This window comes from Symphalangus syndactylus, chromosome 20 (assembly GCF_028878055.3).
Source record: "Symphalangus syndactylus isolate Jambi chromosome 20, NHGRI_mSymSyn1-v2.1_pri, whole genome shotgun sequence".
NCBI lineage: Eukaryota > Metazoa > Chordata > Mammalia > Primates > Hylobatidae > Symphalangus > Symphalangus syndactylus.
The window spans coordinates 44178282-44319852 of NC_072442.2; the positions used below are offsets into that span (position 1 = coordinate 44178282).

At 47.2% G+C, this 141571-nt stretch overlaps 3 protein-coding genes, 2 non-coding genes and 1 pseudogene across 21 annotated transcripts; 4 read left to right on the forward strand and 2 right to left on the reverse strand.

Moving 5' to 3' along the window:
• The first annotated feature begins 1997 nt into the window (after positions 1 to 1997).
• Positions 1998 to 2092, forward strand: LOC129470816 (uncharacterized; annotated as a pseudogene).
• Positions 2093 to 27611: 25519 nt separating this feature from the next.
• On the forward strand, positions 27612 to 27717 carry LOC129470789 (U6 spliceosomal RNA). The gene has a single exon (XR_008653319.1). It is a non-coding gene; the product is annotated as a U6 spliceosomal RNA (small nuclear RNA).
• A 2821-nt stretch (positions 27718 to 30538) lies between these two features.
• LOC129470754 (large ribosomal subunit protein eL29-like) lies at positions 30539 to 31044 on the forward strand. Its single transcript, XM_055258893.2, has one exon. It carries the CDS (start codon positions 30548 to 30550, stop codon positions 31007 to 31009), a length of 462 nt encoding a protein of 153 aa, XP_055114868.1. The 5' UTR covers positions 30539 to 30547; the 3' UTR covers positions 31010 to 31044.
• A 7421-nt stretch (positions 31045 to 38465) lies between these two features.
• On the forward strand, positions 38466 to 83441 carry DHX8 (DEAH-box helicase 8). 9 transcript variants are annotated; one of them, XM_055258879.2, is made up of 23 exons: positions 38466 to 38775; positions 44289 to 44374; positions 45229 to 45301; positions 46331 to 46416; positions 47348 to 47457; positions 47846 to 48205; positions 48609 to 48753; positions 48847 to 49050; positions 51352 to 51439; positions 54631 to 54728; positions 55720 to 55867; positions 60756 to 60937; positions 63135 to 63329; positions 63923 to 64108; positions 64229 to 64439; positions 64739 to 64920; positions 69747 to 69887; positions 73869 to 74024; positions 76814 to 76951; positions 77437 to 77565; positions 78045 to 78241; positions 78719 to 78898; positions 82862 to 83441. In XM_055258879.2, the coding sequence occupies exons 1-23, from the start codon at positions 38628 to 38630 to the stop codon at positions 83004 to 83006; spliced, it is 3588 nt and encodes a 1195-aa protein (XP_055114854.1). In that variant the 5' UTR covers positions 38466 to 38627; the 3' UTR covers positions 83007 to 83441. The 9 variants fall into 9 exon arrangements, with proteins under 9 accessions (XP_055114854.1, XP_055114852.1, XP_063485169.1 ...); XM_055258877.2 differs by lacking the exon at positions 82862 to 83441 and adding an exon at positions 80276 to 80969; XM_063629099.1 differs by having other exon boundaries at positions 38492 to 38775; positions 48588 to 48753.
• LOC129470826 (U7 small nuclear RNA) lies at positions 40962 to 41023 on the reverse strand. Its single transcript, XR_008653348.1, has one exon. It is a non-coding gene; the product is annotated as a U7 small nuclear RNA (small nuclear RNA).
• A 1363-nt stretch (positions 83442 to 84804) lies between the features above and the next one.
• Positions 84805 to 103396, reverse strand: ETV4 (ETS variant transcription factor 4). 9 transcript variants are annotated; one of them, XM_055258884.2, is made up of 13 exons: positions 103122 to 103378; positions 102516 to 102626; positions 102232 to 102325; positions 101955 to 102002; positions 93422 to 93475; positions 90846 to 90972; positions 90169 to 90330; positions 89652 to 89917; positions 87066 to 87140; positions 86843 to 86911; positions 86462 to 86634; positions 86093 to 86194; positions 84805 to 85704 (listed from the first exon to the last, which is right to left on the reverse strand). In XM_055258884.2, the coding sequence occupies exons 2-13, from the start codon at positions 102573 to 102575 to the stop codon at positions 85480 to 85482; spliced, it is 1455 nt and encodes a 484-aa protein (XP_055114859.1). In that variant the 5' UTR covers positions 102576 to 102626; positions 103122 to 103378; the 3' UTR covers positions 84805 to 85479. The 9 variants fall into 9 exon arrangements, with proteins under 9 accessions (XP_055114859.1, XP_055114860.1, XP_055114861.1 ...); XM_055258885.2 differs by lacking the exon at positions 103122 to 103378 and adding an exon at positions 102831 to 102877 and having other exon boundaries at positions 90846 to 90969; XM_055258886.2 differs by lacking the exon at positions 103122 to 103378 and adding an exon at positions 102831 to 102873 and having other exon boundaries at positions 87081 to 87140.
• Positions 103397 to 141571: the final 38175 nt, after the last annotated feature.

Below are 141571 nucleotides of genomic sequence, written 5' to 3' on the forward strand. Positions count from 1 at the left end.
GGGGAGGGGCCCTGGTGTCTACTTCCTGATAAAGACCACGTATGCCTGGATTCCTGCTCTCCCTGAGGCTTAACTTTCCTGGTTCTACCTGTAATCTTATTGAGAACTCCCGTTGTTGCCTAAACTTGCTTGAGATGGTTTTTGTAATCTACAACCAGAAGTCTTAATTACTAAGACAAGGCGAAAAGACCCACCTGTAGGAAACACAGCAGATAATACAAAAGGGCTTTCTAGTTAGTGTGAGATTGCTTGGCCTAGAAAGACCGTAAATGCTACAGAAAAAACCTAATCGTAACTGAAAGAAACAAATTCGAACAACAAATTGTTAAGTGAATGGAATGCAGCTAGCTAGGATCCCATGCTCTGTTCTAAGAAAACAGACAGGTCAAACAATCAGGACCAGTCCAGACATGTGTCTGGGAAGTTAAAGGAAAGAGACCCTGTCCCTCAAAACCTTCCTTACTAGTACCTGAAATTTCATCATTAGTGACTCATGTCTTCGTTTACCAGGAGGTCTTCTTTGAAAATATGAATGTCTCTGGGAAGAGTAATCCAGAAACCTACTGAGGCTCACCCTACTAGGAATCTATTTACTGTTTTTCTTTTCTTTCATGTCTGTTCATTGAGAACACAGAGAATGTATTCATTAAGTGACTTTCTCCCTCCTCCACTTCCCAACCCCAGTTACAAATGGGGACAGCAAGAAAGAGAAAACCTGGGGAGAACGGAAGAAGCCATGCTTTTTAGAATGGATCCTGTTTCGGAATTGCTGATCTCATCAACCACGTGTTTATGGAGAGAGCAGTGGCCCTTAAGGAACTGGAGAGAATGTTCTGATTTACTTCTGTCCGGCATGGTGAACAGCAGGAATGACTGTAGCTGTTCTCTTTGCCAAGGACAGATCTGATCTGATTGCCTTGAGGTGAAAGTGAGGTAAGGTGGGGCGGGGATTGGCTTTTGGCTCCCAAGAATGGTTGTTCATCAACCTTTTGCTAAGCCCGTGGTTCTCAAATTTTGCTGCATGTTAGAATCACCTGGTAAGCTTAAAAAAAAAAATCTCAGTACCCAGGTTGTACCTCAGACCAATTAAATCAGAATGCCTGGGGGTGGTTGCCAGGCATCAGAAGTTTTCAAAGACCTCCCCCAACCAGGTGGTTCCAACGTGTACCCACGTCCAGGAACCACTGTCCTCAGCATTTATTGTATGAGGCAACTTAGGTGACACACAACAGGTGAGAACCTGGCTCCTGCCTTTCAGACACAGGACTTAACTTTTTTTTATTTTTAAAATTATGCAGTAAAATTTTTTCTGTTGGTGTGCAGGTCTATGAATTTTTTTATACTGAGTTTTTTATACTGCCTGAGTACAATTTAATGGTATACCATAAAGTATACCATAATTTAATGGTATACCATAAAGTATACCATAATTTAATGGTATACCATAAAGTATACCATAATTTAATGGTATACCATAAAGTATACCATAATTTAATGGTATACCATAAAGTATACCATAATTTAATGGTATACCATAAAGTATACCATAATTTAATGGTATACCATAACATTTTACATACCATAATTTTATTTTTATAAAGTATATCCAGAATTTTATGGTATACCATAAAATTAGTATAGTATGCCATAAAATTTACCCTTTTAAATTATACAATTCAATGCTCACTTCAGCAGCACATATACTAAAATTGGAATGATACAGAGAAAATTAGCATGGCCGGGCGCGCTGGCTCACGCCTGTAATCCCAGCACTTCGGAATGCTGAAGCAGGCGGATCACGAGGTCAGGAGTTCAAGATCAGACTGACAAACAGGATGAAACCTCGTCTCTACTAAAAATACAAAAATTAGCCGGGTGTGGTGGTGCATGCCTGAAATCCCAGCTACTTGGGAGGCTGAGGCAGGAGAATCACCTGAACCTGGGAGGTGGAGGTTGCAGTGAGCCGAGATCTGGCCTCTGCACTCCAGCCTGGGCGGCAGAGCAAGACTCTGTCTCAAAAAAAAAAAAGAGAAAATTAGCATGACCCCTGCTCAAAGATGACACTGTAATTTGTGAAGTGCTCCATATTTAAAAACCATTTTTTTAAAGTGTACAACTCAGCCATATGCAGTGGTTCCCACCTGTAATCCCAGGGTTTTGAGGCCAGGCGCGGTGGCTCACGCCTGTAATCCCAACACTTTGGGAGGCCGAGGTGGGTGGATCACCTGAGGTCAGGAGTTCAAGACCAGACTGGCCAACATGGTGAAACATCGTCTCTACTAAAAATACAAAAACTAGCCGGGCATGGTGGTGTGCACCCATAATCCCAGCTACTCGGGAGCCTGAGGCAGGAGAATTGCTTGAACCCAGGAGGTGGAGGTTGCAGTGAGCCAAGATTGTGCCACTGCACTCCAGCCTGGGTGACAGAGCAAGACTCTGTCTCAAAAAAAAAAAGGCTGGGTGTGGTGGCTCACGCCTGTAATTCCCCAGCACTTTGGGAGGCCGAGGCAGGCAGATCACCTGAGGTCAGGATTTCAAGAACAGCCTGACCAACATGGTGAAACCCCATCTCTACTAAAAATACAAAATTAGCCGGGCATGGTGGCACATGCCTGTAATCCCAGCTACTCAGGAGGCTGAGGCAGGATAATTGCTTGAACCCAGGAGGTGGAGGTTGTGGTGAGCTGAGATCTCGCCATTGCACTTCAGCCTAGGTAACAAGAGTGAAGCTCTGTCTCAAAAAAAAACAATCCCAGGGTTTTGGGATGCCTAGGCGGGAGGCTCACTTGAGGCCAGGAGTTTGAGACCAGCTTGGGCAATGCAGCGAGACCCCGTCTCTACCAAAAAAAAAAAAAAAAAAAATTAGCTGGGGATGGTGGCAAGTGCCTTTAGTCCTAGCTGCTCGGGAGGCTGAGATGGGAGGATCGCTTGAGCCCAAGAGTTTGGGGTTACAGTGAGCTATGATCATGTCACTACACTCTGGCTAGGGTGACACAGAAAGACCTTGTCTCTAAAAAAGACGGAAAAAAAGTTACCAGATTGTACAATTCTCTGTTCAGACCTAGATTTGCAAGAAAAAAAATGTAAAATTTCTTGGTTTTTAGTATATTTGCAAAGTTGTGCCACCATCACCACTAATTCCAGAACATTTTTATCTCGTCTCCCCAAAATACCCCAAATCCACAGTAGCTTCTCCTCATATCCCCTTCTGCCCACCCCCTGGCAAATACAAGCCATAGAGACTCTCTCTCTCTATGGCTTTGCCTACTCTTGATATGTCACATAAATGAAATCACACAATCTGTGGTCTTTTATGTCAAGCTTATTTCACTTAGCATGCTGCTTTCAGGGTTTATCTGTATTGTAGCATGTATTAGTACTTCATTCTTTTTATTGATGAATAATATTCCATTGTATGGCTATACCACGTTTCGTTGATCTATTCATCAGCTGATGGACATATGGATTGTTTGCACTTTTTGGCTATTGTGAATAATGCGGCTATAAACATTCTTGTACAAGTTTTTGTGTGGATGTATATTTTCATTATCTTGGTCTTGGATACTTTTTTTTTTTTTTTTGAGACAGAGTCTTGCTCTGTCACCTAGGCTGGGGTACAGTGGTGCAATCTCGGCTCACTGCAACCTCTGCCTGCTGGGTTCAAGCAATTCTCCTGCCTTAGCCCCCCAGCTAGCTGGGATTACAGACCTGCACCACCACACCCGGCTACTTTTTGTATTTTTAGTAGAGACGGGTTTTGCCATATTAGCCAGGCTGATTTTGAACTCCTGACCTCAAGTGATCTGCCTGCCTTGGCCTCTCAAAGTGCTGGGATTACAGGCATGAGCCACTGAACCCGGCCCATAAATCTTTTTATGTAGGGGTGATTTCAGCTTAACATTAGTAAAAAAAAAATTCATAAATTTCTTTTCATTTGAGCTATTTTGCAGTAGAATGAATGACTGGCTGCTTCACTGGGACTATTAATTCTACAAATATTTATTGAATGCCTACTATATGCCAAGCACTGTTTTTCTCCCATTTGGTGATTATTTATTTATCCTTTTATTTTTAGTTTACATATAATAATTGTACATATTTATGGGATTCAGTCTGAATCCCATAAATAATTCAGGGTTTATCTGTATTGTTTTTTTTTTTTTTTTTTATTTGTTTTTTTTAATTTTATTATTATACTTTAGGTTTTAGGGTACATGTGCACAATGTGCAGGTTTGTTACATATGTATCCACGTGCCATGTTGGTTTGCTGCACCCATTAACTCGTCATTTAGCATTAGGCATATCTCCTAATGCTGTCCCTCCCCCCTCCCCCCACCCTTCTTTTTTATTTGTTTGTTTGTTTGTTTGTTTGTTTGAGACAGTCTTGCCCTGCCTCCCAAGCTGGAGTGCAGTGGTACAATTATGGCTCCCTGCAGCCTTGACCTCCCAGGCTCAAGCGATCCTCCCACCTCAGCCCCCTGAGTAGTTGAGACCACAGTTGTGTGCCACCATGCCCAGCTAATTAAAAAAAATGTTTTGTAGAGATGAGGTCTCACTATGTTGCTCAGGCTGGTCTCCAACTCTCGGGGTCAAGCAATCCTCCTGCCTTGGCCTCCCAAAGTGTTGGGATTTCAGGTGTGAGTGACTGCACATGATGCTTATTTCTTTTTAAAAAAATTATTTTTATTTTTTTGTAGAGATGAGATCTTGCATATTGCCCAGGCTGGGCAAACTCCTGGCCTCAAGCAATCTTCTTGTCTCAGTAATCGTACTGGAAGTGACCCATTACAGGCATGAGCCACCTCGCCTGGCTGTTGAACATCTTTTCATGTGCCTATCTGCCATCTTAATATTCTCTTTGGTGAAGTATTTGTTTACGTCTTTTGCTCATTTTTAAACTCAGTAATCTGTTCTCTTATTTAGGTATGAGAGTTCATTATAAATTCTGCTTTTTGTTTGTTTTTGTTTTGTTTTGTTTTTGAGACAGAGTTTTGCTCTTGTTGCCCAGGCTGGAGTGCAATGGCGCAATCTCGGCTCACTGCAATCTCCGCCTCCCGGATTCAAGCGATTCTCCTGCCTCAGCCTCTTGAGTAGCTGGGATTACAGGCACCCGCCACCACGTCCAGTTAATTTTTATATTTTTAGTAAAGATGGGGTTTTGCCATGTTGGCCAGGCTGGTCTCAAACTCCTGACCTCGGGTGACCCACTCGCCTTGGCCTCTCAAAGTGCTGGGATTACAGGCATGAGCTACTGCGCCTGACCCATTATAAATTCTGGATACAAATCCTGTGTTGCACATATGATTTGTAAATATTTTCTCTTAGTCTGTGTTTTGGACACAATACTTTTTGTACATGTGTCTGATGAGAGAAAGGTATGGAATTAACATTTACTGAGCACCTACTATGTGCTGGACATTGTAGTGGATTGCTGGAAGAATAGGGATATAAGTGAATAGGGATATAAGTAAGATAGAGTCCCTAACCTCAAGAGAGGTTTCCTGGAGGAGGGGTGAAGTTTGGACACTACTGTCTATACTACAGGCAGAAATTTTTGTAGAGATGGGGTCTCACTATGTTGTCCGGGCTGGTCTTGAGCTCTTGGGCTCAGGCAATCCTCTGAGCCACAATGAGGTAGAAGGAAATGTAGAGCCAAGTGGTTACAAGTAAGGACTTTGGAGTCAGTTTGTCTGGTTCCAGCTGTAGCACTTACCACCTGTATGTCCTTGGGCAAGTTACTAAATCTCTCAGTACCTCGGTTTCTTCATTAGCAAAATTAGGGCAGTAATAATACCCATGGAAGGGCTGGGGGGTACTAAATGAGAGGGTGTAGGTGGCAAATAGAAACTCTCCACCAATGTTAGCTACTGTATTATCATTTATTTGTGTAGCAACATTGTTCTGGGGCAATCAGGGGAAGCTACCCTCCACCTCCTGGAGGAGGTGTCATTGGAGCTGAAACTCAAGGCCTGGGAAGACTTCCAGAAGCTGAGATGGGTGCATTGAAGAGGTGGAAGCTGCTCTTTAGAACCATATATTTTGCCCCAAGCCATATATTCCTCCCCAACGAGAGAAGTTTTCTTCTTTCTTGTTCCATCCCCTCCTCTCTTCATCTTGCGCTGTCCTCTCATCAAGTCTTTTTCTTTCTTTTCCCTGTCTCTCCTTCTCACCTGCCAGAGGCTTCTATGGGCCCCTCTTGTGTCCTTGGCCTTATGAAGTCACCAACACCTGGGTTATGGGCTGCTGCTCTGAGGCTGCAGGGTCACCTTTGGCCCCTCGATGGGGACTTTACACTCCACTCCAAACAGAAGCAGGATGCTGTCTTGGGGATCTTTTCCCCCTGCAGTCTGGTGCCCTGGTGCCAGTGCTCAGGGAATGAATTTAGTGCTGGGTCACCAGTACAAATTATTGAGCAATTTTCTGTGTGGACATCAGGCCTATGTTGAGATAACAGCTCTGCCAGCTCGAGCTTGTTCCATTAATAATTTACTGTCGGAGAAATGGGAGTTAAATGAGCCAGGAGGCATATTTTGCATGAACTTTGGGGGTACCTCTGACAGCAGTTCATGTAATTTGTCCAGGAAGATACTAAAGCTGTCTGAAATCTAATGTCCTTTCTGCCACACTGACCCTTTGGATCCATTTTATTAACACGGTTGGCTTTGATTTATGTTTATTTTATTGCTTTGGTTTCTCTTCTGAACTCATAACCAGAGTGGTGGTGCATGTGGAAAATGGCTCTGTGAAGAATTAGGTTCCCAGGTGTGCTTGTGAAAGGAAACCTAGCAGCAGCTGTGGGTTTTTCTCAGCTTTGCAGGACTGGGATGTCTTACGGCAAAACTGCCCCTTTCTGAATGACTGGCCACTGTGTGTGTGCAAGGCCAGCACCATTGATGTGTGACCTGTGCAGTTAAGCAGGGCCCCATGTTTAGAAGGACCCCCTGCTTGATTTAATGCTCTGCTGTCACCATTTAAACTTCTTAATAATTTAGAAACAGGGAGTCATCCTATTTTTTTTTTTTTTTTTTTTTTTGAGACGGAGTTTTGCTCGTCACCCAGGCTGGAGTGCAATGGCGCGATCTCAGCTCACTGCAACTTCTGCCTCCTGGGTTCAAGTGATTCTCCAGCCTCAGCTTCCCGAGTAGCTGGGATTACAGGCACCTGCCACCACGCCTGGCTAATTTTTGTATTTTTAGTAGAGACGGGGTTTCACCATGTTGCCTGGGCTGGTCTCAAACTCCTGACCTCAAGTGATCCACCCACCTCAGCCTGGCAAAGTGCTGGGATTACAGGCATGAGCCGCCACGCCTGGCCGGAGTCATACAGTTTATACTGGCCCCTGAAAATTCTGTAACCAGCCCTGAGTGTGTGCCGTGGTCCCCGTTCCCAGTTCTTTATGTTGAACCTAGGTGATTCGCCAAGTTCATTCTGTTCTTTCTGGGGCCATCCCAAAATCCTTAAGGAGGCTATGGCAACTCTGTCCAAGTGTCTTACAGGCCCACCAGCCAAGATATCTGAAAACACATACAGATAAAAAGTTTGCTTAAAAAAAATCAGTTACTGCCAGGCTCAGTGGCTCATGCTTATAATCCCAGCACTATGGGAGGCCAAGAAGGGTATGAAGAACATGGCTGTGCACTGGTCAAGGATAGGCCAAGGTAGGATGTTTACATCCTGCATAACTCGCAGGCATACAACTCCATATATTATCACAGCCATATAGCCATAACATGGGAAAGCCATCCCTTGACCCTACGCCACTATTGTCTATAAAGGTATAATTGCCCTGCTGACACTGTACAGATGCTCACACCCAGAGAGAGACAGTGCATCTGCGAGATGGACAGGAGGGAGCCAGGACACAGCTCAGCTTGCTCGTGCCCAGAAAGAGAAAGAGTTAAGCCTCTGAACCGGAAGGCAAGGGAGAGCCAGCTGTGCAGCTGCGTGTGACAGCCGTTGTACTAAGCAGCCGAGACAGGGAGGATAGTGTGAGAAAGTTGTTAATGAAAGTTGCTGCTGAATAAAATAATCTTTCACCTGCCTACAGCCTCCTGAGTATTCTTTCTGCTCATCCACCCACTTCCCTCGGACCTCAGCATGACAATTGGCGTAGTCATAGACCTAACAGCGGGCAGATCACTTGAGCTCAGGAGTTCGAGACCAGCCTGTCCAAGATGGTGAAACCCCATCTCTACCAAAAAGATACAAAAATTAGCCAGGTGTGGTGGTGTGCGCCTGTAGTCCCAGCTACTCAGGAGGCTGAGGTGAGAGGATCACTTTAACCTGGGAGGCGAAAGTTGCAGTGAGCTGAGATCGTACTACTGCACTCCAGCCTGGGCAACAGAGTCCCTGTCTCAAAAAAAAAAGAAAAGAAAAAAAATCAGCTAAGTATAGATATATTTCAAAATTCAAACGGTACAGAAAGCCAGCCTGAGCAACATGGAAAACCCCCTACTCTACAAAAAATACAAAAATTAGCTGGGCATGGGGGTGCGCACGAGTAGTCCCTACTTGGGAAGCTGAGGTGGGAGGATCACCTGAACCCAGAGGTTGAGGCTGCAGTGAGCCGAGATTGCGCCATTGCACTCCAGCCTGGGTGTAGGTTAATGCTTCCTTATTATTCCCTAGTTTTCTTTTTCTTTATTTTTATTTTTATTTATTTATTTATTTATTTATTTATTTATTTTTGAGACGGAGTTTTGCTCTTGTTGCCCAGGCTGGAGTGCAATGATGCAATCTTGGCTCACTGTAGCCTCTGCCTGCTGGGTTTAAGCGATTCTCCTGCCTCAGCCTCCTGAGTAGCTAGGATTACAGGCATACGCCACCATGCCCAGCTAATTTTGTATTTTTAGTAGAGATGGGGTTTCTCCATGTTGGTCAGGCTGATCTCAAACTCCTGACCTCAGGTGATCTGCCTGCCTCGGCCTCCCAAAGTGCTAGGATTGCAGGTGTGAGCCACCACGCCCGGCCTATTCCCTAGTTTTCTTGTTCCCTTTCTGCAGAAGCAAGCACTGCTACCCATCTCTGAGCATCTTGCAGAAAGTCTATGCTTTGATGAAATATATGTACATATCTCCATATTTATTGTTCTTTACCAGATGGTGGGATAAGTTGTACACTATTTTGAACCTTCCTCTTTTCACCTAACTATGCATTTTGGAAAGAATTCCAAGTCATCATATAAATCTATCTCATTATTTCTTTGGTAACAGTTTCCCGTTGTTTGGATTTACCATAATTCACTTCACAGGTCCCCTATTGATGGACACTTAGGTTATTCCCTAACCTTTCCTTCTATAAACAGTGCTCTTAGAATAGGCTTGCCAGATTGAGCAAATTAAAATACAAGCTGCCCAGTTTTGAATTTGAGATTCGATTTTTTAATTTGAAATTTCAATTTTGAATATGAAATGCAGATAACAAGGAACACAGTAGAACCCCCTTATCCATAGTTTCACTTTCTGGGATTTCAGTTACCCACGGTCAACTGCAGTCTGAAAACATTAAATGGAAAATTCCAGAAATAAACAACTCGTAATTTTTAAATTACATGCTGTTCTGACTAGTGTGATGAAATCTCACACCTTCCCACTGTGGCCTGCCTGGGACTTAAGTCACCCCTTTGTCCAACGAATCCATGCTGTATATGCTCTTTGCCTGTTTGTCATTTTGTAGCTGTCTAGGTTATCAGATTGACTATTTCAGTATTGCAGTGCTTGTGTTCAAATAACCCTTATTTTACTTAATAAATGACCCCAAAGTGCAAGAGTAGTGATGCTGGCATATTGTCATAATTATTCTATTTTATTATTGTTGTTGCTAATCTCTCTTACTGTACCTAATTTAGAAATTAAATTTTATCATAGGTATGTATGGGGAAAAAAGCATAGTATATAGAGGATTTGCTACTATCTGCAGTTTCAGGCATTTACTTGGGGTCTTGGAAAGTATCCCCCCACGATAACAGGGGACTACTGTAATTCCTTAGTGTAAACACGTTTCATACTTACGATCTAAAAGGGTAGGATATTTGAGGAATAGTAATACTAAACAAAATGTTGCTGTTTATCTGAAATCCAAATTTAACAGAGACCTGTATTTTATCCGACAACCCTATCCTAGAACAAAGCCTGGTACATAGTAGGGGCTCAGTAAAGATTTATTGAGACAGAGTGCTGTAGCTCAAAACCTCTGGGCACTTTGGGAGGCTGAAGTGGGAGAATTGCTTGAGCCTAGGAGTTTGAGACCAGCCTGGGCAACAAAGTGAGGCTCATCTCTACACAAAATTAAAAAAAAATAGTTAGCTGAGTATGCTGCCATACTCCTGTAGTCCCAGCTACTTTGGAGGCTGAGATGGGAGGATCGCTTGAACTCAGGAGTTTGAGGCTGCAGTGAGCTATGATTGTGCAACTGCACTCCAGCTTGGGCAACAGGGACCCTATCTCTAGAAAAAAAAAAATGGATGAATGAATAAATGATCCCTCTCCTAAATGAAAGCCCATGAGGGCAGCTACTTTGTTATGTCCTCTGTGCTTTCTTCAATGCTTCTTAGGCATTTGTTCAATACCTGGACAAATGCTGTAGTGAATGACTTCATGAACACTTTATTTGGCCCATGAGAGAATATGTTTGTAGAATAAATTCATTTGTTTGAATGCCTGATGGATTCTGCCGAATTGCCCCTTCACAGGCCTCCAACACTTCTTAGCCAAGTTGTCCAATTGTATACCTGCTGTCACCTAAAGTCATTTAACCTTTGGGGAACTTCCTCCCTGAGGCTGCCCTAAATGGGGTTCGGAAAGGAACTGAGCGTGCCAAACCCATTATACCACCCCTTTATGCCCCTTCCATCAATCCACGCCAGGAAATGAGGAATTTTAGATGCAAATGGCAGGACATAACATCTAGCTCATCAGAGCCCCAGACTGTCTTGTCCCCAGAGATGCTGAGGAGCAGTGGGCTCTGCCAGCTCCTGATGGTATATGGTTCATGTGGGTTGAGCCATCCCAGAGGCTCACTCAGTTCATTGTCCACCTGCCTCCAGTCTTACAATCTGTCACCAGCACAGGACGATTTAATCATCCTAATGAGGCTGTCACTGACAGCATGCTCCACCACCTCCCAAGGGAAAGTCAGTTCTCCCTCTTCCCCCAGACAATCTAAGCACATGTGGTCTCCGTTTGCCAACTACAGAGATGTGGGTGGAGGAGCAGCTGAGGTTACACGGAGCAGAGGCGACACAGGGTTCAGCCTTTTGAACTAGGAATTGAGAAGCTTGGATCCGGTTCCCTATTTCACCACTTCCTGTATTAGCTTGATGACTTTGGACAAGTTACTTAACCTCTCTGAGAATCAGTTTCCTCTGTACATTGTCCAGTGTACAGCATGGATACACTGGACAAAGGGGTGACTTAAGTCTCAGGCAGGACACAGCGAGAAGGTGTGAGAGTTCATCATGCTATTCAGAACAGGATGTAATTTAAAAATTATGAGTTGTTTATTTCTGGAACATTCCATTTATTTTACTACATTTATTTCTGTAGTAAAATGGGGCTACTAGCCCTGAACTATTATCTCATGGGTTCATCATGAAATTAAATCAATAACTTAGGGGGAAAAGGATGTATAAATTATGAAGCATTCTATAAATATAAAATACTTTGGGGTTGAGAATGTGGATGGCAGATGGTCTTAATCAGCTTCCAAGCTATTGCTATTATTATTTGTACTAGTGTGGCTTCAAAATTTCTATCCAGTAGGGCACAAAGGGTGAAAACATGTAGGGTAAGAGGGGGGCTTGCCCTTTACAAAAGACTAGGGAACAGTCAGTATCAATCAATAGCACCCATCAAAGTCAGGGAGCAGGGCTGGCTGATTACAGGACGGGGGGAAGCCTCTCTAAACCATCTTTTGGGGAACCCAATGTCTCTTCCCAGGACTAGGCATTGGGATCCTGCTCTACTGGGGTCCTCTATCTCTATGTAGAAGCCTCTCTCGAAGCTGTTCAGGAAACAGAAGATATTAACCCCATTAGCTTCTGAAAACCTGCTATTCTAAGAAGGCAGCTGTCCAACCTAATTTAAGATGGGGCTTCTCCTACATTCTCTTGCACTTTAAGAAGCCAGTTTCTCAGCACCCTTGGGGAAGGGAGAGCCTTCCCAGAAGTGGCTGGGAAGCAGAGGAAGTGCTGAGCCCTAGGGCGAGGGAGGGTGGGTCATTCTTACATAAGTGAATGTTGAAGAGAAGGCCCTGACCCACCCTGTTCTGCCTGCCAGCTCTGGGGTGTGGCTCTGAACTCCCTTTTCCCTCTAAAGCAAATGGAAAGGTGGCAATTAACAGTTGTGTGTGTGTGTGTGTGTGTGTGTGTGTGTGTGAGAGAGAGAGAGATACAAAAGGTATCAGTGACCTGGCCTAGAGGGGCCCCTTTCTGGGAGTACCACTGAGTTTTACCATTGTGTGAAATGCCAGCAAGCTGCAAATTAAGAATAACTTTCAACATGTCCTTTCAGTGTAAATTACCCCCAAAAGCATTATGTTACACCTTTGCAGGGTGGCTGCTGGCCGCCCTGTGGAGATGCCTTTGCCAGTTGTTGGCCCTCACACCCAGAGGTGGAAAATACACAAGACTGAAATGGATTTGTCTAGGCTGCTTAGGGGGTGGGAGGAATTCTCTAAGTGGAGAAAACAAACAGACCTAACGAAAGCAGATCAAAACCCAGCTTATCGCACATTGTTCCGCACCTGGGGGCAGAAAAAAAATCAGAGCTCTAACAAAGCAGGGAAGTGAGAGGCGGTGTTCGGATGCTGGAAAAATTTAGTATACCTATTACAGCACGTGGCTGGGTGCCTCTACTCTCTCCAGAAAGGGAAAGGTAATGCACCCAGCAGAGGAAGCCTCTGTAGTTTGGAGAGGGATGACTGGCTCCCAACATGGCAGGGAGTAGCACACCAGTGTCTCCTTACCAGCACTCTCACTTCCCTGGGAGTTTGGGATTAGAGAACTGTTCTGTTCCTTTCAGGGTCCTGTCCCGGGCACAGGAACTAGGTAAGTAGAAGGAAGTGAAAGCTTTCCTCCTCCCCAGTGCCCCAGATCCTCCTGTCCAACTACAGTTTGAAAGTGTGGGGACCTGGGGCAGGAGCGGTGGCTCATGCCTGTAATCCCAGCACTTTGGGAGGCCGACGTGGGCAGATCACAAGGTCAGGAGTTCAAGACCAGCCTGGCCAATATGATGAAACCCCGTCTCTACTAAAAATACAAAACTTAGCCGGGTGTGGTGGTGGGTGCCTGTAGTCCCAGCTACTGGGGAGGCTGAGGCAGGAGAATCACTTGAACTGGGAGGCAGAGGTTGCAGTGAGTCAAGATCACGTCACTGCACTCCATCCTGGACGACAGAGAGAGACTCCATCTCAAAAAAAAAAAACAAAAATTTGGGGGACCTGAGAATTTTTTCACAAAGTATGAGTTCCACGAAGCTTTGCTTCAGCTTCACTAGCCTCTTTTTTTTTTTTTTTTTTTTTTTTGAGATGGAGTCTCGCTCTGTCACCCAGGCTAGAGTGCAGTGGCGTGATCTTGGCTCACTGCAATCTCCATCTCCTAGGTTCAAGCGATTCTCCTGCCTCAGCCTCCTGAGTAGCCGGGATTATAGGCATGCACCACCACACCCGGCTAATTTTTGTATTTTTAGAAGAGACAGGGTTTCACCTGTTGGCCAGGCTGGTCTCAAACTCCTGACCTCAAGTGATCTGCCCACCTCGGCCTCCCAAAGTGCTGGGATTATAGGTGTGAGCCACTGCACTCCGCCCACTAGCCTCCTTTCTATTCCTGGAAGCTGCCTTCCTGCCTCAGGGCCTTTGTACCTGCTGTTCTCCTTACCAGGCTCTTGGAGAGGCTCCCCCTTCAGCTAAAGTTCCTTTCTCAAAGAAGCACCCCCTGCCCACTCCTTCTAAAATAGGATTCCCACCTCCAACTCCACAACAACTGTCATCTCTAGGAGCTGGAACATAAGGTCCAGTGAGCAGGGATCTCTGTCAGGCTTTGCTCATTGATGTGTCTCCAATATCTAGCACAGTGCCTGGCCCGTTGTTGATGCTCACTACAGCTTATTTGAATGAATGTTGGATGAATGAATGAATGAATGGCCATAACCATTATTGCTATTGTCAGGGCTCAGAAAGTGATACCCCCAAAATATGGCACTTTGGCATGCTGAGTGCTTTGAATTAAAGGAGACTGGAAGGCCTCAGAGGCAAAGTCTGTCCGACTTTCTCCTGCCCTTCTGTCTTCCACCCCTTTTTCTCCCCTGAAGTGGAGAATTTCTCTTCCCGAAGGCAGCACATAGAAGCCAGAACCGGCCAGGCGCGGTGGCTCACGCTTGTAATCCCAGCACTTTGGGAGGCCGAGGCGGGTGGATCACGAGGTCAGGAGATCGAGACCACGGTGAAACCCCGTCTTTACTAAAAATACAAAAAAAGTAGCCGGGCGTGGTGGCGGGCGCCGGTAGTCCCAGCTACTCGGAGAGGCTGAGGCAGGAGAATGGCGTGAACCCGGGAGGCGGAGCTTGCAGTGAGCCGAGATTGCGCCACTGCACTGCAGCCTGGGCGACAGAGCGAGACTCTGTCTCAAAAAAAAAAAAAAAAAGAAAAAAAGAAGCCAGAACCCCTCTCTCCCAAAGTAAGACATAAAACTTAGAAAGGTCACTCTCTTCCTTCTCCCTGGAAAACCCTCATTCCAGAGGGGTCCTGCCTCATACAAACTGGGGAGGGAAGGGGGAAAAAATGCTACACAGAGAGGCCAGGAAGAATCTGAATGGATGGATCTTGCTGGGTTTTCTCCCTCAGTCTATTGCCATTAGATCATACTCTTTTCTTTCTTTCTTTCTGTTTTGAGAAAGTGTCTCACTTTATTGCCCAGGTTAGAGTGCAGTGACACGATCATGGCTCGCTACAGCCTCAACTTCCCGGACTTACACAATCCTCCCACCTAAGCCCCCTGAGTAGTTGGGACTACAGGCACACACCACCATGCCTAGCTAATTAATTTTTTTTTTTTTTTTTGTAGAGACAAGAGTCTCACTATGTTGCCCAGGCTGGTCTTGAATTCCTGGGCTTAAGCAATCCCCCTGCCTCAGCCTCCCAAAATACTGGAATTACAGACATGAGCTACTACTCCTGGCTAGATCTTATCCTTTTGTGCAATCACTTCTACATGGCTATCCATTCTTCATAGAATCTAAGTGTCAACATAGTTTTCCCTGGGTCTATGGGTCATTATTTCTGAAGGCAACCGTATCATGTAAAACTTTGATTAAATTCATTTGTTATCCTTTTCTCTTGTTAATCTGTCTTTTGTTTTGAGTGTCAGCCATGGCCCTTATGATAGAAGGTGAGGAAAGGTATCACACCTTTCTGCCCCATACTATCAAACACCATCCTGTTTACTTATTGATTTGTGGCCAGATTGGAAGCTCTATGAGAGCAGAGATATTTCTGTCTTGTTTTCCAGTGCTTATCATCAGTGCCTGCAAGAAGAGTGCCTGAAACATAAAATATTCTCAGTGTTTGTTGAATGCATGGTCCTGTTCAGGGACCATGTTTGTCACAGACAGATGTGTCCAGATTAAAAAGAATATCCTCTTTAGAAAAAAGGAAGAAAATGCTGATGCACAGATAGATTGGGGTTGTGGTAGAGCTATTCCCATTAATCCAGAATCTTTTTTTTTTTTTTTTTTGAGATGGAGTCTCGCTCTGTCGCCCAGGCTGGAGTGCAGTGGCGCAATCTCGGCTCACTGCAAGCTCTGCCTCCCGGGTTCACGCCATTCTCCTGCCTCAGCCTCTCCGAGTAGCTGGGACTACAGGTGCCTGCCACCATACCCGGCTAATTTTTTTGTATTTTTAGTAGAGACGGGGTTTCACTGTGGTCTTGATCTCCTGACTTCGTGATCCGCCTGCCTCGGCCTCCCGAAGTGCTGGGATTACAAGCGTGAGCCACCGCACCCGGCCCAATCCAGAATCATTTTCTATACTACAGCATGGATTTAGGGTTTCTTTGGCTAAAATTTTTTTAAAAAAAGCTTATATATGTTTGGGAATGGGCGAAGTTCCAGATAATGGATTTTTCTGGTTAAAGGAGGGCTAACAAAAATCTCTTTTTTTAGACCAAGCCCGGTGGCTCACGCCCATAATACCCAACACTTTGGGACACTGAGGCAGGTGGATCACCTGAGGTCAGGAGTTCGAGACCAGCCTGGCCAACATGACAAAACCCCATCTCTACTAAAAATACAAAAATAAGCTGGGTGTGGTGGCAGGCACCTGTAAATCGCAGCTAGTTGGGAGGCTGAGGCAGGAGAATTTCTTGAACTCAGGAGGCAGAGGTTGCAGTGAGCCGAAAGGATGCCATTGCACTCCAGCCTGGGCAACATGAGCAAAACTCCATCAAAAAAAAAAAAAAAAAAATCCTCTTTTTTTAGAATGCTTCTTGTAAATTTTTATTTATTTTTATTTTTTATTTTTTTGAGACAGCATCTTGCTGTCACCCAGGCTGGAGTGCAGTGGTGCAATCAGGGCTTACTGCATGCAGCTTCGACCTCCCAAGCTCAAGTGATCCTCTCAGCTCAGCCTCCTGAGTAGCTGGGACTACATATCTGGCTAATTAGATTTTTTTTTTTTTTGTAAAGATGAGGGTTTTTTTTTTTATTATACTTTAAGATTTAGGGTACATGTGCACAATGTGCAGGTTAGTTATATATGTATACATGTGCCATGTTGGTGTGCTGCACCCATTAACTCATCATTTAACATTAGGTGTATCTCCTAATGCTATCCCTCCCCACTCCCCCAACCCCACAACAGGCCCCGGTATGTGATGTTCCCCTTCCTGTGTCCATGTGTTCTCATTGTTCAATTCCCACCTGTGAGTGAGAACATGTGGTGTTTGGTTTTCTGTCCTTGCGATAGTTTGCTGAGAATGATGGTTTCCAGCTTCATCCATGTCCCTACAAAGGACATGAACTCATCATTTTTATGGCTGTATAGTATTCCATGGTGTATATGTGCCAAATTTTCTTAATCCAGTCTGTCATTGTTGGACATTTGGCTTGGTTCCAAGTCTTTGCTATTGTGAAAAGTGCCACAATAAACGTAAAGATGAGGTTTAACTTTGTCACCCAAATTGTTGTTCTCAAGCTCCTGGCCTCAAGTGACCAAAGTGGTGGGATTATAGATGTGAGCCACCTGGCCTGGCCTACTGTAAATTTTTTCTTTTTTTTTTTTTTTTTGAGATGGAGTTTCACTCTTGTTGCCCAGGCTGGAGTGCAATAGCGCGATCTCGGCTCACCACAACCTCTGCCTCCTGGGTTCAAGCGATTCTCCTGCCTCACCCTCCCAAGTAGCTGAGATTACAGACATGCGCCACCACACCCGGCTAATTTTTTTGTATTTTTAGTAGAGATGGGGTTTCTCCATGTTGGTTAGGCTGGTCTCGAACTCCCAACCTCAGGTGATCTGCCTGCCTTGGCCTCCTAAAGTGCTGGGATTACAGGCGTAAGCCACCATGCCCGGCCTATTGTAAATCTTTCTACATTGTCCTGGCCCATGATGCTAGAAGAGTGTAGTAAAGATGATGGGATGGATACTTTTTGATTCAGTATCAAGGGGTTTGCTTCTGAGTGATTATGTTCAGCATCAGCAATGATATACACGACAGCAAATGTATGTAAGTGATTTGGGCTAAAACCATAGCAACACCTAAGACTAAGCCTGGACTTTACATTTGGGTAGAACAAACTATTGGCTTGTTCTGCTTTTGTACTTCCAGTTAAAAGGGGCGTACTAAAATAAAATATATATATATATTTTTGGTTAAAAATACAAAAAAATTAGCCAGGCGTGGTGGCAGGCGCCTGTAGTTCCAGCTATTCGGGAGGCTAAGGCAGGAGAATGGCATGAACCCAAGAGGCAGAGCTTGCAGTGAGCAGAGATCGTGCCACTGCACTCCAGCCTGGGCATCAGAGCAAGACTCCACCTCAAAAAAAAAAAAAAAAAAAAAAAAAGATACACTTTAGAATGTGTCTGGTCAACAGAGATTTTATTTTTTTTTTTTAAGAGACAGGGTTTCAGCCGGTTGCGGTGGCTCACACCTGTAATCCCAACACTTTGGGAGGACGAGGTAGGTGGATCACCTGAGGTCAGGAGTTTGAGGCCAGCCTAACCAACATGGTGAAACCCTGTCTCTACTAAAAATACAAAAATTAGCTGGGCATGGTGGCGGACGCCCGTAATCCCAACTACTCAGGAGGCTGAGGCAGGAGAATCGCTTGAACCTAGGAGGCGGAATTTGCAATGAGCAGAGACCACACCATTGCACTCCAGCCTGGGCAACAAAAGTGAAATTCTGTCTCCAAAAAAAAAAAAAAAAAGAGAGAGAGAGAGAGAGACAGGGTCTCACTCTGTAACCCAAGCTGGAGTGCAGTAGCATGATCACAACTCACTGCAGGCTTGAACTCTTGGCCTGAAGCAATCCTCCCACCTCAGCCTCCAGAGTAGCTGGGATTATTGGTGTGGGCCACTTCACCCAGCTAATAACAGGGATTTTATTGTACATTCAGATTGTGCTTTGATATTACACAACTTTGAATCAGTAATAGTGGGTGGCATATGTCATGTAGATACTATGTCCCAGACAATATCTTGAGCTGTGTTTACATTTATTAACTCATTTAATTCTCACAACAATCCTGTGTAGGTCCTTGTATTATCTCCATTTTACAGATGAGAAAACTGAGGCTCAGAGAAGTTAAGTAATTTGTCCAAGGTTACACAGTTAGGAAACAGCAGAGTCAGAATTTGAATCCAGGAAGGCAGGACTAAGTGGGGTGGGGGCAGAGCTCAGACATTGGGCTCCTCCACAGCTCTGCCTCCTTCAGACACCACGTTCCAAAAAAAAAAAAAAGAACTTGAATCCAGTTTCCAGAGCCTACATTATGCTCTTCTGCATATGGTGACCAACTTATCCCAGTTGCACAAGACTTCCCTGATTTGGGCACTAAAGATCCTGTGTCCTGGGAACCCAGTCAGTCCTAGGCAACCCAAGATGGTTGGTTACTTTGGTCTTTCAAATACAGCTCTTCAATGTCAGCTGTTTTGTAAATAAAGTCATAATTACCTCTAGCCTGTGTGACATTCAGTTCGCTGATCACTAACACAAGATAAGGGGGTTGTGAAAATGACCTTGTTAGGCTCTTGCTATTAAAGTAATATTTGGAAATAACATATGATTAATATATGGAAAAATATGTGCAGAGGACAAAAACAGGAGCCATGGAAAATATTTCCAAATGACTAATAAATAGTGACTGAGAAAGAAAAGGATTGGCGAAGAACTGGTTGTGAGGGAGACAAGGACAGTTGGAAATACCAGAAATAATGATGGTGATGGCGGTGTCATCTCTAACACTGGCTGAGTGTTATGTGCCAAGTTCTGTCCAATCACTTCACCAGCGTTAACACATCTAATCCTCAGGCAGCATGTGAGGTAAGCACTACCTATTATCTTACTGTGCAGGTAACACAATTGAGGCTCAAAGAAGTTAGGTCAGGCAAATCCTTTCAGCAGTAAAGGAAGCAGCCAGCCTCAGCAGGGGATTACTTGAGAAAGCGCCAGGTGCTGGGGCGGGGTGCCGTCGCTTACACCTGTAATCCCAACACTTTGGGAGGCCGAGGTGGGTGGATCACCTGAGGTCTGGAGTTCGAGACCAGCCTGGTCAACATGATGAAACCCCGTCTCTACTAAAAATACAAAAAATTAGCCAGGCATGGTGGCGGCACCTATAATCCCAGCTACTCTGGAGGCTGAGGCAGAAGAATTGCTTGAACCCGGGAGGCAGAGATTGCAGTCAGCTGAGATCCCACCACTGTACTCCAGCCTGGGCAACAACAGCAAAACTCCATCTCAAAAAAAAAAAAAAAAAAGAGAGAGAGAGAAAAGGCTAGAAAAAGGCATGTTGACTCAAGTTTGTTCTTGGCTCAAAAAGCTTTTTCAAAATGTTGCCTTCTTGCAATTTTTCCAGAATTTCTGAAGACAGATACATTTTTTCTAGCCCTGTAATCTTCTCAGATTTGAACTGGAAATCAGAATAAGGACTGAGTACTGCCCCTTTCACTCACCAAACATATTACTTCCCTGCAATCAATAAACAACTTCTTCTTCTTCTCCTTCTCCTTCTTCTTCTTTTTTTTGATGGAGTCTTGCTGTGACACCCCGGCTGGAGTGCAGTGGCACCATCTCAGCTCACTGCAATCTCTGCTTCCCGGGTTCAAGCGATTCTCTTGCCTCAGCCTCCTGAGTAGCTGGGACTACAGGCATGTGCCACCATGCCCAGCTAATTTTTGTATTTTTAGTGGAGACAGAGGTTTCACCATATTGGCCAGGCTGGTCTCCAACTCCTGACCTCAAGTGATCCGCCCACCTCGGCCTCCTAAAGTGCAGGGATTACAGGCGTGAGCCACCATGCCCGGCCCAATAAATATCTTTTGCCTGCAGAGCTTGCCACATGTTCCAGGTTTTTCTGAGTTAGTAGGAGTCAGGCATCTCCTGAGTGATTTGGCCAGACAAGTGGATGTTAATGAGTGACTGATGAGAAGACATGGGAACAATTGCCCCCGTTGGATGTCCCAGTGTGCAGGAGAAGCTGTGCTGATATCTGTGCTCAGGCCTCTTTGGAATGCCATTATGATTTTATGCACCAAGGTGTATTATTGTATTGTAAGGGTTTCGGTTACCCTTAAGGGCTTGCAATTAATTTTCATTTGTCCTAGTCTTTTACAAGAGGGTTACAAATGGCTCCTTTCCTAATGTTCTACAAAAGTCTTTCCTTTTAAAATAGTGCCCTATGACACGGACACGTGGTCCTAGAGCCTGTGTAATTTTTTTTTTTTTTAGATGGAGTCTCGCTCTGTGCAGTGGTGTGATCTCGGCTCACTATAAGCTCTGCCTCCCGGGTTCACGCCATTCTCCTGCCTCAGCCTCCTGAGTAGCTGGGACTACAGGCATCCACCACCATACCCGGCTAATTTTTTGTATCTTTAGTAGAGATGGGGTTTCACCGTGTTAGCCAGGATGGTCTTGATCTCCTGAACTCGTAATCTGCCCGCCTCAGCCTCCCAAAGTGCTGGGATTACAGGCGTGAGCCACCGCGCCCGGCCGAGCCTGTGTAATTTTAGGCTGGAATCCTGCTAGCACTGGAAAGCTTTGCCCTCATTATAAATGGTCAACTTGGCCTTCTGATTTCTAAGTTCGTCTCTTGATGATTTTGGCAAGTATCAATAAATTATCTGGAGACTGCTTACCAACGTAGGGGGACTGACATGATTTAAAATCCAGTCTCTTCACTTGAGGTTTGAGTGATCAACCAAAGTTTAGCTGTCCTAAGAAGCCCTGCTTGAAAATCCTTTCCTGGCCGGGCATGGTGGCTCAAGCCTGTAATGCCAGCACTTGAGGAGGCCAAGGCTGGAGGATTGCTTAAGCCCAGAAGTTTGAGACTAGCCTAGGCAACATAGTGAGACTTTGTCTCTACAAAAGATAAAAAAAAATCCTTTCCAGCATGTTCTCATCTTTCCTGGTACTTGTTCTTGGTGGATGTTCTAAGAATGTCTATTAAATGAATTAATTGCCATTATGTGATTTACCTCCTCTATAGATTATAAAAAGAAGGCTTTTCCCAGCCAGGCACAGTGGTGCACACCTGTAATCCCAGCACTTTGGGAGGCCAAGGCAGGTGGATCACTTGAGTCCAGGAGTTCGAGACCAGCCTGGGCAAAATAGTGAGACCCTGTCTCTATTAAAAAAAAAAAAAAATTAGGTGTGGTGGCGCACACCTGTAGTCTGTAGTCTCAGGTACTCCAGAGGCTCAGGTGGGAGGACTGCTTGAGCCCAGGAGGCAAAGGTTGCAGTGCACTCCAACCACCACTGCACTCCAACTTGGGTGGCAATGTAAGACTGTCTCAAAAAAGAAAAAATACTTTTCTGGGAGGTTGCAGTGAGCCATGATTGTGCCACTGCACTCCAGCCTAGGCAACGGAGCAAGACCCCTGTCTCAAAAAAAAAAAAAAAAAAGAAGAAGAAGAAGGCTTTTTGCCACTGTTGAATCTTCCACAGCTCCTAGCACATACTGGGTGCTCAGTTGCTTTTCTCATTTGCTTGCTTGCTTGCTTGTATGACCAAATACCTCCAGCCACCCTGTGATCTGGGATACATTTGAGTTCTCAGTTTTCCCAAAGCTGACAGGGATCCCAGGCTGGTCTTGATTGACCTGGAAGAGTCTGTCCAAAGGAGGAAATTATCTCCCCATGAGGATTATTCTATTTATTTCCTCAGGATTGGGTCTGATTGGAATCTAGCCAGGAACTCAGATGGTCCAAGACAGATTTGAGTTAGATATTCACACCCAGCTGATTCTGCCTGCCCAGGGAACAGGAGCATCTGTCAGGTGCCAGGAAAGTCAATGACAGATGTCTCCCCGTGGGTGCAGGAAGAGCTTCTGCAACTTCGGCTGAGGGAGATTCCCCAAGTGACAGCACTGCCTCTGCCCCCGTTTACATTTTGATCTAATTTCTGCATGTGATATCGGAACTGATATTCTTCTGGTGGGAAGGGAATAAAGCAATGACAGGCCTGAATCATCTTCATGTGCTCATCAGGAGAAATCATGTTTTTCTACTGCTGGGATTGCCTACTAATAGAAGGGCAGGGTTTTCCCCTCCATGGGTTTCAGGCAATGGAATGTCCTGCTGCCTCCTCAAATTAGCTTCAAATGCCACTGGGAGCAGCAAAAGGAGACTGGGCCGCGTGTCTGGTTCATAAATTATTTGCTAGCTCCTGTGGTATTCTTTTTTTTTTTCTTGAGCGTTTTTGTGCTCGAGCCATTGGTTTCTGATACAGCTTGCTTGAGAATCAATATCTTTCAATGCTAGAAGATCTAATAATTTCTAGGGCCAGCAAGCATTTATTTGAAGAATTTTCTGCAGGGCTGGCAGGCATGAGAAATGCCTCTTTCATGCAGTGGGGAATTAAGGTCTCTGAACTTGCAGTGCATGAATTCAAGAAGCGGGTAGAAATGCTCACAGTTTGGGATGTAGCTTTGTGTAGTGTGGCCCAGGGCGAGATAATCCAAGTTTAAGTGCCTCCTCTGCCCCCTTATTATCTGTGTCACATTGGATGAGTCGCTTCATGCCACTGAGCCACATTTGTTCATGCATCGTATGGTCACTGAGCATCCAAACCGCATGGAATGGAGAAAAGAGTTGACTGAGCATCTGCTCTGCCCCGGCACTGTGGCAACTGTTTTTTTCATAGTTTTCTTTTCTGTAAAATGTAGTTGATACTATACCTGCTCTTTGTCCCTCCAGGATTGCCATAAGATTCAAAACAAGATAACGTGGGAAAGTATATTGGGAGCAGCAAAGCATATAACCATGTAGAGGCCTGTTACCTCTGCCTTAATTCAGATTTTCCACGTTCTCTCACTCTTCCAAGTATGTACAAACTTGCCTGGGTGTGGCTTTGTGGGGCTGATTATTCACCATACCCCATCTAAGTTCAGTGTAGACACACAGCTGGGAGTGTAGTATTTCCTTCCGAATCCATGCCCCTAGGTGCACGTGTCATCTTGAAATGCACAACACCAGTAAGAACAGCAGCTTCCCACATGCTGTGGAAGATTGAGGCTGAAGTGGGTATGAGTCATGTGAAGATGAAGGGCTGGGTTTGGTACCTTTGTGCTGTTCATTCCCATGTTGTCAGGGACAAGATCTGAGTGGTTAGATGAAACTTGGTCTCCTGCAGCGAAAACAGCATGGGCTCAGGAGTCAGACTTACCCATCCAGGCCTCTTTGCTCTGCCAGTTACTAGTTATATAAAGATGGCTTGACTCAGCTTGGGCAAAAAGGGGAATGTAGTGGTAGGATCCTAGGGCATCTAGAATAAGGGATAACTGGAATAAGGACTAAAATGTCTCCAGGATATTTTCTCCTGGTTTTGTTTGTCCCCCTCCCCACATGTTGGCTTTATTCTTTTAGTACAGCTTTTTCCCCAGAAAGGGGATCATGGCTTTTGGTATCTCTCATGTCTCATGGGTCTAGCTTCACTATCAAAGAAGGCCTGGTTTCTTCCCTCAATTCCAGTTTCAAAAATCCTGGGGCTGAGTGTGGTGCTTTTTGCTTGTGATCCCAGTGCTTTGGGAGACCGAGGTGGGAGGATTGCTTGAGCCCAGGAGTCCAAGGCTGCAGTGAGCTGTGATCGTGCCGCTGCACTCCAGCCTGGGTGACAGAGTGGGTCCCTGTCTCAAAAAACAAAACAAAACTTAGGCCGGGCAAGGTGGCTCACGCCTGCAATCCCAGCTCTTTAAGAGGCCAAGGCGGGCAGATCACGAGGTCAGGAGATCGAGACCATCCTGGCTAACACAGTGAAACCCTGTCTCTACTAAAAATACAAAAAATTAGCAGGGAGTGGTGGCGGGCGCCTGTAGTCCCAGCTACTCGGGAGGCTGAGGCAAAAGAATGGTGTGGACCCAGGAGGCGGAGCTTGCAGTGAGGTGAGATCGTGCCACTGCACTCCAGCCTGGGCGACAGAGCAAGACTCCATCTCAAAAAACAACAACAACTGCAACAACAACAACAGCAACAAAAAACAAAACAACAAAAAAAAGCAAAAAAAAAAAAACCAAAAACAAATCAAACTTACCTGAATAATATTATTACAGAACTGAAACAAAACCCAAAAATGCTAGCGTAAGTATATAAGAACATAATTGAATGTGAAATTGTTCTGTTTTATGTAAATTATGTTTAAAGCTAATAAAGGGGAAATGTAGAAAATTATAAAGAATTTAAGAAATAAATCAGGAATTTCAAGCTATAATAAACCAATACATTAAAATAGATATCATTATATATGCAATTTATAATATACAAGAGTATGTGTAATTAATCAGTTTTTCTTTTATATTTATAGAAATAGCTGAATGACACCCAAAGAGCATATTTCTCTGTGTTCCGGAGGAAGAAAGTTATCATAAGCAGAAATTATAATAACTGAGCGCTGTCTCCTAAGTGGCCAAGGTAACAGTTTCTTGATCACAAACCCAGCTGGCATTTACAGGTACTGTGAAAGACTAGATCAGGCCTTGGCAACTGAGGGCAATATGGCTCTTAGAAAGAACTGAAGGATATAGTTCAAGGCTTAAACCAGCCCTGCTCAAATTTGCCTCTGAAAAGCAACCAAAATTGAGGCCCCATCATTTGAGGTCTGGCCAAATGGCCTTGCTGCCTGTCTCCCCACCTCCCTGTATCTTCTTGTAGTCCCTGTCTACTTTCTAGGTTCATGGTAATAATGGTCAAAGTATCTAGTCACTTGCCTAAGTAGGTACTCAATAAATACTGCTTCGCTTTCTTTCTCCTATGGCTCCACACATCTTTTTAAAAAAATCATGAGCACATAAACAATGTTGGCTAAGACATTTCATTGTAAGAGCCAGCTACCTGGCTCAAATATTGGCTGTGGTACCCTCTGATTTGTTTCAAATTCACCCAGGGATCCCACAATGATTCTCAATTTGATCTGAGCAAGCACAATTGGAAATATATCTTCGTATTCTAAATGCTTTCCTGGCCCATTAGGAATCAGGCAGGCTACAGCATGTTTGGATAAAGATTCACATCCAACCCATGAACATATATAAAATGCTTATATCGGTTATCTTGTGTTACACAGACACAGGGACAAAATTATAGTGTATGGTATGCCAAAGGCTCAAAATAGCAAGACAGTTATTTAAATTGTAGTTTAGAATTCCTCAAATCACTACCTTTTCCTAAGAAGTCCATATCCTTATGACATTGTAAGCCCAATAAAGAAAGGAGGAAATATAGTGTCTATCATCTGAATGTGCAGACTCCATCATATGGCAGAACATTTGTAACTAGCCACGTGGCTTGGGGCAAACCACTTTATTTCTTCAATCTGAAAAACATTTGCATACCTACCTCATACAAGGCTTTGAGATGGACTTCTGAGGGATGACTCAGACATGGCTTTAAAGAGAAGGGCCTACTGGGTATGGACTTTCAGTAGAGTTAAGTACAGAATCTGCAATAGTTCTAGAAGCAGAATGGTATATTCAGGAATGGGGATAAGCAAGTGGTCTGATTTGGTTGAAGTATATGGGGCATGCAGAGAGTGCAGGGGACTAAGGTTGTTGGGGGGCTATTTATTGGATGTAGAGGTCATAAGAGGGGAGGCATCACAGATTTGGAGCCTAGGTGACTTGGAAAATGGGTTGCCCTTTTTTATTTATTTATTTATTTTTTTGAGACAGAGTCTCGCTCTGTCGCACAGGCTGGAGTGCAGTGACGCCATCTCGGTTCACTGCAACCTCCTCCTCCCAGATTCAAGCGATTCTCCTGCCTCAGCTTCCCGAGTAGCTGGGATTACAGGGACCCACCACCACGCCTGGCTAATTTTTGTATTTTTAGTAAAGACGGGGTTTCACCATGTTGGCCAGGTTGGTCTTGATCTCAGGTGATCCACCCACCTCAGCCTTCCAAAGTGCTGAGATTACAGGCATGAGCCACCGCGCCCGGCCAACTTTGGTTTTAAATGTACATCCTAGGTTTTAAGATTCTAGTTGGACATTCAGCTGGAGAGTCCAGAAGGTAGCTGAAATGTGGGATTGGATCTTGGGAGTGTTTCAGTGGACATATAGATCTGAGAGCTGCTGAAAGTGAAAGTTGAACCTGATTGGGTCTACTTACTAGGATGTAGGTTCAGTTAATGCAGTCATGATACCCAATTAATGGTAAGCTTAAACCAGACAGAGGGTATTTTCTCTCTCTCTCTCTCTTTTTTTTGAGATGAAGTCTCACTCTGTCGCCCAGGCTGGAGTGCAGTGGCGCGATCTCGGCTCACTGCAACCTCTGCCTCCCGGGTTCAAGCAATTCTCTGCCTCAGCCTCCCGAGTAGCTAGGATTACAGGTGCCCGCCACCACACCTGGCTAATTTTTGTATTTTTAGTAGAGACGGGGTTTCACCATCTTGGCCAGGCTGGTCTTGAACTCCTGACCTCGTGATCCACCTGCCTCGGGCTCCCAACATGCTGGGATTACAGGCATGAGCCACCGCGCCTGGCCTTTTTTCTCTTTTTCACATAATTCAAGAGTAAGCAGTCTAGGGTTGGTGTGGTGGCTCTGGGACATCAGAGACTCAGGTTCCTCCTATCTTTTTGCCCCACCAAGCCCAGGGTCATGCCTTTGCTCACATTGTCCAAGATGGCTTAACACTACTGTAACTGTACTTCCAGGCAGTGGGAAGGAGAAAACAAGTTAAAAGTATGACCTGGAAGTACTGTAGGACTAGAACCCTGGTCTTTAGCTAAACTCATGCTAAACCCACAATAAAGATTACATTTCCAGTCTCCCTTACAGATAAGTGGCCAATCAGAGGTGAGCCAAATACACATGAGCACTTCTAGATCCATTCTACAAACATCTTTTGAATATCACTATGTCCTTCCATACTGAGTCACAGAGAACAGTGCTGTGAAAGCCAAAGGAAAGGAGAGTGCTTGCTTCAGCAGCACATTTACTAAAATTGGAACCATACAGGAAGATTAGCATGTCCCCTGTGCAAGGATGATGTGCAAATTCGTGAAATGTTCCATATTTTTTCCTTTTTTTTTTTTTTTTTTGAGACAGAATCTTGCTCTTTTGCCCAGGCCGGAGTGCAGTGGTGCTATCTCTGCTCACTGCAAGCTCTGCCTCCCGGGTTCACGCCATTTTCCTGCCTCAGCCTCCCGAGTAGCTGGGACTACAGGCGCCTGCCACCACACCCAGCTAATTTTTTGTATTTTTTTTAGTAGAGACGGGGTTTCACCGTGTTAGCCAGGATGGTCTTGATCTCCTGACCTTGTGATCTGCCCGCCTCGGCCTCCCAAAGTGCTGGGATTACAGGCGTGAGCCACCGTGCCCGGCCTGAAATGTTCCATATTTTTAAAAAAAGTCCAGGCACAGTGGCTCAAGCCTGTACTCCCAGCACTTTGGGAGGCTGAGGTTCAAGACCAGCCTGGGCAATATAGCAAGACCTCATCTCTATAAAAAAATTTTTTTAATAACGAGAGACTTCTGAAAGAGGGGTTTCACAATGTTACAGATCAAGGAGGAGGAGAACTGAAGACACGAGGGCAGTGCTTCTCAACCAGGGCCTATTTTGCCACTTCCAGGGGACATCTGGCCATGTCTGGAGACATTTTTGGCTTGTGATGACTGTGAAGGGAAATGTGTGTGCTTCTATCATCTAGAAATTAGAGGACACAGGTGCTGCTAAACACTCTGCAATGCATAGGAAAACCCCCAACAACGAAGAATAATCCTGGCCCCAAACAGCAATTGCGCTGAGGTTGAAAAACCCTGCATTAGGAGATTAGGACAGGCTGGGCCTGGTGGCTCACGCCTGTAATTCCAGCATTTTGGGAGGCTGAGGCAGGCAGATCACCTGAGGTCAGGAGATCGAGACCAGCCTGGCCAACATGGTGAAAAACCATCTCTACTAAAAATACAAAAATTAACCAGGCGTGGTGGCATGCACCTGTAATCCCAGCTACTAGGGAGGCTGAGGCAGGAGAATCACTTGAACTCATGAGGCAGAGGTTACAGTGAGCCAAGATCACGCCACTGCACTCCAGCCTGGGCAAAAGAGCTGGACTCTGTCAAAAAAAAAAAAAAAAATCCTGAAGCCCAGGTCACACCCAGGCCAATTAATTCAGAATATCTCAGGGTGAGACTCAGGCATCAGTATTTTAAAAAAACACCAAGTGATTCCAATGCACAGCAAAGTTTGAGAACTATGGGATCAGGAGGTAACTGGTAAACTCTCTGAGAATGAAGTTTTGACAATTACTGTGATACAGAGGGTTCTTGACAACTATCTGTTGAGTGAGCGAATACATAAATGAATAACACCATGAGGATAGAAGCAAATGGTCAGTGGTTGAGGAAATAAGTTGGAAGTGGAGGTTGGGGGAGAGCTTTAAGTACAGATTACTCTTCCCTAAACTCTGGGGTTGTATCAGGAAAAAGAGAAGGGGTAGCACATTGAGGGAGAAGCAGATACGGAAAAGATTTCTGTATTTTTATTTTATTTTATTTTTTTATGAGACAGGGTCTCACTCTGTCACCCAGGCTGGAGTGCAGTGGCACAATCACAGCTCACTGCAGCCTCAACCTCCCGGGCTCAGGTGATCCTCCCACCTCAGACTCCTGAGTAGCTAGGACTACAGGTGCCCACCACCACGCCCAGCTAATTTTCGTATTTCTTATAGAGATGGGATTTCACCATGTTGCCTTGGCTCGTCTGGAACTCCTGTACTCAAGCAATTCACCTGCCTCAGCCTCCCAAAGTGCTAGGATTACATGTGTGAGCCACTGTGCCCAGCCGGGAAAAGATTTTCTATTTTTAGGTTGATTTAGAATTGAGCATGTTTGTGGGAAGAGGGTAAGAAGTTAGGAGAAAGAAAAAGGGTAAGGACATGAGGGATAAGAGGAGTCATCAGTGGAGGGGATGAGATGAGGCATGTGCTTTCTGCAGGGGAAGAGATGTTCCTAGAGACAGAAGGTAAAGATATGGACTAATTCTAAGATAAAGGTGATGGCAGGGGTGGTGGTGGGGTCTTGAATGACCTCCATCTTCCCTATAAGTAGAAAATGAGGTCTTATAATAAGCGTGGCAGGGGTGGATTTGGGGCTTGAGGGAGTTGAGAAGTCTTAGGCAACACTGTATAGAAAGCCATCGTCAAAAAGAGCCCAGGCCAGGCGCGGTGGCTCATGCCTGTAATCCCAGCATTTTGGGAGGCCGAGGCGGGTATATCACCTGAGGTCAGAAGTTCGAAACCAGCCTGGCCAGCATGGTGAAACCCCCTTCTCTACCAAAAATACAAAAAATTAGCCAGGCGTGGTGGTGGGCGCCTGTAATACCAGGTACTCGGGAGGCTGAGGCAGGAGAATCACTTGAACCTGGGAGGCGGAGGTTGCAGTGAGCCAGTTGCAGTGAGCTGAGATCACACCATTGCACTTCAGCCTGGGCAACAAGAGGGAAACTCCGCCTAAAAAAAAAAAAAAAAGCCCAGGTGAAGGCCAGGTGAGGTTTGGAATTGTGAATCTATACTGGGTCAAACCAGCGTGACCTTGGGACTTTCTCCAGCAATACCCTGCCGTGTGGGAGGGGAGAAACAGGGCAATAGGAGCCAGCTGGGGCTGGGAAAACACGGACAGTAGAAAGCCAGTGAAGGGAAGAAATCCTTGGCATTTATGAGCACATTTCAAAATGGCTGAACATGAGATCTAGGCCAGGAGGAAATATGAGTGAAGTGAAAAGAGTGCTGATAATTGGAGAGAAGAGCGTAGACGAATGACTTAGAGACACCATGAAATGTTCAGTGGTAGAGAAAAAGAAGAATATTTCCGGTTCTAGGTGCTTTGGGAGCCACAGCTTAAGGTGCAGACATGGCCAAGTCCAAGAACCACAGCACACACAACCAGTCCCGAAAAAGGCACAGAAATGGTATCAAGAAACCCCGATCACAAAGATATGAATCTCTTAAGGGGATGGACCCCAAGTTCCTGAGGAACATGTGCTTTGCCAAGAAGCAAAACAAGAGGGGCCTAAAGAAGAGGCAGGCCAACAGTGACAAGGCCATGAGTGCACGTGCTGAGGCTATCAAGGCCCTCGTAAAGCCCAAGGAGGTTAAGCCCAAGATCCCAAAGGATGTCAGCTTCAAGCTCGATCACATTGCCTACATTGCCCACCCCAAGCTTGGGAAGCGGGCTCGTGCCCTCATTGCCAAGAGGCTCAGGCTATGCTGGCCAAAGGCCAAGGATCAAACCAAGGCCCAGGCTGCAGCTCCAGCTTCAGTTCCAGCTCAGGCTCCCAAAGGTGCCCAGGCCCCTACAAAGGCTTCAGAGTAGATACCTCTGTCGGCCAATGTGAGGACAGAAGGACTGGTGCGATACCCCCCGGGCTGCCATCTGCATGGGGCTGGGGTCCTCAAATAAACCTGAGGCAGGAAAAATAAAAAGAAAAGAAAAAGAAGAATAAGTTGGGTCAGAGGGAATTTCATAGAATGAGATTTAGAAGTCAAGCCACTTTAAATAATAATAGAATCTAATGTGTGGGTTTGATTATATTATCTCTTAAGCCCCTTCCAACTCTAAAACTCTATAAGAAATATGAGTGAGTGAATACTGCACTTACATCCAAATTTCCAAGTGGCTGACAGCGTGACCCCAATCGATTCTTGTTACATGTGAAGTCCCATCAAGTCCAAGTCCATGGGGATAGACTTGGACTATTTTAGGAATTTCTGCATGTGCTCAATGATAAGGATAATCAATCACTATTGGACCTGTATGTCTTTAAAAAAAAATTTTTTTTTTTTGAGACAGGATCTCACTCTACTACCCAGGCTGGAGTGCAGTGGTGACATCATAGCTCACTGCAGCCTCAAACTCTTGGACTCAATCAATTCTCCGGCCTCAGCCTCCTAAATAGCTGGGACTACAGACATGAGCTACATGCCCAGCTAATTTTTAAATTTTTTGTAGAGATGGGGGTTCTCACTATGTTGCCCAAGCTGATCTTGAACTCCTGGCCTCGGGGGATCCTCCTGCCTCAGCCTCCCAAAGTGCTAAGAATGGCTGGGTGTGGTGGTTCATATCCGTAATCCCACCACTTTGGGAGGCCAAGGTGGTTGGATCCCTTAAGCCCAGGAGTTTGAGACCAGCCTGAGCAACATGAACTCCACCTCTACAAAAATTACAAAAATTAGCTGGGCATGGTGGCACACGCCTGTAGTCCCAGCTACTCAGGAGTCTGAGGGAGGAGGATTGCTTGAGCCCAGGAGGTTGAGGTTGCAGTGAGCCATGATGGTGCCACTGCACTCTAGCCTGGGACAGAGCGAGACTCTGTCTCAAAATAAATAAATAAAACAAAGTGCTGGAATTACAGGCATGAGCCACCATGCCGAGCAAAACTTTTAATATAAATTCTACTCTCACCAGTATTTGAGAGTAGACTGTGGAAGTTAGGTAAGATCAGAGTCTGTGTCACATAAAAGCAAATGTATGACTAAGAAGAAAAAAAAAAATCTTTGCTTCACACATATCCATGTGATAGAGGTTTATCCTCACTTCCCCCTTTCCCCTCCCTCAGTCAATTTGCAATAATAATAATTTTTAAAAGGTAAAATGGCGATGTCGTGGAACAAATTACTTTGTTTGAAAGACGGAATCGCAGGTTCATGTTTACGGGAGGACTCAGACTTGGCATGGTATTGTGAGGCAAAGAGGATGCTTGTTAGGAACTTGTGATCATTACTGAACCAGGCAGGGGAACCTGGGCCCCTGAACTCTGTCTCTTTAGATTGCATTTTGAAAGCAGCACTTGGCTCTCTAATTGCCCCATATGCTGGTTTTATTCGGTAGCTCAGCTGGGTGGAGTGAACTCTGGGAAGAGATGCATTCATTTTCAGTTACCTCACCAGATTGCTAATTTTCACTCTGGAGGCATAAATCACCATAATTACTGTAATCCCAAGACGAAGGGGCTGCTATTCTGGCACAAGGGCAGCAGCTATTTGTACCGCCAAAGCTGTTCTACCTGAGAGCTGGGAAAGAGTTGCATATGGCTGGTTCTGCCAGGACACTCTTAGATTTGGGGTGGAGGGTGTGCTGGGAACCCATTCTCCTTTACCTGGGAGAAATGGAGATCCTGGAGGAGCAGTTTCTTCCATGTTAGTGGCAAGCCTGTGGCTTAAGACGGAGCTTTGGCCCTCGGCTCACTGCACAGCCCACACTGCACAGCTGTTGACATGTTTGACTTGCAAACAGAACGTCAGCAGAACTTCAGAACTTCAGTTCCTCTTCTCTCATCTTTTCCCATCAACTCATTCCTTGGTTTGTCTTGGTTTTGTTTTTGCATCCTTATTAATTTCTGAAGAAATTACCTCAAATAGAAACCAGAGACTACAAAAATCCCTAGTCCCCTGGAGCAGAGGCTAAATATCATTAGGGAGGGGAAAACAAAAAAAGCCCAATGTAACTTGTCACTTTGTCATTCATACTTACAATATTGATTAAAATTGTTTTCTTTTTCTTTATTATTTTTAATAGAGATGGAGCCTTGCTATATTATCGAGGCTGGTCTCCAACTCCTGGCCCCAAGCAATCCTCCCACTTTGGCCTCCCAAAGTGCTGGGATTGCAGGTGTAAGCCACCATGCCTGGCCCTTTTTTTTTTTTTTTGAGACAATCTCATTCTGTCGCCCAGGCTGGAGTGCAGTGGCACGATCTCGGCTCACTACAAACTCCACTTCTCAGGTTCCAGCGATTCTCCTGCCTCAGCCCCCCGAGTAGCTGGGATTCCAGGTGTCAGCCATCATGCCCGGCTAATTTTGGTATTTTTAAAGTAAAAACTTGGTTTCACCATGTTGGCCAGGTTGGTCTCGGACTCCTGACCTCAGGCAATCCACCTGCCTTGGCCTCCTAAAGTGCTGGGATTACAGGGGTGAGCCACCATGCCCAGCTCAATGTTTTTCTTTTTAAATAAAATCAACCTCAACTAAGTCTAAAAAATACCAACTAGATCCTGAATCAAGGTCGCTTAAAAGATGAGTAACTGGCGCAGTGGCTCATGCCTGTAATCCCAGCACTTTGGGAGTCTGAGGTGGGCAGATCACGAGGTCAGGAGATCGAGACCATCCTGGCTAACACGGGAAACCCTATCTCTACTAAAAATACAAAAAATTAGCCGGGCTTCGTGGCAGGCACCTGTAGTCCCAGCTACTTGGGAGGCTGAGGCAGGAGAATGGTGTGAACCCGGGATGAGGAGCTTGCAGTGAGCTGAGATCGTGCCACTGCACTCTAGCCTGGGCAACAGAGCAAGACACCATCTCAAAAAAAAAAAGAAAAAAGATGAAAAACTGATAAATAAATATGAAAAAATTCCTTGCCATTTCCACAGAAGGTGGAGAGGCCGAGATGGGGGAATAACATTTTCTTGACAAGTTCACATCATAATGGTGTCTGGGTGCCTGGCTTTGTGTTTGTTTTTGCCTGTCATTTTGAAGAGTCTTAAAATGCAAGAGAAAGGGGAAACTTGACTATACCAAAAAAAGAAAAAATCTGCGTAGGAGGAACTTTTTTTTTGCCTAATGCTGTAAAGCCTTGGAGAATTTAGAATCTAAAGCATCTGTTATTGCTGATGGCAGGTTGATGGCCTAAAAAGAGAGGGAATTGTAGGTCAGGAATGTTTTGTGCAAAAATGAGGCTGCACTTGGGTATTGGAAAATAAGGCAAACAAATAACAGACTGCAACAGAATAAACTGTCCTGTGAAGCAGACTTGCCCCCCAACTCCAATCTGCCTGCCCTCAGATGACGGGAAACAGACCAGCTTTTTTTTTTTTTTTTTTTTTTTCTGTCTTCCGATCACCTGCCCTCATGTTTAGGCAGCAGAGATCTAAGTTATAAACACAGCTCTACCAGGAGACCCCTTGGCTGAGAATGGCATTTAGAGTATTCTAGTTCTTCCCTGATGCTTTTCCCTTTCAGACTTTCTATCCTTTTTAGAACCTGCCACAGTGCCTGGTCACAAGGTTGATGTTTAATACAAATTTAATAAGTTGGTCCAAATTTGGAGATGAATTCTGGGGAAAAGTCAAACAGTGAAAAATCGGGAATTTTACTTTCTTTGGGGGCTCCCAGACTGTCTGGTTGGGTCAGGGCCCAAGTGGAGCAGGGAAGAAGGGGCCACTCTTTCTGAAGTCTCCCTGCATGAATGACAGTAACAGTTGAGTGGCGGTCACACGCTTAGAAGCAAACCATTCTGATTTTGCCTTCTAGAGCAGAGATGTCTCCCCTAAGATCCATTTTACCCCAGCAGAAAAAACCAGGGTTGTCTGGGTTGTAGCAACACTGTTTTGACAGAAAGCCCTATGATTGCCGGGCACGGTGGCTCAAGCCTGTAATCCCAGCACTTTGGGAGGCTGAGGCAGGCGGATCACGAGGTCAGGAGATCGAGACCATCCTGGCTAACACGGTGAAACTCCGTCCCTACTAAAAATACAAAAAATTAGCTGGGCGTGTTGGCAGGCGCCTGTAGTCCCAGCTACTCGGGAGGCTGAGGCAGGAGAATGGCGTGAACCCGGGAGGCGGAGCTTGCAGTGAGCCAAGATCGCGCCACTGCACTCCAGCCTGGGGGACAGAGCAACACTCCGTCTCAAAAAAAAAAAAGAAAGCCCTATGATTTTTCTCACAAACTTCCCTAAGGATGCTGTCTTTCAACTACACATACCTAGATAATTTCTTCTCCCTCACCAACTCAACCTAATGTTGCTAAGAGGTTCAGTACTTTCTCTCTGCTTTCTACCTCATCGCAACCCCCAAGTTCTTTCCCAAATTCCAGCAGCTGGAACCAGTCTCTGGGACAGAGCAGAAATAACATGGAAATTGGGGGTAGGGTTAAACACATCTATCAATCTAGGAACAGGCAGAAAAGCAACATCCCTGTTCCTACAAGTTTGGTAATGGGAAATAATTTCTTATCCATCATGAGTGGTGGTATGGGTAGTAACTGAGCATAAGTTATTTGTAGAGGTAAATTATTTACTGGGCTATTAAAGGGCCATATGGAGGCTGTCCAAGGAAAGTCATACAATAATAATGGAAATTTATTATTATTATTTTATTTTTTGAAACAGAGTATCACTCTGTCACCTAGGCTAGAGTGCAGTGGCGTGATCTTGGCTCACTGCAACCTCCACCTCCTGGGTTCAAGCAATTCTCCTGCCTCAGCCTCCCTAATAGCTGGGACTACAGGTGTGTGCCACCACGCCCGACTAATTTTCGTAGTTTTAGTAGAGTCGGGGTTTCACCATGTTGGCCAGGCTGGTCTCGAACTCCTGACCTCAGGCAATCCGCCTGCTTCAGCCTCCCAAAGTGCTGGGATTACAGGTGTGAGCCACTGTGCCCGGCCTAATAATGAAAATTGATTATATCTGATATTATGTTGAAAAATATTCTACCCAAGGACAGTTAGGAAACATTTACTTTTACGCTGCGTTCGATTCACAGTCTCTTATGGGGAGGAAGAGTAGGAGGATTCCATGTGCATCTGTGTTTGGGCTGTCAAGTTATCTGTATCTACATAACTATTTGTTTTCCTTTGGCTTCAAAGAAATTTTTGGTGTTGCAAGAAATATGTATATTGCAGAAAAACTGTCACTTCTTAAAATGTGCAGTTAATGGCATATGTAAATAAAATGTAATGTTTTGCTGTTAATATTTACTATTGATATATATGTTCAATAATTCCCAAGCAATTCTAACATTTAGTATTAATTAATTCTAGTATTTATTGCTACTACTGCTGCTACATGTTATGGTTCCATAGCCCCTTTTCTGACAGAGCTTTGAAAACAAAACAAACTCCCTATCTGTTCCTCCTTCCGGTTAAATGTTGGAGGAAAGCAGAATAGTAATATGAATTTTTAAAGTGAAAGAGGCACAGAGAATGAACATCAGATAGAATAAGCCCTTTAAATTGTAACTCCAAGCTGGCAAATTGAGCACATTGGATCAAGTGCAGAGTTTTCCATTCTATTCATGGGGAAAAAGAGGAAGCGAAATGGGGAGGAGTAGGAAGAACTCAGAGCGTACAGTAGTGATTCCTTAGGAACCTGGAAACATGGAGCTTCTGGAGGCAGTGAGAACAATCGCTGAGTTTTTCTCTGCCTGTCATTTTTTAGTCCATGATGAGATGTTGAAGAAACAGAGTCCAAACGTACACCAGTGTAAAAATGTTGCCAAAGTGAAAAGTAGGAGACTGATTTCCTCTTTCTGATTGATTGGAGAGCCATTCATTTTAGGGTGCTTCTGTTTCCTTACTCATCACACAGAGCACTGGAGTCTGGGAAAAATCCCCATCCCACTTTAAGGTTGCCATAGAAGTAAAAAGGACCTGAAGCAGAAGTTAGGAGACCTGAGCTTATGACCATGGATTTACAGCACAGCTGATATTTAGGGGAATAAGGTTTGTTGTTGTTTTTTTGTGTGTGTTTTGTTTGTTTGTTTGTTTGTTTGAGACGGAGTCTCACTCTGTCGCCCAGGCTAGAGTGCAGTGGCGAGATCTCAGCTCACTGCAACGTCCACCTCCCAGGTTCAAGCGATTCTCCCGCCTCAGCCTCCCTAGTAGCTGGGACTACAGGCACATACCACCACGCCCAACTAATTTTTGTATTTTTAGTACAGAGGGGGTTTCACCATGTTGGCCAGAGTGGTCTTGAACTCCTGACCTCAAGTGATCGACCCGTCTCAGCCTCCCAAAGTGCTGGGATTACAGGGGTAAGCCACTGTGCCCAGCCCCTGGGGGAATAAGTTCTGAGAGGACTCAGGAAAACTGGGGATTGAAAAGCAGGTTTTCACAAGAGTGGAGGCAGCTGGCTCTGTGGGTTCCCAGACTAAGGGGATCTGTGCTTGACAGACCAGAGCCCAGCTCTACTGTGACTATCATCTCAGCCTTGAATTTTTTTTTTTTTTTTTTTGAGACAGAGTCTCACTCTGTTGCCCGTGCTGGAGTGCAGTGGTGCAAACTCAGGTCGCTCCAACCTTTGCCTCCTGGGTTCAAGCGATTCTTGTGCCTCAGCCTCCCGAGTAGCTGGGACTACAGGCGCCCATCACCACCACGCCCGGCTAAGTTTTCTATTTTTATTAGAGATGGAGTTTCGCCACGTTGGCCAGGCTGGTCTGGAACTCCTGACCTCAAGTGATCCACCAGCCTCGGCCTCCCAAAGTCCCGGCATTACAGGCGTGAGCCACTGCACCCGGCCTAGCCTTGTGATATTAACAGTAACTGCCATTTGCGGTGTGCCTACTCTGTGTCACACTCCTTGCAGCTATTCCATTTAGGGTAGAGCAACATTATTCTAGTTTACAAATGAGAAAACTAAGGCCCCAGAGATTGATTTGCCCAAGCACCCAGCTGGCAGTGGAAGTGCCAGTTTCCTCGTGTGTAAAACGAGAGAAGTCAATCTACTGCCTACTGGCTTGTCAAGGGTCGCTTGAGATCGGACAACAGGAACCACAAAGAAGTGAGGCCGGGAATTTGCGGATCCACAGTAAAGCAAGTTTGTCTTTTTCCAGACGTGCATTAAGATTCCTTTTTCAAGTGTTCTAAAGCGCAGGCGCAGGCTGTTTTGCGGTTGCCTCCCGGCGCCTCTTGTGCAGGCGGGGGTCGCCCTCTGCCGACCCAGGGAGGGAGCGCGCTAAGTGAACGTTTCCGGGCCTGAGGGCGGGCGGAGATTTTTCTCGCCTGTAGAGGGCGCAGATCGGCGTGCAGAGTAACCCACTCTAGTTGTCCCTTCCTTAAGCACTTCCTGTTTGATCTCTATGATCCATCCAGTTGCGACTTGATTCGTTCCTCAAATTGTCAATTTACAAGGGACGCGCGCTGACTCGGAAGTGAAAGCTGGAACCCGGCCGGAGTAGTTCCGAGAGCCGGCTGAGGAAGGAGGTCCTGGGCAAGCTATAGCCATGGCTGTGGCTGTAGCCATGGCGGGAGCCACAGTCGGATCGGAGCCAGGCCCCGCGGAAGAACTTGCCAAACTCGAGTACCTGTCTTTGGTGTCAAAGGTTTGCACTGAGCTGGACAATCACTTGGGGATCAACGACAAGGACCTTGGTGAGCCTGGGGAGGTCCCTGTGGCCTCAGTTTGGGATTGAGGGAAGCGGAAGGAGAAAGGTGGTTGATGGACGGAAAGTGTATTCGTGTCAGTCTGTCTCTGTCGCAGACACCCGGGCCCAGGGTACCCGCTGTCGTGGCCTCGGCTTGAGAGCCCTGGAGAAACTTTAGAAACTTCCCCAGAGCTGTCAGTGAAGCCCGGGGCGGTCATCTCTGCTTGATTGTTTTTGTTTGTTTGTTTTTTCAGCCTCAATTAAACATGTTTAACAACAGCAGCAGGTGCTGCGATGACGATGATGATGGCTGACGTTTATTGGGTGCTCACTATGTGCTAGATGCGATGCTCAGCTCTTTATTAACATTATCTTATTTGGTCTTCACGCCACTCTGTGACATAGTAGTCAGCGTCTGTGCTTTTAACTGTGTTCTTTGACCGTTCATCCTGTACTCTTTTTTGAGGCAGGGCCTCGCTCTGTCTCCCGGGCTGGAGTGCAGTGGCACGATCTCGGCTCACTGCAGCCTCCACCTCTTGGGCTCAAGCAATCCTCCCACCTCAGCCTCCCGAGTACCTGGGAATACATACGCGCGCCACCAAGCTCGACTCATTTTTAAAATTTTTGAAGAGACGGGGGTCTCACTGTATTGCCCAGGCTAGTCTCAAACTTCTGGGCTCAAGCAGTCCTCTTCCCTCGGCCTCCCAAAGTGTTGGGATTACAGGCGTGAGCCATTGCGTCCTGTACTGTGTCTTAAACATCAGTCACTAGGTGTTTTGGGGCAGACTACATCTGGGGAACCCAAACTGAGGAATTAGAAAGGGCTAGGGTCCTAAAGCTAAAGCCATAGACAGATGGAGCCTTTATGAAGGTAAAGAGGATGGATGGGATCAAGGGCAACCCATGGAGGGATTGACCTTTGGTAAGTACAGCAAGGCTCCTTCAGTTGTAACAGGAGCGAGGACAGAGAATACAGTTGCAGATTCAGATGAGTTTAGAGATTGGTGGTGGGAAGATGAGTGAGAGAGTTTCAGCCCACTCTTCAGTTTCCTAAATGAAGACGAAGTCATCAACCGGAGGGATGGAAGGGAAGGGGCAGGTAACAGGAGGGGTTAGGGAAGTTAGACGAGTGACCTTTAGTAAGATTCATAGTTTCTCTGAAGCTGTTTTTCTCATCTGTGAAGTGGGACGATGTCTTCACAGGGTCACCATGTAGCATTTAGGAAGATGCTCTGCAGCCAGTATATTTTACTTTTTTCTCTTGCCTCCCAGTCAAGATGTGTCTGTCCTATATAATTTTTCCCGCAGGATTCTTCTCTTTTAGTTGATAATGAGGTGATAATTTCGTCGGTTTTGCTATCTCGTTAATATGTTTCCTTTATTCAGCAAATATTGAGCTGGGGGCTAGGCGTACCACAGAGAACAAGACAGATTTCTGCTTTCAGGGAGCTTACCTTTCTCTCTGTTTTCGTTTTAACTCCTAATCCCTTGGTCTTTTAGAGGAAACAAAAAAGTTATTGACATCTTCCAGTGTTTGTTTTGATGTTAACTTCATTTATGTACAAAAATAGAGCAAAGTATAAACTCCATAATCTTTTAGTTTATTTATAGCTAAAGATCTCAATTAATTTGCAGAAAACCCACAAATATGCTTTTTCTGTTACATACAGAATTATAAAACCAATAACATTAAAAGTACTAACATTGGCTGGGCGTGGTGGCTCACGCCTGTAATCCCAGCACTTTTGGAAGGCCAAGACAGGCCGATCCCCTGAGGTCAGGAGTTTGAGACCAGCCTGGCCAACATGGTAAAACCCCATTTCTACTAAAAAAAAAAATACAAAAATTAGCTGGCCATGGTGACTGCCGCCTGTAATCCCAGCTACTCAGGAGGCTGAGGCAGGAGAATCACTTGAACTCAGGAGACGGAGGTTACAGTGAGCTGAAATCACATCCCTGCACTCCAGCCTGGATGACAAGAGCAAGACTTTATTTAAAAAAAAAAAAAAATACTAATATTGGTTTAATGCAATAGTGTCTTTTGTTGAAACTAAATTGGCAGAGTTGGGTTTAATAACAGAAAGGCATATATTTGCTTCTTCTATGTTTCGTTTGCTGACTTGATTCTTTTGCTTTTGACCCTGATGGATGACTTATTAATTTATGTATTTAATTTTTGGGGGAGTTGAGATAGTAGAGTTTCCAATGAAAACTGGAAAACCTGCTAGACAAATTCTAAAAGAACTGTAATACTGGATTATCATTTAAATTAGTGTTATTTTTACTGTTTTCACCAATGAATTTTTTTAAACTATGAATTAATTTTTTATAATAGATTCAGTTAATTTAACGATTCCCCTGTATAATTGTGAAAATTAAAAATACTGATTAATGGGACTGGGCACAGTGGCTCACACCTATAATCCCAGCACTTTGGGAGGCCAAGGCAGGTGAATCACGAGGTCAGGAGTTCGACACCAGCCTGAGCAACACGGTGAAACCCTGTCTCTACTAAAAATACAAAAATTAGCTGGGCGTGGTGGCTCACGCCTGTAATCCCAGCTACTCAGGAGGCTGAGGCAGGAGAATCGCTTGAACCTGGGATGGGGAGGTTGCAGTGATAGGATGGTGCCACTGCACTCCAGCCTGAGTGACAGAGCAAGACTCCGTCTCAAAAAAAAAAAAAAAAAAAAACTGATTAATGATGGCTGGCAGTGTGAATGTGCTGACTGCTTTGGGAGGGTCTCTTTTGAGCATGCCATGCCTAGCCCCATGGGACTTAGTTCTCCCTCCACATTTCTTGAAAGAATGTAGGCTCTGAAGTTAGATTGCCTAGGTTTTATTCCTAGCTCCCCTCAGTTCTTATTGGGTAGGTCAGTGTCTCAAACCGTCAGCTTCCTCATTGTAAAACATGACAGTAATAGCACCTACTTATGAGGGTTGTTTTGGGGATCATGAAGTAACCCATAAAAAGCACTTAGCATAGTGCCTGGCACATAGTAATGTTCCAAAAGTATTAACCATTGACATTATCGTTACTAACTTCTTATGCATAAGATGTGTTCCTGTAGCCTGATGGCATTTGGCTTTCACTTCATCAGAAAGATAAAGGCACATTCCAGGATGGAAATTGTATGGTAGTACTACTTTATGCGTTAGTCATCTAGATCTTTCATGTTATTTATTCATTTACTTTTCTAGGATTAGCATTCAAATGAAAGCATTACAGTTTTTTTGTGGGTCTCATAGTATGAAGCTTATTATCTCAGTCTACTCCCTAGTAGCTAGGACTGCAGATGCATACCACCACCCCCATCTGATTTTTGTATTTTTTATAGAGATGGGGTTTTGCCATGTTGCCCAGGCTGGTCTTTAACTCCTGGGCTCAAGCAATCTGCCCACCACAACCTCCCAAAGTGCTGGGATTAGAGGCGTGAGCCACTGTCTGAAAGTCGCTTAATTAATAAATAGCTCTAATATTAGAAGTTTCAAGAACTAAGCCGGGTACAGTGGCTCATGCCTGTAATCCCAGCACTTCGGGAGGCTGAGGCAGGAGGATTACCTGAAGTCAGGAGTTCAAGACCAGCCTGGCCAATGTGGCGAAACCCCGTCTCTACTAAAACTACAAAAATTAGCCAGGCATGGTGGAGGGCGCCTGTAATCCCAGCTACTTGGGAGGCTGAGACAGGAGAATTGCTTGAACCCGAGAGGCGGAGGTTGCAATGAGCCGAGATCGTACCACTGTACTCCAGCCTGAGAGACAGAGTGACTCTTAAAAAAAAAAAAAAAGGCCAGGCGTGGTGGCTCATGCCTGTAATCCCAGAACTTTGGGAGGCTGAGGCAGGCAAATCACAAGGTCAGAAGTTTGAGACCAGCCTGGCCAATATGGTGAAATCCTGCTTGTACTAAAAATATAAAAATTAGCCGGGCGTGGTGGCATGCGCCTGTAGCCCCAGCTACTTGGGAGGCTGAGGCAGAAGAACCGCTTGAACTCAGGAGGCAGAGGTTGCAGTGAGCCAAGATCATGCCACTGCACTCCATCCTAGGTGACAGAGCAAGACTCCACCTCAAAAGAAAAAGAAGTTTCAAGAACTAGGCAGGTATGCTGGGCACAGTGGCTTATGCCTGTAATCCCAGCACTTTGAGAGGCTGAGGCGGGCAGATCACGAGGTCAGGAGATCAAGACCATCCTGGCTAACATGGTGAAACCCTGTCTCTACTAAAAATATAAAAAATTAGCCAGGCGTGGTGGTGGGTGCCTGTAGTCCCAGCTACCCGGGAGGCTGAGGCAGGAGAATGGCGTGAACCCGGGAGGTGGAGGTTGCAGTGAGCCGAGATCGCACCACTGCACTCCAGCCTGGGCGACAGAGCCAGATTCTGTCTCAAAAAAAAAAGGCCGGGTGCGGTGGCTCACGCCTGTAATCCCAGCACTTTGGGAGGCTGAGGCGGGTGGATCACGAGGTCAGGAGATCAAGACCATCCTGGCTAACACGGTGAAACCCCGTCTCTACTAAAAAATACAAAACTTAGCTGGGCGCGGTGGCGGGCGCCTGTAGTCCCAGCTACTCGGGAGGCTGAAGCAGGAGAATGGCATGAACCCGGGAGGCGGAGCTTGCAGTGAGCCGAGATCGCGCCACTGCACTCCAGCCTGGGCGACAGAGCAAGACTCCATCTCAAAAAAACAAAACAAAACAAAACAAAACTAGGCAGGTTTGTGGAGAAAAATTTGGCGAAAAAGTAAGTCTTTCATCAATGTGGAGATTGCACCACCCAGCAGCTGCCTGGCCCTCATGTACAGATTGGGTCTGTCCTTCTGTTGTGTGCCTCTGTGTGTCTGCACGGGCTAATGCTTTTTATTGTCACCTTTACAGTCTAGTCTAGGTGGCAGCCTGCCCAGGTAGTAGTTTTGTGAGAAGAGGGTACCATGATGTGGGTCAAATAGGTCTTCCTAATTTAAATGCACTCAAGGGCTACATTGAGCCACTTTGTAGTAATATCTTCCTTTCATTTGTATAAATTCACTAGAATATGTGCGGATAATTTCAGCAGTCTGGATTTTCTCTCTTGTTTTCTTGTTTGTTTGTTTGTTTGTTTTGAGACGGATTCTCACTCTGTTGCCCAGGCTGGATGCAGTGGCGCAATCCTGGCTTACTGCAACCTCTGCCTCCTGGGTTCAGGTGATTCTCCTGCCTCAGCCTCCCAAGTAGCTGGGATTACAGGTGCCTGCCACCACACCCAGCTAATTTTTGTATTTTTAATAGAGACGGGGTTTCACTGTGTTAGCCAGGCTCATCTTGAATTCCTGACCTCAAGTGATCCGCCTGCCTTGGCCTCCCAGAGTATTGGGATTACAGGCATAAGCCAGCGCACCTGGCCAGATTTTCTCTCTTTACCCTTGTCAGATGGTGGTCTTTGTTTTTTATTACTGTTGGATAACCTAATTAGTTTTGTTTTCACCATACTTGAAACTGATTTCTTGCTCATGTCTCTTCTTTTCTGAATTCTGTTTCTTATTTGCAGCTGAATTCGTGATCAGTCTTGCTGAGAAAAATACCACCTTTGATACTTTTAAGGCTTCTCTCGTCAAAAATGGTGCAGAATTTACGGTATGTATATCTGGAGAAGACAATCTGTAGATATTAATGTTTTAATTTATGGTTTTTTTTTTTTTTTTTTGAGGCAGAGTTTTGCTCTGTCACCCAGGCTGGAGTGCAGTGGTGCCATCTTAGCTCACTGCAAGCTCCGCCTCCTGAGTTCACACCATTCTCTTGCCTCAGCCTCCCAAGTAGCTGGGACTACAGGTACCCGCCACCATGCCCGGCTAATTTTTTGTATTTTTAGTAGAGACGGGGTTTCACCGTGTTAGCCAGGATGGTCGCGATCTCCTGACCTCGTGATCCACCCTCCTCGGCCTTCCAAAGTGCTGGGATTACATAATTTATGTTTTAATGTCACTATTGAATTTAAATTTTGATAGGGTTTAATATAGGATTTTGATATAGGAAGGAGACAATTTTATACATATCAATTAAATAAGCCATTAAGTGTGTAATGTTTTCATTCCATTAACTAGTGATGATGTAACCAGATTTTCTGTGATACCCATCTAGGAAAACAGGGCAGGATTTTCATCATTAAGTTTTTGTAGGTATTTACATTCTTGTTCTGTGAGTCAGGAAGTTGGAAACGAGTTTTGGGGGTAGTTCTAAACCTTGGGAAATAAAATGGTTGCAGGGAGCCTAATAACTTTTCTCCCCAAAGAGTCCTAAATATCGGCTTTCTCTGAAGCTATTATACTAGGTTCATGCTATACCAGGTTGACACAATAGGTTTCATTTATTCCAATTAGCTAAATTCAAGTGTGTAACCACCCTTCACTAAAGGACATTCTTTGCCTTTTAAGTGTATTTAAGCACTGATACGGGAGCTGACAATTTTCGTTCTATGTTTCTTTTCAAAGGATTCTCTTGTTAGTAACTTGCTGCGTCTCATACAAACCATGCGGCCTCCAGCGAAGCCTTCCACTAGCAAAGGTAAGCAGAGCTTCCAGCTGAGCTTAGCTTCTAGAATAGTGTAGGTTTTGAACATCCTGTAAATTGCATTTGCTTTCCTCTCAGCAGTTGCTGAGCAAGTAAATGTTCCAGTAAGACTTTTCAAATGGGCTAGGCGTAGCGGCTCACTGCTGGAATCCCAGCACTTTGGGAGGCCAAGGTGGGAGGATCACTTGAGCCCGGGAGTTTTATTTTATTTTATTTTATTTTTATTTTTTATTTTTTTTTGAGACGGAGTCTAGCTGTCGCCCAGGCTGGGACGCAGTGGCGCGATCTTGGCTCACTGCAGGCTCCACCCGCCGGGGTTCACGCCATTCTCCTGCCTCAGCCTCCTGCGTAGCTGGGACTGCAGGCGCCCGCCACCTCGCCCGGCTAATTTTTTGTATTTTTAGTAGAGACGGGGTTTCACCGTGTTAGCCAGGATGGTCTCGATCTCCTGACCTCGTGATCCGCCCGCCTCGGCTTCCCAAAGTGCTGGGATTGCAGGCGTGAGCCACCGCGCCCAGCCAAGCCCAGGAGTTTTAGACCAGCCTGGGCAACATAGAGAGACCTCGTCTCTACAAAAAAATAAAAAAATTAGCCAGACATGATGGCGTGCCTCTGTAGTTCCAGCTACCTGGGAGGCTAAGGAAGGAGTGTTGCTTGAGTCCAAAAGGGTGAAGCTGCAGTGAGCCGTAGTTGCACCAGTGTACTTCAGCCTGAGTGACAGAGGTTTTTTTCCCGTTTCAAGGGGAAAAAAAATTTCAAACGACTTAAGACAAAATCAAAAAGATAAGACATAACCCAATAAGTATTGCTACACTCCTCTTTCTGCTACATTTCAAGATACTTTGTGATCAATGTATTTAGAAAATTAAATTAAATTTATAGTAACAGATATGATTAATATATAGCAAAATGCCATGTTCTGTTTCAGTTTGATACAAATCTAATGTTGAAGTTATTTTGTTAATCATTAATAATATTAAATATATCTTTTTTTAACCCCTTCATGCTCTTTAATGAAACAAGATCCAGTTGTTAAACCTAAAACAGAAAAAGAAAAGCTGAAGGAACTCTTCCCAGTCCTTTGCCAACCGGACAACCCTTCTGTTCGGGTACTGATACCATTTTAAGAATGTCTACTATAAATATATATTCCCAACCCCTTTTCTTTGTCTCATAGTAATTTTATTAATTTTAAGTTTGCCTTTGTTGTAACTTATTTTTAAGAATGAAAGTGTTTGATCACTCTCTGAGCATGTACTATGTATTGAATATGTTAAGGGGTTCTGAGAATGATATTCAAGGGAAATGAGATTGGTAATTTGGGGAAGTAGTGATTAGGAATATGAAATAAGGTTCTGGAACAGATGCCTGATGTGTGAAATTAGATTTTTGGTTTTTTTGCTGTGTTACTTGTTAAAGGTCTAATTTTTAAAGCATTTTGATTTTTAAATTTCATTTTAATAAATATTTATTGAGTACTTATTGTATGCCAAACACTGTTCTAAGTACCTGGGTAACAGCAGTGAACAGAACAGACAAGAGTTTCAGCCTTTGGAGATTATATCCCAATTTTCGGGTAGAGAGCAGGAAATAAACATGTGAACATTCTGGTGGGGAGGAGATAGGCAATAAACAAATAAGGTATGTAACATAGCAGATAGCAATAAGGGCTATGGAAAAAAATAAAACTGGAGTGGGGGGAGGGAGGAAGAGTGCAGAGGGAGAGTTGCTTTTTAAAATTTTTAACACCTGTTTTCTATTTATATAATCATCACTTGCATTCTTTCATGGCAGGGATGATTAATATCTAACTGCCTTTCATAGAATTCTATTAAGGACAAAGGGGATTTGTCAAATGTAGGAGTAATTCTCAACAGCCTTTTTTCCATTTCTTCTGCATCTATCTTGAATCAAGTTGGAAATCTCTGCCCCTCTTCTGTTTCCCTCACATAGTGGTTAGTGATTTATAGATGTACCTGAGGTACATACAGATTCTTGAGTAGTTTTTTTTCCTAACTTTGCTGGCCTCTACCTCTGCAGACCATGTTGGATGAAGATGATGTGAAAGTTGCTGTGGATGTCCTGAAAGAACTGGAAGCTTTAATGCCCAGCGCAGCAGGCCAGGAGAAGCAAAGAGATGCTGAACACCGGTTTGTCCTTAGTGTCCTGTCCTTTGGAAGTTTAGGGTACTGTGACAGTTGAATATTATGGACCAGCCAAGCAAAATTTTGGGCAAGTTTACAGAATCTGGACTGGTCATATATCATATTGTTGGATCTGTTTTCATTGCTTCCTGCTAAGTGTATGTAGCAAATGCTAGGATGTTCAGAATATAGAAATCAGGGTTGAAAGAGGCTGAATATGTTTGTGGCTCGATTCTTTATTGGCTTATAGGGATGTCATAGTTATTGAAACTCTAATTCAGTTCAAAACCTAGTGGGCACCTACCATGTGCATGGCACTGTACTGGGTGCTTGGGGATGCAAAGATGAAATCGGATTGGTTTTTTTTTTAAACAGATGCTTATTGATTTGTTAGGGACAGGACAAAGAAGAAGAAGCGGAGTCGAAGCCGAGATCGAAACCGAGATCGAGACAGAGATAGGGAACGAAACCGAGATAGAGACCACAAGCGGAGACACCGGTCCCGCTCTCGATCACATTCCAGGACCCGGGAGAGGAATAAAGCAAAGTCTAGATATCGGTCCAGGAGCAGGAGTCAGAGTCCCCCCAAAGACCGGAAGGACCGGGACAAATATGGAGAGCGGAATCTGGATAGATGGCGGGATAAGCATGTGGACCGCCCTCCTCCAGAAGAGCCCACCATTGGTGACATTTATAATGGCAAAGTTACCAGCATCATGCAGTTTGGTTGCTTTGTGCAGCTGGAAGGACTAAGGTAATGACTGGTGCTCTTCTATTCACACCAGTGATGGGCAGAATTTCTTTTATCACTGAGGATTTTCACATTCTAAAAAGTTACTTTGATTAATGACACTTTAGTCAAATCAGCCATACATGGTTCTTAGAGATTGACTCTCTTGAAATGTTACAGAGCCATTTATTCCTTTCTCTGTCTTCAGGAGATCTGTCCTTTGCTTGTTGGGACAGATAGAATTTGCTTGCCCACCCCATGTCTCCCCATGAGGAGAGTGATAATACTATTTTATTGTTTGACTACCTTCATGGTACTTTTCTCTTGAGTTTAAGACCATTTTCTTTTGTTAGTTCCAATAAGGGTAGAAATTGGTTGGGGGAAAATGTTTTTTGGCATGTTCCAGATATGTCTGGCTCTCCCTCAGGAAGCGGTGGGAAGGCCTGGTGCACATCTCTGAGCTCCGGCGGGAGGGTCGTGTGGCCAATGTAGCTGATGTGGTGAGCAAAGGCCAGAGGGTCAAAGTCAAAGTGCTGTCCTTCACTGGGACCAAGACCAGCCTGAGCATGAAGGTAGGTGAGATGGTCAGCCTGTTCTTACATCTGATGGCCAAGGGAATGGAAGAGGACAGCAAGTGAGACAGCTCCCTTGTTTTTGTGCCTTAGGATGTGGATCAAGAGACTGGAGAAGATCTAAACCCAAATAGACGGCGAAATCTTGTCGGGGAGACCAATGAGGAGACCTCAATGCGGAATCCTGATAGACCCACTCACTTGTCCCTTGTCAGTGCTCCTGAAGTAGAGGACGACTCACTGGAACGCAAGCGCCTCACCCGAATCTCTGACCCAGAGAAGTGGGAGATCAAACAGGTTGGGGCCTTTAGTTTTCATGACCAGATAGTCATTCTGCATGTAGCATGGTGCTTAGGGGTGTGCCCTGGAGCACGATGGCCTGGGATAACTTTTAACCACTGTATTAGTCTGTTTTCACGCTGCTGATAAAGACGTACCTGAGACCGGGCAATTTACTAAAGAAAGAGGTTTATTGGACTTAGAATTCCACTCGGTTGGGGAGGCCTCACAATCATGGGGGAAGGTGAAAGGCACATCTCACATGGCAGTAGACAAGAGAAGAGAGCTTGTGCAGGGAAATGCCCCTTTTTAAAACCATCAGATCTCATGACACTCACTACTATGACAACAGCGTGGGAAAGAGCTGCCTTCATGATTCAGTTACCTTCCACTGGGTCCCTCCCACACACGTGGAAATTCAAGATGAGATTTGGGTGGGGACACAGCCAAACCATGTCAGCCACTTGTTAGCCGTGTAATCCTTAGCTAAGCTACTCTACCTCATGCCTCAGTACCCTTATCTATAAAACAGGACCAGTGTTGGTGGTGTGAGGATTAAATGAGTTAATAAAGGTGAAAGTTGCTGGGCGTGATGGCTCACACCTGTAATCCCAGCACTTTGGGAAGCTGAGGCGGGCAGGTCACGAGCTTAGGAGTTCGAGACCAGCCTGACCAGTGTGGTGAAACCCCATCTTCACTAAAAATACAAAAAATTAGCCGGGCGTCATGGTGCGCGCCTATAATCCCAGCTACTCAGGACGCTGAGGCAGGAGAATCGCTTGAACCCGGGAGGCGGAGGTTACAGTGAGCTGAGATCACACCACTGCACTCCAGCCTGGGCGACAGAACAAGACTCTGTCTCAAAAAAAAAAAAAAAATGGTGAAACTCTTAGGTTAGTGCTTAGGATGTGGTAATTGCTATGTAAGTCTTCATTATTGTTTTGTTTTGTTTTCTTTTTTTTTTTTTTTATTGAGACGGAGTCTCGCTCTGTCACCCAGGCTGGAGTACAGTGGTGCGATCTCAGCTTACTGCAACCTCTGCCTCCCAGGTTCAAGCGATTGTCATGCCTCAGCCTCCTGAGTAGCTGGGATTACAGGCGCCCACCACCACGCCCGGCTAATTTTTTTGAATTTTTAGTAGAGACGGGGTTTCACCATGTTGGCCAGGCTGGTCTTGAACTCCTGGCCTCAGATGATTCTCCCACCTCGGCCTCCCAAAGTGCTGGGATTACAGGCGTGAGCCACTGTGCCCAGCCTATTGTTTTCATCTTTCTTCACTAAATATCATAACCGTGGTGTGTCAAGCACCATGCAGAGCTAGGGCCATAAACACGAATATATCATGGTTCCTATGCTTGAGGAACTCAAAGTCCAGCAGAGGAGACAGATCTAAACAATAATTGTGAGGAGTTACTTATTTTTTACTTTATTTTTGAGGCAAGTTCTTACTTGCACTATCACCCAGGCAGGAGTGCAGTGGCATGACCATGGCTCACTGCAGCCTTAACCTTTCAGGCTCAAGCCATCCTCTCACTTCAGCTTCCCAATTAGCTGTGACCCCAGGCACATGCCACCATGCCTGGCTAATTTTTTAATTTTTTGTAGAGACAGTCTTGCCGTGTTACCAGGGCTCGTCTCAAACTCCTGGGCTCCAAGTGATTCTCTTGTCTTAGCCTCCCAAAGTGTTGAGATTACAGGCGTGAGCTGCCATGTCTGGCCTACATATTATATAATAAGTGTACCAGAGTGCTGTGGAAACAAGGGAAAGAGCAGATAACTCTTCCTGGGGATGATACTTTTGAGCTTATACTTTACAGCACCATGTTGGAGAACCACCTCTGCAACCCTGGAATGGGATATATGACATTTGAGGTCCCGACATCGTGGGTCAGAGGAGAAAAAAACTGGGTTTCCTACATGAAACCTCTGTAATTAACTCTCTTAGAAAAGAAGAGTTTTGACTGGGCATGTCGCTGACACATGTAATCTCAGCACTTTGGGAGGCCAAGGCAGGAGGATTGCTTGAGGCCAGGAGTTTGAGACCAGCCTGGACAAATAGTGAGACCCTGTTTCTAGAAAAAATTTAAAAATTAGCCAGGTATTATGGTGTGCTCCAGTAGTGTCAGCTATTCAGGAGGCTGAGGTAGGAGGATTGGTTGAGCCCAGGAGTTTGAGGTTGCAGTGAGCTTTGATCAGGTCACTGCACTTCAGCCTGGGTGACAGAGCAAGGTCTTATCTCAAAAAAACAAAACCAAAAAACAACAAAAAAAAGTTTTGATCTTAGCAGATTACAAATGCTGCCTTCTCTTCTTTGGCTAGATGATTGCTGCCAATGTCCTTTCCAAAGAAGAATTTCCAGACTTTGATGAAGAGACTGGCATTCTCCCTAAGGTGGATGATGAAGAAGGTAACTAGTCAGTTGGATCGAGAAGGATAATTGGCAAGTTGAGCCATTGAATTGGGTGATTTGCTTGTAGTTTAACCCAGTGGCTATTAATCATCTGTTCTTTGGATCTCACTACTCATCTCTCAAAAAAAAAGGATCTCACCATGATGGAAGCAAGAAGTTCATTTTTCTGACAAGTGCTTATGTATTATTATTATACTTGTTGCTTATAATAAGCTCTCAGGGCCAGGCGTGGTGGCTCGCGCCTGTAATCCCAGCACTTTGGGAGGCCGAGGCCAGCAGATCACCTCAGGTTAGGAGTTTGAAACCAGCCTGGCCAACGTGGTGAAACCCTGTCTCTACTAAAAAAATACAAAGGTTAGCTGGGTGTAGTGGCGCACGCCTATCGTCCCAGCTAGTCAGGAGTCTGAGGCAGGAGAATTGCTTGAACCCAGGAGACGGAGGTTGCCGGGAGCCGAGATCGCGCCACTGTACTCCAGCCTGAGTGACAGAGTGAGACTCCATCAAAAAAAAAAAAAAAAAAAGCTTTCAGGATATAAAAAGTTACAATTGTATTTTTGGGAATAAATTTGATCTCATATTCTTAGTAATTATTCTGTTTTGTTTTGTTTTGTTTTGAGACAGAGTCTCGCTCTGTCACCCAGGCTGGAGTGCAGTGGCGCAATCTCGGCTCACTGCAAGCTCCGCCTCCCGGGTTCACGCCATTCTCCTGCCTCAGCCTCTCCGAGTAGCTGGGACTACAGGCGCCCGCCACCACGCCCGGCTAATTTTTTGTATTTTTAGTAGAGACGGGGTTTCACCGTGTTAGCCAGGATGGTCTCGATCTCCTGACCTCGTGATCCCCCCGCCTCGGCCTCCCAAAGGGCTGGGATTATAAGCGTGAGCCACCGCGCCCAGCCCTTAGTAATTATTCTGAAAACCCTGGATCCACCTAGATTACCTCTGAGTTGCCCTGGAAACAACTTTTAACTCAGCCCATAATGACTTTTTTGAAATTATGAAATCTTATAATAGAATTTTGTAACTTATATTGTAGTAGTAAGTGAGCACCTACGTACTCACCACCCAGCTTAAGAAGTAGAATTTTACAAGCACCTCTGAAGACCCTATATGCTCCCCTCTGCTTAGATCTTCTTTCTTCCTCCTAGGAGTAACCACCATCCCACATTTGTGTTAATTACTCCCTTGCTTTTCTTTAGTTTTACCATCTACGTATCTATCCCTTAACATTATATTGTGTTGTCTATTTTTGAACTTAACTCATTTTTCTTTTTTTTGACTTACATATTTTTGATATTTATGTTGGTATTTCACTCATTTTCATTGCTATAGAGTGTTTATATATAAGTTGTCTATAATTTATCCATTTTACTTTTGATGGACATATGAGTTGTTTCTTGGTTTTTGGTTAATCTTTGTGAATAATAGTATTTTGAAAAGGCTATATTGTCTCTTAGTGCTTATGTGCAAAACGTTCTTTTTTCCCTATATGCATAGAATTACTGGGTAGGCCAAGTGTCATGGCTCAGCCCTGTAATCCCAGCACTTTGGGAGGCTGGCTGAGATGGTAGGATTGCATGAGCCTAGGAGTTTGAGACCAGCCCTGGCAACATAGCTAGGCCCTGTCTTTACAAAAAAAAAAAAATTAGCCAGGTGTAGTGATGTGTGCCTGTACTCCCAGCCACTGGGGAGGCTGAAGTGGGAGAATTGCTTGAGCCTCGGAGGTCATGCCGCTGTGCTGTAGCCTGGGCAACAGAGCAAGACCCTGTCTTAAAAAACAAAAATTACTGGGTAGTAAGAAATGTGTGTGTTTGACTTTGCTGGGCAGTTCCAAATTGTTTTCTGCTGGTTTCTGTACCGTTTATACTTCTGCCATAAGTGTAAGCAAGTTCCACTTGGTGTTGCTCGATTGTCAAACTAATTTTTTACAAATTTATTATGGGTTAAGAATTATTCCACAATGAAGTTGGATGGCAAATGCCCTAGTACCATTTAGAATGTCAGGAGAGCATTTTCTCACAGGCTTAACTTCTTTTCAAAGTAGGTCTGATCAGTTCTTGGGCTGGAGCACAAATGCTCTAGAAATGGCTGGTGATAGGGGGAATAGTCACCTGGGTTAGAGTTTTACTTGCATTGCTGTCCTTTGACCTGGGAAGGTTTTTTTTTTTTTTTTTGAGACAGGGTTTTGTTCTTGTTGCCCAGGCTGGAGTGCAGTGGCACGGTCTTGGCTCACTGAAACCTCCGTCTCCTGGGTTCAAGCGATCCTCCTGCCTCAGCCTCCCAAGTAGCTGGGATTACAGGTCTGTACCACCAAGCCCAGCTAATTTTTTTGTATTTTTAGTAGAGATGGGGTTTCACCATGTTGACCAGGCTGGTCTGGAACTCTTGACCTTAGGTGATCTGCCCGCCTTAGCCTCCCAAAGTGCTGGGATTACAGGTGAAAGCCACTGCACCCAGCCTTTTTTTTTTTTTAAAGACAGAGTCTCACTCTGTCGCCCAGGCTGGAGTGCAATGGCTTGATCTCAGCTCACTGCAACCTCTGCCTCCCGGATGCAAGCTATTCTCCTATCTCAGCCTCTTGAGTAACTGGGACTACAGGTGCCCACCACCAAGCCAGGATAATTTTTGGATTTTTATTTTATTTATTTATTTATTTTTTTTGAGACGGAGTCTCACTCTGTAGCCCAGGCTGGAGTGCAGTGGCGTGATCGTGGCTCACTGCAAGCTCCACCTCCTGGGTTTACGCCATTCTCCTGCCTCAGCCTCCCGAGTAGCTGGGACTACAGGCGCCCGTCACCACACCTGGCTAATTTTTTTTGTATTTTTAGTAGAAACGGGGTTTCACCGTGTTAGCCAGGATGGTCTCGATCTCCTGACCTCGTGATCCGCCCATCTCAGCCTCCCAAAGTGCTGGGATTACAGGCGTGAGCCACCACGCCCGGCAATTTTTGGATTTTTAATAGAGATGGGGTTTCACTGTGTTGACCAGTCTGATCTCAAACTCTTGACCTCAAGTGATCCTCCTGCCTCGGCCTGCCAAAGTGCTGAGATTACAGGCATGAGCCACCACGCCCCGCCAGGGGAAGCTGTTTTTGATAAAGATTGTTGGTGCCTATGGAAATTAATTGTTTTTGTGAAAATTGTTATTTTCTCTTGTTTATGGCTAATTCTTCTTTTGGGGGGACTTTTAGATGAGGACCTTGAGATTGAATTGGTTGAGGAAGAGCCTCCATTCCTGAGAGGGCACACTAAGCAAAGCATGGACATGAGCCCCATTAAAATTGTCAAGGTGAGAATTATTGGACCTTTAACCTGGAAATGTCAAGTGGACTTCTTTTTCTAAAGTAATAGGTCAGGTTATTAGATCTGCATAAGTAGAACTTGGGCCACAGAAAGTATTACTGGCTGTTAGCCAGGGTCTATAAGAGTTTTGTTTTAAATGGAGGTCGGGTTGGCTTTATTGCTTTTGCCCGTTGAATTCTTTTTTGCTCCTTTTGTGTATTTTGGGTGGAAGCAGAGATAGAGAGGAATGCTTAATCTACCATCATTGCCTTTGCCTGGATTCCTTGGGGCTTGAATCTTGTAGATGCAAAGGCAGTTTTGAAGGATTTACTTGAGCACTTGGGGTTGGCCACCATAGAAAGCTGTAGCACTGGGTGTTGGAGAGGGCAGAGCTGTGAGGGGAATCCAAACCAGAATTCATAGAACAATAAACATTTTAGGCATGGAAAAGGGTATATTAAAGGTCTCCCAGCCCAGCACATATGAAATGCTTAGAATCCACGCATATCATTCTTCTGCAGTGTTCTTCTCATATGGTCATCTCATAGCTGCATGACATTGTTAGTGACAGGGAATTCACCAGCCCTTAAGGAGGTACATTTCATCATGAGATGGATCTGATCGCTAGTTCTTCTTTAGGCATACCTGAAACCTTGCTCACTGAAGTGTCCACATTGGTCTTGATTTTGGTTCCCGGGGTCATACAGAAAAATTCTTATACCTTATGTCCTTCATACATTTAAAGGTAGCACATCATTCCTATCTCTTTTGGGGTTCTCATCTTCAAACTAAACATCCAGTTCCTTCAATGATTTATCATTGTCCTTGTTCATTTTATCTGAATATGCTACGGTTTATACATTTCTTTCATATAGTCTGTTACATTGATAAGAACTTTATTCCAGATGTGGTCTCATGTTTTAGATTACAGGAGCTTAACTTCTACATATTATTTCCTGGACATTTAATCCATGTTGTTTTTTCTTCTGTTGCACCAGAACCCAGATGGCTCCCTCTCCCAAGCAGCAATGATGCAGAGTGCCTTGGCCAAAGAAAGGCGGGAACTCAAACAGGCCCAGCGGGAAGCTGAGATGGATTCTATTCCCATGGGACTCAACAAACACTGGGTTGACCCTCTGCCTGATGGTAGGACCCTTGGAGGGGTGTATGGACCTTGTTTAAAAATCTGAGCCTTTCAGAACACAGGGAGGGGTCACTCCTGGCACACACTAAAAATTTACCCTTGGGCCAGGGGCGATGCCTCATGCCTGTAATCCCAGCACTTTGGGAGGCCAAGGCAGGTGGATCACCTGAGGTCAGGAGTTCGAGACCAACCTGGCCAACATGGTGAAACCAAGTCTCTACTAAAAAAATACAAAAGTTAGCCAGGCATGGTGGCACACACCTGTAATCCCAGCTACTCGGGAGGCTGAGGCAGGAGAATCACTTGAACCCAGGGGGTGGAAGTTGCAGTGAGCTGAGATCAGGCAAGTGTACTCCAGCCTGGGTGATAGAATGACACTCTGTCTCGAAAAAAAAAATTTACCCTTGGTTTTTCAGTTCAGTTAGAGCACGTTTGGTTTTTTCTTAAACACATGTTTAAAACCAAAAATGTTTTAATAGCCATGGTCAAATCATTAGACAGAGTTTTTCTTCTGAATCACTTTAAAAATGTTATTCTAGCCGGGTACGGTGTCTCATGCTGTAATCCCAGCACTTTGGGAGGCTGAGGCGGGCGGATCACGAGGTCAGGAGATCGAGACCATCCTGGCCAACATGGTGAAACCCCGTCTCTACTAAAAATACAAAAAATTAGCCAGGCGTGGTGGTGCACGCCTGTATCCCAGCTACTCGGGATACTGAGGCAGGGGAATCACTTGAACCCTGGAGGCGGAGGTTGCAGTGAGCCAAGATCTTGCCACTGCACTCCAGCCTGGCTACAGAGTGAGACTCCGTCTCAAAAAAAAAAAAAAATTTTATTCTAAAGATAATACAGCTTTGAAACTTCCAGGCTGGGCGCTGTGGCTCACGCCTGTAATCCCAGCACTTTGGGAGGCCAAGACGGGTGGATCACGAGGTCAGGAGATGAAGACCACCCTGGCTAACACGATGAAACCCCGTCTCTACTAAAAATACAAAAAAAATTAGCCAGGCATGGTTGCGGGCGCCTATAGTCCCAGCTACTCGGGAGGCCGAGGCAGGAGAATGGCGTGAACCCGGGAGGCAGAGCTTGCAGTGAGCTGAGATCCCGCTACTGCACTTCAGCCTGGGCAACAGAGCGAGACTCCGTCTCAAAAAAAAAAAAAAAAAAAGAAACTTCCTTTTTCATATAATTCTTTGTGCGGTAAATATTAGCTACGAGATATAGTCATAACAAATACTTAATTTAATTTGTGTTTGGCAACTGGGGATACAGATGTGAATTAAACAGATATGATCCCTGCTTTTATGCACTGCAGCTTAGTCAGGGAAATGGATATTAATTAAATAATTACCAAATAATTAAATTATGATCAGTGCCATGTGAAGAAGTACAGGCAATGTAATTGACTGTGGTGGGTCACTTCCCTGGGGAAATTGAGACCCAAAGGATAAATGGGACTCAGTCTGTCAAGTGGAGATGGGATGGAGGTTGGGGAGTATGTTCCAGCCTGAGGAGTAGCCCATGTTTTGTTTGTGGGGTGGGAAAGAAGGAACTGAAAGAAGGCCTGTGTGTGTGGATGGAATAGAGAGAGCAATGGGCAGTGGTAGGGGATGAGATAAGAACATCAGGCCAGGGCTTTGTAGGTGGCATTAGGAAGCTGGGCTGAATTCTAATAGCACTGGGAGATGCTGAAAAGTTCTTTTGTTGTTGTTGTTTTTGTTTCTGAGACGGAGTTTTGCTTTTGTTGCCTAGGCTGGAGTGCAACGCCGTGATCTCGACTCACTGCAACCTCCACCTCCTTGGTTCAAGTGATTCTCCTGCCTCAACCTCCCAAGTAGCTGGGATTACAGGCATGCGCCACCATGCCTAGCTAATTTTTTGTATTTTTAGTAGAGATGAGGTTCCTCCATGTTGGTCAGGCTGGTCTTGAACTCGCGACCTCAGGTGATCCCCCCCCCCCATCTCGGCCTCCCAAAGTGCTGGGATTACAAGTGTTAGCCACCGTGCCCAGCCAGATGTTGAAAGTTTGCAGCTGGCACATGGCATGACCAGAGTTGCATTTCCAAAGGATGATTCAGGGTGCCCTGCAAAATGAGTTGGATGGGGCACATGTGATGATTTAGGAAGCTTTTATAATAATTCAGAAGAGAGAGGATGGTGGCTTGAACGTGGAGGTAGCAAAGAGGAGGGATGTACGTGAGAAAAGTAATTTGCTGAATGTGGGGCAACAGGAATGGTTAAAGATGACTTCCAGGTTTCTGGTATGAGTGCTAGGATGAATGATGGGAACACTGGAGGAGAAATGGGTTTGTGGGGAAAGATGGTGAATTCCGTTTTGGACTTGTGTCCGAGGCAACTAGCGGACATCTTAGGTTGAGGTATCCAGTGTAGAATTGAATATAAGAGCTCAGAAGAGAGGTCTGGGCTGGAGACAGAAGTTTGGGAATTGTGTTAATTTAGATATCAGTTTGGCTGCATGTATTAGAGATTCAAATATTAGATTAGGTTCGGCATGATGGCTCACGCCTATAATCCCAACACTTTGGGAGGCTGAGGCAGGAGAATTGCTTAAGGCCAGGAGTTCAAGACCAGTCTGGGCAACATAATAAGACCTTATCTCTATTTTATTTTATTTTATTTTGTTTCTTTTGTTATTTTATTTTATTTCAGTTTAGTTTAGTTTAATTTTTGAGATGGAGTCTCACTATGTTGCCCCAGCTGGAGTGCAGTGATACGATCTTGGCTCACTGCATCCCCTGCCTCCTGGGTTCAAGCAATTCTCCTGCCTCAGCCTCCCAAGTAGCTGGGACTACAGGTCCTCGCCACCATGCCCAAGTAATTTTTTTGTGTTTTTGGTAGAGACAGGGTTTCACCATGTTGGTCAGGCTGGTCTCGAACTTCTGACCTCAAATGATCTTGCCCCCCTTGGCCTCCCAAAGTGCTAGGATTACTGGTGAGCCACCGTGCCTGGCCCTTGTCTCTATTTTAAAATTAAATTTTTAAAAACGACAAAAATAAAAACCTAAATATTAGATTTACAGTAGAAGGTTGGACATATTTGTTCATTGTTTAACAATATCATCTTCCATTTCCTCAGAATAAACCCATTCATTCCCTTTTACCCTTTAGTGAAATGTTCTCCATGACCCTCCTTTGGCCTCTGCCAAAGCTCACTTATTTGGTTAGTAGGCATAAGTATTTTTTCGTAGCCAGCTTTTGGCATCAAATTTGTAAAATGTTTGCATATGCTAGAGAGCCACTAAAATTCTGCTCATTTTTTTTTTCTCCTCAAGCCACAATTCCAAGGTGAATCTTGAAAATATAAGCTAGGTCTGGGCAAGGTGGCTCACACCTGTAATCCCAGCACTTTGGGAGGCCGAGGCAGACAGATCGCTTGAGTTGGGGAATTTGAAACCAAGCTGGGCAATGTGGTGAAACCCTGTCTCTGAAAAAAATACAAAAATTAGTCCGGGCATGGTGGCTCACGCCTGTAATCCCAGCAGTTTGGGAGGCTGAGGCGGGTGGATCACCTGAGGTCAGGAGTTTGAGACCAGCCTAGCCAACATAGTGAAACCCCATCTGTGCTAAAAATAGAAAAATTAACAGATGTGGTGGCACGCACCTGTAATCCCAGCTGCTAGGGAGGCTGAGGCAAGAGAATCACTTGAACCTGGGAGGCGGAGGTTGCAGTGAGCCGAGATCACGCCATTGCACTCCAGCCTGGGCAACAATTGCGAAACTCCGTTTAAAAAAAAAAAAAGTTTAGCCGGGTGTGATCACGTGCACCTGTAGTCCCAGCTACTCAGGAGGCTAACATGGGAGGATTGCTTGAGCCCAGGAGGTGGAGGTTGCTGAGCTAAGATATTGCCACTGCGCTCCAGCCTGCTGGGCGTCAGAGCCAGGCCCTGTCTCAAATAAAAAAAAATTAATCTGAGAGAAGCCAGGCACAACAGAACACGTATTGTATGAAATATCCAGAATAGGACCCATAGACATAGAAAGTAGACTAATGGTTGCCAAGGGAAAGGAAAAGGGAGGAATGGGGAGTAACTGCTAATGGGCACAGGGTTTCTTTCTGGGATGATGAAAATACTCTAAATAGTGGGTATAGTTGCACAACTTAATGAATATACAGTAAAACACTGAGTTAAACACTTAAAAAGAGTGACACGGAGGCCTGGCTTGGTGGCTCATACCTGTAATCCCAGCACTTTGGGAGGCCAAGGAGAGAGGATTGCTTGAGCCCAGGAATTTGAGGCTGCAGTGAGCCGTGATTGCGTCACTGCACTCCATCCTTGGAAACGGAGCAAGACCCTGTCTCAAAAAAATAAAATAAAATAAAAAAAGTGTGACATGGTTTGTGAATTACATCTTGATATAGCAGTTATTTAAAAAGGGGAGAGTGCTGCGCATGGTGGCCACACCTGTAATTCCATTACTTTGGGAGGGTAAGATGGGTGGATTGCTTTAGCCCAGGAGTTCGAGACCAGCCTGGCAACACAGAGTGACCTCTTCTCGCTTGAGCCCAGCAGGTCAGGGCTGCAGTGAGCCAGGATTGCACCACTGCACTCCCACTTGGATGACAGAGCAAGACCCTACCTAAAAAAAAAATAATTCCAGTGTCAAACAATCAGGTCTTCACTTCTCTCAACTAACCTTTTTTCTGACATCACAGGTGTGTAGCACCACTTGTTACAGTCTCTTTCCCATTCCCTGCTGCCCCTTCTGTATTCTTTTCTTCACATTAATTTGTTTCTTTGAGTACTTTTGATCACGGGTCGCTAAATTGAGATGCTGCATGTGCAGTGCCCACGTGCCATTTTATTTTTTTTCCTGGTACATCGTGAAGTAGCTTGAGGACAATACTAAGTTGCTTGTTTTCCTTTCCAGCGGAAGGCAGACAGATTGCTGCCAACATGAGGGGTATTGGGATGATGCCCAATGATATTCCTGAGTGGAAGAAGCATGCCTTTGGGGGCAACAAAGCCTCTTACGGAAAAAAGACCCAGATGTCAATCCTTGAGCAGAGGGAGAGCCTGCCCATCTACAAACTGAAGGAGCAGTTGGTCCAGGTGAGAAGACTTTTATGATGTATTCGTGGGGAGTAGGGTTATTGTCTAAAAGAGGGGTGATATTTTTAAATTGAAACTAACGGGACAAGTGTATGCCTACTTGAAGTGGATCATCCAAAAGGGTTAAGAAAGAAGGAGAAAACTTTCTAAATACTTTTTTTTAAAATGGGGCTGGGCGCGGTAGCACATGCCTATAATCCCAGCACATCGGAGGCCAAGGCAGGAGGATCACTTGAGCCTAGGAGTTTGAAACCAGCCTGGGGCAACATAGGGAATCTTGTCTCTATAAAAAATAAAAAATTTGGTGGGGCATGGTGGCTCACACCTGTAATCCGGCACTTTGGGAGGCAAAGGTGGGCGGATCACAAGTTCAGGAGTTCAGGACCATCCTGGCCAACATGGTGAAACCCTGTCTCTACTAAAAATACAAAAAATCAGCTGGTCATGGTGGCACATGCCTATAATCCCAGCTACTCTGGAGGCTGAGGCAAGAGAATCGCTTGAATCAGGGAGTCGGAGGTCGCAATGACTCAAGATCACGCCGCTGCACTCCAGCCTGGCTACAGAGAGAGACTCCGTCTAAAAAAAAAAAAAAAAATTACCTGGGTGTGGTGGTCCATGCCCGTAGTCCCAGCTACTCAGGAGGCTGAGATAAGAGGATTGCTTGAGCCTGAGAGGTCGAGGCTGCAGTGAACTGCAATCACACCACTGCACTCCAGCCTGGGTGATCGAGTGAGACCCCATATCACAAATGTTTGTGTGTGCATGTACAGACACGCATACTTATGTATGTGTCTGTATATTTTCTTTTTCCTGGGGCCCCTAGAACAGTTCTAAGTGGGCAGAGTATTGTGTTGCATGGACCAACAGCTCTGTTCAGTAATTAAAAATGAGGATACTCAGTCAGTAAACTCATATGGGCAACTCATAGAGTGCTTCGGTACTCTATATTCTGGAGTTCTGATTTTAAGACCACCGAGTCTTCCTTGAGGTAATCAGGTTTACTAGTTTCCAGTGAATCCTTTCAACAATATCTTATATGTATACAAGCAAGTACAAAATATGCACACACACACACACACATTTTATATGAGTACTGTTATGTGTTTACAGGTGGCAGTGATATTATATACACTGTTCTATATCTTTTTCCACTTAATGATATGTCTCAGAGATTTGTGTGTGTGTGTGTGTGTGTGTATGTGTGTGTGTGTGTGTGTGACAGAGTCTCGCTTTGTGCAGGCTGGAGTACAGTGGCATGATCTCAGCTCACGGCAACCTCTACCTCCTGGGCTCAAGTGATCTTCCTACCTCAGACTCCCAAGTAGATGGGACTACAAGGCATGCACCATCATGCTCAGCTAGTTTTTTGTATTTTTTGTAGAGATGCGGTCTCACTGTATTGTCCAGGCTGGTCTTGAACTCCTGGACTCAAGCAGTCCTCCCTCCTTGGCCTCCCAAAGTGCTAGGATTACAAGCATGAGCCACTGCGCCTGGCCTTCTTAAAAAAAAAAAAAAAAAAAATGCCAGGCCAGGCACAGTGGCTCACGCCTGAATCCCAATACTTTGGGAGGCCAAGAGGCGAGTGGATCACCTGAGGTCAGGAGTTCGAGACCAGCCTGGCCAACATGGTGAAACCCTGTCACTACTAAAAGTACAAAAATTAGCCAGGCGTGCTGGCGGCCACTTGCAGTCCCAGCTACTTGGGAGGCTGAGGCAGGAGAATCGCTTGAATCCGGGAGGTGGAGGTTGCAGTGAGCTGAGATCATGCCACTGCACTCCAGCATGGGCGACAGAGTGAGACTTCATCTCAAAAAAAAAAAAAAAGCCTTTTTTTATGGGCTGTATTATTTGGATAGGCTCTGGTTTATTTAACTAGTCCTATATCCATAGAAACATCGTTGATTGTAATCCTTGGCTGTTACAAACAACATAGAAATAAGAAATAACTTTTGAGGAAAGATACTAGAAATTTGGGAGTTACAGTGGGAAGGAACACTTTTTATGTATCTTTTAAATTCATTGTTGACTTCTTTAACTATATGTGTATATTCCTGTTTTCTTTGGTGTTAGAATATAGTAATTATTTTATTCCAGAGTAATGTAGATTTTAATGACCATATTTATATTCTGTTTGATGACCATATTTATATTCTGGCAGATTTTAATTACCATATTTATATTCTGTTGCTTTCAGGCCGTCCATGACAATCAGATCTTGATTGTCATTGGTGAGACAGGATCTGGAAAGACAACACAGATCACCCAGTACCTGGCGGAGGCAGGCTACACTTCCAGGGGCAAGATTGGGTGTACCCAGCCCAGAAGAGTGGCAGCTATGTCGGTGGCCAAAAGAGTGTCAGAGGAGTTTGGTTGTTGCTTAGGTCAAGAGGTAAGTAGATAGTGGAGTCGCTCTAAAAATACTGGAAACAAAGGCCCAGATCTCTTAATCTATCAAATGGAAATATTAATAATACTACCTTTTTTCAGGTTTCTCCTGAGGGAGAGAGAGTTCCCATTGTCATAATCAGTCTGTTCAGGGTATAGTCTAAGACATACCTTACTATGAGGAAATTACTGTACATCCTGATCAGATTCTTTTTTTTTTTTTTTTTTTTTGAGACGGAGTCTTGCTCTGTCACCCAGGCTGGAGCACAGTGGCGCAATCTCGGCTCACTGCAAGCTCCGCCTCCCGGGTTCACACCATTCTCCTGCCTCAGCCTCTCCAAGTAGCTGGGACTACAGGCGCCCGGCTAATTTTTTGTATTTTTAGTAGAGACGGGGTTTCACCGTGGTCTCGATCTCCTGACCTCGTAATCCGCCCGCCTCGGCCACCCAAAGTGCTGGGATTACAAGCGTGAGCCACCGCGCCCAACGATCAGATTCTTAAGATTATGAGTGACAGTGACTGGGCTGAAATCTTGCCTGGTGATTGGGAAAAGGAGACATTTGTATCCTAGGTTTTCCCCTTCTGTTCTGCTTTAGGTGGGCTACACCATTCGATTTGAGGACTGCACTAGCCCTGAAACAGTCATCAAGTACATGACAGATGGGATGTTACTTAGAGAGTGCTTGATTGACCCTGACCTCACTCAGTACGCGATCATCATGTTGGACGAGGCGCATGAGAGGACAATTCACACTGATGTGCTCTTTGGATTGTTGAAAAAGGTAACTAGATGCTCTTTAATGACCCCTCTACCTGTTGGAAACTGAATTCTGGCAGTTGGATTTGAGTACCTGTGTCTTTGGGTAGTCCTTGTCAGTAAGCCACATAATATTTCTCTTTAGACAGTTCAGAAACGGCAGGACATGAAGCTGATTGTCACCTCAGCCACCTTGGATGCAGTGAAGTTTTCTCAATACTTCTATGAAGCTCCCATTTTCACCATCCCAGGTCGAACATATCCAGTGGAAATACTGTACACAAAGGAACCTGAGACAGATTATTTGGATGCCAGCCTGATTACTGTTATGCAGATTCATTTAACAGAACCACCAGGTAAAGGGAAAAAGCAATTTTTTCCCTCTTAGGCCAAAAGTCCTCATATGGGCATCTCTTTTGCTAATCTTTTTAAAAACACCTTCTAAATATTCATCTCTCTGCAAGCCTCAGGTTTGTATGTTTGAAATGATGGTGGTTATAATGTCATATATAAACAAACTTCTATTGTTTACTTACTGGTCAGAATATGAATGTATATGTTCTGTTCTTTGAAGTTTTATTAATATCACCATAGCCTTTGTATAGAACACACACACACACAGAGAAAGTAGATGAATGTTCTATTCTGCTCGTAGGTGATATCCTGGTCTTCCTGACTGGTCAGGAAGAAATTGATACTGCTTGTGAGATCCTGTATGAAAGAATGAAATCCCTGGGACCTGATGTTCCAGAGTTAATTATCCTTCCAGTGTACTCTGCTCTTCCCAGTGAGATGCAGACCCGAATCTTTGACCCAGCTCCACCAGGCAGCAGAAAGGTAACATGCAAAAATGAAGCTTCCATGTGCCCTGAAACCATGTGTTGTGTGCAGCCTGCCAGCCATAGTAGGCATTGCTTAGGGTGTATGCAAGTCTTTTTTTTTTTTTTCTCGAGACAGAGTCTCACTCTCACCCAGGCAGGAGTGCAGTGGCGCCATCTCAGCTCACTGCAAGCTCCGCCTCCCGGGTTCATGCCATTCTCCTGCCTCAGCCTCCTGAGTAGCTGAGACTACAGGCACCCGCCACCACGCACAGCTAATTTTTTGTATTTTTAGTAGAGACGGGGTTTCACTGTGTTAGCCAGTATGGTCTCGATCTCCTGACCTCGTGATCCGCCCGCCTCGTCCTCCCAAAGTGCTGGGATTACAGGCATGAGCCACCGCGCCCGGCCAGGTGTATGCAAGTCTTGTTTGTTAGGTTTCAGAGACTGGTCCAACCAATTTGTTTAGGAATGAGGTCCAACCAATTTGTTTAGTATGTGACCTCTCCTCTTCTTCCTCTTCTTCATTTGACAAATGTTTTTTGAGCATCTACCAGGCTTTGGGCTACACATTGGAGCTGCATTGTGAGAACAAGCCTCTATCTGCTGTGGGGCATCCCCAGGCAACAGACTTTCAGCATTTAGTGTGAAAATGCCACTCATGCTTGGATACCTAGGTGGGAGCACCCAACCCTGTCTTCCTAGAGGAAATAAGGATCTAAGGTAGTCCTGGAGAACTCTTGAAAGGCAAGGGGACAAGCATTCTGAGGACACAGAACTATCTGTGATGGCCTGGAGACGAGCAAGTGGGGCCAGTTCAGGGAATGGCATAGTTCCAGTGGCTGGAACCAAGTATACGACTGTGTGTATGAGACAACAGGAAAGGAGACAGATGGATGTAGGTATTTTTTTAATAACAGTTTTATTGAGATATAATTTACATACCTTTCAATTAATTCCCTCCATCTCCCACTTTTTTTTTTTTTTTTTGAGATGGGTCTCACTCTGTCACCCAAGCTGGAGTGCAGTGGTGTGATCTCAGCTCACTGCAACCTCTGCCTTTCAGGCTCAAGTGATCCTCCTGCCTCAGCCTCCTAAGCAGCTGGGACTACAGGCGCATGCCACCATTCTTGGCTAATTTTTGTTTTTGTTTTTGTTTTTGTTTTGAGACGGAGTTTCACTCTTGTTGCCCAGGCTGGAGTGCAATGGCACAATCTCGGCTCACTGCAACCTTCACCTCTCAGGTTCAAGCGATTCCCCTGCCTCAGCCTCTGGAGTAGCTGGGACTATAGGCATCCACTACCACGCCTGGCTTATTTTTGTATTTTTAGTAGAGATGGGGTTTCCCCACGTTGGCCGGGCTGGTCTCGAACTCCTGACCTCATGTGATCTGCCGGTCTCGGCCTCCCAAAGTGCTGGGATTACCGGCGTGAGCCACCACGCCCAGCCAATTTTTGTATTTTTTTTGTAGAGACACAGTTTCGCCATGTGGCCCAGATTGGAATTTACCATTTTTTTGTTTGTTTGTTTGTTTGTTTGTTTTGAGACGGAGTTTCGCTCTTGTTGCTGAGGCTGGAGTGCAATGGTGCAATCTCGGCTCACTGCAACCTCCACCTCCCAGATTCAAGCGATTCTCCTGCCTCAGCCTCCCAAATAGCTGGGATTACAGGCATGTGCCACCACGCCCAGCTAATTTTGTGTTTTTAGTAGAGACAGGGTTTCTCCATGCTGGTCAGGCTGCTCTCGAACTCCTGACCTCAGATGATCTGCCCCCCTCGGCCTCCCAAAGTGCTGGGATTACAGGCGTGAGCCACCGTGCCCAGCCAGAATTTACCCTTTTAAAGTGTACAATTCAAAGGCTTTTACCCATGGTATGTGGGGATTGGTTCCAGGACCCCCAAGGATATCAAAATCCAAGTATGCTCAAGTCTCTTATATAAAATGCCATAGTATTTGCATGTAACCTATGCACATGTTCCTGTGTGATACTTTATCTCTAGATTACCTGTAATACCTCATACAGTGTAAATGCTATATAAGTAGTTGTTTTACTGTATTTTTTATTTGTATTTTTTTATTGTTGTATTTTTTTCCTCAAATATTTTTAATCTGCTGTTGGTTGAATCCACAGATGGGAAACCAGCAGATACAGAGGGCTAACCATATTCACAGAATTGTGCAGCCATCACCACAATTATATTTAGAACAATTTTATCTCCCTAAAAAGAAATGCTGTACCCTTTAGCAGTCATCTACCCCCATTTACTCCTCTGCTCAGCCCCTGGAAACCACTAACCTATATCTTCCATCTCTGTGGATTTGCCTATTCTAGACATTTCATATAAATGAAATCATATATTTGTGGCTGGCTTATTTCCAGTGATTTTTCCAGACTTAGCATGTTTTCAGAGTTCATCAACATTGTAGTATGTATCAATACTTCATTTCTTTTTCTTGCTGAATACTGTTGTGTTGTATGGGCACAACACATTTTGTTTGTCCATTTATCAGTTAATGGACACTGGAGCTGAGCGCAGTGGCTCACGCCTGTAATTTCATCACTTTGGGAGGCTGAGGCAGATGGATCACCTGAGGTCAAGAGTTCAAGACCAGCCTGGCCAATATGGTGAAACCCTGTCTCTACTAAAAATACAAAAATTAGCCAGGCTTGGTGGCGGGTGCCTGTAATCCCAGCTACCTGGGAGGCTGAGGCAGGAGAATCACCTGAACCCAGGAGGCAGATGTCTCAGTGAGCCGAGGTCGTGCCATTGCACTCCAGCCTGGGCAATGAGCAAAACTATCTGAAAAGAAAGAAAAAGATAGACATAGGAGTCATTTTCACTTTTGGGCTTTCTTGAATAATGCTGCTGTGAACATTTGTTTACACATTTTTGTGTGAGCCAGGCGCAGTGGCTTATGCCTGTGATCCCAGCATTTTTTTGTTTTTTTTTTGTTTTTTTGAGACAGAGTCTTGCTCTGTCATCCAGGCTGGAATGCAGTGGCATGATCTTGGTTCACTGCAGCCTCTGCCTCCCAGGTTCAAGTGATTCTTCTGCCTCAGCCTCCTGAGTAGCTGGGATTACAGGCATGTGCCACCACGCCTGGCTAATTTTTGTATTTTTGGTAGAGACAGGGTTTCGCCATGTTGGCCTGGCTAGTCTCGAACTCCTGACCTCAGATGATCCATCTGCCTCAGCCTCCCAAAGTGCTAGGATTACAGGCGTGAGCCACCGTGCCTGGCAGATCCCAGCATTTTTGGAGGCCAAGGTGGGAGGATCCCTTGAGCCCAGAAATTCAGGATCAGCCTGGGCAACATGGTGAGACCCCTATCTCTACAAAAAAAAAAAAAAAAAAAATCAGCCAGGCGTGCTGGCACATGCCTGTAGTCCCAGCTACTCAAGAGATTGAGGTGGGAGGATCACTTGAGCCTAGGAGGGTGAGGCTGCTATGAGCCATGATCACACCACTTTACTCCAGCCAGGGCTACAGAGCAAACCAGACCCTGTCTCAAAAAAGAAAACCAAGTTTTTGTGTGGATGTATGTTTTCATTTCTCTTGGACATATACCTAAGAGTAGAAGGCAGATGGACTTGGCCGGGAGTGGTGGCTCACACCTGTAATCCCAGCACTTTGGGAGGCCAAGGCAGGTGGATCACGAGGTCAGGAGTTCAAGACCAGCCTGGCCAACATAATGAAACCCAGTCTGTACTAAAAATACAAAAATTAGCCAGGCATGGTGGCGCGTGCCTGTAATCCCAGCTACTCGGGAGGCTGAGGCAGGAGAATCGCTTGAACGCGGGAGGTGGAGGTTGCAGTGAGCCGAGATCGCACCACTGCACTCCAGCTTGGGCAACAGAGTGAGACTCTGTCTCAAAAAAAAAAAGAAGGCAGATGGACTTGAGTAATGTTAAAAAGTTAAAATGGATAAGACTTGGTGGTTACTAGCAGGTAAAGGGAAGAAGGGTGAGGGAAGTCAGGCATGACTCTCAGGTTTCTGGCTTGCGCAGCTGGATGGAAGATGGCACTGAGGAGGGAAACACGGGAGGAGGCTTGAGTGGAAAGATGGTGAATTTCTCCCCTATTCTATTCCTAATAATGAGAGTTCTTTCTAAGCAGGGCTTCTGTAGTTCTGTAGCAGGTAGAAGGCTTTCAGGACCAGTAAGATGCTGGCATGATGCGTGATATTCCGGTGCCCCCAGTGATGGTTTTTCCAAGCAATTGTGTTTTATTAGCTGAACCTCTGGGTAGAAGAACAGTGACAGTGCCAAGCTGAGACTAATAATCCTCCAGATCACATAGACTGCTACACACACGCAAACTGTGAAATTCTTGTGTCATCTCGTTGTTCATTTTATGATCAGTAAAAACAAGCAATCTCCCTCTTGTTCCACATACATATTCCACAAAATACAAGCAGCCCATTTTTTAGTCCAGATGTCTCGGTAGGGGAAAGAAAAATCTCATTTTGCATTGGCACATGTGATGCCAGGATATCTCTGCTTTCCCAGGGTGCTAGAAAATTAAAATTGTGGTAATCAACATTGGATCTAGAAAATGAGATATACAGTAGCTATTTGCACCAAATGAAATTGGCTTTTATTGGCCATAGCTTTTTCCTATTCCACTCACCTCTCAGGTACCATCCTTTTTCCAACTTAACTGTTAAGCAGAAGGCACCTTGCTTGTGCTGTTGGAGGCTGAGCTGGGATTAAGTGTCATTTTAACCATCTAGAGAGAGAGATAGCCACATATTCTTTTGGGAAGATATCTGGGTTCAGAAGACCCTTTCATACCTCAGGGCTGAGCCTGGGCACCTCACTCCAGCTTTGCCCCTCTTGCCTGCAGGTTGTGATTGCTACCAATATCGCAGAGACATCGCTGACTATTGATGGTATCTACTATGTGGTGGACCCAGGATTCGTGAAGCAGAAAGTTTACAATTCCAAGACAGGGATTGACCAGCTCGTGGTGACGCCTATTTCTCAGGTATGATGGCTTGTATCAACAGTTTTCCTGATAATCCTGGTTAGGGCCTTTCTGAGATTTTTTTATGGTTATATATTTCAAACTTGTTTTCAAAGATGAACTTTTATGATACTGGGTACTATAATGACATGAGGGAAGGATTTTTTGTTATTTGTTTTTAATCTTTTTTTATCCCCGAAGTCTGATTGAGCCTTGAAGTTTTTAATCTTTTTTTTTTTTTTTTTTTTTTGAGACTAAGTTTCACTCTTGTTGCCCAGGCTGGAGTGCAGTGGCGCAGTCTCGGCTCACTGCAACCTCTGCCTCCCGGGTTCAAGCGATTCTCCTGCCTCAGCCTCCCAAGTAGCTGGGATTACAGGCATGTGCCACCACACCCAGCTAATTTTCTATTTTTAGTAGAGACGGGGTTTCACCATGTTGGTCAGGCTGGTCTTGAACTCCCAACCTCAGATGATCCACCCGTCTTGGCCTCCCAAAGTGCTGGGATTACAGGTGTGAGCCACCATGCCTGGCCCTTTTTAATCTTTAGAATAGTATTCACCATTAAAATGCCCCCATAAGGCCAAACACCTTGGCTCACACCTGTAATCCCAGCACTTTGGAATGCTGAAGTGGGAGGATTGCTTGAGGCCAGGAGTTCTAAACTAGCCTGGGCAACATAGCAAGACCCTGTCACTATAAAAAATAAAAAAAAAAAATTAGCCTGGCATGGGGGCATGTGCCACCAGTCCCAGCTGCTTAAGAGTCTGAGAGGCCAGGCGCGGTGGCTCACGCTTGTAATCCCAGCACTTTGGGAGGCCGAGGCAGGCGGATCACGAGGTCAGGAGATCGAGACCACGGTGAAACCCCGTCTCTACTAAAAATACAAAAAATTAGCCGGGCGTGGTGGCAGGCGCCTGTAGTCCCAGCTACTTGGAGAGGCCGAGGCAGGAGAATGGCGTGAACCCGGGAGGTGGAGCTTGCAGTGAGCTGAGATTGCGCCACTGCACTCCAGCCTGGGCGACAGAGTGAGACTCCATCTCAAAAAAAAAAAAAAAAAAAAAAAAAAAAAGAAGAGTCTGAGGTGGGAGGATCACTTGAGCCCAGGAGTCTGAGGCTGCAGTGAGCTAGGATAGCGTCACTGCACTCTAGCTGGGGCAACAGAGCAAGACCGTGTCTCTAAAATAATAATAATAATTTGTTTAAATGCCCCATAAAACTAGAACATAAAAAAAGTTTGAATCCTAGTACCCTATATTACTTATTTTAGATGGAAAGATCAGTACTTTATTTTCTAGTACCTTGCTTAGCTACGAGATAGATATCTGAGATAATAATAAATTACATGATTTTCTGGTTTTTTGGTAATTATGGAATAATTTCCTGCCTAAATTACATTTAAAAATGAATTACCCGATCACTTTTTTGAGAGAAGTTTGGCAACAGTATATCCAAAACTTCAATGTTCATCTCTTTAACCTAACTGTTCTGCTTCTAGAAATTTATCTGGAAGTTAGAAATGATTAAATACATGTCCAAAGGTAATAGAAAAGGATGTTCATCGAAGCATTGTTTATATCAGAGGAAACCTGGAAAAAATTCTAAATGTATTCCAAAAGGGAAGTAGTTTAATAAATTATCGTATATTCATGCCATAGAATGTTGGTGGCATTAACATGGTGGCGTGTATCTATATTTAATGACATAAACATGTAACGATAATATTTTATTTGAAAAAGTGAGCCTACAAAACAGCATGAATGGTATAATCCAATTTTTGTTTAAAAATAGATGGTGAGCATTTCTGCAGAGTGTGTGTGAGTGAGCTGTGCCAAAGATTGAAAGCATGTAGTCTAAATGTTAGCCAAGATTATTTATGGGTGGTGCTACTAGATGATGTGCATTTTCTTTTATAGTTTTATATGTTGTCTTAATCTTTTACAGTAGGTATGTATTACTTTCATAATTTGTGAAAGCCATAAGGCTATTTTTATTTTGAAACTTAAGTAATAATAATAGCTAACACTTTTTGTTTCGTTTTGTTTTTTGAGATGGAGCCTCGCTCTGTCGCCCAGGCTGGAGTGCAATGGTGCTATCTCGGCTCACTGCAACCTCGGCCTCCTGGGTTCGAGTGATTCTTCTGCCTCAGCCTCCCAAGTAGCTGGGACTACAGGCGCATGCCACCATGACCACCTAATTTTTGTATTTTTGGTAGAGACGGGGTTTCACTGTCTTAGCCAGGATGGTCTCCATCTCCTGACCTCATGATCCACCCACCTCAGCTTCCCAAAGTGCTGGGATTACAGGCATGAGCCACTGCGCCTGGCCTGATAATAGCTAATACTTACAGTGCACTTAACATCCTAGATACGTGCATTGACTCAGTGCATTCTCGCATTGATCCTACGTGGTAGATATTATTTTCACAGATGAGGTGCCTAAGGCACAGAGGGGTTAGGTGATCTGCCTAACATCACAGAGCTAGTGGAGCCAAGATTTGAACCTGGGTAGCCTGGTTCCAGCTTGTATGCTCTATACTACTTGTTAGGGTGGTGGTGATCAAGAAATTAGTTACACATGCCTGTCGTGATTTGGGGAGAGACATCTGCAGAATGCTGTGGAGTCCAGCCACTGTGTGTGATTGCTGCCTGGATTTGTGTGGTTATTTGTCCTTTCATAACCTATCCTTTGGTTTGGAGCTGGCATAGTAATTTGTAAATCCTGGTACTGTTTGTAACAACAGATGGTTTTGTCCGAAAATGGCCCTCTTCAGATTGCTATTCATTGTTTCCTAGCAACCTATGGCTAAACTACATTTTTTTAATTAAAAAAAAATTAGTGTTTTCGAAATAGTGTTATATTATTTTTGAAACATAGAAGAAAAAAATTTACCCATCATCCTACTACTTCCACTGTTATCATTTTGCTGTTTTTCATTCCAGTTTTTTTTCATGCTTATTTCTTTCATGGTTGCAATTTTAGTAGTCAAGTAAGTATGCAGTTTTGTATATTTTTTTGAGTATTTAATTTTCCTATTAGAATAATACATGTTCAATATTTGGTAAAGTCTAAAGAAAATAGACCTCATCTGCAATCAGATCAGGTCTAAACCTACTATCAGAGTTAGCCACTGTTAACATTTTAGGGTTTTTTTCCCCTAGTCATTTCCTTCTAGTAGTTGATATATAAAGACTTACTAAAATTATTTTACATTGCATTTTGCATTTAATGCGAATGAACATTTTCTTCTGTCATTTAACATTGCAAACATGATTTTTATTTTTATTTTTTATTTACTTTGAGTCAGGGTCAGTCTCTGTTGTTGCCCAGGCTGTGGTGCAGTGGTATGATTACGGCTCACTGCAGCCAGCCTCGACCTCCCCAGGCTCAGGTGATCCTCCTATCTGAGCCTCCTGAATACTGGGACTGCAGGCGTGAGCCACCACACCAAGCTAATTTTTGTATTTTTTGTAGAGATGGAGTTTCAACATATTGCCCTGGCTGGTCTCAAACTCCTGGGCTCAGGCGATCTGCCCACCTTGGCCTTCCAAAGTGCTGGGATTATAGGCATGAGCCATGACGCCTGGCCTGCAAACATAATTTTTAAAATGACTGTGGAGTCATCATTGGGATGATTGACATAATATATTTATTTCACTTACATTTTTGGTCATAACTGTGGGGATGGTGTTCTGTCATCTTGTTTTATGCTTTCTCTTATGTTGCACCACACTATTTTGAAGATATATGTCTGAGATCTGTATAATATTTCTTCCATTAACCCTGCTTGTATTGCCTCCCTTGAACAAACTTCCCCGAAGTGCTGAGTATGGAGAGGGGAAGATAAGAGCATTGGTAGTCTTGGAAATGGTCCCAAAGGAAGTGAAATCAACCCCATTTCTGATTTTGCCAGTTGCTAATTGTCCCCCTTTTAACAGATATCCTAGGTAAAGCTGTTAAGCAGTGTTTAACAGATATGTTGCTTTTATATGCCCACCCCTCTAGGCTCAGGCAAAGCAACGAGCTGGCAGAGCTGGGAGAACAGGCCCAGGGAAGTGTTACAGGCTGTACACAGAACGTGCCTACCGAGATGAAATGCTGACCACCAACGTGCCGGAAATCCAGAGAACCAACTTAGCAAGCACAGTGCTGTCACTCAAGGTAGAAATCACTGTCTTGTTAAAATGGGTTGGTGGAACAGTCCAATCCTGGCCTTCATAAATGAATCTCAGTTTTATGAACTTTGTTAAATACTTTAGTAACCTCATGAAACCAGTCCCTTTGAGTGAAATGCAAATGGCTGTGATAACAGCCTCTCACGGCAGGTCTGGGGCTAAGTTGGCATGTCTGCTATGAACACACATTTTTTCTTACCATAACAACCAGCAGGATATTAGGTTGTAAAAGGTTCTAGTTAGGAGCATTTTCTAAAAGGAAATTAGAAAAATATAATCAATGCCAAACTGTGGACAAACACACCTAACCTCAACCACTTTAGCACTCAGATCCAATTCTGTTCTTTTAGAACGAGAGAAAAACCCCCTGTTCAAAAACTTTGCAAGGGAACTGTCAGTACAGATTTCAGACTGGCTCTCAGGGGCTTGGTTTTCATTCTGAATCATTGTTCTTCCTCTCTCAGTCCCCAGTGAGGACTTCATTCTCTTTTGGCAGGAGGAGCTATATGAGTAATTTCCCAGCTGATGGCGTTTCCCCCAACATTGATGCTACTCTGGAGCCCTGGTACTTTCTGGTTCAGGGTGCTCTGTTGTCATTTATTATTTATTGCCTGTAAAAGAGGCTAAAACAGAGCTTTGGAAAGAAAAAAGAAACCTACTCCAGTCTCTGAAGTGCCAACAGAGAGACATCTGTGGCTCGGACTTCAGCTCCAAACTGTGACTTTGGGCAAGTTTATTTACTTTGCCCTCTGCTCTGTGTTCTCCTCTGAAAAAGGGGCTGTTAATAGTATTTGTTGGAAAGATAAGTGAGATAATGTAGGTAAAGGCACCTGGCACAGTGCTTGATGATTGCTAACATAATTCCTCATAGTTATTATTCACACAATAAACATTTATTGAACACTTGCTGTGTTTATGGTCACGATCACTTTATGAGAAAGAAATAGAAAGCTTAGGTCCTACCACATCACACTTTATATACACTTGAATCGTGCATCATTCAGTTGTTTCTTTTATTCATCGAATTAGCTAATGTATTGAACACCTGCTACGTGCCAGGCGTGTAGATTGCACTGTGGTGGTTTTGTGAACATAGTTCTCACCCAGTGTGAACTCTCTGAAAGCAGGGGCCATATCCTGGCCATCTTTATATCCCTCCCACCTAACATGGTACGAGATCCCTCATAGATATATAGTAGAAATGATGTATGCAAGAGACAGGACAAGTTGGTAGACTATATTATTATTATTACCGTAAAATGCGTAACAACATTTACTACTGTAAGCTTTTTAAAGTATACAATTCAGTGGCATTAAATACATTCAAGATGTTGTACAACCATCACCAACATCCATTTCCAGAACTTTTTCATTGTCCCAAACAGAAACTCTGTACCCGTTAAACAGTAACTCCCCTTTCCCCCTTCCTCTATCCCTTGGTAACTACTCTTCTACTTTCTACCTCTTTGAATTTGTCTATTCTAGATAGCCTCATTTAAGTGGAATCATACAATATTCTTTTGTGTCTGACCTGTTTCTCTTAGAATAATGTTTTCAAGATTTATTCATGTTATTTTCAAGGTTTATCCATTTATTTCATTCCTTTCTAAGGGTGAATAGTATTCTGTTGTATGTATATACCACATTTTGTTTATCCATTCATCAGCAGATGGACATTTGGATTGTTTCTACCTTTTGGCTATTATCAATAATGCTGCTATGAACATTAGTGTGCAGGTATCTGTTTGAGTCTGCTTTCAGTTCTTTTGGATATATACCTAGAAGTGTAATTGCTGGGTCATGTGCTAATTCTGTATTTAGCCTATTAAGGAACCACTAAACAGTGGCTGCAACATCTTACATTCCCACCAGCAATGCATGAGGTTTCTGATGTCTCCCATCCTCACCGACATTTGTTAGTTTCTGTTTTTTAAAAAAATTATTGCCATCCTAGTGGGTATGAAGTGATATCTCATTGTGGTTTTGATTTGCATTTCCCTAATTACTACTGATGTTGTGCATCTGTGCATCTTTTTATGTGCTTGTTGGCCATTTGTATATCTTCTTCGAAGAAATGTCTATTCAAGCTCTTTGCCTATTTTTTAAATTGAGTTGTTTGTCCTTTTGTTGTTGAGTCGTACATATTGCCATTTTGAGAGAGTGTTAGGGTTTTGTTTTTTTTTTTTTTTTAGAAGACGTTTTATCATGTTGCCCAGGCTGGTCTCAACTCCTGGGCTCAAGTGATTCTCCCTCCTTGGCCTCCCAAACTGCTGGGATTACAGGTGTGAGCCACCATGCCCAACTGAGAGAGTAAAGTTTCCTGAGAAATTATGTGCTTTCCTTTGGGAGGCCGAGGCAGGCGGATCACTTGAGGTCAGGAGTTCAAGACCAGCCCAGCCAACATGGTAAAACCCCATCTCTACTGAAAATACAAAAATTAGCTGGGCATGATGGCGGGTGCCTGTAATCCCAGCTATTTGGGATGCTGAGGCAGGAGAATCGCTTGAACGTAGGAGGTGGAGGTTGCCGTGAGCTGAGATTGGGCCACTGCACTCCAGCCTGGGCGACAGAGTGAGACTCCGTCTCAAGTATGTGCTTTCTATTATAATAGTCTGAATTTTATGTGGCCCAGCCCTGGAAGTTACCACCAGTCTCACTGGTGGCTTCCTAATTGCAATTGAAGAAATGGGAAATAAAGTAACAAGTAGCTTCCCCACATGCTGACACTGGCTAGACTGACCCTCTTATCAGATGCCTTCTTCCTTTCTGTTCTAGGCCATGGGTATCAATGATCTGCTGTCCTTTGATTTCATGGATGCCCCACCTATGGAAACTTTGATCACAGCCATGGAGCAGCTGTACACACTGGGGGCCCTGGATGATGAGGGCCTGCTTACTCGCTTGGGCCGCCGGGTAAGGGACAGACTTAATCTTGTGCTTTTGGGAAGATTCCCTGGTCAGCCTTTCACATCCTTCGGTCTGTACAAAATCAGGCTGAGGCCGTGGATAAGCTTTGAGTAGAATTCTAAATGTTTGTTTTTAACCTGAATTTTTCCACTATCACTTTAAACTGTTTCTTCGTTATACAAAAAGGTGTTCTGTTCATAGTTAATTTTGCCTGAGGATGTATTACTGAATATAGCCTTACTTAGAAACGGCATCTGCAAAATTCTCATCTACCCCAACAGTAGTTATATGCTTGGTCACATACATCCTGTTGGAGTTTATTTGGGAAAAGAATAAACAACAGCATTCTTCTGATAGAGAAAGGCATCCCAAGGCATCAGTATGCTTTGGGAAAATCTGTGTTGTTACCCACTCTGACCAAGGTCTTGCTACGGTGAATCGAAATGTGTCTTCCACAGGGAAGCAGTTGTAGTCTTTTTTTCTCCCTTTAGATGGCAGAGTTCCCTCTGGAGCCAATGCTATGCAAAATGCTCATCATGTCTGTGCATCTGGGCTGCAGTGAGGAAATGCTGACCATTGTATCCATGCTGTCTGTGCAGAACGTCTTCTATAGGCCTAAGGTAGGAAGTTCAGATCCAAGTTTAGATGGGGGTGCCGTGAAGTTGGAGTAGTTGGCCTGTTGCCATTCCGATGCTTGATGTGGACTTTTTTTTTTTCTTTTTTTTGAGATGGAGTCTCACTCTGTTGCCCAGGTGCAGTGGAATGATCTTGCAATCTCTACCTCCCGAGTTCAAGCAATTCTCCTGCCTCAGCCTCCAGAGCAGCTGGGATTACAGGCGTGCGCCACCATGCCCTGCTAATTTTTATATTTTTAGTAGAGACAGGGTTGCACCATGTTGGCCAGGCTGGTCTCAAACTCCTGGCCTCAAGTGATCCTCTTGCCTCAGCCTCCCAAAATGCTAGGATTACAGGCCTGAGCAATCATGCCTAGCCTGATGTGGACACTTTTGATAGGGTCTTGTAGGGCTCCCTAGAATTGCTCCATGTTCAGTTAGTAGCTGTTGAGTCAGAAATGTTCCTCTGTCCCACTGCTTGGCAGGATAAACAAGCCCTTGCAGATCAGAAGAAGGCCAAATTCCACCAGACTGAAGGGGACCACCTCACCCTGCTAGCTGTGTACAACTCCTGGAAGAACAACAAGTTCTCCAACCCATGGTGCTATGAGAACTTTATCCAGGCTCGTTCCCTGCGCCGGGCCCAGGACATTCGCAAGCAGATGTTAGGCATAATGGACAGGTAAGTCGGAATCTGATGACTCTACATGTTTGAGTTGAACCACCTTGAGTATCGTGTCTGTTCATCTCTGTGTACCTATAAAGCTGTAGGCACCTTTTCTCTTGCTCCTCACATAACCCTTTTCCTCTAGCTTTTCCATCTTTGTTATATTCCTTCTCCCCAAGCAAGGGTATGCCTGAGAATTACCTCAGAAAGTACCTAAGAGGAAGATTATTTGTTGTTGAAAAAATGCTCTTTGTTTGCAACCCTCTGGAACATTATTACTGTGGAATTGAATACCTGTCTAAACAAAGTATCTGTCTCTGAGTGCCTCCGTCCACCCACTGTGTAGAGCTGCCTCTGTAGTACACTTAGGGCTGGAAGGAAGGCCCTGGTGACTATTCTGGGCACCCCAAGATGGACGTGTTGGGCACTGTCACTGTGAAAATAGACCTGAGAAAGCCGAGTGGGCCCATATCTTTTGTCCTATCTTGATAGACACAAGCTGGATGTTGTTTCCTGTGGCAAGTCCACAGTCCGAGTGCAGAAGGCCATCTGCAGTGGGTTCTTCCGTAATGCTGCCAAGAAAGACCCACAGGAGGGTTACCGGACACTGATCGACCAGCAGGTGGTCTATATCCATCCTTCCAGTGCCCTCTTCAACAGACAGCCAGAATGGTAGGTGGACATGTCCCAGGGTCTAGGGGCTTTTCTGGGCAGAGAAAAACCTGTAAATCTTTATTTTGTGATTGTGTCTTCACTACTCCCAGTATGTCCTAGTATAACACTGCTTGCCTTTCTAGAGCAGCAGAAACCTGAATTAGGCACAATGTATCAAACCCTATGAGAGAATTAAAATCATAGGGATGAGACCTAGTTGAAAAAAAAAAATTGTGGTTTAAAAAAACTACCTGTGGCCAGGCACGGTGGCTCACGCCTGTAATCCCAGCACTTTGGGAGGCTGAGGCAGGCAGATCAGCCGAGGTTGGGAGTTCAAGACCAGCCTGACCAACATGGAGAAACCTTGTTTCTACTAAAAATACAAAATTAGCCAGGTGTGGTGGCACATGCCTGCAATCCCAGCTACTTGGGAGGCTGAGATAGGACAATCGCTTGAACCCAGGAGGTGGAGGTTGCGGTGAGCCAAGATTGCCCATTGCATTCCAGCCTGGGCAACAAGAGCGAAATTCCATCTCAAAAAAAAAAAAAAAAAAAAAACCAACTACCTAGTGGCCGGGCTTGGTGGCTCACGTCTGTGATCCCAGCACTTTGGAAGGCCGAGGCAGGTGGATCACCAGAGGTCAAGAATTCCAGGCCAGCCTGACCAACATAGTGAAGCCATGTCTCTACTAAAAATACAAAATAGCTGGGCGTGGTGGCAGGCACCTGTAATCCCAGCTACTTGGGAGGCTGAGACATGAGAATAGCTTGAACCCGGGAGGCGGAGGTTGCAGTGAGCCGAGATTGCGCCACTGCACTCCAGCCTGGAAGACAGAGCGAGACTGTCTCAAAAAAAAAAAAAAAAAACTACCTAGCTATGTAGTTTTAAAAAATTGTTTTAAAATAGCATTTTTAAAAAATTGGACTCTATCTAGAACCCTAATATAAAACTGATTTAAAAACACCATGTTATCACAGTAGAAGGGTTAGAAATGTGGCTCCTTGCATGTTTGGCCTTCTCCATCCATTGTGGCAGTGTGAGGCCCCTCTTCAGAGCCCTAGAATTCTGTGGAAACATTCTAATAAACCACCCTCACATTTTATAGAGCAAGAAACAGATTAGAGAAGGGATGTAATTGGCTCCATGTCACTTAACTTGTTAGAGCCAGAGCCAGGACTAGAACACATTCTCCTGAGACCTTTCTTGTGGTTAGAGGTGTGCGGGTGCTTCAGTATTGGGGTGTGGCTGTCATAAACAGACTGCAGTCTTATAGGTGTCAGGCAGGAGATGTAATAGTATAAAATGTAAGCTCAGCTGAAGCCTACTAGGGACCAGGTCGACTGTAGAGTGAGGCCTGTATCCAGAGGCTTGAGTCCTATCTCTGTCCCCCTCAGGGTGGTGTACCATGAGCTGGTGCTGACCACCAAGGAATACATGCGTGAAGTTACCACCATCGACCCTCGGTGGCTTGTGGAGTTTGCCCCAGCCTTCTTCAAGGTCTCAGACCCAACTAAGCTAAGCAAACAGAAGAAGCAACAGCGTCTTGAACCCTTATACAACCGCTATGAGGAACCCAACGCCTGGAGAATATCCCGGGCCTTCCGACGGCGCTGAAAGGCAAGATTGTTCATTTGCCTCTCCAGCAGCAGTAGCCGGGGCTTGGACTTATCAATGACAGGCTGGTCCTGAGGATACAGCTGTCCTGTGACTGACTGTCTTAACTGAGCATTTTCTCAACTTGACTCTCATTTCTTCCCTGCTGGTAAAATAGAAACAGGGATTTAAGCCTGGCTTTGGCAAGAGCCTCCAGCCTCCATCGCCTCAAGTCCTTGGGCCCAGTTGGGAGCTCATATCTAACACAGAGACACATTGCATCAACTTCAAGAAAGGGACAATTTGTGCAGCCCCAGGATGGGAAGGTGGAGTGGGCGAGCATCTTGTGCAGGGACATGGTGAGGGCCCTGATGCCCCAGCTAGCAGGAGCTACTGTGCTCATCTAAAGTGTTTGCCCCACTTCCCACCCCCTCTCCAGCCCCTGTACTTTGGCTTGACCTCCTGGAAATATTTATTTTCTTAAGGAAACAAAAATGATTTTCTGTGACTGTTTTCTTTTAGCCAAAAGGTTAGGATATTGGCCTGGGCTCAGGGTGAGGGAGATTTAGTATCTGTGCTCTGGCACACATGATGAGAATCCCCTAAAACCAGAGCGCAGGGCCTCTTTGCGCTCGGAAACGACGTACAGCGCAGACTTGCAGCCTTGTCTTTCAGCATCAGCACTAGCTGGGCCATGCTGGGGGATCGCCCCATGATCAACCATGTCCTCTCCACAGAGCACTGCAGTCTGGAGGCCTGAGTGGCTACAGATGGCACATATTAAATACAGAAGGTTTCCCCTTGCTCCCTCCACCTCCCACCACATTCGCAATGTGCAGCATGTCCCATTTCCTTTTGAAACATACTAAATAACAACACAGCTTTTATTTTATTTTGTTCTTAATTTTTTCTCCTGAGGTCCTGGATGGACTTTAACAAAGGGATTTTATAGTCAGAACCTCCCTTTCCCCACTCCAAACAGAAAACAAACATAACACCTCTCCTCTCAGCTGGTTTGTGCTGCCCAGTATCTGTGCTGCAGGGCTTGTTCTCAGTGGTTTTTTCTTAGCACTTGCTTGGGGAATGGCCACCTCCTTGTGCCCCCCTCACAGCTCCTGAGGAGGGTTGTTTTTTTTTCTTCCCATAGAAATGGGTTCCCACTGTGCTGCCCAGGCTGCTCTCCAATTCCTGGCCTCAAGCAATTGTCCTGCCTCTGCCTCCCAAAGCGCTGGGATTACAGTCAAGAGCCACTGTCCTCCGCACTGAGGAGGCTCCTTACCTGGCGGAACATCAGGCAGGTCTTGCAAGGCCAGGTTGCGGAACTTGTGGAAAGCTGATCTGGATGTAGTGCTTGTAGAGAAGCTTCTGAGAGATTGGGCACATCCTGTTATGGTGCTGCTTCTCCTGTCCTTATGTTATTAGTAAGTTCTGAAGTGATGTAAATGCTAGAACTACTGTAGAACTGTATGCCAGACACTAAGAGAGACTATATAACATTCTAGGATATAAAGGAATGTATGTTGTCACTGGACAGCAAACCACACCCTAAAGACACAATTCAGAAAGAGTCTGAGGGAGAGGAATATAGGCCAGGCAATCTGCTGACTGCAGATCCCTGCCCCTTCATTAAGCTGAGTGAGTGCCTCCTGATTCTGTCTGAGTATGCGCCTTCGTAAGCCCAGGCCAGTAATCAAGGGGCAGGGCATTGTTGTGTGTTAACCTTGAAGGCCTTCTGGGGAGAGACAGTACAGGGACCTCAAATGAAACCAAAGGGGAAACGAGGACTGGGCACCCACCTCCCCAATCTCGTTTTGTTTTGTTTTTGTTGAGACACGGTCTTGCCATCTTGCCTAGGCTGGCGTCAAACTCCTGGGCTCCAGTGATCTTCCCGCCTCAGCCTCCTGAGTAGCTGGGACTATAGGTGCATGCCACCACACCTGGCTCCCAGTCCTAATTCCAGCCTAAAATTTCCCCATTCAGAAACCCTCCTGGATATAGTGGCCCAGCCTGTCCTGACTGAGTGCCCAGCACTGACAATGTTGACACCTGGGAAGGGAGGGTTGGGTTTCAAGCTGAGGTTGAAAAGGGATGTTGAATGGGCCAAGGATAAGGGACAGAAGGGTTGGTTATCTTTCTGGCTCAGGTGGAGGAAAAAGAAGGATCCCCATTCTGTGGGTGTTCCTTGACCATCTCTACCCTAGAGCTGAGGTCACTCCTCTGCTATGACAACATAGCTGGGTTCTGACCTTTTGACCATCAGGAAAGCAATGTCAGCAGCTGAGCTGAGCCTGCTCTGAGGGAGAAGAGGGGGTCCTGTGCAGATGCAGAAGGGGAGTTTGCCTGCTGCTCTCACACAATGGAGCCCTTGTTTCTCTTCCTTGAACCAGTATTTCCCAAGATGGAGTGACAGCCCAGGAGAGGATGTGGGTCTCATGCAGAGAGCTGGGATCTTCTTGGCTATTAAAGTATATTGTTCACCCCCACCCAACAAGAACCAAGCTCAGGAGTTGCCTGCCTCTGCACACATGCTGAGTGCGCTGTTTGTGTATATGGGGGGACCGGCCCTATGGGGCATGTGTGAGCTCCGCAGCTGGGTCAGGCTCCTCGGTCCAGGTTTACTTCATCGCATCTGGACGTGATTTGGCTTTGACTGTCTGTCCTGCAGCCCAAAGCACTTCCTCCTCGTGGTTGCTGTAGCTGTCTCATTGGAGCAGTGCCTCTCCAAGTTTGAGGATTTGAACAAAGAACTGGGACTGGTGACTTGTTAATAAACAGTTCAGAGGGCAGAGGGCAATCATCTCAGCTTGTGGAGACCTTTCTTTCCCTGGATGCTGCTTCTCAGCTAAATCCCTCTCTCTTTTTGTGTGTGTATTCAGCCCTCAGGGTTTCCACCTGATTTTTACACCTTCTTCCCACCATGATAGCTTGGCTTTAATGTGGAATTAAATTATATACTTTTAAAACCTGTTTTTTTTTTGTGACGGAGTCTTGCTCTGTCGCCCAGGCTGGAGTGCAGTGGCGCGATCTCGGCTCACTGCTGCAAGCTCCGCCTCCCGGGTTCACACCATTCTCCTGCCTTAGCCTCTCCGAGTAGCTGGGACTACAGGCGCCCGCCACCACGCCTGGCTAATTTTTTGTATTTTTTAGTAGAGACGGGGTTTCACCGTGGTCTCGATCTCCTGACCTCGTGATCCGCCCGCCTCGGCCTCCCAAAGTGCTGGGATTACAAGCGTGAGCCACCGCGCCCGGCCTAAAACCTGTTTTTAAATTTTTCTGTTTCTTGCACTAAATAGTGTCAGTACATTGATATTTTGTGTTTCTAGGAAGAAGTAATGTTGCTTTTTATTTGTGGGTAGTGGTCGAGGAGCATCCCTTCCTGCAAGGGATGGTCTCAGGTTGGTGCTGGGCCAACATGAGACATGAACAGAGTTGGGCTGGTCCAACCTCAGCACAGCTGCAGTTTCTATTTAACAGGAGAGCACCGGTTTTTACCTGAGCATGTCTCCTGGGCAGCGGTTTACATAGGAGCTGGCTCTAGAACCACCCATTCTGCCCCTCCCACCTGTTGTCACATCTCGGTCATACTTTCTCCATAGGTGTCACCATGTTGTCTGCTTTGCCATTTTTACCTACCCCCAAAAAACTCAGCCTCAGGACTCTGATCTCTCCCAAATTTGGGCAAGGAGAATCTAGGTGTTTCCCACTCCCCCGAAGATCTAATCTCCACTGGCCAGAATCCAGGGCCTGCTCTAGCCTCTCTCTGTACCATCTGGCCTGGGAGCCTTTCTCCTTTGCCCCATTCTCCAGACAAACACTTGTCCCCAGACAAACACTTGTCCCCAACCCCAGCAAAAGTAGCAACCTAGAGCTGAGGTAGGATGGAGGACATGCAATTGGGGTCTACGTGGGGCAGCAGGGTCATGGGAACAACTGGGATCACAGAAACCAAAGACCAAAACCCTGTCTGAGGGAGTCCCAGGAGGGGGAGAACCTTGCCACTCAGTAGCCCCCCTGACCCGCCCGCAGGGGCAGGGAGACTGCTGCCGGAAGCAGGCCCAAAGGGCACTAGGGGCGCCTGTCCAGGTTATCAAGTACCCACTGTCCATTATTTCTGTATCCTCACACAGTAATGCTGGGAAGGGGGAAGGGCAGGTATCATTAAGCCCATTTTTCAGAAGAGAAACAGTCAGGTGAACTGCCTTTTTTCAAATCCACATGGGGATTTAAGCGTCAGGGCCTGGCCCCAAACCAATCAGCTCTGCTTTAAGGCCAGAGCTCTTTCTACCCCCAGGTCTGTTCCCACATGGCAGCAAAGAAGACACAGGAGAACTAATGGGAGAAGTGGGGCCTTTATTAAGGTCTGGCAGATGTAGTGGAGGTGGAAGTGGAAACCCAGGCCTGGGCCTAGGAAAGGGCAGAAGAAAGGCAAAGGGTCCCTTGGAGCAGGAACCCATCCCTCTCTGCTTCTACCCAGCACCCCCCATCCCAGGTTCCTTTCTTCAACCTCCCCCTGCCTCTGGGTACACAGAGCACCAAGAACTGACAAACTGGGACCCTCCAGGGCCACAGCATGGGGCAGAGTCCAGGCTTCTGTCTCCCCACAGTGGGAGATCTGGGGAGCTCAGTGAACCTCCTCACCCTCCTGCCAGTATAAAGTTGGGAAGCGCCTTCTCTGTCCCCCAGAACAGAACAAACTCTTGTTCTCTGTGGTTGGGGAAAAGGTGTGGGGGGCTTGGACCTAGGAAGCAGCTGAGCTGAATTCCTCCAGGGCCCAGGTGAAACCCCCAGGGGAGTTTTTGAGACTCTCGACTTGTCATTTCTCCACTTTTCCTTCCCAATGACTCCGGTGAGCAGCTCAGAGTCTGGGCTAGGGCAACTGGTAGGACAGTGGGGATCTGCCCCAGAGACATCTGTGGGTTTCAGATGAAGGTTTCCCCAACACCAGATTCATTTATATGTACACAGGGCAGCACCCACCTGCGGCAGAGGGAACAGCCGCTGGGGGCTAGTAAGAGTAGCCACCCTTGGGGCCAAACGGCTGGGCGGGGCCAGCCAGCTCTGGGAGGTAGGCGGGGCTCTCGTCCAAGTGGGACAAAGGGACTGTGTCCTCCTCACTGACAGGCCGGTCAAACTCAGCCTTCAGAGCTGGACGCTGATTGTCCGGGAAGGCCAAAGAGAAGAGGGCCTCGGGCTCACACACAAACTTGTACACGTAACGCTCACCAGCCACCTATGGGGAGAGAGAAGGTCTGGTCAGCCTGGCTAGCCGCCCAGCCTTTGTATGGGGTAAGGTGGGGGAGTGGGGAATGCGGCCCTTCTACCAGTACAGGCAGATGCTCAGGGCGTTTCTCTCCTATGCTGGTTCCCCTGAGAAGCTGACTCTCCCTTCAGTTCTTATTCCTTTTTCATCCCAACTTCTCCATGCTTGGGCTTCTCAGTTACAATGTTGCACTTTTTTGGGAGAGGAGAACCTTGGGATTCTCCACAATTTCTTGTCTCTGACTGACTCATTATCTGATCCGACAAAGTTGCTGAGAATTGCTCTGCTGACCCTCTCCCCAATCAGCTTCTCACAGCCACTGCCCCCACCACCTTGTCCCAAGACCCACAGCCCCCACCTTCTGCATGATGCCTTTCTCATAATAGTATCGGAGCGAGCGGCTCAGCTTGTCGTAATTCATGGCTGGCCGGTTCTTCTGGATGCCCCAGAGCCTGGCGACCTGGGGACAAAACAGTTTTGGGGTAGAGATGCTACCTTGGCAGAGGAAAAAATGGGGGTAAGGTCAGAAAGAGCACTTGAGATTCTTGGTGCAAAGTGCTAAGCTAGCCCTGCAACAAAGCATCAGCCCACAAACTTAGGCTTGGCAAGAATTCAGGTTAGGTAAAGCAAGAATCATGGTGGAGGCACGTGCCACCATTTCCCAGGTTCTCCCACCTCCGAGCCGTAAACTTTGGAAAGGAGGGCTGGGGACATCCGAGAGGCCCACCTCTTCAGGCTCAATGAGCTTGAACTCCATTCCCCGGCCCGTCCAGGCAATGAAATGGGCATTTGTTGGGTCATCCAGCAGGGCCACCAGAAATTGCCACAGCTGCAGGGCACCCCGGCGCTGGTAGGGTGGCCCCTCTCGAAATGCACCGACCCCTTCCTGCTTGATGTCTCCTGGGGAACACAAAAATAGGAGGTGTGGGGTTTGTGTCTTTTGGTCCCCCAAGCAACCGCCTCCCACCCCAGGGATTTCTTGAAGGGGTCTCCCCAGGTACTTTTCTATGGGTCCCCACCCTCTTGCAACAATGAAACGTGATGTGACTCCTGCAGGGACACAGCGTGATAAGACCTTGACCCTCCCTTGAACAGTCACTTCTCTAACCTTCAAATTTCTCAGGGACAACGCAGACATCATCTGGGAATGGTCGCAGAGGTTTCTCATAGCCATAGCCTTGTGGAGGAAGTTGGGGGTTGCTCAGATCTGGGGGTTCACCGATGAGACCCCAGAGAATCCAGAGGGACTCCTGGCCAGGGAGACCCTCCCCCATGGCAGCGCTCCCTCCCCCAACATGGAGGGCTTGGCAGGGGAAGGGGGGCTGCCTTACCCATGGCCCCGTCACCTGGAGAGGGCCCAGAGAAGCCCTCTGTGTGGAGGTACATTGATGCGCACCTGGTGACATCTGTGGGGGAAGAAAGGGTGATGTGAGAGGTGGCTTGGGGTGGAGCTGGAGGGCAGGGGAAAAGGAAGTCCTATCCACATTCAAGAAGTTCTTCCTTCCAGCCTGCTTCCTGGTGACTGTTCTTTGCCCAGGTTGCCTGCCAACCACAAAATCCCAGGGAAAGTTCACCCAGAGGGAGTGTGACACTGGAACCAACCCCTCCTCAACTTGAGGGCTGGGGCTGAGGCCATGGAAGGCAGCAGCGGGGGCTGGGCAAACTGTTCTGCAGGGCCCAAGCTGCCAGGGAGCAGCTGTTTCCTGCGAGTTCAGGGGGAGGAGGGAGGGTGAGATGAACGTCCGGGGAAAGGGTTCGGTGTCCACGCCTAAGCCTCCCTCAGAATGGACAAAAATGTCCGGTCAGCAGGTCAGGTTCCCAGCCCTGTGCACGTGTTTGTGTGTGTGTGTGTGTGTGTGTGTGTGTGTGTGTGTGTGTGACAGAAACTGAGAGCATGCGCCTGCATGCACCTGGGGAAGAGGCAGTGAGCACTGGGCCTTGTTTTTTCAGGTCTAACAGAGCACATTCCACTTCATTTCATTCCATTCCATAGGATGGGAACCTCCCCACTCCACATCGGGGAGGCAGCTGTGTGAAGCCACCCGTTCAAGTTCCAACCCCTTCCCGCCCTCCCCTCACTCCACTCCCACCTATGAATGAGAAGATGGTGAAACATGACACCTCCGGGAGGAGGCGGGAGGGTGGGCTCATTCATGCCTCCATTTTGTGAATGAAATTCCTGACTCCATTCAGTAGTAGCTGGGGGGAGGGGCAGGAGTTCAAGGGCATGTAACACAATCCCCTCCGGTCTACAGCCTTTGAAGGTCAGCAGCAAGAGTGCCTCCCTCCTCCTCTCCCCAGCTCACTGCCAAGCCTGGCTCAGGCTTATGCCCTGGATTTGAGGACAGGAGCACCATCCGGTTCTCAGTTGGACAGCCTGGGGGGGTTGTGGTTCATCCCCCTGCCCTTGAATGGTTGTGGGCACCACAAAAAGGGAAATTCTAAAGTTCTAGCTAGCTCTGGGCCTACTCTAATAAACTCAGATCTAGGGCTACTAATGTAACAAAAGCCAGGAGGAAAGAAGAAAAGGCAGGGTTTTCTGGACCCTTCCTGGGACTGGCCCTCCTTCGGCCCTTGGGGCTTTGAACTATAGCTATTTATGAACATAGGTGAGTGCATCTCACTCCAGTCAACAGCCAGGTGGAACTAGAATTTAAAGCCCCTACTTCCAGTGCCCAGCCTCTGGCCAGGGCATACATCAACCGGGAGGCTCAAACAGGATGTGTAAACCACATATTAACCTGTGCTTCTACCAGCCTGATCAACATGGTGAAACCCCATCTCTACTAAAAATACAAAAATTAGCTGGGCGTGGTGATGTGCACCTGTAACCCCAGCTACTCGGGAGGCTGAGGCACAACAACCGCTTGAACCCAGTGGCACTCCAGACTGGGCGACAGAGCAAGACTCCGTCTCAAAACAAACAGAGCAAGACTCCGTCTCAAACCAAACCAAACCAAACAAAACAACAACAAAACCCTGCCCTCCTATTGAGAACTAGCAAGAACCATGAGCCTGGCTAGTTTCAAATTCACGTTTCTCTTCATTCAAATCCCTTTGTATTTTTAAGCCTCTGTGGGGACAGGGACCAGACACATCCTATTCATCTTTGTATTTCCCAACTCTGCACACTCATGTTTCTGTCACAGTAGTTTGGTCTTAATAGGTAATTAAAACCTCAAACACCTGTTAAATAGAAATAAATGCCTTAACTTTCCTATTAAGTCACAAGCTACCCGAGGGCAGGATCTACATCCCCCTTTATTTTAGTTTTGTTTTACTTTTTTATAAATAGACACAGGGTCTCACTTTGTTGCCTAAGCTGGCATTGAACTAATTCCTGGGCTCAAGCCATCCTCCTGCCATGGCCTCCTAAAGTGCTGGGATTACAGATGACTCACCATGCCCTGGGGGCCCTCCTTATCTTTTAATCTGAATATAGGTTTGCTCATTGAAAAGTAACAATTTGTCCAGGTGAGGTGGCTCATGCTTATAATCACAGCACTTTGGGAGGCTGAGGCGATGGATCATATGAAGTCAGGAGTTCGAGACCATCCTGGCCAATAGGGCGAAACCCCATCTCTACTAAAAATACAAAAATTAGCCGGGCATGGTGGCTGGTGCCTGTAATCCCAGGTATTCCGGAGGCTGAGGCACGAGAATCGCTTGAACCCAGTAGGCGGAAGTTGCAGTGAGCAGAGATCGTGCCACTGCACTCTAGCCTGGGCCAGAACAGGACCCCGTCTCAAAAAAAAAAGAAAAATAACAATTCTTTTGAAATTATGAAGAAAAAAGGTGGGTGGGTGGGTTGGATATATGAAATGGTAAACAGCAGTGTAAAAAAACTCGGGAGACATTCTGGGCTTAACTGAACTCTTCACTTGATCACATGCCACCCTGCCCCACCCGTCTCTTACCTGAGTCGTAGGCGAAGTCTGTCTGTTCCTGTTTGATCACCACCCCCGCCCCTGGGTACCTGTGCCCGTTGACCCCACCCTGGTCCACGGCTGGCTGGCCCGCCTGTTCATACAGGGGATCATGGTATTCTTGCTTAAAGCTCTGCTGGGGGTAGGGTGGGCAGGGCTCCGACAGCTGGTGTTGGTAGGGGGCTGGGAGGGGTTCCCGGCCCCCTCCCTGAGATGTGAAGGAGTGGCAAATGTCCAGGGGCTGCTGGAAGACGGAGCTGGATGTGGTTGGATGGAGAAGGAAGAGAAGAGAACTTTAAATTAATCCTTCCTCGAGCCTGTTACTCCTAGGCTTTTAGAGTGGGCTCTGGAATGGGTGGTAGGGGGGTTGGGGTGTCAGTATTTCTCCCTCTCTATTCCGCCGCCCCCCGCCTCTACCACCCCACAGCTCAAGTCTTTATGGAGAACACTCAGGAATTGAAGAGAAAACACCTGGGCCCATGAGCAGTGGGTTTCCCTGTCTCCTTACCTATGTTCCCCGAGGTACCCATGGCCAGGGTGGGGCTGGGAGGTGCCAGAGGATCTCAGGAAATTCCGTTGCTCTGCCCGGGGAAAGGGCTGTAGGGGCGACTGTCCAAGGGCACCAGGGGCAGGGGACTTGATGGCGATTTGTCTGGGGGGGTCATAGGCACTGGAGTTGAGAAGGAGACAGGGGTGAGGGGGTGGAGAAGCTGGCAAGCATCTTTGAACCCTTCATTCCTAGGAAAGCGAGGTCACAGGGATTACAGGAGAAGGAAGGATAGAGGGGGCTGAGAAGGGAACGGCAGGAGCCACAGACTCAGCCCTAGCCAATTCTTTTCTTTTTTCAGAGACAGTCTCCCTCTGTTGCCCAGGCTGGTCTTGAACCCCTGGGATTCATACAGGGGGGATTCGTTGCTCAGAGCAATGGTTTAGGTGGGACAGTGGGCCTCTCAGTGGAAACAGAATCTGCTCTGGCCTCAGTATGTATTCCTGAGGCCCTCTGCTGCGTTTTCCATCTGACTAATTAGAGGAAATCCTTAGCTGTATTGCTTCCTTACAGGAGCTAGAAAATCCTTTCTGTTGTCTAACTTGCATCTCAGCTGCTACCTCTGCTCATGGGTGCCCCCTGCCTCCCTCCTCAGGAACCCTTCTCCTACCCTTCACCAGGTCCAGGCTGGGGCTCACCTGGAGTAAAGGCACTGCTCGCCATGGTGGTAGGGGAGTGGCGGCTTCCTGCTGCAGGACAGGGCCGGGTCTGTGCGGGGACTCTGGGGCTCCTTCTTGATCCTGGTGGTGGGGCTGTGGAAAGCTACTGTGGGGGTAGAGGGGGCAGAGCAAGGCCAGAGCCTGTCACACAAGAGGCAGGCAGGGCTTCTGATACCTTCTGAGCTTTGAGGACCAGCTGGGTGACTGGTACAGCCTCCTTCCCTCTCTGGGTATCAATTTTCTGACATCCGCAGTGAGACACGAACATTTTGGCTATTTACATTATGTCTGGTTTATACATCAGACTAGTGTCTGATTATTAACCAAATAAACCATCTAAAGTTCAACATTTAGGTTGGGCACGGTAGCTCACAGCTGTAATCCCAGCACTTTGGGAGGCAGGAGTCCAAGACCAGCCTGGCCAACATGGTGAAACCCCGTCTCTACTAAAAATACAAAAAAAATTAGCCGGGCGTGGTGGCAGATGCCCGTAGTCCCAGCTACTCAGGAGGCTGGGGCAAGGGAATTGGTTGAACCTGGGAGGCGGAGACTGCAGTGAGCCGAGATCATGCCACTGCACTCCAGCCTGGGTGACAGAGCGAGACTCCGTCTCAAAAAGAAACAAGAAACAAAAACATGTAATGCAACCCCAGGCCCCAGAAAACACTTTCAAGGAGTGAGCACCTCCAACCTAGGGCCTGTAGTTTTCCTGAGTGCCCTGGAAAATTCCAAGGGAGCAACATGTTTTCTTATTTGAGGACATAAAGAATCTTTCTTGGCTGGGCACGGTGGCTCACGCCTATAATCCCAGCACTTTCGGAGGCCGAGGCAGGCGGATCACCTGAAGTCAGAAGTTCGAGACCAGCCTGACCAACATAGAGAAACCCCATCTCTACTAAAATACAAAAAAATTAGCCGGGCGTGGTGGCACATCTCTATAATCCCAGCTACTTGGGAGGCTGAGGCAGGAGAATCGCTTGAACCTGGGAGGCAGAGGTTGCAGTGAGCCGAGATCACGCCATTGCACTCCAGCCTGGGCAACAAGAGTGAAAGAAACTCTGTCTCTAAATAAACAAATAAAATAATCTTTCTTTTTCTGGTTGAGGTTGAATATTGGCCCACTTGAATGTCAGCTGACTAACATTATACACATGCTCCTACTATCTGTGAAGAACATTGGCCTTTCCTGTGGCCCCTGCAGGGTTCCCAAACTCTGGCCACGAGGCTGAGCAGCAAAGAGTTGGTTCCAAGCCAGTGTGAGTGAGATTCAGTTTTAACCGCAGTCCAGTCAAATGCCCTGTTTGTAACCAACTATTCTCTGCTGTTTTTTATTCTTTGTGCCCCATTCTGTTTCACTGGTGAAGAAAGTTGACAGCAAAGTATCTGACATTAAAGCAGGGTTTCTTTGTTTTTTGGTTTTTGTTTTTTTGAGATGGAGCCTCGCTCTGTCGCCCAGGCTGGAGTGCAGTGGCTCAATCTTGCCTCACTGCAACCTCTGCCTCCCAGGTTCAAGCGAGTCTCATGCCTCAGCCTCCTGAGTAGCTGGGATTACAGGTACACGCCACCATGCCCAGCTAATTTTTGTATTTTCGTAAAGACAGAATTTCATCATGCTGGCCAGGTTGGTCTCAAACTCCTGACCTCATGTGATCCACATGCCTCGGCCTCCCAAAGTGCTGGGATTACAGGCGTGAGCCACCACACCCAGCCTAAAGCAGGGTTTCTCAACAGTGGCACTACTGACATGTGGGCCAGATAGTGTTTTATTAATATATTGTAAGGAGCTGTCCTGAGCATCATAGGATGCTTTTAGCAGTATCCCTGACCTCTCTATCCACTAGACACCAGTAGCACCCCACCCTCAATTGTGACAACCAAAAATGTCTACAGATATTACCAAATGTCTCTTGGGAGGTAAAATTGTCCCCAGTTTATGAAGGTGACTTAGAATACTAGAACTGGGGCCGGGCGCAGTGGCTCACGCCTGTAATCCCAACACTTTGGGAGGCCAAGGTGGGTGGATCACAAGGTCAGGAGTTCGAGACCATCCTGGCCAACATGGTGAAACTCCATCTCTACTAAAAATACAAAAATTAGCTGGGTGTGGTGGTGCGTGCCTGTAATCCCAGCTACTCCGGAGGCTGAGGCAGGAGAATCGCTTAAACCCGGAAGCGGCAGTTGCAGTGAGCCGAGATCGTGCCACTGCACTCCCCCAGCCTGGGTGACAGAGCAAGACTCTGTCTTGGGGGGAAAAACAAACAAACAAACAAAAACACTAGAACTGGACTCTGCTGAACTGGCCCAGGCCCCTCACTTCAGATATAAGGCAACGGAGAACCAGAGGGATAGTGTCTGCTCTAAGGTCACGCAGCAAGAACATGGCAAGCCCCAGATTTCAACCAAGGTTTTCATTCTAGTTATTGCCTTGGTCTTTGAGATCGAACCCCACTGTTTTTTAGGAGAGAATAAGCTGTTCTCCTGTGATTCTCTATCCTATGATTCACTTCCTGCCATCCTCCACTCCCTATACCCTCTCCCCAGGGACCTCTACTCACGGTTTTCTGAATGGAAATCAGGAACAAACTGCTCATCACTGTCTGGTACCTGAGCTGCAGAGAGAGGTCAGAGGTGAGTTTGGGGCGGAGCCCTGGTTGTCCCCTGGGAGGCTCCATTATTGCAGCTCTGCAGATTAGCAACAGCCAAGAAAGGATCAACAGCCTTTAGACCAGGGGTGTCCACATTGTAAGAATTGTCTTGGGCCACACATAAAATTCACAAATACACTAACACTAACAATAGCTGATGAACTTAAAAAAAAATCACAAACAAATCTCCTAATGTTTTAAGAAATTTTACAAGGAATTTATGTGGGCCTGGGCCACATTCAAAGCTACCCTGGGCTGAAAGTGGCCCGCAGGCCCACGGGTTGGAGAAGCTTGCTTGAGACTAAAGGCTGCTCCACCCTAGGTCCTAGTGTCCTCCATATCTGGGCTCCACTAAGACCCAGGAGGGTAGACTGTTCTCAGAACCTGTCTGAGCAGATTCCAGTCTTTCTTTTTCTAGATGCTTTGTCTTTATTTCCTCCATTTTTCTGAAGTGAAACAGCCTCGCCCCTCAGAGTTTACAAAACTCCCTTAAAGCTCATAGCAGTCATATCTAGGATGGGCAGGCATTACAAGCAGTGGGATCCTGTGGATTTAAAATCACATAGGAGGCGGCCGGGCTTGGTGGCTCACGCCTGTAATCCCAACACTTTGGGAGGTCAAGGCGGGTGGATCACCTGAGGTCAGGAGTTCGAGACCAGCCTGGCCAACATGACGAAACCCCATCTTTACTAAAAATACAAAACTTAGCTGGTCGTGGTGGCGGGAGCCTATAATCCCAGCTACTCAGGAGGCTGAGACAGAAGACTCGCTTGAACCTGGGAGGCAGAGGTTGCAGTGAGCTGAGATAGCGCCACTGCACTCCAGCCTGGGCAACAAGAGTGAAACTCCATCTCAAAAGAAAAATAAAATTAGATAATAAATAAAATCACACAGGGGTGGCTGGGCACAGTGGTTCATGCCTGTAATCCCAGCACTCTGGGAGGCTGAGGCGGGAGGATCACTTGAGGTCGGGAGTTTGAGACCAGCCCCCAACAAGGTGAAACTCCCATCTCTACTAAAAAAATTAGCCAGGCGTGGTGGTGGGCACCTGTAATCCCAGCTACTCGGAAGGCTGAGGCAGGAGAATTGCTTGAACCCAGGAGGCAGAGGTTGCAGTGAGCTGAGATCATGCCACTGCACTCCAGCCTGGGTGACAAAGTGAGACTCTGTCCAAAAAAATGAAAAATAAAGGCCGGGCATGGTGGCTCATGCCTGTAATCCCAGCACTTTGGGAGGCTGAGGTGGGCGGATCATGAGGTCAGGAGTTTGAGACCAGCCTGACCAGCATGGTGAAATCCTGTCTCTACTAAAAATACAAAAATTAGGCCGGGCGCGGTGGCTCACGCCTGTAATCCCAGCACTTTGGGAGGCCGAGGCAGGCGGATCACCAGGTCAGGAGATCGAGACCATCCTGGCTAACACAGTGAAACCCTGTCTCTACTAAAAATGCAAAAAAAATTAGCCGGGTGTGGTGGCGGGTGCCTGTAGTCCCAGCTACTCCTGAGGCAGGAGTATGCCTGAGGCAGGAGAATGGCATGAACCCGGGAGGCGGAGCTTGCAGCGAGCCAAGATCACGCCACTGCACTCCAGCCTGGGTGACAGAGCAAGACTCCATCTCAAAAAAAAAAAAAAATAGCTGGACGTTGTGGCACGCCTGTAATCCCAGCTACTCCTGAGGCTGACAGGAGAATAACTTGAACCTGGGAAGTGGAGGTTGCAGTGAGCTGAGATTGCACCACTGCAATCCAGCCTGGCGACAGAGCAAGACTCCATCTCAAAAATAAATAAATAAAATTAAATTAAAAAGGAGGATGACAGTGGGAGAGCAGGAGGCTGGTGACTGGGACCGTTGCAGAAGGCAAAGGACACTGGCTGAGTACATAGGTGCCTCATCCCTTTAATGTGCAGCTAAGGAGGGGAGGGATTCCCAAGGTTGGTGATCTGAAGAGCTCTCCCAGGATGCCAGGATGGGTGGAGCTGGGTTTGGGAATAGGCAGGAAAACTGAAATACAGCAGCAGCTCATCCATGGCTTCTAACCTGAACATCAAACTCCGATTTCTAGTTCTTATTCTGGCCTCCCCAGAGCGGGGCTTCTCAGGTGGTTATACAGCTAAGTATCTCCCTTGATCCCAGAGTCTTTGCCCACTTTTGCCCCTCTCTCAAAAATAAATGGATCACAGCAGGAAGTGTAGACACCAAGGAGAACTTCCTGATATTATTCCAGGAAGAGAGTGGTTCTAGGGTGATGCGGTGGAACCTGTAGCCCGAGGAGGCTAGACTCTCCTTCCCTGGAGACTGCTCTCAGATTGGACAATGGGGAAACTGATTGATAAAATGCCCAGAGAGGTCAAAATGGCTGGTGAGGGGTATAAGATGGCTAGAAAAAACCTCCACACCCCCGGCCTATGCAAATACACATCCCATCTCTTTTGCTTCTCTCTAGGCTGGCCTCCATCATTTCTTACTTGGATTTCACCCACAGCCTCTTACCAGGATACCCTCCTTTCATTCTTACCTCCTATAGTCCCTTGCTCTCCACCTAGCTGTCACAGTGATCTTTTTACAACAGAAATCGAGTCATTTCTCTCTGTTATTTAAAGCATGAAATCCAAATGCTTGCCCTTGGCCTCCAAGGCTCTGCATGACTTGGCCTTGCCTACCTCTCTGACCCGCCTCTCCTTGCCTGTGAATCTGCGGCACTCTGGTCTCCTTTCTAGCCCTCAAACCTGCTGAGCTTGTTCCTTCTTCTCCAGATGCTTTCTTGCCTTTTTCTTTTTTTCCTGGCCATCAGAGTCTCAGCTCACTTTGACATCTCTGGAGAGGCCTTCTCCGACCACCCCTAAACCAAAGTGGTTCCTCCTGGCTCTCTGTTGCATCTCTGTTTTGTTTTCTCCCTGGCACATATTGCCACCTGAACATATTAATTTATGTTTACCTGTTTGTTGTCTATCTACACCAGGAAGTTAAGCTCTGTGAGGTCAAGAGCTTTATCTTTCTTGTCATTTGATGCCCCAGCACCCAGCACAGGGTTACAGTAGATGCTCAGTGCTGTTATTTCTTGACTACATGAATAAACATGCAATAATCGTTTGTCCTCAGGCTGGCAGGAGTCAGCACTGTGGGCCTGAGGGCATGCACTGAAGAGATCCTGACCATACTAGCCCTTCCCTGCAGGCTCCCCCTCTCCACACACAAGGGAACATTACAGGCAGGTCCTCTTCAGGAAAGCACATCTCACAGGGGATACTTTAGGTTGTGATATGTTGCTTGGCAAGAATACTCTTCAACAATTTGCTTTACACATCAGAGGTGCCAAGTGTTTATAAACATGGGCTTATATTAATAGATAGTTTATTTCTTGACAGAAGCATTAGGGAGAAGGAGTTTAAGAATCGGGAGCTACCAGCAGCTAAACGAGAATTTAGGACAAGTCAACATAATAATACTTTGGTCTGAAGTGACCAAAGAAATCAATGAGACATGAAATCCGCTGGCAAGAACAAACAGAAACACACAGCCAGCACACATGTTTTCAGGAGCACAAAAACAGCAAAAAGACAACCATTCCCAAACTGGCCTGATTCAAGAGTCACCAGGGCATTGTTAAAAACACGATTACAGCCAGGTGTGGTGGCTCATGCCTGTAATCCCAGCACTTTGGGAGGCTGAGGCAGGCAGACGATCTGAGGTCTGGAGTTCTACACCAGCCTTGCCAACGTGGCGAAACCCCATCTCTACTAAAAATACAAAAATTAGCCCAGTAAGGTGGTGGGCGCCTGTAATCCCAGCTACTCTATAGGCTGAGACAGGAGAATCGCTTGAAGCCAGGAGGTGGAGGTTGCAGCAAGTCGAAATCGCACCAATGCACTCCAGCCTGGGCAACAGAGTGAGACCCTGTCTCAAATAATAATAATAATAATAAATAAAAACACAATTCCCAGTCCCCTCCTCCGGAGAGTCCCATTCCATAGGACTGGGGTGGGGCCCAGGCATCTGCATTTTAAAATCTATTATAAGGAAGTCTCCTCTGTCACTCAGGCTTGAGTACAGTGGCATAACCAGAGCTCACTGCAGCCTTGAACTCCTGGGCTCAGGTAATCCTTTCACTTCAGCCACCACAACCTTAAAAATAGGCACATTTGGATAGAGGGTAAGAGGCCAAATCTGTCCATCTGCCCAGGGATGCAAAGCCAGGCTCATCCCCACTGTGCCCTCTGGTCCATTCAGAGGCAACATCCCCCAAGGTGGCAGGAAGCCGGGTGGTGGGAGCAGAGTGATGAACATTTCCCTCCCTCCTGCTAGGCAAGAAGGGTCCCAAGGGAAAGAGTGGTGCAGAACTCAGGGGTGGCTGACGCACTCCAGCCCCACCCCTGGGGCCTCATTAACTGCTACTTTCCATTGAGGTAATGGGCTGGGGGTATCTCCTGCTGGCGTCACTGGTGCTGGAGAGCAGAGAACCCTCAGCATCATCTTGCCTTTCTTCCTGCCTCGGGCCTGACAGTTTAAGCAGGGACCCCTCCAGCCCAGCAGTCCAGGAGGAGGCTTCCTCCAGCACACAGACCACACCCCAAAAGAGGTGGCACCATCCTCTTCCCAGAGCCAGAAGAAATCTGTCCTAGCTCAGCCCCTCCCCCAAACACTGGCCTTCTCCCAAAGGGGTAGGCCAGGGCCCTCAGTCATCCAGAGACTGTCAACAGGATAGAAATAGGAACACTGAGCCTTGCGTTCCTGGAGAGCAGAAGAATTTTTAATTACCATGTTTGGTCTTAAGTGTACACCACTCTCTTTATTTATTTGTTAACTTGGCTGAGTCTTGGCTGCCAAGCCATTGTGCCAGGGTCTGTCCCCAGCTCTATCCCGGTAGTAAGATGGAATCTATCTTTCTGGGGAAGAGGCAGATGATTAAGGAGGGGGTGGGAAAAATGCCAAGACAGCATAATGCCCAGAGAGAGAGAAAGAATTTTAGGGACTCTCCTTTCAAAATGGGGGTCAGTAAAAAAAGAGGAGGGGCTTGGGGGTCTCCCAAGCTGGATTCTGGAAGAATTGAGAGGTTAAAACAGAGATACACTGAAGCCCACCATAGGTTAGCCACTCACACTATATATGCTCGGTCACCCTCTTCCCAGGATCCAGTCATAGAGTGAAGGGGGTAGAGGTATTCTCCAGAGCTTCTGCTCCATTGTGTCACCGCTGTCCCTTACCCTGCCCCCACCCTGGCAGCCTCTGTACTGGAAGGAACCAGTTCACTAGTTGGGGAGGGGACATATTTGTCCCCAGGAGTCTTCAGGAAGGGGAAGAGACAGAAAGATGGAGAAGGAGGCATTGTAGCTGGGAAAGATTAGGGAGGGGATTAACCTCATCTCTCCCCACAGACATGCCGAGGCACCAGTGTACATGCACTGGGACACAGATTCAGGGACGCACACACCCTAATTCCTTTTACTTCACTCTTGCGGCAGCACGACAGCACAGGGTGAAATGTGCCCTCCATGCACGCCCTCCACACATGGGGTCTTTTTTTTAACCTACAAATATGATTGGGACATCCAAAGGGCAAACGGACTGGAGCCCTTGGAGGAGGGTTGGGGAGCAGTGATTCCTGTGAAAAGGGGAGCGCAGATCGATCCCTTCGAGAATCTGATAAAAGCTATGGGTCATTCTCTTCCTAAAAAAATCCACACACCTTTATGTATGGTGCACTTCCAGCAATTTTACACACAGTATCAGAGGGATCAAGGATCCCAGCAACCCACCCACAGGGCTTCTGGGAATCCACAGACCCCAGCCTCACACAAAGGGGTCATGGCCTAGAGTCAATGGCCCTTACTACCAAATAGACAACAAAGTCATTTTCCGCAAGGGTTCAGGGCTCCTGACAAGCCTGGAAAGGAACCTTCGACAAGAAACCAGCATATCTTTTACCATAGCCAGACATATATTGGGCTCAGCCTGCCTGAGCCTGGGTTTCCCTGTAGCAGCCTGATTCTTTCCCCAACATCTCAACAGACCCCAGGCACCCCCAAATCAGACACGCCCTCCTAGCCTCACATCATTACCCCGTGTACAAAAACCCAACCCCAAGGATATGTGAGCTGCCTCCATAAAGCCGCACTCACACTCACCCTTCAACGCCCGGACACAGGACACTGAACCTGCAAGCACATCGGAATCTCCCTACACCTGCCCGGCTCCAACCTGTGCCTCCTCCAAATGCTAAGTCTTCGCAGACCCACCCACACTACCAGGACCCCCTTGCTGCTGCTCTCTAAACTGGGGCTTTGGAAAAAACCAAACTGAGAGAGGGAGGTTGGGCTGTGGTCCCCATTCTTCCTAATGCGTCCCACCACTGGCAAGTTTCCAAAGAAGCTAGTCCCTCCCTGCCACCCCAAAGCTCCCCATGGGTTGCCGGGGTCACTGACCTGGTGGGAAGAGACAGGAGAGGAGGCTGGGGTGGTGTTGGGATGGTGCAGGGGGACAGGGCCCCGGCAGCTGCATCTGTCTCCGCAGAGAAAGTGAGAAGGAGCGATCGGCCTCAGCATCCCCCCCTCAGGCCTGGCCATCCATCGCCAGCTGGGAACCTGAGCTGCTCCCTCAGAAGGAGAGGGAACCAAGGAGATCCCAGTGCCCACCCCCCTCACCTCCGCCTTGCAGTCCCCACCCCCACCTCCCCACCCACTGGATTTAAATGTACAGGGCAGCAGCATGTAACTAACACACACACACACACACACACACACACACACACACACACACTCTCTCTCTCTCTCTCTCTTACACACACACGCTTGCTGTCACACTGACACTGACACATACAGACGTTCGTACCCTCTCCAGACCCCTGGCCAAGGGGTGGGACTTCCAAGATAGAGAGATGAGAGCATTTTCCTCCCCCTCCCATCTCAAACCCAGGCACAGATGGACCAGCTGCTGCCAAAATGCCAACCTCAGCCCACCCCTAGCTCACAGCCCTAGGAGCTGCCCACTATGGGGACTCTCAGCTGATAGGCAAGGAAAGAAGCCCGGTGAGCCAGAGAGAAATCAGGCGCTGGGAAAGGAAGTCTTTGAGAGCCCATGGAAACTGACACCTCTGCGTTCTTCAGCTCTAGCCCAGCTCCGGAACCTCAGGAGGAGGATGGGGAGACGGGGCAAAGCTCTGCCTGTAAATTGGAGCTGGGCATGCAGGACTTGCAGGGTCGGGGATGATGCACACAATACCCTCAGAACCTCCAGATCCCTCCAGCACTCACACAGCCATTCAGCCATTCATTCCACAAAATGTCTTGAGTGCTTGCTCTATGCTAAATAGTCATTCTGTCAACATATATATTTTTAGACTATCATAGTGGGCAAGACAGACCTAGTCTAATTCCAAGGATCTAGACAGGGGTCATTTTCTTTTTACTCCAAGCTTCTACGGAGAGTTCCAGGGTAGTTGGATTTGAGCTTTAAAAAAATTAGATACCCAGGGTGGAGGGATGAGGAGATCCTAAGGAAAATACCTCAAAAAGATCTCAAAAAAGGAGTTCCTAGTGTTTTGGCTTCTTCATTTTCATAGCGTTAAAATAAACCCTAAGATGGGGGTAGTTAACCCTTCCCTCTCAGAGACTGTCTAAACCACCATTTTCCCTCCCACCTGCAGCCCCACCAGCGACACCCTCAGGCCCCACCAAAATGCACTGAAGAATCCAACCAGGAAACCTCCTGAACACACCACTTCCCCATCAGGCCCAGCCACGGACCCCACCCCAGCCAGCTCACAGCTAACTCCCCAGCACACAGGAAGGGGGGGATTTGCCTGGAGGCAGAGGTATTCAAGCGGGATGGAGGAGGGAGGAACACTTGCTATTAGAATTACAATCAAGGCTATTTGGGGAGGGAGCCTTGGGCTCTCTGTGCCAAAGGACTGCCGAAAAGAATTATTTAAACTTTTGTTGTTCTTTTGGCTTGGACAGTAAATTGTTTGGTGCTGGGGGTTGGGAAGAGGAGAAACCCAGGGGATAAGAATCAATGCTTGGGCAACTCCGGAGGATAGGTGACAAATTAATTGCTCCCCCCCCCCCACCCACCAACAACACCCCAACACGCACCTTGGCCTGGCAGCTTCTGCAAAACAAACTTTGCAAATGAAAATTTCAACGAGGAAAATGGGCCTGGGGCCAAGTTCCATTCAAATAAGCAAATACCCCACACAATGGTCTGATTCATCCTCAAGCCTAGTTACACAAGCCTGGCTCAGGGTAGAGAAAATAAATATCAATATAAGTGTCCACGCTGGGCGCTGGGGTGAGTAGAATGGCAAGGGACCTGGGGAGAGGGCCTTGGAGAACTCCTTGAGGCAGGGAAGGGAGAGGAGAAGTGTAGGGCTTAGGGTGGAATACCAGGGGCTTCGGAGTGTTCCCCTGTCCAGCCTCCCAAAATAGAAAAGGTCACAAAACTACTCACCTTCAGCGAGCCACGTCTCCTGGAAGTGACTTAGATCCTGGAAGAGATCTGAGGGGTAAATAGTGGAATTGGAGGTGAGGTGGAGGGGACGGTAAGAGAGAAGGGGCCCTAGCAAGCCCCGGTGACTCCCCTGCCTTGGGAGTAGGGACCAAGAAGAATGACCAGAATCCCTTGGAGGGCGAGGTTTTTGGGGAAACAGGCGGGGGTTCCAGAATCGGCCCAGTGTGTGTGTGTGTGTGGCGGAGGAGGGTCGCAGTTTGTCTCTCTTGCTGTTTACCTTCAGAGTCGAGGGGCGGCAGGGAGCCCGGGTCCATGAGCTTCCCCTGCGGGACGATCAGCGCTTCGCGCAAGCTCCCATTTCCGGACGATTTCTGCGAGAAGCGGGGAGAATGCCCCCGAGTCACCCTGAGGCGCTTAGTCTGGGGGACGAGGTTGGGGTCCTCGGGTGACTCAGGGGCGGGGCAGCCCAGGACTCTGCTGGGACCGCGGGGAGGGGGGCTGTGGTGAGAGTAGGGGCTGGGTGCGGGGCGGGGCGGGCGTGGAGGCCGGCGCGGCGCTCACGCTGCTGAAGGTGTAGGGCACTTGCTGGTCCAAGTATCCGGCTTTCATCCTCCGCTCCATCCGGCCGCTCCCTCCGGCCGCACGGCCGGGGCCCCAAGTGGGGGCCGAGACCTGGTGGGGGAGGGGGCTGCGTTCGCACACCGTCAAGGGAAGGCTGCCATGGGGGCGGGGAGGGGTGGCGGGAGGGGGCAGTCCCAAGGCTCTGGGTCCGACGGCGAAACTTCTCCGACTCACTGGGGCGATGGGGAGGTTTCCGCCTGCCAGGCCGAGCGCCACCACCACTCCCCTCCCGCCAAAGGCCAAAGGAGGTCCCACCTGCTCCCAGGAGCCGGGCTCGCCGTTTCTGCTTTCTGCAGCCCTGCTCTACCCGGGCTCGGTTACATAAGACGTGTGTGTGTGTGTACGCGCGCGCGCGCGGAGGAGCAGGCGAGGCGCACACCATCGCATGCCCGCAACTCCCGCGCCCCCTCCAATCCTGAATCCCAGAGCCTCCCACCCCCGCCCTGGAATCTGCGAAGGCGGGTGGTGAGAGTGAGTGTGGTGTGCGTTGGAGGCGAGGCGGGGAATCACAGACACTCTCCCTCCCTTTCCCTCCCGCAGCCTCACCTGAGGCCGGGGCGTCTGGGCTGGAGCCGCGGGGGGGTCCCAAGCATGCCCTGGGGCCCGCACCGAGGGCCGCGGGGCTAGGCCGGAGTGAGGCGGCCCCGGCCCCGGGTCCCCAGCGCACCGACTTGCTTTTCGGGCGCCGCAGACAGTTGTGAGCCCGGGGGAGCAGCTGATTGGTGCATTTCCTTTGCTCGGCCTCGACTCTCCCCGCCCAACGCCACACCGCCCCCCGTTTCCCTTTGTTTCATTGACTTTTGTGAATGGAACCCCAGGGCTGGGCACGCCCGCCAATCCGGAGAGTCGTCCGGCCTGGCCGGGGGGCGGAGTTTCCCAGCCACGGAGGCCAATCAGAATGTAGGGGTTGGCTCCCGGCTTCATTCACTGCTCCGGCTCCCATTCATAAAAAAATAAAACTCGCGGCCGGAGTTCATTCATAAAGAACCGAGAGAAAAAGAGAGAAGCCGAGGACCGCGCGGCTTCTCCACCGTCCCCGCCACGGTCTTGGGTCTGATGCGCCGCGAGCTCCTCCGACTGGCGTCTGCACACGTCTCTGCATCTGCGTGTACGTGGGAGTATGAACATGTCTGTGCGCCCAGGAGGGAGGCGACCGGGCTTGTGTGCCCAGAGGAACAATAATAACTAGCATTTATGAAGCGCTCCTCTTCCACGTGCTCATTTCGTTCCCATAACCCGGCGAAATGGATCGTTTGTATCTTACAGATATTAAAAAATGAAAGCTCAGAGAGGGGTGGTAACTCGCCTGAAGTCACTCAGCTAGTCAGCACCTCTGGGGTTTACAGCCTCAAATTCCTCACACTCTCTAAATGACTTAAGCTATGTGACAACTGATACACAGTAGGTGATCAATAAATGTAAACTGGCACAGAATCCAGGCTTTTCCTCAAGGGTCTGTTCTCTGCAGAGCTGTTTTGTGACCCACTTTCTACTGATTGCAGCAGAAACCAGAAGCCCCAGGGTAGATGATTTCTGAAAGTGTAGCTCTCTCTCAGCCATCTTCCCTCTTATCTGAGAGCCAGCAAAAGGAGGAAAAGCCCCAAAGGATCTGATGATCTGGAGGCAGGATGGGTTTCAGTTTTAGCTAAGAAGCTGGTCATAGTCCATTCACCACTTCCTTCAATAAACATTTATCGTGTCAGATACAGTGCTGGGTTCCAGGCAAGCGGCTATGTCCAAGACAGACATCTGAGGGGAGCTGGGGTGCTTGGGCCGTGGCCATGGGGGCACAAAGGACATGAATCCTCAAAGGCCTTTTTGCTAAGACACTTCTCTGTGTCTCCAGCCTATGCACTCCTTTGAGGACAGCCTGATTTTGCATCCTGCCTGTTTGTGATAAACACAAAAGAATGTTCAAATGCCAGGCCAGCAGGAGTGACTTCCCAAATTCATCTAACCTAACACCCGTCACTTTACAGATGAGGCAGTGGAGTTTCAGAGAAGGAAATGACACATGTAAGCTCTTTGCGCCTGACTGGCCAGAAGTGAGGCGAAAACATAAAATTGCTATTTAGTGTTCATAAGGACTCATTCCATGAGATCTGCTTGGGCAAATGAAAATAAACTTCCCTTTCTATAGGTGCTGTAATATTCTATAAGGCTCATGTCTATTGTCCCTCTCCTCCAGGAAGCCTTCCATGATAGCCTGAATCAGTTCCTTTAGCCACATACAACATAATCTCGACTATATCTCTGGTGTGGATGTTTTTCATCCTGCCTCATGGTATAGACATCCTTATCTATGGAGAGCTCTCCAGAGCTCATTTGCCTCTGTAAGTCCTCCACAGCCTGTTAGCATGCTTACGAGGGTGGCATGAAATGCTTGTGTAGTGAATAGGTCCAATAAAGACCAAATTAATTGAGCTTAGCAGGAACCCTGCCCAAGGAAGGAGAAACAAGCCCAAGCAAATCCCAGCTTTGGGCTGGATGGAACCAGTTTAGAGACAAGTGTGTGTTCTGGCTAAGAGAAGTGGAGAGGAGGAGAGGAGGACAGAGGGTTCTTCCTGGAAGGCAGCTTTGATGTGGTCTCCATGACAACGAAGAAGAGTCCAGTAGGTCTTTAAATTGGTACTGGGCACTTCAGTAGGATGGGGCCTCTCTAGGGATGCCAGTGCTCCTCTGGTTCTGAGTTTTTTTGTTTTTGTTTTTGACACAGAGTTTCACTCTTGTTGCCCAGACTGGAGTGCAAAGGCGCAATCTCGGCTCACTGCAACCTCCGCCTCCCGGGTTCAAGCGGTTCTCCTGCCTCAGCCTCCCGAGTAGCTGGGATTACAGGTGCCCGCCACCATGCCTGGCTAATTTTTTGTATTTTTAGTAGAGACAGGGTTTCACCATGTTGGTCAGGCTGGTCTCGAACTCCTGACCTCAGGTGATCCACTTGGCTGGGATTACAGGCATAAGCCACCAAGCCCAGCCTTTTTTTTTTTTTTTTTTTTTTGAGAGACAGGAGAGTCTCCCTCTGTCACCCAAGTTGGAGTACAGTGGTGCCATCATAGCTTACCATTTTACAAGTTTACATAACATTACATTACATTACATTACATTACATTACCATTTTACAAATGAGGAAACAGAGCCCTCACAAACACACATTTACCCCAAGACCCCCCACAACAGACTGAGGACACCCCAAACAGACTCACAGGCATGCAGACACTTTGAAGGACCACACAACAGGCCAGATGGAAGCCACACCTGAGCCAGAGATACACAGGAACACTCTTGGATGCAGGACGCTCACAGTCCCCTCCTGGACACACAGCTTCATGGACACATGCAGTGTACTCCCTGACACCCTCCAACACATCTTTGGTGGGGGTTGCACAGGTAAATGCTTCTTTCCCGGCTACGCTAGTAGATTGGGGGCTGAGCTCCGACCTGTTTCCCAGGAGCCTAAGTTATAAAATGTAAATGTGAGGCTTTGATATGCAAATGTTCATATAAAGGCAGGCTGTGGCTTGCTCAGGAGGCTGGAAGATCAGAGCACTGTGATGAGTAGGGAGAGGAAGCTATGGATTCACCTGGATCAGACATCAAGGTGGCTCAGGAGCCATCAGAGAAGCAGGCTTTCCCCAGGGCAGGTTTCAAAGAATGAGCGGCATAGGGCTGGATTTGGTTCTCTGGGTTGGGTTAGCCGGGGACATCCTGTGGGTGACCTATGCCATGTGACTGTGAGAGAAGGATGGAAGTGTCCTCAAGGCCTAGCTTCCTCATGGTCTGGAAGAGCTGAGTTCCAGAACCTTAAAGGGTGGAATCCAGTGGGGTAACCTTGGGAGACAGCTCTGCAAGGTCAGATGGACGAGATAAATAGGGTCAAGTAATGTCCTATGTCCCTTTAGTGTCTCCCAGACTGGAGACACTAGACGAATGAACCAGACAGAGGGGTCAGGTGGTGGGGATGAAAGAGGGGGAGCCTGGGGTCCTCCCCATGGGCTGGTAGATCAGGATGACTAAAACATGCCACTCTTTGACTTCCTTTTGTCTTGTGTCACTGTCCCCCTTTCACATTGCTTCCTCTAAACTACAGGTCTTCTGAATGATGGGTACATGGATATGTACCCCTGAAATTAACTGCCTGCACCAAAATGCCTGGTGCACATTTGTCTTTTTCTTATTTATTTATTTTAATGTTATATAACTAAGCAGATTTTTTTTGTGGAGGAGGCGCAGGGACAAGTTGTCACTATGTCACCCAGGCTGGAGTGCAGTGGAACGATCATGTCTCATTTGCTGCAGCCTCGACCTCTTTGGCTCAAGCGATTCTCCCTCCTCAGCCTCCTGAGTAGGTAGGCCTACAGGTGCTCGCCAACACGACTGGCTAATTTTTAAATTTTTTGTAGAGATGGGGTCCCACTATGTTGCCCAGGATTGTCTCAAACTCCTAGGCTCAAATGATTTTCCGGCCTTGGCCTCCCAAAGTACTGGGATCATAGGCATGACCTGTCATACCCAGCCTGGTTTTTAGATGTCTTTACAAATATCTTGTCGAAGGCCGGGCACGGTGGCTCACGCCTGTAATCCCAGCACTTTGGGAGGCCGAGGCGGGTGGATCACGAGGTCAGGAGATTGAGACCACGGTGAAACCCTGTCTCTACTAAAAATACAAAAAATTAGCCAGGCGCGGTGGCGGGCGCCTGTAGTCCCAGCTACTCCGGAGGCTGAGGCAGGAGAATGGCGTGAACCTGGGAGGCGGAGCTTGCAGTGAGCCGAGATTGCGCCACTACACTCCAGGCTGGGCAACAGAGCGAGACTCCGTCTCAAAAAAAAAAAAAAAAAAAAAAAAAAAAAAAAAAAAAAAAAAAAAACAAATATCTTGTCAATATATATTACCTTCAACATGGTTGGAAAGGCACCACTTTTGGAGAATGTGCTGGGGAGGGAGGTAAAACAACTACTTCCCTTGTTCCTCTCCATCTTTTACTTAGCCTGAGATCTCTCTTGAGACTCCAAAGAAATGGGGCTCTCCTTTAGCCTGCTAGCTGGGAGTATATTGGGCTAAACAGGAAGCGCACAGATAAAGCTTATGTCTTGCTCAATTCCTAGGGGCACCCTGTGGAGGAGGAGAGCAGTCTCCATATAAAAGTTCTAAAGATGAGGACTCTTTTTCCCTTGGGTGGTGCAGGCATTGGACGTCCTCAAGAATCTTGGGAGAAACAGAAGAAGATCAGATTGTCCCAGCCTGACTCATAAAGGATTTCTTCTGGCAGACAGAGCAGTCCGAGCTGCAGTTAAGAGTTTGAGGTGGGAGGCTGGGCACAGTGGCTCACGCCTGTAATCATAGCACTTTGGGAGGCCGAGGCAGGCGGATCACGATGTCAGGAGATCGAGACCACAGTGAAACCCCGTCTCTACTAAAAATAAAAAAAATTAAAAAAAAAAAAAATGGCTGGGCGCAGTGGCTCACACCTGTAATTCCAGCACTTCGGGAGGCCGAGACGGGTGGATCACGAGGTCAGGAGATCGAGACCATCCTGGCTAATACAGTGAAACCCCGTCTCTACTAAAAATACAAAATATTAGCAGGACGTGGTGGCGGGCACCTGTAGTCCCAGCTACTCGGGAGGTTGAGGCAGGAAAATGGTGGGAACCTGGCAGGCGGAGCTTGCAGTGAGCCGAGATCGCGTCACTGCACTCCAACCTGGGCGACAGAGCGAGACAATGTCTCCAAAAAAAAAAAAAAGTTTCAGGTGGGAGATTCTGGTTCCCTCCTCACGACCCACTTGTGTGTGACAGTGTGACATTCCCAGGAGTAAAAGAATGAGCACAATGACCTCTGTGGAGCCAAGTCCACAAGCGATTGTTTTAGAATTATTTCTTGGGGAAGGAGTGTTAACCTTCTGGGGAGCTGTAAATTGAACTTGTCAGGATCCCAGTAAGAAACATCTTAATTTTTTTTTTTTTTTTTTTTTTTTTTGAGACAGTCTCGCTCTGTCGCCCAGGCTGGAGTGCAGTGGCGTGATCTCGGCTCACTGCAAGCTCCGCCTCCTGGGTTCACGCCATTCTCCTGCCTCAGCCTCCCAAGTAGCTGGGACTAAAGGCGCCCGCCACCACTCCCGGCTAATTTTTTGTATTTTTAATAGAGGTGGGGTTTTACCGTGTTAGCCAGGAGGGTCTCGATCTCCTGACCTCGTGATCCACCCGTCTCAGCCTCCCAAAGTGTTGGGATTACAGGCGTGAGCCACCGCGCCCGGCCACATCTTAATATTTTTAAACAAGCCTAAATAAATGCATCGTACTTTCTTCTGGAATATTGTCCCAGGAGGAAATGTTGGAGCCCAGTGCTGGAAGGCCAGCAATCAAGGATGCCCCAAGGAGAGCAAGTTTTATTTTTAGAAGGTGCTGGTAACTTTAGCTTTTCATACTTGCTATTTGTAGTAGCTCAGGGCTCTCTCCCAAATGCAAAGCATTCCTTGTCCTGTTCTGTCTCCTCCTGTTAGATTTCAACCCTCTCTGCTTCTAGATGAAGCGGCCCAGCTCAAGGACGGGCCCTCTCAGAACGCTGCAGGATATAACGTTTTCTTTTCCTTTTGATTTTTTTCTCTTTCTGTCGAAGAGAGACAAACGGACAAATGTCAGCAGGCTGAACAATGAGAATGGAATTGGTGCCAGTTGGGGAGAGTCCAGGATGCTCCCCCTTTTTAATTAAGTACGGACTTGAATTATGAGGGGCCACAGCGCCTGCTGGGTGGGGCTCTGCTAAGGGAAGGCAATTTCTCTCGTTAAAGATTAAACACCATTTATTCCACTTAGCCTCTCCTCAGCCCTCTGAGAGTGTCTATATTTGTTCTTGTTGTCAGGAATAATGGGCAACTGAGTGGATGCCCCAGCTTGATAAGGCAGGGACAGGGACAGCTCTGTCAGCACTGGCAGAAGCCTGGGGACTTGACTCTTACCTGAATCTTTTTGGGAGAATGGTGGTAATGGGTGGTGGGGAGAATTCCTGGTTTTATTTCTGAGATTTTTAAAAAATTATTTATTATTATTATTATTATTGTTATAGAGTCAGGGTCTTGCTCTGTTGCCCAGGTTGGTCTTGAACTCCTGGCCTCAAAGGATCCTCCTGCCTTGGCTTTCCAAAGTGTTGGGATTACAGGTGTGAGCTACCACACTGGCCTTGATTTTTTTTTTTTTTTTTTTTTCTAAGAGACAGGGTCTCGCTCTGTCACTCAGGCTGCAGTGCAGTGGTGCAATCTCAGTAGGCAGGTGCCACCACTCCCAGCTAATTTTTGTATTTTTTGTTTTTGTTTTTGTTTTTCTGAGACGGAGTCTCGCTCTGTTGCCTAAACTGGAGTACAGTGGCACGATCTCGGCCAACTGCAACCTCCACCTCCCTGGTTCAAGCAATTCCCCTGCCTCAGCCTCCCGAGTAGCTGGGATTACAGGGGCACACCACCACGCCCGGCTAATTTTTTTGTATTTTTAGTAGAGGCAGGGTTTCACCATGTTGGCCAGACTGGTCTTGAACTCCTGACCTCAGGCAATCTGCCCACCTTGGCCTCCCAAAGTGCTGGGATTACAGACATGAGCCACCGTGCCCGGCAGTAATTTTTGTATTTTTTGTAGAGTCAAGGTTTTGCCATGTTGCCCAGGCTGGTCTCGAACTCCCGAGCTCAGGCAATCAAGCGCTGAGCCACCGTGCCTAGCCTTGTTTTTGTTTTTATCCAAAACAGAAACTCTTCTCTCTCACAAGTCCCTGACTGCCCCCAGGCTGTAGGGTTTTCCTGAAACTCAGGGAGCTGCTGCTGTAGATTTATTTTCTTGTTGATTCTCATCTATCCTACTGGCGACCCCAGCCCAGATTTATCTGGTAATTTACAACCATGGTTGTTAATTAATGATCTGGAGCCACAGAGCACAGAGCCCAGGAAATGATGCTCCTTCTGGGTAGGGGCGCTGCTTTCCTCTTGCTTTGTGGGGACCATGTGCCTGGGTGGAGAAGAGGATGGCAGAAAGAAAGGATGTTAGGGGGATGCATGCTGAGAGGACATAATACCTAACCAGAGGGGGACCAGGCATTCTGGACCCCACCTTGAGTTTCCAAAATACAGTGTTTGGGCCGGGCGCAGTGGCTCACGCCTGTAATCTCAGCACTTTGGGAGGCAGAGGCAGGTGGATCATTTGAGGTCAGGAGTTTGAGACCAGCCTGACCAGTATGGCAAAACCCTGCCTCTACTAAAAATACAAAATTAGCCGGTAGTAGTGGTGCATACCTATAATCCCAGCTACTTGGGAGGCTGAGGTAAGAGAATTGCTTGAACGCAGGAGGCGGAGGTTGCAGTGAGCCGAGATCGCATCATTGCACTCCAGCCTGGGCAACAAGAGCAAAACTCCGTCTCAAAAAAAAAAAAAAAAAAAAAAAATACAATGTTTGTATATGTGCTTTATACTTTATTGTTTTCCTAAGCCTTTTAAGATATCTTATCTTATTACATTTTCCCAGCATTCCTCAAAGTAGGTATATTTAGTTCCATTTTATAGTTGAGCACTCTAAAGTCCAGAGAGCAATTTGCTTTATGTCACCCAGGGAGAGGGAACCAACCAAACCACCCGCTTCAGACTCCCCAGCTCCACGGAGTTCCAGAGATAGTGACTTCTGAGGGCTGAGCAAAGACAATAGCACGTTGTTCTTACTAGTCTGATCCCCAGTTCTCTGGGATCCTGATCCCACCTGACCCTCCCCTTCTTGACATTTCCTTTTTATGTTCTTCCCCCACCCCACCAAACCCCACTTTCCTGTTAAGAAATGCCTGTTAGGATCTTGTTAATTGTATATCTTACAATGTGGTTTGGCATTTTCTTAAATTGCATGTCAGACATGAATGTCTTCCACAAAGGGAAAACTGATGGAGGGGGGAGCATTTTGCTCCCTAGAAATTGAGAATGTAAAGTATATTTAATTAAAATGATAAATCTGGTATTCAGTTTTGTTTTTACTACTACTAAAACTAATCTATTTTATGCACATTTGCAGAAGGCTGCTGCCATCAAATCAGAGAATATTAGAGCCGTGAGGCACCTTGGAGATCTGTCTGGGCCAAATCCTTCATTGTAGAGACAAAGAAACTGAGTCTCAGATTGGGGAAGTGCCGGGGATGCGTGAGTGGCTGAGGTGGAGCCAGGCACTGCGGCTTGTTTTCCTGCGTGCCACCTTCTCTCTCCTGCTTCAACTTCTGTGCATCACAGGGTGGGAGTCACCAGGCTCTGACTCCTCTCTCTTTAATGTCTTCCCCCTCCCCATGCAAACTCATGCTGAGAGGTGGATGGGCCCCTGGAGCTCCCCTTCCTCACCTCCCCAGTGGGCACTGTTCATTCTCTGTCAATTCTCTCCCTCTGGCTTCTCTGACCCCCGTCTTTTCCCAGGCAGGATCCTTATTTGGCATGATCATTTGGTGAGATTTTATTTTATTTCATGTATTTATTTTTGAGACGCAGTTTCACTCTTGTGGCCCAGGCTGGAGTGCAGTGGTGCAATCTCGGCTCACTGCAACCTCCGCCTTCTGGGTTCAAGTGATTCTCCTTCCTCAGCCTCCCGAGTAGCTGGGATTATAGGCATGAGCCACCATACCCGGCTAATTTTTGTATTTTTAGTGGAGACAGGGTTTCACCATGTTGGTCAGACTGGTCTTGAACTCCTGACCTCAGGTGATTCACCCGCCTTGGCCTCCCAAAGTGCTGGGATTACAGGTGTGAGCCACCACGCCCGGCCTGGTGAGATTTTAAATGGCATTTGGTTCTCTGTGTTTTCCCCTCTGTCCTTCTACAAGGTAGTAACCGGATCTCTGCTTTTATTGTCCCAGCTGTGCCTGCAGAGTTGAAAACAAGCTATTGAATCCACATTTTATGTTGCATTTGCTTAAAACAACATTGTGCATGTTGTAAAACATTTATTTATTTGAATAGATAAGATATCCACATGGCAGCCAGGCTCGGTGGCTCACGCCTGTAATCCCAGCACTTTGGGAGGTCGAGGTGGGCGGATCACAAGGTCAGGAGGAGATCGAGACCATCCTGGCTAACACGGTGAAACCCTGTCTCTACCAAAAATACAAAAAAATTAGCTGGGAGTGGTGGCGGGCGCCTGTAGTCCCAGCTACTCGGGAGGCTGAGGCAGGAGAATGGCTCCAACCAGGAGGAGGAGCTTGCAGTGAGCTGAGATCGCACCACTGCACTCCAGCCTGGGCGACAGAGCGAGACTCCGTCTCAAAAAAAAACAAAAACAAAAAAGAGATCCACATGGCACAAAATTCAAAACTAATATAGTGCTCGCCAGTGAAATTTTTTTTTTTTTTTTGAGATGGAGTTTTGCTCTTATTGCCCAGGCTAGAGTGCAGTGGCACAATCTTGGCTCACTGCAACCTCTGCCTTCCGGTTTCAAGCGATTCTCCTGCCTCAGACTCCCGAGTTGCTGGGATTACAGGTCCCCGCCACCACGCCTAGCTAATCTTTTTGTATTTTTAGTAGAGACGGGGTTTCACCATGTTGGTCAGGCTGGTCTTGAACTGCTGACCTCATGATCCACCCGCCTCGGCCTCCCAAAGTGCTGGGATTACAGGCGTGAGCCACCGCGCCCGGCCCCCAAATTTTTTTTTTTTTTTTTGAGACAGAGTCTCGCTCCGTCACCCAGACTGGAGTGCAGTGGCGCAGTCTCGGCTCACTGCAAACTCCGCCTCCCGGGTTCACGCCATTCTCCTGCCTCAGCCTCTCCGAGTAGCTGGGACTACAGGCGCCCGCCAACACGCCCGGCTAATTTTTTGTATTTTTAGTAGAGACGGGGTTTCACCATGGTCTCGATCTCCTGACCTCGTGATCCGCCCGCCTCGGCCTCCCAAAGTGCTGGGATTACAAGCGTGAGCCACCGCGCCCGGCCTCCAAATTTTTAAATATCTCCCCTCTCTGTCCTCTAGCAGCTCAGTTTGCCTTCCTGGAGGCAGCCATGATGTTCAGTTTCTGGTGTATCCTTGGTGAGACGATCCATACATATATATCCAAGCCAATTCATACCTCACAAACATACATTAATTAATTCTTTCCCCTTTGGTTACAACTTCTCCTGCATGATGTTGTCTTGGGGAAGCATCAACAACTGCTTAGTCATGGTTTGGGGCGTGCCAGATTAGAGTCAATGACCTCTCTGATTTACGAGGTGGTGCTGACCCAAGGTGGTGCTGGCTGCACCCATTTGGGTTCTGTGGGGAGGTGACTTTGAGTTCCTCGGGGCCCAGTCTGCAGTGGCTATTGGGACAAAAGGCCTCACCTTCCTGGGCAGAGAAGTGGAGCTTCCATTTTAAGAGGCAGAAGGGGGCTGTCAGAAGAGGGAAGGGTAAGGGTGTGTGTGTGTGTGTGTGTGTGTGCACGCGCGTGCGCGTGCAGGTTATAGTAATCACTATTTCACATCTCATTTGTAAGAAGTCAGAAGGTTGTGCTAAGAGGTCAGAATGAGGAGTCCCCTTTAAGGCGGTCTAAGGTTGTGCCCAAGACAGTTGGCTCATTCCTTGGGAAATGTCTTTCTGGGCCTGAGGAGCTGGATAAAATGGAGGGAATGACCTAATCCATTTGGTCCAGTTGCTTTTTTTTTTTTTTTTTTTAAAGACAGAATCTCACTCTGTTGCCCAGGCTGGAGTTCAGTGGCGGGATCTCAGCTCGCTACAACCTCTGCCTCCTGGGTTCAAGTGATTCTCCTGTCTCAACCTCCCGAGTAGCTGGGATTATAGGCACATACCACCATGCCCAGTTAATTTTGGTATTTTTAGTAGAGAAGGGATTTCACCATATTGGCCAGGCTGGTCTCGAACTTCTGACCTCAAGTGATCCGCCCGCCTCGGCCTTCCAAAGTGCTGGGATTACAGGCGTGAGCCACCATGCCCGACCTCATTTGGTCCAATTTCTATCAGGAATCTCATTTGTCATCATCTCCCCTAACTCCAACTTCAATTCAGTCTCAACACACATTTGCAGAAATACACTCTGCAAAAAAACATGTGCTAGGCTCAGAAACATGTCCAGAGGCTCAGAAATGAGGAAGGCCCTTGCCCCCGCCCAAGGAGCCCACCATCTGGTGATGGCATTATAGGTGTGTGGGGCTATAAGTCTTTAATGTTTTTGTGCAAAAGCCAGGGGCTGCCTTTCAGGAGGAAACAGTGAAGGGTGATGGCTTCAGTCCTGGAATCCTATTCTTTTTTTTTTTGAGACGAAGTCTCACTCTGATGCCAGGCAGGAGTGCAGTGGCGCAATCTTGGCTCACTGCAACCTCTGCCTCCTGGGTTCAAGTGATTCTCCTGCCTCAGCCTCCCGAGTAGCTGGGACTGCAGGCACCCGCCACCACACCTGGCTAATTTTTGTATTTTTAGTAGAGACGGGGTTTCACCATGTTGGCCAGGATGGTCTCTATCTCTTGACCTCATGATATACCCGCCTCGGCCTCCCAAAGTGTTGGGATTACAGGCATGAGCCACTGTGCCCAGCCGGAATTCCTATTCTTTTAAGTCCATGTCTAATGCCATTTCCTCCATGAAGTCTCTCCTGGTGCATTTCTTCTCCCAGGGAGCCAGCACTCTCCTCCAGCTTTGTCAATGTAAGTTGTGAAGAAAATATTGGTTGGCTGGGTGCAGTGGCTCACGCCTGTAATCCCAGCACTTTGGGAGGCCGAGGCGGGCAGATCACAAGGTCAGGAGATAGAGACCATCCTGGCTAACACAGTGAAACCCCATCTCTACTAAAAAAAAAATACAAAAAGTATCCGGGCGTGGTGGCAGATGCCTGTAGTCCTAGCTACTTGGGAGGCTGAGGCAGGAGAATGAAGTGAACCCAGGAGGTGGAGCTTGCAGTGAGCCGAGATGGCGCCACTGCACTCCAGCCTGGGCGACAGAGCGAGACTCCCTCTCAAAAAAAAAAAAAAAAAAGAAAGTATTCGTTCATTGGAAAAGATAAGGTCTCTTTCATCTTCCCCAACCTTGTGTTACTATGAAATCCTCTGTGGATCTGGCTTGAGTCTCCCCACTGGATTAGAAGTTCCTAGAGAGCAGGCTGGGTGCCTCACTTCTGTGCTCCCTGTGGCACCCAAGCCTGCTCCTGGAACAGTCAGGGCTTTGCAAACTCCCTGCTGAAGCTGAATCAGAGGGAGTAGCTTTGTGCAGCCTCTGGAACTGAGTTCACAGCCAAGGAGTGCTCTCAGGAGAGACATGGAAGGACGTGTATGGCCTGTAAGCTACAAAGTGCTTTTTTTCAATGATTGAAGAAAATTTTTTAAACACAAGATTTTTTGACATGTGAAAATATGAGAAATTCATTTTTTTTTCTTTTTGTAGTTTCACTCTGTCACCGAGGCTGGAGTGCACTGGCGTGATCTCAGCTCACTACAACTTCCGCCTCCCAGGTTCAAGCGATTCTTGTGCCTCAGCCTCCCGAGAAGCTGGGACTACAGGTGCACACCACCATGCCTGGCTAATTTTTTGTATTTTTAGTAGAGATGGGGTTTTGCCACGTTACCCAGGCTGGTCTCCAACTCATGTGTTCAGGTAATCCGCCTGCCTTGGCTTCCCAAAGTACTAGGATCACAGGAATGAGCCACTGCTCCTGGCCGAGAAATTCAAATTTTAGTGTGCAGAAATAGTTTTATTAGGACACAGCCATGCTTATTTACTATTTTAGGTTGCTTTGTGTTACAACAGAATGGTTTAGTAGTTGCAAGAGCGACAGTATGGCTTGAAAAGCCTAAAATATTTACTCTCTGGCCCTGAACAGAAAAAGTTTGCAGGCAGAGAACCTAATACTCAAACACTAGGAATCCACATTGAAGGTTGGGCAGCACAAGGGAGGTGGTCAAGTGTCTCTGGGCAAAGCAGGGGCAAGGGCAGCCCAGCAGAAAGCAGGAAGGGAACTTGCCTAAGGTTGCCCTGCTGGGAAGGGGTAGAGCTAGCCTGTGAACCCAGGCTTGTTTGCTTTCAGAAGCCAAATAACCTGTCCACAGCCACAGAAGAGGCCTGGACTTTGGTATTTAAAGGAGAGAGAGAGAGAGAGACCCTCCTCACTGAGAGGATCAGAGAAGACTTCTTGGAGGAGGTGGCATTGGAGCTATCATTGAGGTGGGTAGGATTTGGGTGTGGGGCTAGAGGCAGGATATTCTGGGCTTAGGGAATATCAGGACCAAGGGCGGGAGTCTAAAGCACAAGGTTAAATTAGGGGAGGGGGAAGACTCTAGGGTGCTGTGGAAGGGAGTTTTGGGAAGTGGGGAGACAGTCCTTGGAAACCCTTGAGATATTTGCCTTGGAATTTTCTCTTTGGAATCTTGGCTCTGTGGCCCCAGGCCTGATGTCTTTGCCAGCTGGCCACGAAGCTAAGAGTAATTCCAGGCCAGTGTGAGAGGCCCTGGTAGGTCAGAGTCTCTGGTTGCCTAAGCCTTTGTACATCGGTGGCCTTGGACACGTTTCCCTGGATGCAGGCCTGGTCTCGGTGGCAGGGCTTTCCCTGAGTGGAGCCTGGGCTAACTCCCTGGTAGAGATTCCAAGACCTGCCTGTGAATTTTCCATGGGGCCATCACACCCCTGGAACTGAGGAAAGAAAAAGGGGAAAGTGGTTTTCCTTTGCAAGCATGAAGCTGGTGGCTTCTGCTTACAGGCCCTAGCTGGACCCCATTCTCCCTTCTGGGATGGAGTGGAAGAAATTTTACCTTTGGGAACCTGGGAGGCCAAAGTTCTGGAGATTTAGCAGCTGACACCCCTAAAGGATAAGCCTTAGGCCTCCTGGCAACTACATCAGTGTTTAATAAATGTTTGTGAGTGAAGGAATGAGTGAGTGGGTGCTGGGGGAAGGGGTTTGTCCACAGGGGTGCAAAACAGGCCTCTACCTGCCAGACACTTCCTGTTTAGTCGGGGAGGTGGGTGGGAGGTGGTACTGTGCTGTTATAATAAGAACATTTTTCATAACTGAGGTTTAAGCACTAAAGGCAACCCAGGATAGGTACATATCAACAGGAGGGCGGAGGAAGCCACTCGTGGAGGTGTTCCCGTTCTAGCCCACAGAGGCTCTGAGTTCCTGCCCTGCTTAGTGCTGGCTGGTCCTAGAAGTTCCATCATTCTAGGTGCTAGACCCTCACTTGGTCTCTGCTGCTGTCTACTGAGGATGGAGACTTCAGAACCATGACCTCGTGCAGATGGGTCACTGGTATATGTGGGTCTCCTGGGGGTAGAGGAAGGGGGCATTTGTGACTTTGGGTCCTGCTGGCCCCCCTCTGGGAGTTACAAAGCTTACTTTCTCTGCTCAGACAGGGCTGGGGGAGTAAGTTGTTCTTTTTGCCCAACCCAATTTCAGCAACTGCATGTGAGGGGGAACCACGGCAACTTCGAGTCACACTCCTAGTGCCCTGCTTGTCTCATGGTAGGTGGGTGTCTGCTCATGCCTGCAAGTCACTCACTTTTCCAGGGCTCTGCAGCCCACCCCTCTTCGCTGGTCCCCTCAGGATCTCAAACTCTGGAGACCTCAAGTCATTCAGCTTTGACCCTGCTCTATTGCCTCTCCCAGGGCAGGCCGCTGCTATAGGGAAGGGAACCCAACAGAATCGTCTCTGTGCAGCTTTGCACCATGAAGTCTCACCCAGCCCTCTATATTATTGTGCCAAAACCTGGAGGCTCAGAAGTGTTAAGTGACTTGCCTGACTCAACACAGCCAAGAATGGCAGTTGGAGCCTGAATGCCTGTAAACTTCTGTCTAGTGTATCAGTAGATTCAATGGACTGAAAACAGGAGACCTGAGGTCTGACCCAGATACCCATGTCCAGAGGTGCAGGGCAAGGAGGCAGAGGCCCAGTTGAGGAATCCTAGTTCCCGATAACAGAGATGACAGCTAAAGCCAGAGAAAGGAAGGTAAGAACGAAAGGGATTGCTGGTGGTGAAGCTCTGGCTTCTCTATGCCTAGTGGCTGTTGATTCAAGATGCCCTCTGTTGCCGAACCTTTGGGGTCAGGTGAGGAGGAGGATAGGGCCTTAATTTAGACAGAACCCTTGGGCCCCTGCCTTCCAGAGGAAATACCAGGATAATGGAAACTGCATATAGGTGTTATACCTGGGGTTTCAACTAGGGTTCCAAACAGGAATATTCCTGGGGCTAGGGTAGAGGGAGGAGGTAGTTAGTAATTATTTCCATTTTATTCATTTATTGAGCAATTGCTACATGCCAGGCACTGTGTTAGGAGATGAGAATACAGGGTCAACGACAGTCAAGAACAACAGCAAATCTTTCAGCATTCATCATGTGCCAGGCTAAATGTTTTGCATGTGCTACTCATTTATTCCACATCATATATGTGTACAGCGTAGAGGAGTTTCTTTCTAACTTCTCTGTTAGAAAGTTTCTAAGTGGCCGGGCACGGTGGCTCACGCCTGTAATCCCAGCACTTTGGGAGGCCAAGGCGGGTGGATCACCTGAGATCAGGAGTTCGAGACCAGCCTGGCCAACATGGAGAAACCCTGTCTCTACTAAAAATACAAAATTCCCTGGGCGTGATGGCGCATGCCTATAGTCCCAGCTACTCAGGAGGCTGAGGCAGAAGAATCGCTTGAACCCGGGAGGTGGAGGTTGTGGTGAGCTGAGATGGCGCCATTGCACTTCAGCCTGGGCAACAAGAGTGAAACTCCTTCTCAAAAAAAAAAAAAAAAGAAAAGAAAAGAAAGTTTCCCAAAGTCACAGAGCTAGTGAATAGCAAGGGGAGTCAATGAGTAAGCTCAGGCCAGCAACCCTGCAGATCAGATCTCTCTCCAGCAGAGGTGTGCTCTGGGTGTCCCGGAGATTTGAGAGAGGGGCTCTGCTTGGGGAAGTGGGGCGGCAGCATTTGAGCCAGTCCTCATGGGATGAATGAAATTTCATCCTAGGAGAGGGGAGAAGGTTCCAGGTTTAAAGAAGCAGCATTTGCCAAGGTGCAAGAGCCAGAAAGGAAATCCTAGGGGAGAGACAAATTTGGGGGTAGTCCTCAAAATTCCTACCCTCAGGCTAGGGAGTGTGAGCATTTTGAAGACCATGTTTAGGTGCTTGGATTATATTCTATAGATCATGGGAGTCACTGGGGTCGGGGGCAGGGTGGCGGAGCATGGGTAAGTTAAAGCAATTCTGACTGAATCAGACCCTAGGCAAGAGGAAGGAGGTCACTGCCTTGGAATCTTCAAGAGTCGCTCATCCCTGATCCTGTCCCCCTTTTGCCACATAAGATGTGATGCCGTCACTCAACTCATCATTCACCAACAAGCTATGGGGCCTGAAACCTTTCTATGCCTCAGTTTCCTCATCTGTAAAACAGCAATACTAGTAGTACCTGCCTCAGAGACCTGGGTGTGCAGCTAAATTGAGATGCTCTAGGGAAGCTCAGGCTTTCAGTAAGGGATCAATAAAGGCTAGTTCCTGTTATCAGATGTCACCTCCCCACCCTGTCCCGTGTCCAGTCAGCACCTCGAAGTCCTGACTGTCAGGAATGCCCCCACTCCGCCTAACAGTCTGATCTAAATCCCTCCTGCTGCAGTTGGATCCCAGCTTCCCTGACAGCCTTTCAGGACGGGAAGCTCCATGTTCAATGCTCCCCACCCTCGTCCAGCCTCTCTAATCTCAGCTCTTCCCTTTCCCCTCCCCTGTGATTATCATAAACCCTCTCGAGTTAGGCAGGCTTGGCTGGGCCCCATGCCTCTTTGAAGTCCCAAGCCAGGTTCCCAGCCCCACATACTGACTTCTGAGAAAGCTGCTTCCCATCAAATCCTGCCGCCAAAAAGACTCTCCTCTTAGGTATTCCTGCCAACTCCGTTTTATAATCTCCGTGCCGGGGAGGGAGGACAGTTCAGGCACTTTGTCTGCAGGAAGGAAGCAATTAAATTATTAGCACTTTGAAAAATTAAACGACATAACTTACGGCGGAATAAGTTTAGCAAAAAAAAAAAAAAAAAACCTTGTAATGTGAGAAAACAATTAAAAAGAATTATATAAGGTTGGGCTCGCTCCTTTATTGCAATAGAGTTAGCAGTTCATTGATTATCGTCCTGTTATAATGCAGCAGGATGGTGCGGGCTGCTGCGGAGGCAGCGACATTCAGGAAGCAAAGCGCTTAGTTGGGTCTTGCAAGAAGACGAGGTGGAGGAGCTGAAAGGTTTTCCTGGAGGGCAAGGGGGAGGGGAGAGTGGGGACAGAGGAGGATCACCAAAGCAGCAATTCTTCCCTTCTCCCTGCTCCTGCCTTGGTAGACATGGAAAAGAGCTGGTCAATTTCAGCAGTTTGTCAGTTACCGGGGCACAGTCAATTCCCTGTGCCGAAGAGATTCTTTTCCTAGGTATTCATCCAGTGAAATGTTCACACGGCTCCATAAGGAGATGTGGATGAGGATGATCAGAGCAGCCTCATAGGAGGCACCCTGGGTGTCCCTTACTGGGAGAGTGGAAAGGTCAAGTGGATGGAAGCAACAAGGGGCGCCAGGTAGCAGCAAGAAGCACTGACGCCTGTACACAGAGCCCTGCAATAGATCTCAAAAACGGTAGTGCTCCACAACAGCAAAAAATACAAATTCTCTCTACCCACAACAACATAGGGGAGTCTCCCAGACAAGTTGAGCAAAAGAAGCAAGACATGAAAGACAGGTATGATTCCATGCAGAGGAAGTTCAAGAAAAAATTCAATGAATGGGTGGAGACGGGAGCTGGAAGAATGGGTACCTCAGGCCGGGAAGGGGGCAGTTTATTGACTGTGAAGGGACACAAGGGAAACTTGCTGGGGTACTGGAAATGTTCTATATTTTGATCTCGGTGATGATTACACAGATGTATATATAGGCTAAAAATCGAGTTTCATATTTCAGATCAGTGCACATTACTCACTTTACTGTATATGTATTATACCTCAACAGGAAAGGAAAGAATAAACAAATGTTGTAGAGGAAAAAAATTGTAGGAAACAAGGAGATATATAACACAATGCTATTTATGTAAATAAACCCCATGCCTACGAAATAACTACCCATCCTAAAAGAACTCAGCAAACAGATTGGGTGCAGTGGCTCATGCCTATAATCCCAGCACTTTGGGATGCTGAGGCGGGGTGATCGCTTGAGTCCAGGAGTTCAAGACTAGCCTGGGCAACACAGCAAGACCCCATCTCTACAAAAAATGAAAAAAATTACTGTGGCATGTCCTTGTAGTCCCAGCAAGTTAGGAGGCTGAGGTGAGAGGATTGCTTGAGCCCATGAGGTCAAGGCTGCAGTGAGCTCTGATCTTACCACTTCACTCTAGCCTGGGTGACAGAGGAAGACCCTGTCTCAAACAAACAAACAAACAACAACGGGGAATGTATGAATGAATGAAACCAAGAGCAGGGCACTACACAGACCAGTTATGACAACAGGCCATGAATGGAGAGTATGGTAGACTCAACCCTCTCCTTCCGAAGTAGAAGGTTGTAGAAAAAGTGCTAATTAATCATATCAGGAGGTCTTTGGGCTGGGCGTGGTATGTGTAGGGTGTTGGGGCATTTTGATCTGGGGAGTGAGTGTAGATTCAGTCACTAATGACTACCAGGAGGTAAGGGAGGTACGGATCTCGCATTTGTAAACTTCTCTGCAGTTTGCAAAGCAATGCCATGTCTACCACCTCAGAGAACCTCACATAGGGTGTTTCCTGGAGGGAGCGAACCGGAGCCAGCCCACCTGCTACCACCCCAAGATGGGTTCCCGTGGCAGGTGATCTAACCTCTCTGCATCTGGGCCATGGGGATGATAAAAAGAATGTCTAGAGTGAGAGGGGAGTTAGAACACAGTTTAGAGAAGGGGTCAGCCACCTTTTTCTTTTCTTTTCTTTTTTGAGATGGAGTTTCGCTCCTGCCACCCAGGCTGGAGTCCAATGGCGCGATCTTGGCTCACTGCAACCTCCGCCTTCTGGGTTCAAGTGATTCTCCTGCCTCAGCCTCCGGAGTAGCTGGGATTACAGGTGCCCGCCACTGCGCCCAGCTAATTTTTGTACTTTTAGTAGAGACGGGATTTCACCATGTTGGCCAGGCTGGTCTTGAACTCCTAACCTCGGGTGATCCACCCGCCTTGGTCTCCTAAAATGCTGGGATTACAGGCACGACCCACTGTGCCCGGCCCAGCCACCTTTTTCTATAGAAGGTCAGGTGGTAAATATTTTAGCCTTTGAGGGCCATAAGGTCTCTGTCATACCTACTCTGGAAGCAGCCATAGATGTAAATGAATGAGCATGACTGTGTTCCAACAGAACTTTATTTATGGACACTGACATTTGAATTTCATGTAATTTTCATATGTCACAAAGTATTATTCCTTTTTTTAACTTTTAGGTTCAAGGGTACATGTGCAGGTTTGTTATACAGGTAAACTTGTGTCACGGGGTTTTGTTGTACAGATTATTTCATCACCCAGGTACTAAGCCTAGTACCCAATATTTATTTATTTATTTATTTATTTATTTATTTATTTCGAAATAGGGTCGGCTGGGTATGGTGGCTCATGCTTATAATCCAAACACTTTGGGAGGCCAAGGTGGGCAGATCACTTGAGGTAAGGAGTTTGAGACCAGCCTGGCCAACATGGTGAAAATCCATCTCTACTAAAAATACAAAAATTAGCCGGGTGTGGTGGCACAGGCCTATAGTGTCAGCTACGTGGGAGGCTGAGGGAGGAGAATAGCTTGAACCTGGGAGGCAGAGGTTGCAGTGAGCTGAGATTGCACCACTGCACTCCAGCCTGGGTGACAGAGCGAGACTCCATCTCAAAGAAAAAGAAAAGAGAGAGACAGGGCCTCACTCTGTTGCCCAGACTAGAGCACAGTGGCACCATCATGCTCACTGCTGGCTGAAACTTGGGCTCAAGTGATCCTCCTGCCTCAGCCTCCCAAGTAGCTAGGGCTACAGGCACATGGCACCACACCTGGATAATTTTTTAATTTTTTGTTGAGACTGGGGTCTTGCTACATTGCCCAGGCTGGTCTCGACTCCTAGCCTCAAGGGATTCTCCCACCTAGGCTTCCCAAAGTGCTGGGATTACAGGTTGAGCCACCACTCCCAGCTGTGAAGTATTACTTTTTTGATTTTTTTTCAAACCTTTTAAAAATGTAAGAATGATTCTCAGCTTGCAGGCTGTACACAAACAGGAAGGAGACCATAACTGCTGACCCCTGGTCTAGAGGATAAATGAGTTGGAGCAGTCCCTGGCACATAGCAAGTGCTCAAGAAACCTCAGTTATTATCATTCTCACCCCTATTGTACAGAAGAGGGGCAAAGTGACTTATCCAGGGTTACCAGGGAGTTCACGGCAGAACTGGGCCTCTTATCTGGATCTCCTGAGTCTCAATCCACTTTGAACAAATGCTCAAGAAGGAAAGAGTCTAAGTTGTACATGACATCCCTTTTTCCAGGGCCCACATCTTGCAGCACGAAGTCTGGCTTCTAGAGAGACTAGAGCTCCTCTACGCTCTTGTTTCCCGCAGCAGCAGTGTGCTGAATTTCCTGATGTGGATGTCATTATGGGTCATCCAAGTGCACCTCTAGTTACATTTATATAAAGTTCAAAACCAGGCAAAGCTAATCTGTGCTATTATTATTAGAAGCCAGGAGAGTGGGCCGGGCACGGTGGCTCATGCCTGTAATCCCAACACTTTGGGAGGCCGAGGCAGGCAGATCACCTGAGGTCAGGAGTTCAAGACCAGCCTGGCCTACATGGTGAGACCCCTGTCTCTACAAAAGTACAAAAATTAGCTGAGCGTGATGGCGGGTGCCTGTAATCCCAGCTACTCAGGAGGCTGAGGCAGGAGAATCGCTTGAACCTGGAAGGCAGAGGTTGCAGCAAGCCGAGATCGCGCCATTGCACTCCACCCTGGGCAACAGAACGAGACTCCATCTCAAAAATAAATACATAAATAAAGAAGCCAGGAGAGTGGTTACCTCTGGAAGGAGGCACATGGAGGCTTCTGGGGTTGAGGAAACGTTCTGTCTCCTGATCTGGGAATGGTCTTTGTGAAAAGGCATCAGACCTACACTGGGTACATTTCTGGGCAGATGTTCTAATCCAATAAAATGTACATAGAAATAGCCCCGGCCAAGCGCAGTGGCTCATGCCTGCAATCCTAGCACTTTGGGAGGTCAAGGCAGGTGGATCACAAGGTCAGGAGATCAAGACCATCCTGGCTAACATGGTGAAACCCCGTCTCTACTAAAAATACACACACACACACACACACACACACAAATTAGCCGGGCACGGTGGCGCGCCTGTAGTCCCAGCTACTCGGGAGGCTGAGGCAGGAGAATGATGTGAACTCGGGAGGCAGAGCTTGCAGTGAGCCAAGATTGAGCCACTGCACTCCAGCCTGGGCGACAATGCAAGACTCTGTCTCAAAAAAAAAAAAAAAAAAGAAAGAAAGAAATAGCCCTAAAGGCATCTTGGTGAAGCAGTAAACTTTTAGTGTTCACTTTTAGTTTTAGGGACAGGAAGCAGAACTGATGCCATCCAAGCACTATTGCTGTGCTGAGCAGCAAAGGACATCACCCTCAAGCCTTGCAGGTGGGACAGAAGGTCCTCTCATCCATACACATCTGGCACCTTGACATAGAAAGTGCCAGTTTTGCCGGGCACAGTGGCTCATGCTTGTAATCCCAGCACTTTGGGAGGCCAAGGCATGTGGATCACGAGGTCAGGAGTTCGAGATCAGCCTGACCAACATGATGAAACCCCGTCTCTACTAAAATACAAAAATTAGCTGGGCGTGGTGACGCGCGCCTGTAATCCCAGCTACTCAGGAGGCTGAGGCAGGAGAATCGCTTGAACCAGGGAGGCAGAGGTTGCAGTGAGCCAAAATTGCACTACTGCACTCCAGCCTGGGCGACAGAGTGAGACTCCGTCTCAAAAAAAAAAAAAAAAAAAAAAAGAAAAGAAAAAAGAAAGTGCCAGTTTTGGTTGGCCGGGTGCAGTGGCTCATGCTTGTAATCCCAGCACTTTGGGAGGCTGAGATGGGCGGATCACTTGAGGTCAGGAGTTAAAGACCAACCTGTCCAACATGGTGAAACCCTGTCTCTACTAAAAATATTTAAAAATTAGCTGAGCGTAGTGGTGCACGCCTGTAGTCCCAACTACTTGGGAGGCTGAGGCAGGAAAATCGCTTGCACCCCGGAGGTGGAAGTTGCAGTGAGCCGAGATTGCACCACTGCACTCCAGCCTGGGCGACAGAGCAAGACTCTGTCTCTGTGTAAGACTTTGTGTCTGGAGCACAGAAAATGTGTGAGTGTATGTGTGTGAGAGTGTATATGTGTGGTGTGTGTGTGAGATGTTTGTGTGGTGTTTATGTGTGAGTATGCATGTGTGAGATGTATGTGCATGTGTGAGCAACTGTGATTGTGTGAGTGTAGGGTGTATTAATGGTGTGTTTGTGGGTGGGAAGTGTGTGTGAGTGAATGTGTTAATTTTGTGTATGCATGAGTGGATGTATTTGTGAGGATATGTGTGGTGTGAGCTGTGTGTATGTACAAGTGGTTATGATTGTGTTTGTGTGTGTGAGGTGTATGAGTATGTGTCAGTATATGTATGGGTCGTGTACGAGATGTGTATGTAGATATGATGGGCGTGTGTGTACCTGTGCATGGGTATGATTGTGTATATATGTGTATATGTGTGATGTGTGAGATGTTGTGTCAGTGGGTAGGAGTGTGTGTTTGAGTCTGTGAGAACCACCCTAAAACAGAGCCCAGAAACTTTCCTCTCCCTTTGGAGTTGGGATTTGGGACTTTCTGGGAGCCTGTGTGGGCACACATATGTAGTGTGTGGTAAGGCAGAGGTGCAGGGACTCATTTCTCTGGCGTGAGTGCCTGGCAAACACTTGCTGCTGCTCCTCCGGTGAGCAGCCTTTATGTGTTTTTGTAATGCACGTCCCTTGATTGCTGCAGATTTATGCAGAGAAAATGGGTTCTGGTAACAGGCCGACCCTTTTAGCTGTTGCTCATTTGGGTGGATCTCAGGCCCTCTATTTGTTTCTGGAGGGTTTGCTGGAATTCTCTCTGAAATGTGCCAAGCTTCCTGCCTACGAGAAGACATTTATTTTATTCAGAAGATTTAATTCTCTCATTCAGAGGGAACAAAACACACATGTTGCATTACAGGGGCCTGAAGGAGAGAGTGAGGAAGACAGGGGGACGCAGAAGGTTGAAATCTGGTGATTTCAGCTGGAGCTGGGAGAGGACTTCTGTCCAAGGGAACACATTTCACAACTGGGCCTAGTTGTGGTGGCCCAAAGAATAAAGGCCTGTATTTGGGACTTTTCTGTGAAAAACAACTGGTTTCGCTGGCGAGATTTGAGAAAGAACATTCCCTCCTTCCACCCTCTGTCACCCAGCTTGGCCCTCCTGGAGATCGGGCTTCCCCCAGTCTCAGCCTCCAGCAGAGCCTGCCCAGTGCAATCTCCTGGCCCGCCTCTGCGGGCTCCTCTCTCTCCCTCCCTTGAACTTGACTATTCTCCTTCCAAGAACACACCACACCCCTGCATGTTTCTCTCTATTGCTTGGAACGTCCTCCTTCACTCTTTTTTTTTTTTTTTTTTTTTTTTTTTTTTTGAGACGGAGTCTCGCTCTCTCACCCAGGCTGGAGTGCAGTGGCGCGATCTCGGCTCACTGCAAGCTCCGCCTCCCGGGTTCACGCCATTCTCCTGCCTCAGCCTCTCCGAGTAGCTGGGACTACAGGCGTCCGCCACCACGCCCGGCTAATTTTTTGTATTTTTAGTAGAGACAGGGTTTCACCGTGGTCTCGATCTCCTGACCTCATGATCTGCCCGCCTCGGCCTCCCAAAGTGCTGGGATTACAAGCGTGAGCCACCGCGCCCGGCCTTCCTTCACTCTTTTTTCTTTCCTTCTTTCTTTCTTTCTTTCTTTTTTTCTTTTCTGAGACAGAGTCTCACACTGTCAACCAGGCTGGAATGAAATGGCGCAGTCTCAACTCATTGTAACCTCTACGTCCCAGGTTCAAGCGATTATCCTGCCTCAGCCTCCTGAGTAGCTGGGCTTACAGGCGCTCACCACCACACCAGGCTAATTTTTATATTTTTAGTAGAAACAGGGTTTCACCATGCTGGCCAGGCTGGTCTCGAACCCCTGACCTCAAGTGATCCGCCCACCTCGGCCTCCCAAACTGCTGAGATTATAGGCGTGAGTTACCACACCCGGCCCTCCTTCACTCTTGGCCTACTTGTTGAACCCTTATTTGTTCTTGTTATGTCCTCAGCTCAGACTTTTTTATGATGTGCTTTCCCATTTCCTCTCCCTTGCAAATATCTTTTTTTTTTTTTTTTTTTTTTGGAGACAGAGTCTTGCTCTGCCGCCCAGGTTGGAGTACAGTGGCACGATCTCAGCTCACTGCAGCCTCTGCCTCCCCGATTCAAGTGTTCTTGTGCCTCAGCCACCTGAATAGCTGGAATTATAGATGTGTGCCACCATGCCTGGCTAATTTTTGTATTTTTAGTAGAGACGGGGTTTTGCCATGTTGGCCAGGCTGGTTTCAAACTCCTGGCCTCAAGTGATCCACCTGCCTCAGCCTCCCAAAGTGCTGGCATTACAGGCATGAGTCACCACGCCCAGCCATCCCTTGCAAATATCTTGACTGTGATGCTCACCACACTGAGCTATAATTCTTTGCACATGTGTTTTTCTCCCACATTCAGCCATCAGTTTCTCTTGGATACAGATTGTGCCTTATTCATCTCTGAATCATCAGATCCTAGTGCAGTCCTTGCCTCACAGGAGATACTGGACTAGAAGCTTGCTGAATGAATGAATGAATGAATGAGCACACAATCAGGAGAATGGACAGGATGAACTGCACAGACACCCACATAGTTCCTCACCATCCCACCTCCTATGCCAGAGTCATTACACAAATACTCACTCCTGCAAACACATACTCATGGCGGCTGAATTGAATTCTAACAATTGATTCTTGTTCTGCACACATTGGCATTTTGCTTTCAGAAGAGCTCTGGTAGCTGTAGCGGTCCTTTAATTCATGTATTTATTTATTTATTTTTATTATTTTATATATATTTTTTGAGACAGAGTTTTGCTCTTGCCACCCAGGCTGGAATGCAATGGTGCAATCTCGGCTGACAGCAACCTCTGCCTTCCAGGTTCAAGTGATTCTCCCACCTCAGCCTCCTGAGTAGCTGGGATTACAGGTGCCCACCACCATGCCTGACCAACTTTTGTTTTATTTTTTTTTTTTTTTTGAGACGGAGTCTTGCTCTGTCACCCAGGCTGGAGTGCAGTGGCGCGATCTCGCTCACTGCACCCTCCGCCTCCCGGGTTCACGCCATTCTCCTGCCTCAGCCTCCTGAGTAGCTGGGACTACAGTCACCTGCCACCATGCCCAGCTTTTTTTTTTTTTTTTTTTTTTTTTTGTATTTTTAGCAGAGACAGGGTTTCACCATGATAGCCAGGATGGTCTCGATCTCCTGACCTCGTGATCTGCCCACCTCAGCCTCCCAAAGTGCTGGGATTACAGGCGTGAGCCACCGTGCCTGGCCTAATTTTTGTATTTTTAGCAGAGACAGGGTTTCGCCATGTTAGCCAGGCTGGTCTCGAATTCCTGACCTCAGGTGATCTGCCCGCCTTGGCCTCCCAAAGTACTGGGAATACAGGCATGAGCCACTGCACCAAGCCTTATTTTTATTTTTAATTATTATTATTATTTTTTTTTGAGATAGAGTTTCACTTTCTCGCCCAGGCTGGAGTGCAGTGGTGCAATCTCGGCTCACTGCAAGCTCTGCCTCCCGGGCTCATGCCATTCTCCTGCCTCAGCCTCTGAAGTAGCCGGGACTACAGGCACCTGCCACCACGCACGGCTATTTTTTTTTTTTTTTTTTTTTTGTATTTTTAGTAGAGATGGGGTTTCACCATGTTAGCCAGGATGGTCTCGATCTCCTGACCTCGTGATCTGCCCACCTCGGCCTCCCAAAGTGCTGGGATTACAGGCGTGAGCCATCAAACCCGGCCCTATTTTTTTTTTTTTTTTTTGAGACAGAGTCTTGCTCTGTCGCCCAGGCTGGAGTGCAGTGGCGCAATCTCGGCTCACTGCAACCTCCGCCTCCCAGGTTCAAGCGATTCTCCTGCCTCAGCCTCCCACATAGCTGGGATTACAGGTGTGAGCCACCACACCCAGCTAATTTTTGTATTTTTATTAGAGACAGGGTTTCACCACATTGGCCACACTGGTTTCGAACTCCTGACCTCAGGTGATCCACCCACCTCGGCCTCCCAAAGTGCTGGGATTACAGGTGTGAGCCACTGCACCCAGCCTAATTTTTATATTTTTAGTAGAGACGGGGTTATACCTTGTTGGCCAGGCTAGTCTCGAACTCCTGACCTCAAGTGATCCACCTGCGTCAGCCTCCCCGAGTAAGCCACCGTGCCCGGCCCAGCTGTCCTTTTAGACAAGGTTTACCTGAGCAGCACAGGATGAGGGAGAAAAGTGGGACTGGAGGGGCATCCCAATGTTGAACCAAGACCAAGTTGGGGGCTTTGAGCTTTGGGGTCCTGGTCGGAAATGGGCTATGCTGAATGTGGTAATGGACTGGGGTGGGAGGGCCTGTGGTGAAAAGAGATCCAGTAACTCAGAGTAGAGAAGGATCAAAGGCTGCCTACAGATGCTATCTCTATATAGATGAGTGTTCCTGCAGGCAACCAGCCACTCCTCTGCTGAACCCTCTTAGGCTCTAGTGAGACCAAATATAAGTATCTGGCACATTGAATGAATGAATGAATGAATGAATGCTGTTTGACCTTGAGCAAGCTATTTTACACCTCTGGGACTCACTTTTTCTCACCTGTAAGTTGTAGGGGGTTGAACTAGACACCTCCAGGGTTTCCACTGTCACTTCTCCCATCTCACCTTTGTCAATTAGTGGTACATGCACTGCACATGCATCAATATCAAAGTATATGATATAATCATATACTTACATCAAATATGAATTTTGCCGTCTGGGCATGGTGGTTCATGCCTGTAACCCTAGCACTTTGGGAAGCCCAGGTGGGCGGATCACTTGAGGTCTGGAGTTCAAGTCCAGCCTGGCCAACATGGTGAAACCCATCTATAGTAAAAAAATACAAAAATTAGCCAGGTGTGGTGCCACATGCCTATAATCTCAGCTACTCTGGAGGCTGAGGCAGGAGAATCACTTGAACCTGGGAGGTGGAGGTTGCAGCGAGACAAGATCGCACCACTGCACTCCAGCCTGGGCAGCAGAGTGAGCCTCCATCTCAAAAAAAGGAAAGAATTTTGCCTAATTCCTCTTGGTAGCCCCTTGAACTCTTAGTAGAGGAGGATGGAGACTCTGGAGTCAAACAACCCTTGGTTTAAATTTTTGAGTTTGCCATTAGCTGACTACGTGATTTAGGACAGGTTTCTTCTCTTTGCTTCTGGGCTGTCATCCACTAAGTGGGAATAATAATCATTCTGCTTATCACTCAGTTACAAGCATCAAGTGAGATAATACATTCAAAAGAGTTTTGAAACCTGCAAACGTCACTAAGGTGTTATTTATGATTATCCCACATAGTAGGTGATCAGGAAAGGCTCACTGAATGAATGGGTGACTTTCTGGACTTGCTTCTATTTTTACTCCAGCTCTGTGAACATAAATTCTTTAGAGTTTGTTTTTCTTTTTTTAAACGGACTTTAACCTAACTCTGCAGAGACCTTGAGGCAATGGAGCTAGGAGTTCCCCATCACTTCATAAAGCTCACCACCTAAGTGCTCCAACTTTGTCCCTCTCATAAGTCAACAGGGTGGGTGGGGGCTGGGAGGGGAAACAAAGGAGCTGTTAGCAGGTAGGAGCAAATCAGCCCATCTCTGTGCAAGTCACCACCAATAAAACCTAATCAATGCAACCCCTTTTAAGTTGGTTGGATCAGTGACCCAGAAAATAGCTCCCCTGCAGAAAAGGAAATGATAGTCAATAAACTGAGACGTCAATGGGAAAAATCTATTAAAGAGAGTGAGATATCAGGAGACCTCTGGTGTTAACGGAGACCCTTTGGAATGGAGCCATGGATCCAAGAGCAAGTTTTTAACCCTCTCGAGGCCCGGAGTAGCCTCTGCTCCAACTCAGACGGCAGCAGAGCCTGCAGCTTCTGCAGCTTCGCTGGGCCCCTGGGTCTCCCCACACCATATTGAGGAGTACGTGCTGTCTAATTTCTTTGTGCTACTTGCCTGTTCAAACTGGTGCTTTGGGGTTCATGTGTTCCCTCCTAGGTGGTCAGCAGGTGGGGTTGGCCTGAGGCTGTGTTTGGGGTGCTGCCTAGAGATGACACCTCTCTGGCCCACAGAGAAATGAGCTGGAGGTCTCTGCCTCAGTTAACTCCGAGTTATAACAGCTGCTCTGACCTGGGTGTTGGGAGCTAGAGGTCAATGCCTTGCCCTTGACCAGGCTTCTTGACACCACCCTGCCAGTTAGCAGGAGCCAGTCCTCTAGAGTTTAAAAGGAAGCGAAACCTGTCCCCAAGAAACCGGCTGAAGATAAGGTAAAGTGCATGGCACAATAGCGTTCGCGTGGCACAGCGGCGTTCGCTTGGCCTGCGCACTGCTTCAGTGACTCTTCCAGCTCGCTGTCATCAAGCAGGGCTGGGAATGAGGGACACTGTGGTGGGCTGGTGGGTTTCAGGGTAAAGCTATGTTGAACAGAAAAATTGGGGAGCACATCGGTAGGAGAGCAGCTCTCAGGATAGTGTGTGCTGGTTCTGGGAACGCTGCACAGTCTGTGCCATGCCTATTGTCACCAGCAGCACCAGGCTGCACATACTGTGTCTGTCTGTGTCTGTGTGTGTGTGTGTAGTTGCTGAGTTTGTCTCACAGAGCCAAGGCTGCTGCTAAAGAACGTCACCAACAGACAGTGGCAATGTCTTCAGTAAAGGACACTTGGACATGCTGATGCATTGCAAATAAATGTGAAAATGTTAGAGTAAGTTTAAAAGGGGGCATGTTTACATGGAATTGGGGTGAGCTTGACAGAGCCTGGCTTGGGCAGAGGGTTGCAGGGAGCAAGACTTGTGCCTTTCCTCCTTTCATTTGCTTTTGGACACAACCTTTTGCTGGTGAACTCTCTATCCAGTGACTGTATGCACCCTTTATTATTATTATTGCTATTGTTTAATCTTTGATTTTTACAGTCTGTCTTTAGAAACAGGGGAGTCATAGAGCCATGGTATTTATGCCGTCTAGATCAGCCGACTGTAGGGGAGATATTGACAATTTCCTGGTCTATTTGGGACAGTTCCAGGGCCCACAGGTGGGTGTCTATGCTTCAAGAAGCCACAAAGCTCACACGAATCAGCTAAGATTAGCTTAGCTATGATTAGCTAAGCTAAGATTAGTTGATCACAGATACATATCCCCAGATAGAGGTAAAGGGCATCCTCACAGCTCTCTCCTTCCTTCTCTCCTGCTGCTGCCCATGTTGCTTGTGGGAAGTCAGCTGTTATGGGGATAGGAGTGGTTAAATGCAGTGGGGGTTGTGAAAGATGTTCTGTTTGTGGGGGTTGCTTATAAGCAACTTTATGAATATATAATTTTTGGAACTGGGCTGGTCCTGTTCCTATAACACAGGAACGCATCAGGAGAATCACTTTTCCTAAGAGTATGAGAACCAGATGGGTCTCTGTCTTCATTCACCCCCTCAGATTGGCCATGGACTCTGGGAGGTTGGGGGTTGGGTTTAGTGGTAAAAGAATAAATTGACAAATATGCCCCAGACATAGGAGTCGAGTCTCCGGTTCCTCTGAGTCATGGGTTTATGCCTTTTTTAGAGTCTGGTGGTTTTTGTTTGGCATTTCAGAGAGCATGCAGAAAGCACTGATGTGCCCCAAGTCAGCATGGTGAGCCCAGAGGCTAGGGTGAGGCTTCCTCCACTCCCATCCTAGGAGTAGGGCAGGGGTGTTCCTTAGAGACCTCGCTCCCTCATCCCCTTCAACTCAGTGACCCCCTCAACTGCAGAGGCCTGTTAAGATGGAGTCTGATGTAGCTGAGGACAATGAACTACTCATTCCTGGGCAGGCTGCCTGAGCTCTAGAGTTAGGGGAGCTTTCTCGGAGTTTCACTGTGATCTCATTCTAGCTGTGTGAAACTGGGTATCACTTTACCTCTCCGAGCTTCAGTCTCCTCATTTGTAAAATGAGGGTGGATAGGCAGGGCGCGGTGGCTCACGCTTGTAATCCCAGCACTTTGGGAGGCCGAGGCGGGCGGATCACGAGGTCAGGAGATCGAGACCACGGTGAAACCCCGTCTCTACTAAAAATACAAAAAAATTAGCCGGGCGTGGTGGCGGGCGCCTGTAGTCCCAGCTACTCGGAGAGGCTGAGGCAGGAGAATGGCGTGAACCCGGGAGGCGGAGCTTGCAGTGAGCCGAGATTGCGCCACTGCACCCCAGCCTGGGCGACAGAGCGAGACTCCGTCTCCTGACCTCGTGATCCGCCCGCCTCGGCCTCCCAAAGTGCTGGGATAACAGGCGTGAGCCACCAAGCCCGGCCTGGGTTTTTTTTTTTTTTTTTGAGACAGAGTCTCACTCTGTCGCCCAGGCTAGAGTGCAGTGGCGTGATCTCGGCTCACTGCAACCTCCGCCTCCTGGGTTCAAACGATTCATTTGCCTCAGCCTCCCGAGTAGCTGGGACTACAGGTATGTGCCACCATGCCCTGCTAATTTTTGCAGGGTTTCACCATATTAGCCAGGCTGGTCTACGAACTCCTGACCTTGTGATCTACCCGCCTCGGCCTCCCAAAGTGCTGGGATTACAGGAGTGAGCCACAACGCTGGGCTGGAAATGGTAGTTCTTTTACTCTTCCAAGATAGGGTCTTATTTGCAAAAACGAGCGTCCTATGTTACAAGCTGTGAGTGAGGGATTTTTTGAAACAGAGTTACTCTGCTGATAGGAATGCGTGTCCGTTGTAGAACGGGGGTGGGGTGGGCAGGGGGCGTGTGCCCCTTGGGCTTTGACCACAGGGTGCCAAGTCCAGAGGTCTGTCGGGAGTTGTATGCTGCTACCACAAGGTGGCAGTGTTGGCAAACAAACAACATCCTCCACTGCTACGGGGCCCAGATCGGAAGAATTTTACCTCTAGTTTAAATTATTTTTAGAATGGGAACACTTAATTCCATGATTCTACACCTTGGGAATGGAGGCCCAGAGAGGGGAAGAGCTTTGCCCAATATCACAGAATGAGTTAGTGGCAGAGCTGTGCCCTTTATCCGGGACTCCTGACAGTTTATTCATGAAACACACATTTGCCATACTGCTGTTCCCTTAGCTTCATTCACATCCTTGGCTTGGGGTTGGTGGGGGTGGGAATTACTTGGGGCTCCAGCGCCCTTAGTTCAGTCTTTGCATCTCTGTTTTCAGCGGAGCCAATGGGACCCAAAAAGGTTTACATGATTACCTGAGATAAATTGTGGGATCCCAGAGTCCCCAAGATCTTGACTCTATATCCGCACCTCACTTAAGTGTTTATCAGTATCCTAGTGACAGAGGCAATGAGAAACACATGATCTCCCCTCCACCACCCCCTCCCCAGCAATAGCTTGTTATTCCCTTAAGTCCAGGGTGAATGGGTGGGGTGGGCTGGGCTAGTTTGTCCGCTCAGTCCCAGGATTAGGAGGACCCCGTCTGGCCGTGTTTGTTAAGGAGGTGCAGCGTGAGGTGCATTTGGCTTCTGCTACACGTTAGGAACTAGGTGAGTGCTAATCCCCTGACCCTCGTTGAGTAACTGAGAGAAGATTACACCCAACTCCCAGCTGAGGACGTTGAGGCTCAGAAGGGTGAAGTAGCTCATCCAGGATTTCCCGATGCTGAGCCCCTTCTCTTCAGGAGCTGGCCTGATAGGGTGAGGAGGGATGAGATGGCCCACATTTATCATCTGTGTCCTCAGACCAGCTTCTTTGTCCTGCTACAGAAAGCCCCCTATGAATAGAACCTTCTTTGCACAAACTCCTTCCCTCCTGCCACTTCACCCCCGCCCCACTGCAGCTTCCCACGAGTTCCTTTCCAGAGCAGTCGCTTGCTGAATGGGTTGCTAGTGGAAATGTGGTTTTCAAATTTGGGAAATCTCCATTAAGTCCTTTTATTTAAGGAGGATGTCATTATCGCGCCTCCCTGAGGACTATTACGGTTCTATTAGGCAAGGCCGCAGACTTCCTAGGTACTGTCTGGGGTCTGATTCCCGGGCAGGAAAATGCAAGACAGGAAGAAGGGGAGGGGGGTTCAGAGAGAGAACAGAGGCTGGGGAGGGGGAGCAGAAAGAAGAAAGGAGGAGAAAGAATGAAAGAGAATGCGGGAGGGAAAGAGAAAGGAGTGAGGAAGTGACAGAGGGAGAGGCAGAGAGCCCCTCACCCCCCAGGCAGAGGAGAGAGGGCAGAGGAGACCCTGGGCCACTTGGCCATCCGATAGTCTAGAGGATTTACAATGAAACTGGACGCGAGCTGCCGGCAACTGGCTTCTCTCTTTCATTAGAGACAGGGGCTCCTGGGGAGTTCTTCATGCCTTCCAGCTGCCAGCCCACCTTGGGGCCTCCACGTTCTCCTCCACTTGGGAGAGGCCTCAGTGAGGGCTGGGAGGGAGGAAGAGGATGCCCAGGGAGGGCAGTTTCGGAAACTAGGTCTGGGCTCAGTTGGCCCAGAAGGGTGTTGGCCTGCCGGACCACTCTGGTGAACATAATGTTTTCCCATTCTCTGCTGCCCACCCTAGAAAGTGAGCTCCAGAAAAGCAGACCTTCTCTCTGTTCTGTGTTCTCTCTGCTCCCAGTCACTAGAACAGTGCCAGACACATAGTAGGTGTTCCATAAGTGTTTGTGGAGTGAATAGTAAATAATAGAAGTGGAAACAATTCCACTGCTTCCCCATCCTCTCCCTTGCTGCATTCAGAGCAAAGGTGGATGGACCTCCTCTCTGTTCTCAGCAAAGGCTGGTGATCCTTTACACACACACACACACACACACACACACCCTGGGCAGGAGGGTCAGGAATCGCATGGCAAGCAGCTGACACTGGCTTGGCCAAATGAGAAAGGAAAACATATATGCCCCTCCTGGGACCTTCTTGTTAGGGGGTTACCATCTGCGGGCTGCCTGCTGGAAGTGCTTTGGCCTCTGGGCAGGAAGGCTGATGTTCTGCGGCAAACATCCTGGCTGGGAAATCCCCTGGCCCGCAGGTCCCTAGGGCCTGGGCAGCCTCCTTCCACGCCATCTTGCCCTCTTCAGACCTTCCCCTGGCTCCTAGGCCTGAAGCCGGGCCCCCTCTCTCTGCCTCTGAGGGGCCCCCCCGTGAGAGCTAGCCCAGTGCCCCTGGGGCGTCCCCTCCCTCGGAGCTCCTGTGCTGAAGTGATTAATGAGGCAGGGACAAAGCCTTTCCTACCAGCTGTGTCAACATGCCCCTTCCCCCCCACCCCACCAGGCCCTGCTAGCTACAGGTACGGGGAAGAAGCCCCCCACCCCCACCCCACTGCCTTAGGCGATTGCCTCCTCCAGGCCTGTTTGCCCCTTATCTGGGCTCTCTTCAGGGCCCCGGGCCTCCCACTGGGCCATCAGTGTCTGATGGTGGTGATGATGATGATTTTACGATGCTTACAGCACTTGATGTTTGCTGAGAGCATGACTCTCCTTTTTCTCTGCTCCTCTTTCCAGCTGCCTGAGCCAGGGGATCAGGTGTGGCTGTCTTTGGGTCACGGGGAGCAACTGGGCTACAGTTGCTGGTGCTGATACCACCTCCTCTGTGAAGCCTTCCCTGATCACCTCTGGCAGGCTTTGTGTCTATCCCTCTCCTCCGGTCCCTTTGTGTGTGAGGAGCTCGTCTGTTCCCCTCACTGCTTCCTTAAGGGAGGAGATTCCTTCTCTGGGTATGCATCTTTGTACCTCATCCCTCTTTCCCCACACCTCCATTTTCAAGACAGCCTAGCACGGTGCTTGGCGTGTGCTATGTGCTATGATAAATACTTATGGAATGAACCAGTGACCTGTAGATCTGGAATGATCTGGAATTCCATGGCGTAAGTCTGTGTTGTCTGTGGTTCTGCAGACTGATTACCTTGTGTTTGATCTGTCTCAGACCTGCCCAGGACCACACATCCTGCCTCTGGCCCCAGCTGGTCTTTGTGGGGTTTCTAGTGGTTGCGGCCCAAGGAACTCTGTTGGGGAGGACGGTGACCTTGTGCCGGGTGGGGGGGGACGGTGACCTTGTGCTGGGGAGTGGTGAGGGTGCGGTGGGGATTCAGAAAGCTGGAAGCAGCCACATGCTTTTTTTTTTTTTTAAATGAACATTACATTTTAAAATAATATTAGACCTATAGGAAAGCTGCAATGATAGCACATAGTTCTCATATACCCTTTACCCAGTTTCCCCTCATGGTAACATATTATGTAACTCTGGTACTTTGGTCAAAACTGAGAAATTAACGTTGGTACATTACTAGTAATTAACTCCAGTCTTCATTTGGATTCCACCAGTTTTTCCATTAATATCTTTGTTCCGTTGCAGGATCTAATCCTGGATACAGCATTGTATTTAGCCTGCATGATTTTGAAGATGGTGTTTTATGTAATATGCATGCAAGTGTTGCTTTCTTCCTTATAACCTACCCGAGTTGTTTTTAGGTAAGAATAAGGGTTCTCCCTGCCAAACATTTCAGTAAAATATTGCCACCATGTTTATTTATTGTGGCTTTTTAGAATGTGCTGCATACTGCCACATGCCCTGTGGAGGGTGAAGAACCATTTTGAAAGGACAATCTCAGGCCGGGCATGGTGGCTCATGCTTGTAATCCTACCTCTTTGGGAGGCCGAGGTGGGCAGATCACTTGAGGTCAGGAGTTCGAAACTAGCTTGGCCAACATGGTGAAATCCCGTCTCTACTGAAAAAATGCAAAAAAATTAGCCAGGCTTGGTGGCGGGTGCCTATAATCCCAGCTACTTGGGGGGCCGAGGCAGGAGAATTGTTTGAACCTGGGAGACAGAGGTCACAGTGAGCTGAGATCTGGAGTGCCTCTGCACTCCAGCCTGAGTGACAGAGCAAGACTCCATCTCAAAAAAAAAAAAAAAAAAGACAGACTCTGGGCATTTTTTGTATTCACAGCAGTAAAATCTCTGACTACAGGTCTGATTTGAGCAAGAAGTAGGGATCATTGGCTAGTATAGGGCTGGGAAGAGCAGAGGGGCAGTGGGAAAGGATGTATATTTGGGGACGATTTGAGGGGTAGAAGGTTCTCCAGGTGGGAGGCGACATGGTGTTTGAGTTGTGAGTGGAATAAATGTCCCGGGGTCCCCTGGTTCATTGGTCCCAGCTTTGTCTCTTCCTATTTGCTTATCTGTCTTTTCATGTGTATCTATTTGGTGCATCACAGTTGGTCCTGCTTTTCTTGCATTCCTGGTAAACTGGAATAATTAGAGTTAAATTTTCAGTTAAAATGTTACCGGATGTTCTGTTAATAATAACAGTAGCGAACATTCCACCTCACTTTAAGCTTCCTGTGGAGCTAGGTCTTTGGAGTCCAGAAGGGCTGGAGGAGAAAGAAGCCGGAATACAGGAGGGGTGATGGGTTAGCTAAGGTCCCCATTCTTTGGCCTCCTCCACAAACTGGCTCCCTTTGTGGTTTGCACGTCTCTGAACAATGTCTGTTGATGTCGTCTTCGGCATACACTGGCTTCTAATTTTCTCTCTCTGTTGCCTAGGCTAGTCTTGAACTCCTGGGATCAAGGGATCCTCCTGCCTTGCCCTCCCAAAAGTGTTGAGGTTACAGACATGAGCCACTGCGCCTGGCCCTGGTTTCTAATTATAATTGCTTCAAAAGGTTGGCAGGCTGGTGGGGCTATGGGAGGATGTGGGAGGTATAGCACTTGGAATTTGGTTTTGGAATTCTTCCTATTTTTGAAAAGACAGCCAATGACATCTGGGAGAGTCCAGCTGAAGGCTGGAGGGCAGGCAGAAGGGACTGAAGACCTTTCCACTGTGCTGGGGACAGGACACCCTGCTGGGTGGGCCTGCGGTCCAAGGTCCAGGACACTCCCTCGGGCTTCCATCCAAGGTCTCACCAGGCCTGGCACTTACTGGAGGAGGCGGCCTCCTAAAGGCCAGCATGCAGTCAGCACACCAGGAGGGCACTGAGCATGGGCATCTCCTGAGCCCTCTGGAGAGGAGGCAACTCCTTTGATCTCTGGGTGGAGGGAGCCATGATGTGTGTAGTGGGGGCAATGGGCATTCACCACCATCTTCTTCCTAATTCTCTGCTACAGATTCTCTTCCTGATCTTCATGCAATAATCTCAAATGTCTATAAGAGGTGATCACTACCATAAGAACCCTTGAATAGTGGTTCAAAGCCTTGTCATTTCCCATCCCTAGTTGTTCCCCCAATTCAGACCATGTCATCAGGCAGTTGGCTTAGAAAGAAACATAGATTTATTTATTTATTTATTTATTTATTTATTTATTTATTTATTTTGAGACAGAGTTTCACTCTTGTTGCCCGGGCTGGATTGCAATGGTGTGATCTCGGCTCACTGCAACCTCCGCCTGCTGGGTTAGAGTGATTCTCCTGCCTCAGCCTCCTGAGTAGCTGGGATTACAGGTGCCCGCCACCACACCCGGCCAATTGTTTTGTGTTTTTAGTAGAGACAGGATTTCACCATGTTGGCCAGGCTGGTCTTGAACTCCTGTCCTCAAGTGGTCCGCCCGCCTCAGCCTCCCAAAGTGCTGGGATTACAAGCATGAGCCACCATGCCCGGCCAGGAACATAGATTTATTGTGCCAGACATGCTTTGGGGTATCGCCTGCTCGTTCCAGCCTCTGTAGGAGGGGCCAGGCTAAACAGTGTTAGTGTCTTAAGTCCCTGGGTCTCTGCTCACTGCCCCCAGTGATTGGAGCAGAGGTGAGCAGTTTATCTAAAGACAGCCAACTACAGCCTGGCTAGTGACCCAAAGCCCTGCCCTGAACCAGGAGCTGGGTCAGTCACATTCCTGTCTCAACTGGGAAACAGAAGTTGGACCCAGTAGCAGCTGGGATAGTAGTTGAAAGAGATTCCAAGAAGTTGAGGATGAAAAGCCAAAGCCTTATGCAAGCCAAAGTGACAAGGGAAGTGAGAAAACAGAGTGAAGGAAGCTGTTGGCAGAGAGAGGAGAACAAGAGGACAGATGTCCAGAGAGAAGCAGAGTGACCATGAGTCAGGGGCCAATTGCCGTCGCCCTTCTCAGTGGCTTTCCCATTCCCATTCTGTTTCTAAACTGCTAGCCACATATATCCTTGCCACAAACTCCCCTTTTCCTTGAGGTGACTTAAGGGGGCCTCTGTTCCTTGTAGATAAATGAGCCAGACCAGAATAGAGATCTGTCTTGCCCACTCTTGGGAGCCTTGTTCCCACCTTCCAGCATCCTTCAGATGGTGAGATATTCTCTAGAACTTTGAGTTGGAACAAGGAGTGTGTTTCTCATGCATAATTTGTACCATGCTTCTGGTGGATTATGCGGGAAATGGGTTCTGGGCGTCTGACTGGGGAACCTAAGCGCCATGAGAGAAAATGAGTCTTGAATTTTGACCAAGGCTCTCTGTGGTTAGGGTCTGAACAGAGTGCTCCTGTGCTGCTCAGTTGGGATCTCACTTCTCTTTCCATTGCGTCTCGAATCTGAAATGCTACCCAAGTCTATCTCACTTTCTAAAGCCTGCTCATTTTCTTGCTACCTCTGGACCCTGTGGCTCCCACATGCTACCACCTCTTACCTCTTTCCTCTTTCCCCAGAACTTATGGAAGGAGCTGTCCACACTCACTGCCTCCACTTCTTCACCTCCCATGGATTCCTCAACTCTCTTTCCACCCTTCCATGGAAATGATCTGTGGTTTAATGAGGTGCAGACTTTGGTCAATTTTGAAATTGCTCTTGCTAAAGTCATCAGTGGCCAACTTG

What these genes read in the sequence shown, in the direction of transcription:
- LOC129470754 (XM_055258893.2), top strand. Translation starts at nt 30,548, where the DNA reads ATGGCCAAGTCCAAGAACCACAGCACACACAACCAGTCCCGAAAAAGG.
- DHX8 (XM_063629097.1), top strand. Translation starts at nt 38,628, where the DNA reads ATGGCTGTGGCTGTAGCCATGGCGGGAGCCACAGTCGGATCGGAGCCA. An exon ending in TGAAGGAGCAGTTGGTCCAG is followed by an intron (nt 60,938 to 63,134) that starts GTGAGAAGACTT and finishes TGTTGCTTTCAG; the next exon opens with GCCGTCCATGACAATCAGAT. An exon ending in ATGTTAGGCATAATGGACAG is followed by an intron (nt 78,242 to 78,718) that starts GTAAGTCGGAAT and finishes CTATCTTGATAG; the next exon opens with ACACAAGCTGGATGTTGTTT.
- ETV4 (XM_055258884.2), bottom strand. Translation starts at nt 102,575, where the DNA reads ATGGAGCGGAGGATGAAAGCCGGATACTTGGACCAGCAAGTGCCCTAC. An exon ending in TGCCCTACACCTTCAGCAGC is followed by an intron (nt 102,326 to 102,515) that starts GTGAGCGCCGCG and finishes CGCTTCTCGCAG; the next exon opens with AAATCGTCCGGAAATGGGAG. An exon ending in GGAGACGTGGCTCGCTGAAG is followed by an intron (nt 93,476 to 101,954) that starts GTGAGTAGTTTT and finishes CTCTCTCTGCAG; the next exon opens with CTCAGGTACCAGACAGTGAT.